The sequence below is a fragment of the Oncorhynchus tshawytscha genome, linkage group LG18 (assembly GCF_018296145.1).
Source record: "Oncorhynchus tshawytscha isolate Ot180627B linkage group LG18, Otsh_v2.0, whole genome shotgun sequence".
Classification (NCBI taxonomy): domain Eukaryota; kingdom Metazoa; phylum Chordata; class Actinopteri; order Salmoniformes; family Salmonidae; genus Oncorhynchus; species Oncorhynchus tshawytscha.
This window is the reverse complement of record NC_056446.1, coordinates 6983535-7127713: the sequence shown is the minus strand read 5'-3', so window position 1 is coordinate 7127713 and position 144179 is coordinate 6983535. Positions and strand designations below refer to the sequence as shown.

The 144179-nt window shown below is 42.1% G+C and overlaps 1 protein-coding gene across 5 annotated transcripts; it reads left to right on the top strand.

Annotated features, from left to right (window-relative positions):
- Positions 1 to 66244: 66244 nt before the first annotated feature.
- Positions 66245 to 143889, top strand: mcoln2 (mucolipin TRP cation channel 2). 5 transcript variants are annotated; one of them, XM_024377699.2, is made up of 15 exons: positions 66245 to 66401; positions 67245 to 67398; positions 67881 to 68054; positions 68611 to 68764; positions 69371 to 69449; positions 82830 to 82926; positions 83035 to 83134; positions 87186 to 87298; positions 107672 to 107881; positions 108668 to 108817; positions 109369 to 109470; positions 109755 to 109877; positions 112320 to 112526; positions 116081 to 116220; positions 142912 to 143889. In XM_024377699.2, exons 2-15 carry the CDS (start codon positions 67252 to 67254, stop codon positions 142946 to 142948), a joined length of 1833 nt encoding a protein of 610 aa, XP_024233467.1. In that variant the 5' UTR covers positions 66245 to 66401; positions 67245 to 67251; the 3' UTR covers positions 142949 to 143889. The 5 variants fall into 5 exon arrangements, with proteins under 5 accessions (XP_024233467.1, XP_024233465.1, XP_024233468.1 ...); XM_024377697.1 differs by lacking the exon at positions 66245 to 66401 and adding an exon at positions 66408 to 66523; XM_024377700.1 differs by lacking the exons at positions 66245 to 66401; positions 67881 to 68054 and adding an exon at positions 66408 to 66523.
- Positions 143890 to 144179: the final 290 nt, after the last annotated feature.

Below are 144179 nucleotides of genomic sequence, written 5' to 3'. Positions count from 1 at the left end.
CACACAACAAACTTCACTATGGCCAAGACCAACGAGCTGTCAAAGGACACCAGAAACAAAATTGTAGACCTGCACCAGGCTGGGAAGACTGAATCTGCAATAGGTAAGCAGCTTGGTTTGAAGAAATCAACTGTGGGAGCAATTATTAGGAAATGGAAGACATACAAGACCACTGATAATCTCCCTCGATCTGGGGCTCCACAAAAGATCTCACCCCGTGGGGTCAAAATGATCACAAGAACGGTGAGCAAAAATCCCAGAACCACACAGGGGGACCTAGTGAATGACCTGCAGAGAGCTGGGACCAAAGTAACAAAGCCTACCATCAGTAACACACTACGCCGCCAGGGACTCAAATCCTGCAGTGCCAGACGTGTCCCTCTGCTTAAACCAGTACATGTCCAGGCCTGTCTGAAGTTTGCTAGAGAGCATTTGGATGATCCAGAAGAAGATTGGGAGAATGTCATATGGTCAGATGAAACCAAAATATAACTTTTTGGTAAAAACTCAACTCGTCGTGTTTGGAGGACAAAGAATGCTGAGTTGCATCCAAAGAACACCATACCTACTGTGGAGCATGGGGGTGGAAACATCATGCTTTGGGGCTGTTTTTCTGCAAAGGGACCAGGACAACTGATCCGTGTAAAGGAATGAATGAATGGGGCCATGTATCGTGAGATTTTGAGTGGAAACCTCCTTCCATCAGCAAGGGCATTGAAGATGAAATGTGGCTTGGTCTTTCAGCATGACAATGATCCCAAACACACCGCCTGGGCAACGAAGGAGTGGCTTCGTAAAAAGCATTTCGATGTCCTGGAGTGGCCTAGCCAGTCTCCAGATCTCAACCCCATAGAAAATCTTTGGAGGGAGTTGAAAGTCCGTGTTGCCCAGCAACAGCCCCAAAACATCACTGCTCTAGAGGAGATCTGCATGGAGGAATGGGACAAAATACCAGTAACAGTGTGTGAAAACCTTGTGAAGACTTACAGAAAACGTTTGATCTCTGTCATTGCCAACAAAGCGTAAATAACAAAGTATTGAGATAAACTTTTGTTATTGACCAAATACTTATTTTCCACCATCATTTGCAAATAAATTCATTAAAAATCCTACAATGTGATTTTCTGGATTTTTTTTCTCATTTTGTCTGTCATAATTGAAGTGTACCGATGATGAAAATTACAGGCCTCTCTCATCTTTTTAATTGGGAGAACTTGCACAATTGGTGGTTGACTAAATACTTTTTTGCCCCACTGTAAATAGCAGTTAAATAGCAGCTAAATACTGTATATACTGTAGCTATACAGTAAATAATATACTATAATGCATAATTAAACAATTCAGGGTAAGCTAGTGTTTTGAGGGTGGACTGACTATTATTTGGCATTAATAGATTGATGTTACGCCCAACTTTCTGTCCAAGCTGGGAGAGAGATCGAGGACGGCTCATGTCATGCAGGTTCAGGCAGGCTGTACATATATATTTTTAAATATATTAGTTGCTAATTTGTATGCTAACGCAACGCTTTAGGCTATTTGAGTATATGAACAATATTGAATGTAAAGGTCTTGTTTTGTCAACTATGGGCTTTATTAGGTAAGAAAGCTAATTACAAGGCCCTTTTTAAAGAGTGATTTGAGTGTTTCTCTTTCCTATACACTCTCTATTTCTCTCACCCTAACCCCCTCTTACTCTCTCCCTTTCTCTCTCACCCTCTATCGCTCTTCCCCTCCTCCCCCCTCTACCCCTCTCTCGTGTTGCGTGGGGAGAGATTCCTTGGGCTTTGATTAATCTCCGCTGTCAGGGGAAGGTTCCTGTGTGTGGGTCCCAACAGGCAGCTTGCCCACTCCACATCTGGAACCTCTCCCTCTGCGGTCCCCTGCACACACACACACACACACACACACACACACACACACACACACACACACACACACACACACACACACACACACACACACACACACACACACTTCTCCAGTCCTTTTGTCACTACCCTCTGCAATAAACACACCTTCCCTCCATTATTGGTACCTATTTGTTTTTCATAGTTTCTTGTAAATGAGTTGCAGAGTTTGAAAATTCAGGTAAAGATGTCAGTTTTAACTTTGACCTCTTTCCCCTTGTAGTTATAGAAATAACTAAAAGGGTTAACAGATTTAAACTGTCAGAGAATACCAACAGTGGAGTCACTCTGGTATCTCTCAAATTAATGACGTAGAGCAGTGGATCCCAAATTTTTTATAGTTCCATACACCTTCAAACATTCAACCTCCAGCTGCATACCCCCTCTAGCACCAGGGTCAGCACACTCTCAAATGTTGTTTTTTTGCCATCATTGTAAGCCTGCCACACACACACTATATGATACATTTATTAAACATAAGAATGAGTGTGAGTTTTTGTCACAACCCAGCTCGTGGGAAGTGACAAAGAGCTCTTATAGGATCAGGGCACAAATAACAATATAATAATAGTAGTCAATAATTTTGCTCTTTATTTAGCCATCTTACATATACAAACTTTATTGTTCATCAAGGGCATGCTTGGAGGATACACAGAACTCTGCAATGTTGGGTTGTATTGGAGAGAGTCTCAGTCTTAAATAATTTTCCACACACAGTCTGTGCCTGTATTTAGTTTTCATGCTAGTGAGGGGCGCGAATCCACTCTCACATGGGTACGTGGTTGCAAAGGGCATCAGTGTCTTAACAGCAAGATATGCCAAGGGCAAAAAACTTTGAGCACAGCCCTATCCATAAATCTGGCAGTGGCTTCTGATTATATTACATTTTCACAGAACCACTTTTTGCAATTTCGATGAGGCTCTCTTGTTCAGATATCAGTAAGTGGACTGGAGGCAGGGCAGTAGCTACATTAAATTTGCTTGAAACAGCAGAAATGCAGTACAGCACTCTGAGTATGTACAACGTGATAAAACCTAATGTAAAGCAACACTTACCGCTTCATCAGCAATTGCGGTATAGACAATAGAGTCCCAAGTAACTTTGACATTGTAATGATTCATAATATAATGTAATGATTATGGCACACCATGGTTTATTTGACTTTAGCCCACTATATGTATAATAACATTGCTCTTTCTGACCTGTCAATATCTTACTGTTATTAGTCTGGTTTGAGACCAAAATGCATCCCAAATGGAACCCTATTCTCTGGTCAACAGTGGTGCACTTTGAAGGGAATAGGGTGCCATTTGGGACTCATTTCCAACTCAATGGACTATTCAGTTCATGTTCTTAATGTAAATCTCCCTCTTTGGTCTTCCCTGTACATATACATCCCAAATGTGGTTCTGGTTATAAAGAGAAACAGGGAGACAGAAAACGGGAGAGCACCCATGTAAATGTTCCTTTAAATCAACATGTTTGAGCACACTTTCGATGAGATTTTGACATACAGAACTATAAACAGTGTAAAAGAAATACCTGAAAATGATAAAGGAGCACTTTGGGCTTTATCAGTCCCATATGACATTGTGTGTGTGTGTACGCGAGTGCGAGTGCGAGACAGAACGTACGTGCTGCAGGGCTAAGGAAAGTTGCTTTCTCCAGCTAAAGTATGGCATCCTTTTCAGGGCTCTTATGTGTGAATATCCATTAAACCCACAGCCAAACAGGCAGCCAGACAGCTTCACACACTGCCAGACATTCCAGCATGGACTTTTTCCCCTAGGTCCTCCTTCACTACCAGTAATACTGACTTGTTATAATAAGGTGAAATACTCCAATCTCCATATTAAGATGTTAGAGCTTACCTGTTTTTTTTGTCCAAATGAGAAAAGCACAATTATTTTGATGTGAGTGTTTCTTTGGACAGGTGGTATCATATCATATCATATCATATGCTACCTTACAAGGAAAACACAAGGAAGAAGACACAGATAGAACAATAGTGTTATCATCAACAGTGCTTGTGAGTACGGTGTATATTTTAGGACATCCTCAGCCTCAAGCCTCACGCTTTCAAACCTTGAGTCAATCGTAATAATAATTGAAATGACCATAGTAAAAAGTATCCATAACGTTTTGTTAGTCGACATCAGCACAACAAACAAAATATAAAGTTGAATACTACCTGACAACATCGAATCCAGGTCAACACTTTTCGCTCAACAGACACTACGCATCTCCTTTCACAGCCTTGTATCACAGAATACATTCGCTGTTTGATTGACACACCGTAGAGCAGTGAGGGTGGAAGTAGCATTCGGGAGCACCAACGGTTTCTAGTCATAGACCCCTGCACACGACCCAAGAATTGTTGTTCCCTCTCACGTGAGGAGGAGGGGTGAGAGGGGTTTCCAGGGGAGAACGACTGCCCCCTCTCATTGAAGCCACTGAAGTTCAAGGCCGACCGCAGTACTGCAGGCATTGTTAGCAGAAATTAGGATCCCCATTATAGTGAATGAAAAAATTGCAGTCTCTGTGGTCAATCTTTGCATACTTTTTTGTAATCAAAGACAATATTAGTACTAATAATTGCTTCGAATACACCAGATGTATGTCCTAGAACCAATTTATTTGAAAATCACATCCAGATAAGGATAATTCAGTTGGCAATGGCAGCCTGCAATACCCTGTTCAACCTTCACAACTTGACTCACTTCCTGGGGTAGCTCAAATGACGCATGTTATGTTTCCATGAGATCTTAACCATCTTAACCAACCTAAATTTGTCTTCAATGTGCTATTGACTCTTCACATAGGAATGAATGCTGTCACGTGATCGTTGGCTTTGGTTATTCATTTTCAGTGCCTTCAGAAGTATTCACACGTCTTAACTTTTTCTAAATGTTGTCGTGTTACAACCTGAATCTGAAATGGATTAAATTGAGATTTTCTGTCACTAATCTACATACAATACCACATAATGTCAAAGTGGAATTTTGTTTGTTAAACATATTTGAAATTAAGAAAAAATGAAAGCTGTAATGTCTCAAGCCAATAAGTATTCAACCCCTTTGTTATGGCAAGTCTAAATAAGTTCAGGAGTAAAAATATGCTTAACAAATCACATAATAAGATGCATGGACTCATTCTGTGTTCCATAAAAGTGGTTAACATCATTTTTGAATGACTACTGAATGGACTATTCAGTTCATGTTCTTCATGTAAATCTCCCTCTTTGGTCTTCCCTGTACATATACATCGCAAATGTGGTTCTGATTATAAAGAGAAAAAGAGAGACATAAAAGGGGAGAGCCCCCATGTAAATGTTCCTTTAAATCAACATGTTTCAGCACACTTAAATTTGTCTGTACCCCTCACATACAATTATCTGCAAGATCCCTATATCGAGTAGTGATGTCAAGCACAGATTCACCCACAAAGACCAGGGAGGTTTTTCAATGCCTTGCAAAAAAGGGCACCGATTGGTAGATGGGTAAGAAATAAAAATAAACAAACACATAAATATCCCTTTGAGCATTGTGAAGTTATTAATTAGGCTTTGGATGGTGTATCAATACACCCAGTAACTGCAAAGAAACAGGTGTCCTTCTTAACTCAGTTGCCAGAAATGAAGGAAACTGCTCAGGGATTTCACCATGAGGCCAATTGTGATTTTAAAACAGTTACAGGACGGTTGAACTAATGTAGGGTAATGTAAAAAAAAATCCCGGGACATAGACACATCTGATATGGGCAGAAAGCTTAAATTCTTGCTAATCTAACTGTACTGTCCAATTTACAGTAGATATTACAGTGAAATAACCCCATGCTATTGTTTGAGGAGAGTGCACAATTATGAACATTAGGGCAGTCTTGATACAACCTTTTGAACAGTCTAAAACTTTGCACATACACTGCTGTCATCTAGTGACACAATATAAATTGCGCCTGGCCTGGAATAATACATTATGGCCTTTCTCTTGCATTTCAAAGATGATGAAAAAACTAAACAAAACAAATCATGTTTTTTAATTTGTATTATCTTCTACCAGATCTAAGGTGTTATATTCTCCTACATTCATTTCACATTTCCACAAATTTAAAAGTGGTGCCTTTCAAATGGTAACAATAATATGTATATCCTTGCTTCAGTTCTTGAGCTGCAGGCAGTTAGATTTGGGTATGTCATTTTAGGCAAAAATTGAAAAAAGGGTTGGATCCTTATGAGGTTTAAATAGTTGTGATATGAGAACTGAGGATGGGCCAAGAACATTGTAGTTACTCCACAATACTAACCTAAATTGAAGAGTGAAAAGAAGGACGCCTGTACAGAATAAAACATCAACAAGGCACGTAAGTACTACTGCAAAAAAATTGGCAAAGAAATTAACGTTTTACCCTGAATACAAAGCACTATGTTTGGGGAAAATCCAACACAACACATCACAAATATTCTTCATATTTTCAATGATGGTGGTGGCTGCATCATGTTATGGGTGTGCTTGTCATTGGCAAGGACTAGGGAGTATTTTTATGATAAAAAGAAACAGAATACTGCTAAGAACAAAATCCTAACAATTATTCTTTCCAACAGAGCTGTATTCAGCAGGACAATACCCTAAAACAAAAGGCCATATCTATACTAGGGTTGCATAACCAAGATGACTTTGAATGTTCCTGAGTGGAAAGTTACAGTTTTTACTTTTTAGCAATGATCAACAACAAACTTGACAGAGCTTGAAGATTTTTTTAAAAGAATAACATTGTACAATCCAGGTGTAAATCTGGGTGCAAATCTCTTAGAGACTTGACCAAAAAGACTCACAGCTCTAATCACTGCCAAACGTGTTTCTAACATGCATTGTCTCAGGGGGTGAATACTTATCTAATCAAGATATACAAGTACATTTTTCTTCTACTTTGACATTAAGGTTAATCCCACTTTGTAACAACAAAAAGTGAAAAAAGTCAAGGGGTCTGAATATTTTCTGAAGGCACTGAAGCCACCTGGAAGTAAATGCTGCCTGGTCCCCAGTGCAGGGTTATAAGCAGACCTGTGGACAGCGGTGATCTCGTTAGTGTATCCTGTAATTATGAGCAACACTTGACACACTGAACAGGGGAACTTGAACATCCACCTCTTCCTGTAACTGAAATACAACTCTGCATCAAGAAGGTTTTTTTGCTTTTATTTCTGTCCACGGTCGATCAAGTTTATTTTTGTGGAGGTGTGTCGTTAGTGTGTAATGGGGTGAGAAGGGAAAATCATATATTTTTTTAAGGGATTTATGAGCAGTTGTGAATGTGTTTGGCACAGTATTGCACAATATAAACTTTACTATCCTTTAAGATAGGTTATGTTTATCCTGCTGTGCTCTAACAATGGCTTGCAATGTTTTACTGCAATGGATGAAATCTGTGATTTGTATTTAGTATTCTATTCATTTTTGTGTGTGTGTGTGTGTGTGTGTGTGTGTGCGTGCGCGCAGGCATATGTGCCTGTGTGTTTATACGGCATGTGTGTCTGTGTTTTTGAGCGTGTGTCTGTCCGTCTCTGTTTCTGTCTGTGTCTGTGTGTATGTTTTATATATGCAGCTCAGGTCACCACACGCTCTGAAGCGGCAGTGATAATAATCAGGAGGAGCTAATGGTCAGTGAACGCACACAAGTGAGTCCTCTCACCCCCAGTGCCTAATGATTTCCATTACTTATTCCAAGTCGAACTCCTCCACACACACAGCCTGGGCTAATACCTACTAGTGGGGTCTCTGGCTGGACTTCCTCAGGCTGTGCATGTGCCTGCCCACTCACCCCACTAGTTGGCAGCATGAGTGAAGGATGCTTTGTTGTGAAATAGGAAGCCAATTCGAGATTTAATTTGGAATTAGAGATGCTTAATATGAGTCTGGAAGGAGAGTTTACAGTCTAACCAGACACCTAGCTATCTGTAATTGTCCACATATTCTAAGTCAGAACTGTCCAGAGTAGTGATGCTAGGAGGAAGGGCAGGTATGAGTAGCGATCGGTTGAAGAGCATGTATTTAGTTTTACGGACAACAGTCCTTCTGATTTGACATACTGAACTCTATCGGAGAAGTAGTTGGTGAACTAGGTCAGGCAGTCATTTGAGAATCCAAGGCTGTTTAGTCTGCCAATAAGAATGTGGTGAATGACAGAGTCGAAAGCTTTGGCCAGGTCGAAGAATAGTTTTGCATTTTGTCGATGGCGATTATGATATCGTTTAGGACCTTGAGTGTGGCTGAGGTGCACCCGTGATCAGCTCGGAAACCAGATTGCATAGGGAGAAGGTACAGTGGGATTCAAAATGGTCAGTGATTTGTTTGTTAACTTGGCTTTCGAAGACCTTAGAAAGGCAGGGTAGGATAGATATAGGTCTGCAACAGTTTGGGTCTAGAGTGTCTCCCCCATTGAAGAGGGGGATGACTGCAGCAGCTTTTCAATCTTTGGGAATCTCAGACGAGATGAAAGAGATGTTGAACAGGCTAGTAATAGGGGTTGCAACAGTTGCGGTGGATAATATTAGAAAGAGAGGGTCCAGATTGTCTAGCCTAGCTGATTTGATGTATTGTGTAACATGATGTCCTATGAGTGTCATCTGATGAAGATCATCAAAGGTCAGTGATTAATTGTATCTATATTTCTGCTTTTTGTGACTCCTATATTTGGCTGGAAAAATGGTTGTGTGTTTTTTCGACTTGACTATGACCTAACATATGTTGTGCTTTCGCTGTAAAGCATTTTTGAAATCGGACACAATGGGTAGATTAACAAGATGTTTATCTTTCATTTGCTGTATTGGACTTGTTAATTAAGGCTGCATTCCCAATACCGGGATCGATTTGACAACTACCAGTGAAAATAGAGGGCGCCAAATTCAAACCACACAAATCTCATAATTACAATTCCTAAAACATACATGTATTTTATATAATTTTAAAGGTAATCTTGTTGTTAATCCCAACAAAGTGTCCGATTTCAAATATGAATTTGATGACGATTAGAGAGGTTTCGTCTCTGGAGGCATCAATTAACATATGTGAGGTCTCCGCATGTGTGTGGGGTTGGAATAAAGAGCTTATTTTTTTTAGCGGGACTGTGGGCCCTACAGTGAAATAAAACAAATAAAATTAGCCAAGACAGCAGTAGACAAGGAGTATTGACATTAGAGAGAGGCATAAAGCAATCATGGGTCTTGATCAGGAGAGCTAAGACATCAACAGGTAAATGGCGATGAATGGGCAGAGCGGTTCAGTTAGATTCTTACAGGACCTGAGTTCGAGGTTGAGTCCGACATGTAAACAAAATGAGGTACCGTGTATTGAAATAGTCCAGGGGGCATCAGCTGTGTAGCGTAGTGATCATAGGATCAAAAGAGTAGCAATAGGTGAGTCAGGGTGCTGTATGGTATTCACTACCACGCTGGGCGAGCAGGGGACACAGCATTCCGAAAAAGCTACTGGGCCAGGGCTAGTAGATTGTTCTGTGGCGATATCGTATCACAATAGCCTGTTGAGACCACATCAGGTGATCACGTCGGCAGTCCAGTCGTGATGGATCGGCGTGGCTGTGTGTCGACAAGGGTCCAGGCTATTTGGCAAAGGAGGTATTGTAGTCCTAGAATTAGTTGGTATATGGGCCTAGCTTGAGGCTAGCTCAAGGCTAGCTGGTGCTTGCTTCGGGACAGAGGTGTTAGCTAACAGTAGCCACTCTGGCAGCTAGCTAGGAGTAATGATCCAGAGCGGCAGTAATCTGGTGATATGGTAGAGAGAAGCAGTCCGATATGCTCTGGGTTGATATCGCCGTGTGTAAGACAAGCAGGTGTTGTCCAAGCTAAGGGTGGCTGATGCCGTGGGAAATAAGGCGAGGACCGCTAGCCGTGGCTAACAAAGAATAGTAGCTAGTTAGCAGGCTAGCCCTTGATGGAAGTTTCAGCTATAAGGAATAAAAATAGCAGATCCATACCACATTGGGTGAGGCGGGTTGCAGGAAAGTATATTTAGTTTGTAGATAGAAGTGAGAATAAGGCATATACGAAAAAAGACCAGCTATTTACAAGGGATAAGACAAAGACAGATATACACTTCCGACTGCGCCATCATCTTGGATTCTTTTTTTTCACCTCATGTTGAGATTAAAAGTTTTAACCACTTCAAACATGTTGCTACCGCCTCACGTTTCCTGATCTAATATTAATCTCTGTTGGCAATCATTTTATTCCCTCTGGCTAAAGGGGATTGTTCCGTGAGTATGACACGCTCTCTGATCTCACTTGGGGTGTGGCTTCTTAATTATGCACAGTTTGTAGGAGATATATTATCTTATACCTCCTAAAATCACATACATATCTTAACAAAAATAATTTAATCATTTTTCATATTATATGCACGTATTGGATGGAAACTTGACAGATAAAGGGGATATAATTTCCAAGTTACCGTACTTCATCCATACAGTTTTTAATGACTACACAAAATGAAAAACAAGATATCATTAATGTTCTATAGCTCCCCACTGACCATTCCCCACATTCTTATGTTGGAATTATTGTTCTACTATTCACGTTTGACCGTGCATGAGTTTCAACGGGTAAACTTCTGTGAAACAAAGAACTTTCCTTGGGTTAAATACTAGAGGGGGAGAGAAAGTCTCATTTTCCTGTAATTTATGACAGGGTGTGAACTGTCAACCATCCAGCAGCTCTCACTGTGGGCGAGAGAGGGCCTGGTTACTGTCAGCTTTTGCCAAGCTGATCTGACCCATTCTGATCCTCACAGGACAGGCATGACACTCCTCTCCACTGAATTATTGATTCCAGACTCAGCCCTGGAGCTGGTGAGTATAATATAGGCATAGCCTGGTCCCAGAGCTGTTTAAAAATAAGCTAAATCAAAAAGGGTAGAAAATATATTAATATTTTTAATGTTAAAAAATGTACGTGAAAATGTGTATTTCAGAATCTAAACGAAATCCATTTTTGAGAGAACACTATAAGGAGCATAATGACAGCAAGATGTTGTCTGAATCATGTACGGTTCACAGGTCATAGGGTCTTACAGGAGGCATACAAAGGGTCTAAAATTGCAAATTTCATCACGATTTTCCATCATGTTTGTGATACAAATGTAAAAAGCATGTTAAACATCCTTCCTCCCAGTGATGTTCCTATGTAAGAATTGCCAGAGATACCAAATATTTTTCGCTCCCACTAATGTGGAATCACTCAGTAATGGTGACGGCAGAGTGCAGCAACTTAGCGGTTTTTGCCAGAATCAGGGAAGCCAGTCTGGTCTGGTATGTGTTGGGTTTAATGGAGGTGGAGAAGTAGGGGATGGAGTGAGAGCTGGTGAGTAATGGGACTCTCCTGCGGGAGACCGACTTCCAGGCCTACGACTACAGTCCGGGGAGCCCCACCTGGCACAGCTACCATAAATGCCCCTGTTTTTACGCCATGAATCGAACAAACGCTTTTGGTTTCATATTGGTTGTGGGAACGAAGCCATACATTTCCATACCGGTAAAACTGATAATTTGCCTGTTCTGGGAACGTACATTTTAGGTTGCAGGGAGGTTATGAGAACATTTTCCTCTGGTTCCTTTAAAGTTTTTCTGGTAGGTTTTATAAACGCTCTGAGAATGGAAAGTAAAGGTAATTTTGAGGTTTTTTAAAAGTTCTTAAAACGTTCACTGCATGTTTCAAAAACACTTTCAATAATACTGCTAGCTTATTTTGGGTTAACTTTTTTTTGAATTAATCTACTGCGCCACCAGGATGTAGCATGCCATGTTTTTTCTACCCATACAAAACTGTTCATTTTATCTATTCAAACAGACCCAATTTCAAAGAAAACAAGCACTCAACCTCTTACTTTTTTTCAATTTCTGCCTGAATACATACCCAAATCTAACTGCCTGTAGTTCTGGCCCAGAAGCAAGGATATGCATATTCTTGGTACCATTTGAAAGAAAACACTCTGACGTTTGTGTAAATGTTAATTGAATGTAGGAGAATATAACACAACAGATCTGGTTTAGATAAAACCATGAAAAAAACCACAGTTTTTTATTTTTTATTGTTGTATCATCATCATCTTTAAAATGAACAAGATAAAACAAACATTCAGATAGGATGACGGGGACAATTTCAGTGAAAAATATGAGGGCAACAGTAATTGTGCAAAGTTTCAGAATGATAACTTCCAAAATGAGTGTGCTTACATGACATTTATCATGAAGTCACCCAGGTGTCCCACACAAGTAGCCCAAATGTACCCAAGTGGTCAAATTGGTGAAGGTATACATTTTCAAACAAATAACTATATACAAAATTCCAAAATTGAATTTCTAACACCCCCCAAAAAAATGGAGAACAAAATATGTGAAAAAGATATGAAGAAAAAAATATATACATTTGCAAAATAACATGGGTAACTATTTACACACTTTCAATATTTGGAAGACCCTCAGTCCTCTATCAAATCAAATGTATTTATATAGCCCTTCGTACATCAGCTAATATCTCAAAGTGCTGTACAGATACCCAGCCTAAAACCCCAAACAGCAAGCAATGCAGGTGTAGAAGCACGGTGGCTAGGAAAAACTCCCTAGAAAGGCCAAAACCTAGGAAGAAACCTAGAGAGGAACCAGGCTATGAGGGGTGGCCAGTCCTCTTCTGGCTGTGCCGGGTGGAGATTATAACAGAACATGGCTGAGATTTTCAAACGTTCATAGATGACCAGCAGGGTCAAATAATAATAATCACAGTAGTTGTAGAGGATGCAACAGGACAGCACCTCAAGAGTAAATATGAACAGTTTAGGGTTCCAATGCCGCAGGCAGAACAGTTGAAACTGGAACAGCAGCAAGGCCAGGTGGACTGGGGACAGCAAGGAGTCATCTTGCCAGGTAGTCCTGATGCATAGTCCTAGGGCTCAGGTCCTCCGAGAGAGAGAAAGAGAGAATTAGAGAGAGCATACTTGAATTCGCACAGGACACCGGATAAGACAGAAGAAGTACTCCAGATATAACAAACTGACCCTAGTCCCCCGAAACATAAACTACTGCAGCATAAATACTGGAGGCTGAGAAAGGAGGGGTCAGGAGACACTGTGGCCCCATCCGATGAGACACCCGGACAGGGCCAAACAGGAAGGATATAATCCCACCCACTTTGCCAAAGCTCTACACAATGTTTTGCTGCTGATGCCAGGTGCCATAGCGGTCTCTTTCTGCTGTAAAGCAGAGGGTCACCAAGCATGTAGCGAAGGTGATGGGGGACTTAATTTTGCGAAGAACACAGCGACGTCTCCATGCTGTGCCCTTTTGGCCCTGAGGCACATCCATGCCTGCAGAAATACATTTGGGCAGCTGAACACCACTTGTGGCAGGAGCTGGATGAACCAGCTTCAGTGGGGGATGGACACCTTGGCACTGGGGGCTCTCATTCAGAGTCAGTGTCACTGTGAAAGAAAATGTTCAGTTAGAATAGTTTCACATATGAGCCCTGTATCAACAGGTATAATAAACATATATATATATATATATATATATATATATATATATATATATATATATATATATATATATATATATATATATATATATATATACTGTATATAGAGTACAGGGAACATAAGGTTGAATATATTATTATAGACCTGCTAGATCTACTGTCTCTTTTATATTATGACATTTCAGCTAGATCTACCGTCTCTGTTATATTATGACAGACCAGCTAGATCAACTGTCTTTATTATATTACAACAGACCAGCTGTATCTACTGTCTCCAATTCACTTCGGCCATTGTTGTGGGCCTGCCCTCCCCTCAAGAGCATCAAATAGGCTATTTCATGTGGGTTGGGGTGGGGCGGCGGACACACGCATCTCACATTTCATTACATTACATTTTTATATATTGCTTCTAAAATTTAAAAAAATCACAAATAATATTTTATATTATTAATTTCAAACAAGGGCATTAGCATCAGAAGAATTACCAGTCCAAAACGATGTCCTCTCCGTTCAAAAAATTTTCCTCCACTTGGGAATCGCTAAATGAATCGTCCTACAACAATCTGTCTCACTTTCCCGATCAATTTATTCTAAAATTGTGTGTACATCTGTATATCTAGACTTAGATTTAGCTTTCCCTGATTTAGTCGCCATACTGATTGATATATAAACAGCTGAATCTGCGCGTTTACCAAAACAATGCTGTGCTTAATATGCGTTGCTCCTTCCGGTATAAAACTTCAATAGCGAATGACTCTCTTTACGCCGGAGTTTACTACATGGGTTGGTCTTCCAACACATAACCATTTCATATTGCCGTTTACCTCAGCTCATTGGCTATCTACCCAGCTAGATTTCATGACGATCAGTGGTCATTGGGTTAAAATAAAGTCAATCAACGAAACAGTGGTCATATCATTGGTGCACAGTGATGTCATTACTTGTTGTCTTCAAATCGGTCTCTTTCAGTTAATACGTCCGGCGAAATGGCCCATCAGGTTTGGTTGTGTTACAAACAAACCAGTTGATTGCAATGAAACCAAACATGACTGGAAAAGTCACGTTTTGTGTGGGTATTTACCTCGAATGTGTCGTCGAAAATGGAATGAGACGGAATTCACGATACAAGCGGTTCACAAAATGTTTCATCTTAGGCTACAAAAACTGATTTTTTCAAACAAAAGATCATTCACTGTGTAACAATGAGCATTGGGATTGGAAACAGACGAAGATCGTCAAATGTAAACTATTTATTTTAATGCAGTTTGTGATTTTGTTATGCCTGTGCTGGTTGAAATAGTTTTTTGGGGGGGGCTCTATCCTCAGATAATCGCATCGTAATCTTTCGCAGTAAATCCTTGTTTAAATCTGACAACGCAGTTGGATTAGCAAGATTCTAGGCTTTCGATACATGTGAGACACTTGTATTTACATGAATGTTTAATATGACTATTTATGTAGCGATCACCATATGTTGTGGAATTTCATCCCGCTACCGGGTTCCGTGCGCAGAGGTTAAGATCGGGTGAGTGGGTGAGGCCAACACACATTAACACACTTATGCTGAGAACAGAATGTGTATGTTTTTAAATAACATTCTTACTGCGTTCTCTGAACATTACTAGTTTTTTTTGCGGTTTTCATGGAAAGTTTTCTTAATGTTCTCAGAATGGAATTTAGAGCTTATTGATGTTAATGTGTACAATTATTTTATTTGTTTCATTCCCAGAATATTTCCAAGAACTGACATAAAAGAGTGCCATACATTGAGACCAGGAGTGTGGCTTCTGCTGCCGGTGTGTGTCGTGCCGATTGTCCAACAGCTGGGTTGGCTTCATGTTTATGTAAAACATTGTCCGACAGAAACCAATATACCATATACGGTATGTACACTTGTGTTTGTGTATGTGAGCTTATAATTAGCAGACCTAGAAAATGTGAAATCAGCTCTTTTCTGGGTGGGAGAAATTGTGAGTGGGAAATGTCCTGTCTGTGTGATCACAATTTGTATTTTTTTAATGTTTTTTTTTCACCTTAATTTAACCAGGTAGGCCAGATAAGAACAAGTTCTCATTTACAACTGCGGCCTGGTCAAGATAAAGCAAAGCAGTGAGACACAAACAACAACACAGAATTACACATGGAATAAACAAATGTACAGTCATTAACACAATCGAAAAGTATATTTACAGTGTGTGCAAATGGTGTAAGTTTAGGGAGGTAAGGCAATAAATAGGCCGTAGTGGCGAATTGATTACAATATAGCAATTAAACACTGGAGTGATAGATGTGCAGAAGATGAATGTGCAAGTAGAGATACTGGGATGCAAAGGGGTGCAAACAAAGATCATAATGGATAGCTCAAACTTCTGAAAACAGACACGGTGGTGTGTCTGTGTGATATTTCGATTGAGATGTTTATAAGATCATTTATTTTGATTGAGCATGATAAACTCAGCCCAATCTGCCTGACCCAGCTCCAGTTGCCGGAAGAGGAAGACAGCGGAGAGTCCTTGGGAAGCAGAAATTATGCAGCAGGTGGAGGAAATAAAGCAACGGCGACAGAGTCCTGCAAGTGCCCTCTTTGACACAACAGAGCACCACAGTATGAAACATAATACCAATAAAACCAAGTGGTCAAACAGGGAAATGATTCCAATAGTTTTTCTACCATTCATTTTTTCCATAGGGCATTTTAGAAACTCCTAAAATAAGGGCTGTGTTTCATGTAGGTTTACCCTGGCGTGATGTTTTGATAACCATGTAAATCTCTCCAGGACAAGGTGACTTTTATCGATATATTCACCTGTATTTACCCCCCAAAAGTGAAATGCTAATTAGCTGCTAATGTGGCTGTCATGAAGAACCACAAATGCCATGATAATCTGGATGAGAGTCCCGAATCGAGGCAAAGATAAGAATATCTGGATTAACTATATTAGCTAAATGTAGTAACGAATAAATTGGCTAAATGTATTTAAATGGACGATTCTGTGAACTTTCTTGTGCAAGTTTTAGATTGACACAATACCTGTTAACATGCAGGAGCTGGCAGGGATTTGTAGTCTTGCATGATGTCTACATTGATAATAATTAGCATTATTTATTTAGAGTAAATAGAGGCGAATGTATTGATAAAAGGGAGAGAGATTTACATGGTTATCAAAACATCAAGACAGGGTAAGCCTACACGAAACACAGCCCTTATTTTAAGTGTTCGGAAATTGATTGCTGGAAAAACCATTGGAACCATTTCCTTCTTTGACCGCTAGGTTTTATGGGTATTATGACATCTATACTGTGGGGCTCTATAGAACCATGGATGGCGCATCTTCCTCCTGACAGAGCCCCCGTCTCCCGTCTCACGCCAAAAACTAAGTTTCCCCACAAATGTAAGTTGTGCACTAAAGGCATTTGTACAGATGCTGGTGTTTAACATGTTTTTCTGTATTGCTTGTTTTTTCTCTTATTGACAAGTTATGTTTGTGGGTAATTTACCGGGGGTATTTTGCATGTTTTTGGGGGAGGGGGCATTGGCTTATTTTATCATTCATTCATGTTAAGGTGGTGGGTAATTTATTGGTTTGCCTTTGTGGATTTTGTCTTATTTCCCCTTCTCTTATTTCCCCTTTGCACAATATTCTTAATACACCTTTTGGTTGACACAAAGGTGTTCTTATTTGCACCCTGTGCTTTATATTGCTTGATTTTTTTCTTGGTACATTTTTTTTCATTTAAATAAGTACATTTTGTACTCGTGGCAGAAAATATTACTGTACTCTGAAGCAGTCAGTTGTCGTCCTTTGTGCATGGACTATGTAGATGAGCTGCGTTCTAATTGTCTACAACTAGACACCCATTCTCACCCATTTACCATAGCAGGAATGTCTTCGTTTAAATGGTTCAAAGGCCACTACACATAACTGAGGTTGTACATGGCCACGTAGATTAAGCTATTGTTTACAGCTGGACAGACATTCTCACCCATGTTCGACAGCAGGAAGGTCCCATTCAAAGGTTTAAAGGCCACTTAGACATAATACAAGGCTGTACATGTACAGTCATGGCCAAAAGTTTTGAATGACACAAATATTAATTTCCCAAAGTCTGCTGCCTCAGTTTGTATGATGGCAATTTGCATATACTCCAGAATGTTATGATGAGTGATCAGATTAATTGAAATTCTTAGCAAAGTCCCTCTTTGCCATGCAAATGAACTGAATCCCCAAAAAATATTTCCACTGCATTTCAGCTCTGCCACAAAAGGACCAGCCGACATCAAATCAGTGATTCTCTTGTTAACATAGGTGTGAGTGTTGATGAGGACAAGGCTAGAGATGACTCTGTCATGCTGATTGAATTCGAAAAACAGACTGGAAGCTTCAAAAGGAGGGTGGTGCTTGGAATCGTTGTTCTTTCTCTGTCAATAATAGTTACCTGCAAGGAAACACGTGCTGTCATCATTGCTTTGCACAAAAAGGGCTTCACAGGCAAGGATATTGCTCCCAGTAAGATTGCACCTAAATTAACCATTTATCGGATCATCAAGAAATTCAAGGAGATCGGTTCAATGGTTGTGAAGAAGGCTTCAGGGCACCCAAGAAAATCCAGCAAGCACCAGGACAGTCTCCTAAAGTTGATTCAGCTGCGGAATTGGTGCACCAACAGTACAGAGCTTGCTCAGGAATGGCAGCAGGCAGGTGTGAGTGCATCTGCACGCACAGTGAGGCAAAGACTTTTGGAGGATGGCCTGGTGTCATGAAGGGCAGCAAAGAAGCCACTTTTCTCCAGGAAAAACATCAGGGACAGACTGATATTCTGCAAAAGTTACGGGATTTGGATGGCTGAGGACTGGGGTAAAATCATTCTCTCTGATAAATCCCGTTTCCGATTGTTTGGGGCATCCGGAAAAAAGCTTGTCCGGTGAAGACAAGGTGAGCGCTACCATCAGTCCTGTGTCATGCCAACAGTAAAGCATCCTGAGACCATTCATGTGTGGGGTTGCTTCTCAGCCAAGGGAGTGGGCTCACTCACAATTTTGCCTAAGAACACAGCCATGAATAAAGAATGGTACCAACACATCCTCCGAGAGCAACTTCTCCCAACCATCCAGGAACAGTATGGTGACAAACAAGGTCTTTTCCACCATGATGGAGCACCTTGCCATAAGGCAAAAGTGATAACTTAGTGGCCCAGGAAATAAAACATTGATATTTTGGGTCCATGGCCAGGAAACTCCCCAGACCTTAATCCCATTGAGAACTTGTGGTCAATCCTTAACCTTTTATTAAATCAATTCTGTAGAACTGAATATTCAAAAGCGCTAGGTTTCTTGCAGATCCACAGATTATGCGACGTTCAGAATGAGACTGATGAGGTAATAATGAATAATTGACTGTTGATGTTAGAGATATCTGCATATCTTTAGAGTTTAGAGTTTAACTTTTCCCGTGGTGCCCCAAATTCCTAATGAGTTAATTGTTACATGATTCATTTAATCGAGCAACAACTAAACATAGTTAGTTGATTAAATAAATAACAGTGACCAGATTAATGATAGTCAGGTCATGACAGCGCACACATATGTTATCTTCATCTGGGTGATGACCGTGTCATTGTAGGATACCTGCTAAAAATAACTTGTAAGCTAACCACTTTTTGAAAATATGTTTTTTTTTTTGGTTTTGCTGTTTGGATTTTTCTGTTTTTCTTATTTACAATGCACAAATAACAATAAAGGCACTTTCATCCTTGTGTTGATTTTGTTTGTCACATGTTTTTACGTGGCATCCCCCACAAAAAAATTGTGTTTCCAATGTCTTTAGTCTGAGAGAGGCCTACAGTGGAAGTATTCAGACAATGAGAGAAACGTTGGTTCCTATCAATTTACAAATCACAATAAAGACTACCAGACTAAAGACAGACTTCATTCATGTTTTTGTTTGTCATATATTCTTTTAAGGCTAGTACAGACTACAGGGTTTAGCATGGTTCTGTTACATGTAACAACAGAATGACTGTCCGACACTAAGGACAGACCTCCAAGACATCTACAGTCTTTTTGAGAATGACACAAATATTAATTTCCACAAAGTTTGCTGCTTCAGTGTCTTTAGATAGTTTTTGTCAGATGTTACTATGGAATACTGAAGTCTAATTACAAACATTTCGTAAGTGTTAAAGGCTTTTATTGACAATTACATGAAGTTAATGCAAAGAGTCAATATTTGCAGTGTTGACCCTTCATTTTCAAGACCTCTGCAATCCGCCCTGGCATGCTGTCAATTAACTTCTGGGCCACAGATGGCAGCCCATTCTTGCAAAATCAATGCTTGGAGTTTGTCAGAATTTGTGGGGTTTTGTTTGTCCATCCACCTCTTAATTTAAGGCTGCATCCCTTCTTCTCAATTTCCACCTGAAGACATACCCTAATCTAACTGCCTGTAGCTCAGGCCCAGAGGCAAGGATATGCATATTCTTGGTATCATTGGAATGGGAACATTCTGGGGTTTGTGGAAATGTTAATTGAATGTAGGAGAATATAACACAATATATCTGGTACAAGAAAAGATAAAGAAAGAGCATATGTTTTCTGTTTTTTTATTGTTGTACCATCATCTTTCACATGCACTAGAATAGCCATACAGTCAGATAGGATGCTGGAGATCATTTTGATGGATACCACAAGAGGGCAACTGTAGTTGTGCAAAGTCTCAAACTGATAACTTCAGGAATGGGTGAGCTACATGACATTTAGCTGAATTGGTGAAATGATATATAACTATATACAACAGTGCAAATAACTATATACAACATATCAAAAAGCAATTCTAACACACAAAAACTATTATAAAATGTTTAAAAAATATATTTGAATTAAAAAATAAAAAATAAATAGGTGTAGACCCTTTGGAAGACCCTCAGTCCTCTACACAATATTTGGCTGCTGGTGCCATGTCCCATAGCAGTTTCTTTCTGCTGTAAAGCAGAGGCAAACTGAACAAGTGGTGCAGGTGATGGGGGACTTCATGCGACACAGAACACAACAACGCCTCCATGCTGTGCCCTTTTGGCCCTGAGGCACATTCATGCCTGCAGTTATGAGTTTTGGCATATGAACACCACTGGAGGCCGGAGTAGAGGGGGCAGAGGTAGAGGGGGCAGAGGTAGAGGGGGCAGAATGTGATGCAGTGGACTTCCTGCTATAGCCAGCAAGCTCCCGGATGAGCAGCTCACTGAAGGCTAGCTGTGAGATGAGGGGCTGTCCACAGCTCTTCACCATTTCCTTCTGCAGGATGAAGGAATTCACCACAGCAATGTCAATGAAATGGTAAAACAATGTATTGTACTATATCTTTGTCTTCTGGAGAATATTGTATTACCCTATCAGTGTGTCTGATAGGTCTACACCTCCCATGCCCTTGTTGTAGTCCTTGATAGCTGCAGGAATGGGGACATTTTTGGTGGTCCATGCCCCAGTTACGTCCTTCCCACGCCTGATGACGTGATCGCCACTGAAGGACTTGTGGATAGTGGAGCACATCACCACCTCTCTGGTATCCATCCACTTCACAAACAGCAGGCCATCTTCACGGATCCATCACATGGTACGCCGCTCAGCCCGCTTAGGCATGTTGTTCACCTTTGTCTTCGGAAAGCCCACTCTGTTGGTCCGAATGGTGCCACAAGCCCACACCTCCCGCATCTTCCTCAGGCCTGCAAACAGGGTAGGGCTTGTGTAAAAGTTGTCCACAAAAAGTTTGTATCCCTTCCCCAGCAGTTGAAAATCCAATAACTCCATAACGGAATCGTAACTGAGTCCCTTACCTGTTGGAAAACTGCTTTCCCCCTCATAACCAAACAAATTGCATGTGTATGCACACACAGAATCAGCCAAAACAATCAGCTTGTAACCCCATTTTGTTGGTTTGTTATGTATGTTTTGTTTTAGGCCAATTCTGGCCTTTGAGGCTACCATCCGCTCATCTATGGACAAGTTCTGGGTGGGCTGAAAATGAGTCTTGCAGGCCTCCGCCATGCTGGGGTAGAGAGGTTTGACTTTGCAGAGCCTGTCAAACCTTGTGGTGCCTCTCCTCCTGTCATTCTCCTCATCAACTTCTGGGTCACTGATGTGAAGCGCCCGTGAGATATTTAGAAACCTTGTAGAGGACATGACAGTGGGGGTTAAAGGCAGTTGATAGAGTGGGGATGTTTTCCAGTAATCCTTTAGGGTTTTTAACTTCACCAGCCCCACGTAAATGACCAGTGAAAGGTAGCAGAAAAGGTCTGACATGGAAATCTCTTTCCTGCTTGCTTCCTAGCCCCATACTTGTTTGTATTACACACCAGGGAATCAACAACTGACGGGGTGAAAAACAGTTGAAAAAGTAGCATGGGGCTGTATTTCGAGGTAATGTCCAGCTGAGGTCCTGGTGGCTTTTTTGGTCTGAATATTGCAGGATGTGGCTCCTCATCCTCCTCCAGTACAGAGTGCCATTGTCCCTCTACCTCTCTGCCAGCAGGTTCCACACTTCCCTTCCTCCGCTTCTTTGTTTGTGTCTTCACACCTCTAGATGGCCGGGCGGGGGTAGGTGTGGAGCAGGAGACAGCAGGGGTCCGGCTGGATGAACCCGCTTCAGTGGGGGATGGGCACCTTGGCACCGGGGGCTCCCAGTCGGAGTTGCTATCACTGTGAAAGAAAACATTTTTTTTTAAGTTTGTTACGTATGAGCCTTTTATCATCACGTAAAATAAACAGATATGTAGTGTATAGAGCAGAGGGAACAGTCACTAAGGTGAAGTGCTGTTCCATTCAACTCAGGCCATTGTTGTGGGCCTGCCCTCCCCATAACAGCACCCAATGGCTATTTCATATGGAAATGGAGTGGAGCAGCAGGCGCAGTGGCCATGTGTGTGTTTGCTGTTCTACTCCATTCCATTTTAATAAAAAATTGAAAATATATAAATACACATACATATGCAGTATATATATATATATATATATATATACACACACACACACACACACACACACAGAGGTTATGGGTCATACACATACATATACGCTCACTCAAAGATTTTTCAAACAACAAATCTGTCTCACTTTCTCGATCAATTTCTTCTATAATACTATACTTAGACTTGGACTTCGCTTTTCCTGATTTATTTGCCACGATGTCTTCAATGAAATCGTTGAAAAAACACTTTCCAAAATACTGCTGTGCATAACGCGCCTGACTGCAACAAGTCTGATGGTCAATGGCAAATGAAGTTTGTTACGCGTGCGTTTACGAACAAGGGATGGTGGTCCAACCCATAACCATCACATGCTGGTGTTTACCTCAGCTCATTGGCTATCTACCAAGCTAGATTTCAAGAAGATCAGTGGTCAATGGGCAGAAATCAAATCAAATCAAATCAAATTTTATTTGTCACATACACATGGTTAGCAGATGTTAATGCGAGTGTAGCGAAATGCTTGTGCTTCTAGTTCCGACAATGCAGTAATAACCAACAAGTAATCTAACTAACAATTCCAAAACTACTGTCCTATACACAGTGTAAGGGGATAAAGAATATGTACATAAGGATATATGAATGAGTGATGGTACAGAGGAACATAGGCAAGATACAGTAGATGGTATCGAGTACAGTATATACATATGAGATGAGTATGTAAAAAAGTGGCATACAGTCAATCAACGAAACTTTGCTAATATTATTGGTGCGCAATGAGGTCATTGCTCGTTATCTTCAAATCAGTTCTTTTCGGTAAATACGCACCGTACAAAGAACAATCAAGTATGACTGTGTTACAAACATCAAGAGGATTGCAATGAAACCAACCATGACAAGAAAAACGATTGTTTAGTATGTGTAATTATGTCGAATGCTTCATCAAAAGTTGATAGAGATGGAATTCACGACACAAGCGGTTTACAAAATGTTTCGTGTTAGGCTATAAAAATTGATTTTATTAAAGACAACGGCACTTCATTTGATCACTGGGACCCTCAGGAGGAGAAATAAGAGCATGATCATAAGTCATAATTTTACCTTCAGATGTAAACATATCAAAACTGTCATGGCGGAAAAAGTTTGTTGTTGTTGTTGATCGCTCTTCTCAAACAAAAGCATGGTATTTGTTCTCTGTAATAGCTATTGTAAATCGGAAAACACAGTTTGATTACCAAGATTCGAATCTTTTGAAGGATGTAAGACACTTGAAGTTTCAAGAATGTTTAATATTACGACGTTGTATTTTTAGTTTGTCGCTCTGAAATTTCCCGGATGTTGTTCCGTTAACGGGATCACAGCCATAAGAAGTGAATTAACCTCTCTAGGGTAGGGGGCAGCATTTGGAATTTTAGATGAAAAGCATTCCCAAATTAAACGGCCTGCTCCTTGGGTCCAGAAGATATGATATGCATATAACTGGTAGATTCGGATAGAAAATACTCTAAAGTTTCCAAAATTGTTAAAATAGTGTCTGTGAGTATTACAGAACTGATTTGGCAGGCAAAAACCCGAGAAAAATCCATTAAGGAAGTATTTTGGGGGGGTTTTGTAGTTTTCTATTCAATGCCATTACAGTATCCATTGACTTAGGACTCAATTTGCAGTTCCTATGCCTTCCACTAGATGTCAACAGTCTTTAGAAATAGTTTCAGGCTTGTATTCTTATAAATGAGGGAGTAAGACCAGTCTGAATGAGTGGAACCTGAAGTGTCACAGAGCTTTTTCATGCGCAAACCCGAGAGAGTGCATTTCTTGCTTACCTTTTATATTCACGACGTTATTGTCTGGTTGAAATATTATAGATAATTTAGGCTAAAATCAACCTGAGGATTGAATATTAACATAATTTGACATGTTTCTATGAACTTTACGGGTGCAATTTGGATTTTTTTGTCTGCGTTTGAACCTGTAGATTACTGAAGAAAACACGCAAACAAAACTGAGGTTTTTGGATATACAGACACTTTATCGAACAAAAGGAACATTTATTGAGTAAATGAATGTCTTCTGAGTGCCACCATAGGAAGATCATCAAAGGTAAGGGATTCATTTTATCTCTATTTCTGAGTTTTGTAACGCTTCTGCTTGGCTGGTTACTGTTTGTAATAATTTGTCACCTGGGCTATGTTCTGGGCTAGGTATGTTCTGGGCTAGGTATGCTTTCGCCGAAAGCATTTTAGAAATCTGACACCGTGGTTGGATTAACAAGAAATTAATCTTTAAACCTATTTAAAATATGTTTTGTTCCTGAATTTTTACAATGAACATTTCTGTATTTGAATTTGGCGCTCTGCAATCTCACTGGATGTTGGCCAGATATACCCTAGAGAGGTTAAACGTTTATTTATTAACTAACTAAATAATAACACAGAATACCATACACACTCACATGAAATAAAAGTCACTAGTTGACTGACTTGATTTGACAGCTGGAAAGGGGGGTGGGGAAAGATAAAGAGTGGGAGAGACAAAGAGAGTCAACTTATCATACATACATTTGGAAACTACGCTCACGGAAATACGAATACTTAGCACCCTATCCACTGCTCATTCGGATTAGAAATGAAAAATATATTTACGCGTAGATGTGTTTCTCTGTCGCCTCTCTGGTGAAACCAATCGATACGTCTATTGGTAGTGGCTCGATGTAAGGCTCTGGTTGTCCACCAGATGTCACAATGTCCTCCTTAGTTGTAGAACTTCTCTGGTCTTGGAGTTCTAATCTAGATACTTCAGATGCACCAGTGATAGTCTAAGATGGGGTTTCTTCCTTCCAACCTCATGTCTTGAGTCAAAGTTCTAGGACCACTTGTGTAATTATTTAGTTAGTTAATCACTGGTGCATTTGAAATATCAGAGTGCTTAAAAGTGAGTCCTTTTATGCACTCTGGCCGAAGGGGGCCTTCCATCATGCTGGCATGAACTCTGAGCTCACTAGGGCGTGGCTACTGACTGGGCACAAGTTTAGATTTAAAACATTATAATTGAGAAGTCTAAAATCACATTGCTATGTGAACCTGATACATAGGACGCAAACACTTTCAGAGTTACTGTTACCTTGATATACCATCCCTAATGACATCACAAAATAATAAACAATGTGACAGGATTATTCTTTAGACCCCCCCGGACCATTCTTAACATTTGGACGTCTAAAATGAATGTTCCAATGCTCAATCTTTTGATGTTCTAGTTTTTAGGCGGGCCACACTCTCTGTAGACAAAGCATTCATTTGATGGATACTGAAAGGCAGAGAGGGAAAGTTCCCTCCTGCTTAAATTTCCAACCCAGTGTTAAGGTGTCAAGACCGGCACAGCCCACCTACCCCTCTTCTGTGGGAGAGAGGAGGTCTTCAAATATTTGTCTAGCTGATGGGGCTTTTGATCCACTGTCAGGAGAGTCATGACAGTGCACATGTTTTCTAAACCACACTCCAACATTTACTGCAGGGTGCCGTGCGTGACAGCAGCATCCTGGAAAGACACCCGATCAGCTGGTCTGAGGAAGTAGTCCTTGGGGTTGTTGCACATGTCTATAGCAACTCTAGTTGCGCTGTCTACTGACATGTTTATTGTATTTAAAGAAGCCGGTGTCCTCTTGTACCACCTGTTTCCACGACGCAGGTCCACAGTGGGTGCGGAGTAGTCAACAAACAAATGTGGGGTGGGTGTACAATGTTGATGACTGTTGTAAGTGTCTGTGGTGCATAGGTAGATGCTGAGGGCTATGCAGGCTTTCACAATGGTCTCAGCTTTCTCTGGGGCAATCTCAAGGGCTCGTCCCATCCTCCATCGCACAGCAAGGATGCCAAAGCAGTTAGTTCTCTGAAATTCTTCTGGCTCTTGAGTGACATTAGTTGTAAATCTTCTTGGCATCAAAGGCCAGAAGAAGCTTTGAAAATTAACATTTCATTAGTATTGAACAGGAACATGAAGGCTATCAAATGTGTACTGTAATAAAAATGTGTAGTCTATATTTTATCCTCCTACTGGGATGCCAGAGCACTTTTTTTTGAGACATATCATTACAACTTCTATTCACATTGGTGTACTTTTCACATACGATTACAAGTCACATGCATTTACAGTATCTTATGGTCACATCATGTTGACCTTCAGAGGGAACTTGCTTCACAAGAAAATTCACTCATCTCCCTCCCTCCCAATGCGCCCATGTCGACCATGGTCATCAAGTCATTAAATCTGCCAGCTGACATCCAAAAGTATTGAAAATGTATTTCATCATCAATGCTTTGATTAGGTTGGGCAAGAGACATGTATTCTCCATCATCCCATCTTGTAGTGTTAAGTAGACAAACATGCCATTTTCTCCCTCATTTGTTTTTATTTTTCACAAGTCGTAAGAGGAGTTCAAGCGCTTCCAATTTGGAGACAGACATGTTTGCTTTGGCTTCTGTAGCTAGTTAAATCCTTAAAGTAGTGTTAAAGGCACAGAACACCAGAATGTAGCTAGCTAGCTAGTATTTGCAAACAGGCAAGTACAAACCGGATCCAGATGTTCAAGAGTGTCGGCCCCTCTTGTTTGGTAAGCTACTCTAGCACCCCAAGACCCCTAGTGGATATATACACTCCACAAGGTGGACTTCCTCTCTGGGTGAAACGGAAGGAAAAGTATCCGCTGACCCAAAAACTCCACTACGAACATGCAAGTCCATAATTCTATGCATGCAAACAGTGTAGCGGCCTTAACCCTAATTGTAACCTTAACCCTAAACCTAAAATAGCCCTTTCCCCTTGTGGGGACCAGCGAAATGTACCCAAAAATACACACAATTTACTTACAGTTAGAGTTAGGCTGAAGGCCTCCCGAGTGGCACAGCGGTCTAAGGCATCCTCAGTGCTAGAGGCATCACTACAGACCCTGGTTCGATTCCAGGCTGTATCACAAACATCTGTGCTTTTGTGTCCCATAGGGCGGTGCACAATTGGCCCAGCGTCGTCCGTATTAACACTTGGCTGGGCTGTCATTGTAATTAATAGTTTGTTTTTAACTCACTTGCCTAGTTAAATAAAGGTTAAATAAATGGGCAGTCCTGGGGTGTGCATGCATATCTGTGCCTGTGTGAGGCCCCGACTTGATCCACTCCTTATCTTTATACTGCATCTGAACTTGTGAATGTCTGGCCGAGAGCTCACTGAACTGACCTTTAGCAGCTCTCTACTATATGGTCTGGTCTCTACTATATGTCATAAACGAGGGGAATTTTCCTTTTAAATTTAATGACAGCTTATCACCAGGGGATCAGTTAAGATCAGATGCAGATGGTGGTGCTGGAGGTGGCAGGCAGGGGTATGACTGGATGGTATTGTAAGACACTTGAGAAACCACCAATGTCAGGCCTAATGTGGGAGAGAGGTTAAGGGGAGAGAAAGAGAGAGAAGGGAGAGAAAGCGAGAGGCCCTCCACATTGTTTGGTTCTTATGGTTGGTGGACTTGTGGTCGGCTGATGACAGTAGCCTGGCTTTCGCAACTACTGCAGAAATATGGAAAAAGATCTGGCCCACTCAGAGGGGGGTCTCGGCTCCTTAGATTGCGCCGTTAGCCTGGCCAGGCTCTGCTAATTATGTGTGTCATTCCTAGCTGCGGTGACCAAGGCTGGGGACCAGAAACTGTCAGGATCTTACCTGGGACGCCAGCTTTCCCTTGCCCACCAGCACTCTCCCTGGTTCGCCCCCAATCGACCCACACGGCTTGCCTGACCGCTGTTTTGACAAGTGCTTCAGACATTGCCCGAATGTCACCGAGAACCCCACCGGCCTGCCAAAAATGCTAACTAAACATAACAATAATTAAGAGGAGAATGGGGAGAAAGGAGTGGCTGAAACGCTAACAGAAGCAGAGTTGGAGGCAGCAGTGGTGGTGGTCATTGTGGGGAGGCTTAGATGCAGGCCTGATTGACTGAGGGGAAAGTGAGACCAAGGGAGGGACAGGGCCAGATTGGAATTTCAGGGGGATGCCATGGAGCTGTGCTGGGAATGGTGGGACATTTAATGGTTTCATTGCCTGGGTCTCCAAGACATTCTGTATAATGAATAAAGTTCTCTCTCTCGTTACCCACAGGTTTATTTTTCCTTAAAAGATAGATATTTTTAAGTCACAGCTAATGCAAATTCCTAAACCTCATTGAGGAACACATTTACAATTGCTCAATCAGACCCACAATTGATATATTGTTTTTTTTTAAATAATCCATTGTGAAGCCAATGCTGCTAATTTAGTGCTATATGCATACAAAATCAGCGCTTTGCTTCTGAAGTCGTCCATAGCTGGATACATAACACAGGAGATGTCTTGGGTCATCTTTTAATTTACAACAGCCTTAATTTTCTTGGAGCTTGCTGAATTTTGCAAATCTAAGGAGGGAGTTATCACATTTAGATTTTTTTTGTTTTCTTATATCTAAAACATGTGGGGAGAGGAAGAGTAAACAAGTGTGTCTGGGGCCGCATTGGAACGGTAAACATGTGCAGTCACCAGATAATGACAGGCTGATTGTGCACTTTCGCACATGAGGAATACACTACGGAGCACGACCACATATCCAACTGTCGACTGTAACATTGTGGCAATAACAAGGAAGCCAAGGGTGGCTTAAAGAATATAGATTAATTTACTGCTAACCTACAAAGCATTGCAAGGGTTTGCTCCTACCTATCTTTCCGAATTGGTCCTGCCGTACATACCTACGCGTACGCTATGGTCACAAGACGCAGGCCTCCTTACTGTCCCTAGAATTTCTAAGCAAACAGCTGGAGGCTTTCTCCATTTTTATGGAATGGCCTGCCGACCCATGTGAGAGACGCAGACTCAGTCTCAACCTTCAAGTCTTTATTGAAGACTCATTTCTTCAGTAGGTCCTATGATTGAGTGTAGTCTGGCCAAGGAGTGTGAAGGTGAACGCAAAGGCACTGGAGCAACATACCACCCTTGCTGTTTCTGCCTGGCTGGTTCTCCTCTCTCCACTGGGATTCTCTGCCTCTAACCCTATTGCAGGGGCTGAGGCACTGGCTTACTGGTGCTCTTCCATGCCGTCCCTAGGAGGGGTGCGTCACTTGAGTGGGTTGAGTCACTTACGTGATCTTCCTGTCCGGGTTGGCGGCCCCCCTTGGGTTGTGCCGTGGCGGAGATCTTTGTGGGCTATACTCGGCCATGTCTCAGGATGGTAAGTTGGTGGTTGAAGATATCCCTCTAGTGGTGTGGGGGCTGTGCTTTGGCAAAGTGGGTGGGGTTATATCCTGCCTGTTTGGCCCTGTCATGGGGTATCGTAGGATGGGGCCACAGTGTCTCCCGACCCCTCATGTCTCAGCCTCCAGTATTTACGACGTAGTAGTTTATGTATCGGAGGCTAGGGTCAGTCTGTTATATCTGGAGTGTTTCTCCTGTCTTATCCGGTGTCCTGTGTGAATTTAAGTATGCTCCCTCTAATTCTCTCTCTTTCTCTCTTTCTTTCTTTCTTTTTTTCTTTCTCTCTCTCGGAGGACCTGAGCCCTAGGACCATGCCTCAGGATTACCTGACCTGATGACTCCTTCCTATCCCCAGTCCACCTGGCTGTGCTGCTGCTCCAGTTTCAACTGTTCTGCCTGTGGCTATGGAACCTGTTCACCGGACATGCTACCTGTCCCAGACCTGCTGTTTTCAACTCTCTAGAGACAGTAGGAGCGGTATAGATACTCTGAATGATCGGCTATGAAAAGCCAACTGACATTTACTCCTGAGGTGCTGACCTGTTGCACCCTCGACAACCACTGTGATTATTATTATTTGACCCTGCTGGTCATCTATGAACATTTGAACATCTTTGCCTTGTTCTGTTATAATCTCCACCCGGCACAGCCAGAAGAGGACTGGCCATCCCTCATAGCCTGGTTCCTCTCTAGGTTTATTCCTAGGTTCTGGCCTTTCTAGGGAGTTTTTTCCTAGCCACCATGCTTCTACACCTGCATTGCTTGCTGTTTGGGGTTTTAGGCTGGGTTTCTTTACAGCACTTTGTGACATCAGCTGATGTAGGAAGGGCTTTATAAATACATTTGATTGATTGATTGATTGATTGATTTGGCCTACCAAGTAGTGCAGCAGTCTAAGGCACTGCATCTCAGTGCAAGAGGTGTTACTGTGGTCCCTGGTTCGAATCCAGGCTGTATCACATCCGGCTGTGATTGGGAGTCACATAGGGCGGCGCACAATTGGCTCAGCATTGCCAGGGTCTTAACTGACTTGATAAGTAAATAAAACAATTACTGTTATTTATTGTGATACTTTTTTTTTAACTTAACTCTATATTCTTAAAACTGCATTGTTGGTTAAGGGCTTGTAATTAAGCATTTCACGATACGATCTACACGTGTTGTATTTGGCGTATGTATCAAATCAAATTTGATTTGATTCAAGTAATTTAAGAAAGATCATGCGAAATGTTCTCAGAATTATTTTGATGTAAACATTTTTGTAAAATTATTCATGCCAAGTGTTAAGAAACTAACTGTAAGAACTGCTAGAGCTGCCTGAAAAATTGTATGGTTCAAAGAAATTATGCAAAGGAGGTGGAAAAAAAGTCAGCCTGCTCAGCTAATTGGTTGACATACTGTATATTGAGAAATGCTGTGACTAAACTTAAGTAAAATAAATGATATTACCAAACAAAGATAAATGACATAAAAACACAATGGAAAAAGGCTTGAGTACCTGAAATTATATCATGGTTAGAAAACCCAATTAATCTCCATCGTTCATTAAAGTTGAGGGATCATTTATAATATACCCATTCAATATTGGCAATCATTTCACAAATAAAGTGGAAAAACTCATAATTGAAATGACAACGTTGAACAGTGAAGCATCATATTTTTGTATAAAGATCTGATAATGAAAGAGAAGGATTGCTGTTTTGAATTTGGTCAAGTTAATGTGGGAGAGGTGGAAAAACTATTGTTATCCATCAGTAATGATCAGCCACCAGGTAAAGACAACCTTGATGGGAAACAATTGAGAATGGTAGCAGACTGTATTGTCAACCCTATTTACTAAATCTTTAACCAAAGCCTAAAGGAGTGTTTGTTTCCACCACAGGTGTGGGAGGGAGCTAATGTAATTCTGCTTCCAAAAAACAGTGAAGCACCCTGTCAAGGATTTCCTCCTCTTCTTCCGAAGAGGAGAGGCGAGAAGGATCAGAGGACCAATATGCGGCGTGGTAAGTGTCCATGGTTCTTTTAATATGTAAATGTACACATGAACACTACAAAACAATAAACATGGAAAACCTAAACAGTCCTATCTGGTGCAAAGACAGAGACAGGAACAAACACACAGTGAAACCCAGGCTACCTAAGTATGATTCTCAATCAGAGACAACTAATGACACCTGCCTCTGATTGAGAACCATACTAGGCCGAAACATAGAAATACCCAAATTATAGAAAAACAAACATAGACTGCCCACCCAACTCACGCCCTAACCATACTAAATAAATACAAAACAAAGGAAATAAAGGTTAGAACGTGACAGTACCCCCCCCCAAAGGTGCGGACTCCGGCCGCAAAACCTTGACCTATAGGGGAGGGTCTGGGTGGGCGTCTGTCCACGGTGGCGGCTCTGGCGCGGGACGCGGACCCCACCTCACCATTGTCTTAGTCCGCCTTATTGTCCGCCTCCGTGGATTTCTCACCATGGCCACCCTTCTCAATGAGCCCACTGGACAGAGGTGGGGCAGCTCCTCGGGACAGAGGTGGGGCAGCTGCTCGGGACAGAGGTGGGGCAGCTGCTCTGGGCAGAGGTGGGGCAGCTGCTCGGGACAGAGGTGGGGCAGCTGCTCGGGACAGAGGTGGGGCAGCTGCTCGGGACAGAGGGGCTCCGGCAGCGGCGCCGGACAGGCGGGGGGCTCCGGCAGCGGCGCCGGACAGGCGGGACCACCTGCAGGGAGGAGACAGAGAGACAGCCTGGTGCGTGGGGCTGCCACAGGAACCACCAGGCTGGGGAGACCTTCAGGAGGCTTGGTGTTAGGAGGAGGCACGTGAAGGACCGGGCTGTGGGGGAGCACTGGAGCTCTGGTGCGCAACCTTGGCACCACTTCCCCATGCTGGACAACTACTTTAGCCCGGACCCTCCAGAGTGCAGGCACAGGTTGAACCGGGCTGTGGGTAAGCACGGGAGATCTAGTGCTTACTACACGCACCTCTCCCTTAGGCTTCACTCCCACATTTGCCCAGCACGAGCGGAGCGCAGGCAGAGGACGCACTGCACCCTCCCAGCGCCCCGGAGACACAGCACGCAGAGCCGGCGCAGGATAACCTGGACCAAAACTGCGTACCGGCGACCAGACCCGCTGAGCAGGCACCATACGCCCTGGCACAATGCCCACACTCGCATGGCACTTTCGGGGGGCTGCCCTATAGCGCACCGGGCTATGGGCACGCACTGGCGACACCGTGCGCTTAACCGCATAACACGATGCCTGACCAGTAATGCGCTGCTTATAATAGGCACGAGGAGTGAGCTCAGGTCTGCTACCTGGCTTAGTACCACACCTCGTCTGTCCCCCCAAAAAATTTTTTGGGGGCTGCCTCTCGTACCTGTCGCACTGCCGTGCTGCCTCCTCATATCGCTGCCGCTCAGCTTTCGCTGCCTCCAGCTCTGCTTTGGGGCGGCGATATTCCCCAGCCTGTGCCCAGGGTCCCTCTCCGTTCAGTATCTCCTCCCATGTCCAGGAGTCCTGTGATACTGGCCGCTGTTGTTGCTGCTGCTGTCGTCGCTGTCTTTTACCACGCCGCTTGGTCCTTGGTAGGTGGGTGTTTCTGTCAAGGATTTCCTCCTCTTCTTCCGAAGAGGAGAGGCGAGAAGGATCAGACGACCAATATGCGGCGTGGTAAGTGTCCATGGTTCTTTTAATATGTAAATGTACACATGAACACTACAAAACAATAAACATGGAAAACCTAAACAGTCCTATCTGGTGCAAAGACAGAGACAGGAACAAACACCCACAAACACACAGTGAAACCCAGGCTACCTAAGTATGATTCTCAATCAGAGACAACTAATGACACCTGCCTCTGATTGAGAACCATACTAGGCCGAAACATAGAAATACCCAAATTATAGAAAAACAAACATAGACTGCCCACCCAACTCACGCCCTGACCATACTAAATAAATACAAAACAAAGGAAATATAGGTCAGAACGTGACACACCCTTTGCTGGCTCTAACAGCCGCCCAATCAGCTTGCTGCCTGTTTTTAGTAAACTGATGGAGAGGATTGTGTTTGAACAAATACAAAAATATTTTTCAAAGAACAATTTAACTACTGACTTTCAGCATGCATTTGTGACCCCTTTCAGGAAACTAGGCGTATGTTGCAAGTCACTACTTCACAGGAGAGCCATTTGAACGTAAACTTTTTTGAGGTTGATCACAATGCATTTTTTGGCAGAAATGCCTTCTCAAACATGTGAACTTTAATAACAAACATAATAGCAAACATGTGCTTTAATAACAAACTTGTATGCCATCTGTAAATACAAATAAATTGTTAAATTACGAGCCTAGTTGGTTTAACCAAAGAAAAAGCAGCAACCTTCCCGCTAGCCATGATTGGCTGAGATAATGAGTGGGCTGGACATGCCGAGAGATTAGTTTGGATTGGTCTGCCATATAGCATGCCTCTGTCTATTTGAGCTGGTCAGTATGTCTATGTAATCCTGCCTAACGTGGCTTTTTTTATGTATAGTGTATTAAAACTGCATAAGTGTTGTTCTCCACTTTCTGGAGGACTGAGTTTGGAAATCAGTGGAATTCCAGTATGATAGCTTCCGGATAACATCTTCAAACTGAACTAGCTAGATAACATTGAACCTGGTTGGTTAGCTACCTGCAGATACAAACAGGGTAGTAAAGTAATGAGTTGTGATTACGGTTCGTTGTTTACCAAGCTAGCTGTCTGGCTCACTAGCTAACGTTACATGTAGGACATTATGTGTAACAGACAATCTTACAGCACATTTGCAGCCACCAATGCTCTGGATAACATAACAGCCTAACCAGCTCCGCTAGGGTGAGTAATGTTGAGTGAGCTGTTCTCTTGTCACGTTCTGACCTTAGTTCTTTTGTTATGTCTTTGTTTTAGTATGGTCAGGGCGTGAGTTGGTTGGGTTGTCTTTGTTCCTTTTTCTATGATTTGGGATTTCTGTGTTTGGCCTGGTATGGTTCTCAATCAGAGGCAGTAGTAGTGTTCCGTTTTATATATTAAAATAGACACTTACCACGCTGCACATTGGTCCGACCTCTCTTACTCCTCGTCAGAAGAAGAGGACATCTCTCTCACTTCGGAGCTTTACTGCTGTCGTTAGTACATTCGGATCAACCCTCTTGCTCCTACTTGAGACGCAGACGTCCCACCTAGAGCTCTGGAAATGCAAATGCGCTACGCTAAACGCTAATAGTATTAGTTAAAACGCAAACGTTCATTAAAATACACATGCTTGGTATTGAAATAAAGCTACACTCGTTGTGAATCCAGGCACCGAGTCAGATTTTTAAAATGCTTTTCGGCGAAAGCATGAGAAGCTATTATCTGATAGCATGTAACACCCCAAAAGACCCGTAGGGGATGTAAACAAAAGAATTAGCATAGTCGGCGCTACACAAACCACACAATAAAATATAAAACATTCATTACCTTTGACCATCTTCTTTCTTGGCACTCCTTGATGTCCCATAATCAATACTGGGTCTTTTTTTCGATTAAATCGGTCCATATATAGCCTAGATATCGATCTATGAAGACTGTGTGATAAACGGAAAAAAATAGCGTTTCATAACGTAACGTCATTTTTTAAAAGTTAAAAAGTCGACGATAAACTTTCACAAAACACTTCGAAATACCTTTCTAATGCAACTTTAGGTATTACTACATGTTAATAAGCTATAAAAATCATCAGGAGGCGATGTAAATTCGATAGCTGGTCGTGTGGAAAAAATGTCCGGAAAAACACAGAGACGATGCATCAAGTTGGTGGTCGGAGGGAATCGGTTCCCTTTGGTCGGTTCTACCAAGAATCAAATCAGAATCAAATGAGAAGACTCTATACATCCTGTGGAAGCTGTAGGTACTGCAACCTCGGCCTCATTTAATACGGTTCACCTTTAACAATGGGTTGAAGTGGCGCATGGATATTTTTTTCCATCTCCAGTGATCAGATTTTCCTGCGCTTTTCGATGAAACAGACGTTCTGTTATAGTCACAGCCGTGATTTAAACAGTTTTGGAAACGTCTGAGTGTTTTCTATCCACACATACTAATCATATGCATATACTATATTCCTGACCTGAGTAGCAGGGCGCTGAAATGTTGCGCGATTTTTAACAGAATGTTCGAAAAAGTAGGGGGTAGGCTTAACAGGTTTTAAAGACATGGGTGGGGATAAAGCTTAAGAGGGTTTGAATGAAGCTGAATGGTTGTAGACAAAGAGGGGCTCCAATAGTAGAGCGCCTTGCAAAAGTATTCATACCCTTTGGTGTTTTTCCTATTTGGAAAAAAAAGACAAAAAGACCTTGTTTCAAAAAAAAAAAATAATAATACAACCGGAAAATTGGCGCATTCACCCCGTTTGATACGAAAGGCCCTAAATAAGATCTGGTGCAACCAATTACCTTCAGAAGTCAGATAATTAGTTAAATAAAGTCTACCTGTGTGTAATCTAAGTGTCACACCTGTTCTGAAAGGCCCCAGAGTCTGCAACACCACCAAGCAAGCGGCACCATGAAGATCAAGCTCTCCAAACAGGTCAGGGACAAAGTTGTGGAGAAGTACAGATCAGGGTTGGGATATAAAAAAATATCAGAAATTTGAATATCCCACAGAGCACCATTAAATCCATTATTAAAAAATTGAAGAAATATGGCACCACAACAAACCTGCCAAGAGAGGGCCGCCCACCAAAACTCACGAAACAGGCAAGGAGGGCATTAATCAGAGAGGCAACAAAGAGACCAAAGATAGCCCGGAAGGAGCCGCAAAGCTCCACAGCGGAAATTGGAGTATCTGTTCATAGGACCACTTTAAGCCGTACACTCCACAGAGCTGGGCTTTATGGAAGAGTGACCAGAAAAAAGCCATTGCTGAAAGAACAAAATAAGCAAACATGTTTGGTGTACGCCAAAAGGCATGTGGGAGAATCCCAAAACATATGGCATAAGGTACTCTGGTCAGATGAGACTAAAATTAAGCTTTTTGGCCAGCAAGGAAAACGCTATGTCTGGTGCAAAACCAACACCTCTCATTACACAGAGAGCACCATCCCCACAGTGAAGCATGGTGGTGGCAGCATCTTGCTGTGGGGATGTTTTTCATCGGCAAGGACTGGGAAACTGGCCAGATTTGAAGGAAAGATGGATGGCGCTAAATACAGGGAAATTCTTGAGGGAAACCTGTTTCAGTCTTCCAGAGATTTGAGACTGGGACGGAGGTTCACCTTCCAGCAGGACAATGACCCTAAGCATACTGCTAAAGCAACACTCGAGTGGTTTAAGGGGAAACATTTACATGTCTTAGAATGGCCTAGTCAAAGCCCAGACCTCAATCCAATTGACAATCTGTGGTATGACTTAAATATTGCTGTACACCAGCGGAACCCATGCAACTTGAAGGAGCAGTTTTGCTTTGAAGAATGGGCAAGCTTATAGAGAGAGTTGGGGTAATTGCTGTAATTGCGTCTTTACAAAGTATTGACTTTGGGGGGGTGAATAGTGATGCACGCTCAAGTATTCCGTTTTTTTTTCTTATTTCTTGGTTGTTTCACAATAAAAAATATTTTGCACCTTCACATTGTTAGCCATGTTATGAGAGCTCCCCCCTACTTTGTGCAATTTTGCCTGAAGACATACCCAGATCTAACAGCCTGTAGCTCAGGCACAGAACCAAGGATATGCATATTCTTGGTACCATTTCAAAGAAAACACTCTGAAGTTTGTGTAAATGTGAATTGAATGTTGGAGAATATAACACAATAGATCTGGTTTAGGTAAAACAATGAAAAAAAACATACGTTTTTTTTATATCATCATTAAAATGAACAAGATAAAACAAACATTCAGACAGGATGATGGGGACAATTTCAGTGAAAAATATAAGAGGGCAACAGTACTTGTGCAAAGTATCAGAATGATAACTTCCAAAATGAGTGTGCTCCATGACATGAAGTCACCCAGGTGTCCCACACAAGGAGCCCAAATGTACCCAAGTGGCCAAATTGGTGAAGGTTTACATTTTGAAACAAATAACTATATACAAAATACCAAAATGGTATTCTAACACACCCCCCCCAGGAAAAAAAATAATTATTGATAAAAAAATATATATATACACATTTACAAAATAACATGGGTAACTATTTACATACTTTCAATATTTGGAAGACCCTCAGTCCTCTATCACATCAAATCAATTTATATAGCCCCAGTCTAAAACCCCAAACAGCAAGCAATGCAGGTGTAGAAGCACGGTGGCTAGGAAAAACTCCCTAGAATGGAAAAAACCTTGAGAGGAACCAGGCTATGAGGGGAGGCCAGTCCTCTTCTGGCTGTGCCGGGTGGAGATCACAGTGGTTGTAGAGGGTGCAACAGGACAGCACCTCAAGAGTAAAAATGAACAGTTTAGGGTTCCATAGCCGCAGGCAGAACAGTTGAAACTGGAACAGCAGCAAGGCCAGGTGGACTGGGGACAGCAAGGAGTCATCATGGCAGGTAGTCCTGAAGCATGGTCCAAGGGCTCAGGTCCTCCGAGAGAAAGGAGAGAAAGAGAGAGCACACTTAAATTCACACAAGACACCGGATAAGACAGGAAAAGTACTCCAGATATAACATACTGACCCTAGCCCCCACCCACTTTATTATGTCCATAATATCGACAGAAACATAGTAAACGTTTTTTATAATCAATCCTCAAGGTGTTTTTCAAATATCTATTTAATATATCAACCGGGACAATTGGCTTTTCAGTAGGAGCGAAAGGAAAAATGACTAACTCTGTCTTTTACGCAAGAATCACTCTGAGAGCCCTCAGCTGGCCACTTACGCAATGTAGTCGTTAACGCTCATTCTTCAACATAAAGGCGTGAAACTACGTCAAAATGCTGTAGACACCTTAGGGAATACGTAGAAAAAGGATTTAATTGATATCCCTTTCAATGGCCAATGGGGGTGCATAGGAACATAACGGTTTCGAAATAAGAGAAACTTCCTGATTGGATTTTCCTCAGGGTTTCGCCTGCAATATCAGTTCTGTTATACTCACAGACAATATTTTTGACAGTTTTGGAAACTTTAGAGTGTTTTCTATCCTAAGCTGTCAATTATATGGATATTCTAGCATCTGGTCCCGAGAAATAGGCAGTTTACTTTGGGAATGTTATTTTTCCAAAAATAAAAATAGTGCCCCTAGTTTCAAGAGGTTAAACGAAGTACCACTGTACAAACACACACATCACTGATTACATTATTAATGGTAGTTATGATAGGTGAATTCCAGGAGAGACAAGTGATAGTACCTTCAGCAACCTGATTCAAGTGTCCTCCATTACTCTGAAACGGGACTGGCTCAGCCTTATTTTGCTGTTGGCATGTTGTTTTGGTTTATCTAAAGCTATCAAATGCTAGTTAGCTAGCAGTGATCTTAGCTAGCCAGTTTCAGTTGAAACATTATTGAAAGCAAGCTGGCTACATTCTATCTAATCTGAAATGCCAATGAATAGGCTACAGTTGCCATGATCTGGAATGATAGCCAATCGAGATCCCTCCACCATGCAGTTGAAGAAGCTGTTGTTAGCAAGGTAGCTATCTTGCAAACATTATCAAAGCAAATATTCCTCTGACATTACATCACACATTATGGAGACGATTCACAGTATAGGTAGCCTGGCTAGCTAGCATTATCAAATAATACACTGAACAAAAATGTAAACACAGCATGTGAAGTGTTGGTCCCATGTTTCATTAGCTGAAATAAAAGATCCCAGTAATGTTCCATCACACAACAAATGTTGTGCACATATTTGTTCACATCCCTGTTAGTGAGCATTTATCCTTTGCCAATATAATCCATCCACCTGACAGGTGTGGCATAATCAAGAAACTGATTAAACAGCATGATCATTACACAGGTGAACCTTGTGCTAGGGACAATAAAAGGCCACTATAAAATGTGCAGTTTTGTCACACAACACAATGCCACAGATGTATCAAGTTTTGAGGGAGGGTGCAATTGGCATGCTGACTGCAGGAATGTCCACCAGAGTTGTTGCCAGATAATTGAATGTTAATTTCTCTACCCTAAGCTGCCTGCAACATCATTTTAGAGAAGTTGTCAGTACGTCTAACTGGCCTCACAACTGCAGACCACGTGTAACCATGCCAGCCCAGGACCTCCACATCCGGCTTCTTCACCTGCGGGATCGTCTGGGACCAGCCACCCGGAAAGCTGATGAAACTGTGGGTTTCCACAACTGAAGAATTTCTGAACAAACTGTCAGAAACAGTTTTTCCATGTCCTGCATACTCACCAGACATGCAACCCATTGAGCATGTTTGGGATGCTCTGGATCGATGTGTACGACAGGGTGTTCCAGTTCCTGTCAATATCCAGCAACTTCACACAACCATTGAAGAGGAGTGGGACAACATTCCACAGGCCATAATAAACAGCCTGTTCAACTCTATTTGAAGGAGATGTGTCATGCTGCATGAGGCAAATGGTGGTCACACCAGATACTGACTGGTTTTCTGATCCATGCCCCTAACTTTTTTAATGTATCTGTGACCAACAGATACATATCTGTATTCCACGTCATGTGAAATTAATACCATGTGTTAATGGAAAAAGGGGGACATGTATGTTGACATAATTGCAATCCCAACCTCTCATGTAAATTCAGACGAACTCACTTCCAAAACTCAGTTTTAGACAAGAATGACTTTGACCACAAATATCATATTTACACTATTGTAGTCAAATTTGACACTAGAATAAATGTTTCTGAATCATATCGATGTCACATAGGCCGTTTTCAAATAGAGAAGGTACTTTTTAGATTCAGTCGCCCTTTAACAGCAATCATTATGAGAGAATATATGATTGATAAAAACATCACAGTTGGAAATGGGCTGTTATCTAGGCTGAGGGGAAAAAAAGAGTCAATTTTTTATTTGTCACACTTGCCAAAGATAGAGAACCTGACCGCTCAAAAGTCACCTAAATTTCTTCACTCAAAGGCTGACGGGAGATCTGCAGAGTTATTGAAATTACACTTTAAATGGAAATGTATTTAATTGAAACAGAAGGGCTCAGAAAAAAAGTGTAATGTTGGCAACATCCTACTACTACTTGAACCATCCTTTCAAATTCAAATTTCTTATTGTTTGAGTAAAAATGGTTCCTTTGCCTCCGCTCTCTTAATTTTGGGGACTTTTCTTTTAATGGATCTCATTTGTCAAGCCAGAAGAGATACACACTTTTGGCTGTGGCCTTCATAGAAAAATAAATCGTTTTTTTCTCACTAAAAAACAACCCTTCTAGATTAGTGTTATTACTCCTTTGTCTGTTCCTATTCAATGATTCCTAAATTCCCCCTCTGTTCCAACTCCTGCAGTCCCAGTTCACTTTGGCAGGAGAGAACAGGCATCTGTCCAAAACGTCAACCCGTCCGTCTGTCCTCACCATGCCCCCACTTAATACACACACACGCAATCAACTCGTACTCACATTAAGGATATTGTAATGATCTTGGCCTGACTAGTGGAAGCTGGCTTAGTGTGGAATGGCCCCATTTGATAGTCTATGAACCTTCCAATAAATCACAGACACCAAGGACCAAGTACTCTTGCTTACCCACATATGAAAAGCATCTCCGGTACCTCTCCAACTCTCTCTATCTTGCTTTCTCTCTCTCTACCCTTCCTCTCTCTATCCCCCCCTCTCTTTCTACCGCACCCTGCCTCCCTCTCTTTTCTCTCTCTAATTGGAGACAGTGTCCGGTCTGGAGAGCTTCACTCTATTTCATCCCTTTCTCCTGTCTGACAGAAAATCTACCAACACATCTGACTCATTCAAGAGTCAGCAACTTTAGAAGGTTCACCAGGGGAGAAATTCCAACATCAAGCTTTTTCTGATGATGTTCTTGCTTTTATTTATTTTTATCATGTTACAAAGAAGTGTTACCTAAACAGCCCTTAAACACTCTGTGGCCTATATACCAGAAAAGGAGGTTGAAATGACTATTTCTTTCTGAAAGATCTTATCTTATCCAGGCCATATTTGAGAACAGAGTGGCTCCGCTGGCTAGTTTGAGAGGTTGGGTGATGTTAACATCCCAATCTCACTCAGTAACACAGGCAGGTGATCTGTGTGCCATACTTCATTAGTGAGCCTGTTTGTGTGGTAACAGTGAGTAGGTGAAGAAAGGAGGCCTTATTTTCCCTCACGCCACAACGAACAGAAAACCGAGAAAATTATACTTTAAGGCTCAAGTGCATCACACCTTTACGATATGTGGTACCGAGAATTGAACTATTGACTCTTTCATGAACCCTGGCACATGTTGGTATCCATTTTGCTGAAAGGGTCAATCTTTTGAACAAAGAGCTAGTTCTAATTCTACTTAATAAGATAGCTCAAAGAAACTGGGGTGGCAAACTTTGATCTGTGGTATCCTGGAAGGTCTACCCCGGGGGTTGGTGATAGAGGGAGAGTACGTGCCATGATGTTGGCTCCCTCTGCTGGGAGAATACGGGCTGGGAACCCCAATGCTGATGCCTCAAGTAGAGGTAATGAGTGGAAAGTGCCAACCAGCAGTGCAGGCCACATAAAGTGAGCACCGTGGCATACCTGGAGGGAAGACAGAGAGACAGACATGGAGCCGAATCTGAGAAGAAGGACTGAGCTAAGTTATATTGTTGTTGTGTTTATTTTGTTGGAGGTGGAGGCACCAGATGGAGCGGCTGACACAGGAATCCTCAAGGGCCAGCTCGGGATGGTCCAGTTAGAAGACCCCAACCTCCAGAATGTGAGAGGCCGGGTTCGTGGTGGACGGCACACTATTACCCGGCGAAAGTGAGTGGCGCTACCCCCTCATCGCCATCAAGCATAATTGATTGTATCAGGTAGTAAAGCACAATGGGGAGACGAAGACTTATTACTCATACCCACCCAGTATGTTAGGACTGTCTTGCAGCTCGCCCACACCCACCTGCTCGGGACACACCTGGGATGGAGAAACCAAGGAGCGGATTGGGAATCGGTTCCACTGGCCCTGAGTCAAGCGCGCCATGGAGGACTACTGTCATATCTGCCCAGAGTGCCAGATCACAGCTCAGAGGACACATTATAGGAACCATTTGGTTCCCTTGCCCATTATAGGGGTGCCGTTTGAGCGGATGGCGATGGATCTGGTGGGTCCATTGGTGAAGACCACGAGGGGGCACCAATACATCCTGGTAATCGTGGATTATGCCACCTGGTATCTGGAGGAGATCCCATTACGCATGGCGGCAGCGAAAGGTATCACACGGGAGCTTTTCCAATTATTCAGCCGGGAGGGTATTCCTTGGGAAATCGTGACGGACTAGGGCACCGCATTCATGTCTTGTGTAATAAAAGATGTCTGCAATCTTTTACGAATCAAACAGGTGAGGACCAGTGTGTACCATCCACAAACGGACGGGCTAGTCGAACGCTTCAAGAAGACCCTAAAGCAGATGCTGAAGAAGGCCATCGGGAGAGATGGGAGGAACTGGGACCAGTTGCTGCCCCACCTGATGTTCTCGGTGCACAAGGTACCCCAAGTGTCTACTGGGTTCTCCCCCTCTGAGCTCCTGTATTACCGTCGGCCCCGCGGACTGCTGGACCTAGTCAAGGAGATCTGGAAGGAGACGCCCTGGAGCACGTATACAACCGGTGGGCCCAACCATGAGAGTTCCACCCGGGTAAGAAGATCTTAGTGTTGATCCCCACTACAGAGAGCAAATTCCTGGCTATGTGGTATGGGCCCTACGACATCGTCGAGCGGGTAGGCAATGTTAATTATAAGGTCCGACAACTGGGGCAGAGAAAACATCTCCAGCTTTATCATGTAACCCTACTAAAGAAGTGGCACGCACGAGAGGTGCTTTGCGCAACGTGGACCTGGCCACAGCAGAACCCACCCTCTGTTGAAGTTTCCATGGGGGTACACCTCAGAGCAACCCAACGACAAGCGCTCCGAGAGTTGGTCCAGCCGAATACAGCCATGTTCTCGGGGAGCACGGATCTCGTGGAACATCATATCCACAGACGTCTGGGAGAAAAAGTGCGGAAACGGCCATACCAGATACCAGAAGTCTGGGGGGCGAAGGTCCAGAGGTAAATTATGACAATGCTAGAGATGGGGGTACTGGAGGAGTCCCACAGTTAGTGGTTTAGCTCTATAGTGCTGGTACTGAACCGGAAAAAACGTCCGCTTCTGCAAAGACTTCCAGGGCCTGAATGAGGTCAGTGAATTCGATGCCTACCCCATGCCCCCAGGTGGACTGCTTGGGGAGGGCAAGATACATCATCACCCTGGACCTGACAAAGGGGTACTGGCAGGTGCCGCTGGCAGCGGCCTCCTGGGAGAAGACGGCCTTCTCCACCCCAGGGGGGCTATACCACTACCGGGTTCTTCCTTTCGGGCTGCACGGGGCCCCAGCAACCTTTCAGCGACTCATGGACCGTGTCCCGTGCTCGCGCTGTGATCATGCTGCTTATTTGGATGATATAATCGTACATGGTGACAGTTGGGAGTCCCATCTCTCTAGGTTACAGGTGCTACGGGATGCGGGGCTGACCGCGAACCCCCACAAGTGCAAGCTGGGCTATAACGAGGAGGAGTACCTGGGCAATCGAATCGGGCGGGGAAATTTGAAGCCCCAAGAACCAAGAGGTAGGTGACGTTGTTCCTGGGGTTAGCAGACTACTACAGTCGATTTATACCTAACTTTGCCGCAATAGCTTCTCCCTTCAAAGACATAATGAAGGCATGCCTACCCCAGATGGTGCGATGGACAGAGTACACAGAGGCGGCATTCCAGGGCCTGAAGGACTCATTATGTTCGCACCCGGTACTCATCTCCCCAGACTTCTTAAAAAACCTCCTGTTCCAGACAGACGCGTCTGACACGGGTAGGGGCCATCTTGTTCCAAGAGCAGGAATGCGAGGAACACCCCATCATGTATGTCAGCAGGAAGCTCCTGCTGACATACAGAAGAAGTATCGTATTGTCGAGAAGGAGTGCCTCGCCATGAAGTATTACCTCCTCGGGAGGAAGTTCACCCTGATCACTGACCATGCCCCTCTTGTGTGAATGGCAAGAGGTAAGGACACAAATGACCACTGGTTCCTGTCCTCACAGCGATTTTCTTTCTCTGTCATCCACAGGTCAGGGGTCCAGCACGGCAAGGCGGACGCCCTCTCCAGGAGGGAGGCAAACCTAGCCCTGACCGCGCCTCCCTCTCTGTTGCTTAGAAAAGTTGTGTTTTCTGACTAGAACCTCCCTGTCTCTGTGTTCATCTCTGCAACCCAACAGAACCCAACACATCTCTCAACCCAACACAGCACAGTTTACCACAGATCTTATATCACTTCAAGGTGTGTATACTTCCATCCCTGCCCTGCCCAGCCACCTTTTTTAGGGTATGGTTTAGTGCATTGCTATCTGAGACCTTAAAAGTACAGCCGCCCCATTTCCAGAAGGTCAGGGGTATTGATAGTGCTTCTTGAGTATGTTGTGTTAGGGTGGGAAGGGTTGCGGCTTTGTGCTCCAATTGATGGGGAATTTACACTTGGTTACATCTGGAACATACACTTTCTTTTAGGTAACTTGCTGTTTTTTTTTTTGTTTTTTTTTCCATAACTTCCGGCGCCGACAGAGATGGCCGCCTCGCTTCGCGTTCCTAGGAAACTATGCAGTTTTTTGTTTTTTTACGTGTTATTTCTTACACTAGTACCCCAGGTCATCTTAGGTTTCTTTACATACAGCCGAGAAGAACTACTGAATATAAGATCAGCGTCAACTCACCATCAGTACGACCAAGAATATGTTTTTCGCGATGCGGATCCTGTGTTCTGCCTTACAACCAGTGTAACTGGTCACATGCAGTGACCAGTTACACTGAGTGGATCACATGCAGCGACCAAAAAAAAAACGACTCAGAAAAAGAGGGAAACGAAGCGGTCTTCTGGTCAGACTCCGGAGACGGGCACATCGTGCACCACTCCCTAGCATTCTTCTTGCCAATGTCCAGTCTCTTGACAACAAGGTTGATGAAATCCGAGCAAGGGTAGCATTCCAGAGGGACATCAGAGACTGTAACGTTCTCTGCTTCACGGAAACATGGCTAACTGGAGAGACGCAATCCGAAGCGGTGCAGCCAGCGGGTTTCTCCACGCATCGCGCCGACAGAAACAAACATCTTTCTGGTAAGAAGACGGGCGGGGGCGTATGCCTTATGACTAACGTGACATGGTGTGATGAAAGAAACATACAGGAACTCAAATCCTTCTGTTCACCTGATTTAGAATTCCTCACAATCAAATGTAGACCGCATTATCTACCAAGAGAATTCTCTTCGATTATAATCACAGCCGTATATATCCCCCCCAAGCAGACACATCGATGGCTCTGAACGAACTTTATCTAACTCTCTGCAAACTGGAAATGATTTATCCGGAGGCTGCATTCATTGTAGCTGGGGATTTTAACAAGGCTAATCTGAAAACAAGACTCCCTAAATTTTATCAGCATATCGATTGCGCAACCAGGGGTGGAAAGACCCTGGATCATTGTTACTCTAACTTCCGCGACGCATATAAGGCCCTGCCCCGCCCCCTTTCGGAAAAGCTGACCACGACTCCATTTTGTTGATCCCTGCCTACAGACAGAAACTAAAACAAGAAGCTCCCACGCTGAAGTCTGTCCAACGCTGGTCCGACCAAGCTGACTCCACACTCCAAGACTGCTTCCATCACGTGGACTGGGAGATGTTTTGTATTGCGTCAGACAACAACATTGACGAATACGCTGATACGGTGTGCGAGTTCATTAGAACGTGCGTTGAAGATGTCGTTCCCATAGCAACGATTAAAACATTCCCTAACCAGAAACCGTGGATTGATGGCAGCATTCGTGTGAAACTGAAGGCACGAACCACTGCTTTTAATCAGGGCAAGGTGTCTGGTAACATGACTGAATACAAACAGTGCAGCTATTCCCTCCGCAAGGCTATCAAACAAGCTAAGCGCCAGTACAGAGACAAAGTAGAATCTCAATTCAACGGCTCAGACACAAGAGGTATGTGGCAGGGTCTACAGTCAATCACGGACTACAGGAAGAAACCCAGCCCAGTCACGGACCAGGATGTCTTGCTCCCAGGCAGACTAAATAACTTTTTTGCCCGCTTTGAGGACAATACAGTGCCACTGACACGGCCTGCAACGGAAACATGCAGTCTCTCCTTCACTGCAGCCGAAGTGAGTAAGACATTTAAACGTGTTAACCCTCGCAAGGCTGCAGGCCCAGACGGCATCCCCAGCCGCGCCCTCAGAGCATGCGCATACCAGCTGGCCGGTGTGTTTACGGACATATTCAATCAATCCCTATACCAGTCTGCTGTTCCCACATGCTTCAAGAGGGCCACCATTGTTCCTGTTCCCAAGAAAGCTAAGGTAACTGAGCTAAACGACTACCGCCCGTAGCACTCACATCCGTCATCATGAAGTGCTTTGAGAGACTAGTCAAGGACCATATCACCTCCACCCTACCTGACACCCTTGACCCACTCCAATTTGCTTACCGCCCAAATAGGTCCACAGACGATGCAATCTCAACCACACTGCACACTGCCCTAACCCATCTGGACAAGAGGAATACCTATGTGAGAATGCTGTTCATCGACTACAGCTCGGCATTCAACACCATAGTACCCTCCAAGCTCGTCATCAAGCTCGAGACCCTGGGTCTCGACCCCGCCCTGTGCAACTGGGTACTGGACTTCCTGACGGGCCGCCCCCAGGTGGTGAGGGTAGGCAACAACATCTCCTCCCCGCTGATCCTCAACACTGGGGCCCCACAAGGGTGCGTTCTGAGCCCTCTCCTGTACTCCCTGTTCACCCACGACTGCGTGGCCATGCACGCCTCCAACTCAATCATCAAGTTTGCGGACGACACAACAGTGGTAGGCTTGATTACCAACAACGACGAGACGGCCTACAGGGAGGAGGTGAGGGCCCTCGGAGTGTGGTGTCAGGAAAATAACCTCACACTCAACGTCAACAAAACTAAGGAGATGATTGTGGACTTCAGGAAACAGCAGAGGGAACACCCCCTATCCACATCGATGGAACAGTAGTGGAGAGGGTAGCAAGTTTTAAGTTCCTCGGCATACACATCACAGACAAACTGAATTGGTCCACTCACACAGACAGCATCGTGAGGAAGGCGCAGCAGCGCCTCTTCAACCTCAGGAGGCTGAAGAAATTCGGCTTGTCACCAAAAGCACTCACAAACTTCTACAGATGCACAATCGAGAGCATCCTGGCGGGCTGTATCACCGCCTGGTATGGCAACTGCACCGCCCTCAACCGTAAGGCTCTCCAGAGGGTAGTGAGGTCTGCACAACGCATCACCGGGGGCAAACTACCTGCCCTCCAGGACACCTACACCACCCGATGCTACAGGAAGGCCATAAAGATCATCAAGGACATCAACCACCGAGCCACTGCCTGTTCACCCCGCTGTCATCCAGAAGGCGAGGTCAGTACAGGTGCATCAAAGCTGGGACCGAGAGACTGAAAAACAGCTTCTATCTCAAGGCCATCAGACTGTTAAACAGCCACCACTAACATTGAGTGGCTACTGCCAACACACTGTCAATGACACTGACTCTACTCCAGCCACTTTAATCATGGGAATTGATGGGAAATGATGTAAATATATCACTAGCCACTTTAAACAATGCTACCTTATATAATGTTACTTACCCTACATTGTTCATCTCATATGCATACGTTGATACTGTACTCTATATCATCGACTGCATCCTTATGTAATACATGTATCACTAGCCACTTGAACTATGCCACTTGGTTTACATACTTATCTCATAAGTATATACTGTACTCGATATCATCTACTGTATCTTGCCTATGCTGCTCTGTACCATCACTCATTCATATATCCTTATGTACATATTCTTTATCCCCTTACACTGTGTATAAGACAGTAGTTTTTTTTGGAATTGTTAGTTAGACTACTTGCTTTTTATTACTGCATTGTCGGAACTAGAAGCACAAGCATTTCGCTACACTCGCATTAACATCTGCTAACCATGTGTATGTGACAAATAAAATTTGATTTGATTTGGATTTGACACTGAAAGGTTGATAGGGCCGGAATATGTATTCCTCTGTTTGCCGTTACCTGATTAATTTAGCTGTCGTGGTCATACAATGAGATTGTGGAACATGAAGAACTGTCAAAAATTCCTCTGTCTTTGACACTCGAGTTCCCTTGAGGCTCTGTGATACAGTGAATCCAGGGCTGTCCAATCGATTAGCGACTACTTTCTAAGCACCTTGCAGAGTCTATTAAAAGCTTGCTTCGACTTCACCTGTTCAGAACAGATAGAGAAAAAGTGTCATGGTTCTCTAACATGCAGAGTGGAGGAGAAGGAGCTGCCTCGTTTATGTTAAATTTCAATTAATTAATGTTGTCTTGGCTCCCTCCCTCAATAAGCATGCTGGTCAGATGGGAGGTTTGGGATACTGTTGTTCCAGATATAAAACTGTGCACAGCCCTGGCCAATAAAGTCCAGGCTCTCTGAAACCAACTGATAATAGCTAGAGGAAGATGCTAGGCTACATCAACTGCCTGCTAATGTAGGTCATCTTGTTGTTTTCTTCCTTATTTAATGCCCCCTTTAGTTGCAAATAGCATCCTCTTGTAGAGTATATTGTTGAGTGGTGGGCAAACAGCTAAACCAGTTTACCCATTTCTTTCTTTATTTTTTAAACGATATAACAATTCTGTTCTGTTGGATGGTGTCAAACAATCATTTAAGGTTACCCAATTTGACTGAGTGGTATATTTTTCATCACAGAACCAGAATTTCCGCCTAAAATGACATACCCAAATCTAACTGCCTGTAGCTCAGGACCTCAGGACCCAAGGATATGCATATTCTTGATACCATTTGAAAGGAAACACTTTGAAGTTTGTGGAAATTTAAAATTGATGTAGGAGAATATAACACATTAGATCCGGTAAAAGATCATACAAAGAAATAAACATATGTTTTCCTTTACAATTTTCACCGTTGAAAGGCCATAGTATCAGATAGGAGTTCAGTTGTAATTTAGATTTTGGCCACCATATGGCTACAGTGTGTGTGCAAAGTTTCAGACTGATCCAATAAACGTTACATTACTACACTATATTTTGTATAAAGTCTGCCAGGAGAATGCCCAAATGTGCCAAATTGGTCAGTTGATACGTTTTCCAGTACATAACTATAGAGAACATATACAAAAATGCTATGGTAAGAATACATTTCAGATTTAAGTTGAGTTATATCCAGGAATGTCATACATGATAGATAAGTACCTTCCCTGCAGAAAAAAAGACTACCACACATCTAGATGGCCGGGCAGGGTGAGTGTGGGGCAGCAGGGGTTCAAACTGTAGAACCCAGTTCCTACATTTGAATATAAAAATGTATTTTATCAAACAAAACTATGCTGCATTTTATCTCTGGGACCATCAGGATGACAAATCAGAGCAAGGTTACTGAATGTAAGTACATTATTTACCTTCAGAGGTGAGTGTATCAGACCAGTTGCCATGATTAAAGTGTTTGGTTGTTGTGCACTCTCCTCAAACAATAGCATGGTATTTTTACACTGTAATAGCAACTATGAATTGGACACTGCAGTTAGGTTAACGCAAATTTAAGCTTTCTGCCCATATAACACATGTCTATGTCCTGGGAAGTTGGCTGTTACTTACAACATCGTCTAATCGTATTAGCGCACATTAGCATCCACCATCCCGGTTTAGGGACACTGATCCTGTAGAGGATAAACACAAGGAAAAATAAAGAATGAAAATAATGTTTTCAATAAGCCTAAATGAAGATTGTGGTTCTCTGGTATTATAAAAACAATGGAAGTTTTATATAGTATTCGAAATCTCAGCTTCACTGTAGATTAGCTCAAGCACTTGTAAATGATCATGTCAATGTACATTAAATTACACAACTTTAGTCATCTGGAAAGAATGAGTACAGTAACAAGTCCTGCCCATGAAGCCAAGTCAGTCAACATTTACTGCTGCCACACTTCAAGGCTGTAAATTCTCAAATAAGGGTATATAGAGATTTTGTCTTCAGTGCATGAATCTAATGTCTAGGCTGTATTCTTTTTAAACAGGTTGATCATCGGTAGGGACACCATTTTGACATGTCAAGGGGATTAATGGCCAATGATAAGTGGGATGATGTATTAACTACTTTGAGTGTTGCCATTTCCATTTCAAGCATAATTTGTGGGATAATGGGAATTACAGTAGATCTAAAGTAGTAGGGTAGAAGGACTTTCAGTGAGGGACACAGATCCCAAAAACTTGCCAGTTTAACTGAGCCAGACTATCAACAGCAAAACAGACGGCATACAAACATGCTCACAGACAGACACTCAAACATCTGCACGTTCACACACACACACACACACACACAAACACACACTTTAACAGCTTTTCTATATGGCAGCATGCGCACTATGAGCCGAGGGTGTCTTCGAGGTGGGAGGATGAAATGTAGGCAAGTTGGGAGTCTCTGTGTTTGCGCATGTGCACGGCTCACATATGTGCATGTATGTGTTGCAATGTTAGCATAAGCGAAGGCAGGACTCTCCGAAGTTCAGTGGTTTGGGGTGTTAATTATCTGATCAGCTTTTTTTCTGATAATGTAAGTCAAAAGGCAGAGCCAACTCAGGATGCAAAACCCAGGTTCAAAGTAAAACCATTGGCCATACGTATCAAACCTCTCAGAGTAAGAGTGCTGCTCTAAGATCAGGTCGTGCCCGTCTATGTAGTCTTACTAATTGCAATCTAAAATGCAAAACTGATCCTAAATCAGCCCTCCTACTCTGAGACGTTTGATAGATATCGTTCCAGATCTTTTCACACGAGTGCATTTCTAACCTTGAGAGTAGACACACTTCTCAGAACTGTTCCCTTGTGAAGAATGCATACAGAAATGCCCAAATATAAAAGCCTAATTCGATGAACTGTCTTCATTCAGCTCGTTCGCCAGGTTTAACATTCTCCTAAACAGGCTGCCAGGTGAGCAAGACTTCAAGAAAGCACAAGGCAGCCTGTTTCCAGTAGTCGGCAGTATCGACTGGCAGATACTGTATCACGCCTTGTCGAGCCAGTGTCCAACCAGGAAATGGGAATTACAGAGTAGCATGGCCTTGAAAGCATGCTATGCAGAGCCCTTCACAAGCATGAATTTTAATCCTGAGCCCTAACCATGCCCACGACATTCAGGCCCTACCATACCCAGGCCCGATTGCTTCTGCCAAATTTAAAGCCTGGCCTTGCCCGAAATCTGAAATAACTTTAAACCGACATAACTCAAGGAACGTGATTATTTTCGGTCAAAATCTCTCCTGTCTTATATTTGATGAAGTTGAAGCACTTCTGAAACCATGTTATGAGCTTAGTGCGCAGCAGAGAATGACCTCAGCTTCAATATGTTTGTGATCAATTTTGTAATGCCCGAGCTCTACCCATACCCTAGTTATTGATGAAAGAACAGGCCCTACCCGGTCCTAACCCAATGTATTATGTCATGGCCTGTTGGGCTCGGGGCAGGTAGCAGAGCTCTAACACCATGCATTTAAGAGTGCCTTCTTTCCCCCACCTGTGTGAGTTCAAATAAATCCTGGAGGCTCTTGTAGTTACGCAAATGAAAATGCATCCTTTTATACTGTAGCTATATCAGCGAAAGAAAATTGTCCAGAAAGTGATGCAGAGCTGGGCCTGGGCATGCTGATTGGGGCTTGGCCTGGGTCATTTTAATGGAGCAAGAGGGACATCTAATGGTTGGATTTAGACAGTGTGCTCTTTTTCCACATTGTGTTGTCAGTAGTATCTCAAGTCTCCCTTTGTCTATGGCTGTGTGAGTGTCATTTGAGCCCATGTGCTACAGTATAGTTATTCATATGCATCTTAAATGGCACCCTATCCCCTATGTTTGATCAGGGCCCACAAGGGTAGTATGTGAAGTTGTGCACTACATAGGGAATAAGGTGCCATTTGGGACTCAAACATGGTTATATGCTTAGGCTTAACTACATGTGTAGTGTAATGGTTTTGACTTGACTTGAGGTGATTGTTTGTTAGGGGTGTAAGGTAGGTCATCCCTACCAGAGAAACGTTGGATTTCTCCTTTGTCTCATTTGTCAGTCATGTCTACAGCAATACAAAGGATTCATGTAAAAGTCAGTATTGTGAAATACACTTTGCATAAACCCTTAAAACATTGGAAGCAGTAAGTAACTTCAAAACAAAGGTGTTCATTTCCTTTTCTTATATTATTCAAATTAAAATATCCCACAAACATAACAGAGTCTCAAAATAATAATAACTTAGGTTCCATAGGAAAGGCACATTCCTCCGGCCTAAATGGTGTCTGGCTCAGTAAATGACTACAGTGAACCTATTTGACCTGTCTAGCAATGTTCATCAATACATAAGGGAGGTTTCTGAGTCAAAGGTGAACAAGGTGATTAGCTCACTAAAGAACTCTAAAGCCAAATTTGTGTTTGGACTGGACTCTACAAAGATTCACTCACTAGCCCCATTACTAAGGTCACCAACACATCTATTGGTGGCGTTACCAATAGTCTGGAATAACGCAGATCTTTGTGAGTAACTACAGACCCATTAGTATACTACCTGTGGTGTTGAAGGTTGCTGAAAAGTGTGTAGCAGAGCAACTGATTGCCCACTTCAACAACAGCCCCTTCACAGAAACTGCCAAATGCTTTCTTTGGAAAATGTGAAGTCCAAGATTGACAAAGGGGGCATTGTTGGGGATGTGTTTCTAGACCTAAGGAAAGTCTTTGATATTGTTAACCATGAGGTTCTTATCACAAAACTGTCCAAATTAAACTTTTCCCCCGATGTCTTGAGATGGATGAAATCATACCTTGAAAGCAGAACCCAGTGTCAGAGTGAGCAATGAGATGTCGCCCACTCCGCTTTGATGTAGGCATGCCCCAAGGGTCAATCCTGGGGCCCCTGCTGTTCAGCCTGTACATTAATGATCTGCCTGTCTGTTTGTACTGGGTCTGAAGTTCAAATGTATACAGATGATACAGTGATTTATGTGCATGCGTGGCTGTGGCTGTGTGAAAAAACTGTCTGCATTTTAGTCACAAATAGGGCAACTTATGCTACTAAGCCAGATGTGTATGTGTCAGGGGAGAAGATCCAGTTGGTATCAAATTTAAGCACCTTGGCATCATACTTGATTCCAACGTCGCTTTTAAAAAGAAAGTGAAAAAGGTATCTCAAATAACCAAAATCAACCTGGCTAATTTCCGATACATACAAAATTGTTTGACTACAGAGGCAGCAAAACTGTACTTCAATACACATACTCCCACACTTAACATACTGCTTGACTAGTTGTGCCCAAGCTTGCTGTACACCATCAAAACCCATTCAGTCTGTCTACAAACAGGCTCTCAAAGTGCTTGATAGAAAGACAAATCGCCATCATTACTGTTACATTCTCAGAAAGCATGATTTCCTGAGTTGGGAAAATCTTGTGCAATACACAGAGGCATGTCTTGTATTCAAGATCCTAAATGGCCTGGCTCCACATCCACTTAGTACTTTAGTCAAACAGAAAACCCAAACCCATGGCAGCAGATCCACAAGCTTTAGTCAAACTGCTTTCTCTTTGAGAGCATCCATGTCTGGAACACACTGTCATCCGACACACATACAGTACATACAGTGGCTTGCGAAAGTATTCACCCCCCTTGGCATGTTCCCTATTTTGTTGCCTTACAATCGGGAGGGGTTTGTATAATTTAATTTACAGTTGAAGTCAGAAGTTTACATACACATACACATGTTGTTGCATTTTTTTTTTACTAAATCAATTACATGTTACATTTACCACATTGGTAACACTTAACCTTAATAAGTGTCCTTCAAATAATAATACTAAATAGTAATACATGTATTTATAGCACAGTAGTTACATGTAATTACTATATACATACTATGTGATTACACTGCAATAGAGGTTTAGTGCTATAGGTTATTACACAAGTGGATATGTAATTACAAATCAGCTTGATGGCGGTCATTCCACATGTATAATTACTTTTGTCCCTTTTGTTCGAACTCCCGAGCGCTACAATGGTAATCTTGGCACTTGCAGAGCCTTTCTTGTGCAATGCTCACTAGTATTTGAGCAACAGCCCTACGCTGTGCTAGTGAACGAGCCAAGATTCAGTCATCTATCTGCTTCTCCTACGGAAGATTCACAGAGGAGATGAGGAAGGTCTTCGACCACCCGGTCTGTGGGAAGGATGCCGTTAAACTACTTCTGTCCCTTCGTCAAGGCTCCCAGAGTATGGCTGAAATAGCATGTTAGTTCAGCACCCTCGACGCATAGAGCAGCTGGAATGAGGAGGCCCTTCAAGGAGCATTCCGGAACGCACTCACTGAGACCCCCAAAGACGATTTGGTGTCCAGAGAGGAGCCTGATGGACTTGACGAACTCATTTCTCTCGCTATCTGCATTGACAACCATCTCTGTGAGCGTCGGAGGGAGAGGGGAGGTAGGGTTGCATAGACCATAACATCTGCTTCAGTGCCTTGCTCTCCTTCTCCGACTGCATCACATCTCCAGGCATGTTCTAATCCTGAACCCATGCAGCTCAGCCGGACCCGTCTATCTCCAGAGGAGAGGCAGCGGTGTATTAGTACTACGAGCTGTTTATATTGTGGCCAGGTTGGTCACCTGGTCTCCACTTGTTCCCTGTGTCCAGCAAAGAGGGGGCTCAGCAGTAGTGGGGGATATACTGTTGAACCAAATAGTCTGTTCATCTCCCAGACCCCTGCTTGAGGCCAACCTTGTGTGGCAGAGCCAGGCTTTTCCTCTGTCTGCTCCCATCGATTCAGGGGCCGACGAGAGCTTCCTGGACCGAGGGGTCATTAACCAGTTGGGTCTGGACACTGTTTCTTTCGATTCACCTCTCGATGCCAACACTATCAATGGAAAGCTACTCTTCCGTGTTTTTGAGAGAATTGTTCCTGTTATCCTGCATCTCTCTGGAAATCACCAGGAAAAGATCAGTTTCCACATAATCGACTGTCCTTACTCTCCCCTAGTTCTGTGTCATCCATGGTTAAAGCTACACAACCCACAGATTGACTGGTCCACCGGGAGGGTAACTACTTGAAGTACATTTTAGCTCCTATATTTAGTAAGCACCCCACCTCTGCCGTACGACTGCGCTATCAAGCTGCAGCCTGGAGCTCTTCTCTCTAGTAGTAGGTTGTATAACCTCTCTCGACCCGAGCAAGAGGCTATGGAGGAATACATCCAGGATTCCCTGGCTGTCGGACATATCAGGCCTTCTTCCTCTCCAGTGGGAGCTGGGTTTTTCTTTGTCAAGAAAAAGGATGTGTCACTGAGGACATGCATAGACGTCCGTGAGTTGAATAGTATCACTGTCAGGAACAAGTATCCCTTGCCACTCATCAGTGCTGCTTTTGCCTCCCTCCATGGTGCCACAGTGTTTACTAAACTTGACCTCCGGAATGCCTACCACCTTGTCCGCATCAGAGGGGGACGAGTGGAAAGTGACGTTCAACACACCACTTGAACATTTTGCATATTTGGTCATGCCTTTTGGCCTCACTAATGCCACTGCTGTTTTTCAGGGCCTGGTTAATGATGTCCTGAGGGATGTCATTGGGCGTTTGGTTTTTGTCTATGTGGATGACATTCTCATTTTTTCGAAGGACCTTGAGGCGCACAAGCAAATCAAATCAAATTTTATTTGTCACATACACATGGTTAGCAGATGTTAATGCGAGTGTAGCGAAATGCTTGTGCTTCTAGTTTCGACAATGCAGTAATAACCAACAAGTAATCTAACTAACAATTCCAAAACTACTGTCTTATACACAGTGTAAGGGGATAAAGAATATGTACATAAGGATATATGAATGAGTGATGGTACAGAGCAGCATAGGCAAGATACAGTAGCTGATATCGAGTACAGTATATACATATGAGATGAGTATGTAAACAAAGTGGCATAGTTAAAGTGGCTAGTGATACATGTATTACATAAGGATGCAGTCGATGATATAGAGTACAGTATATACGTATGCATATGAGATGAATAATGTTGGGTATGTAAACATTATATAAGGTAGCATTGTTTAAAGTGGCTAGTGATATATTTACATCATTTCCCATCAATTCCCATTATTAAAGTGGCTGGAGTTGAGTCAGTGTCAGTGTCAGTGTGTTGGCAGCAGCCACTCAATGTTAGTGGTGGCTGTTTAACAGTCTGATGGCCTTGAGATAGAAGCTGTTTTTCAGTCTCTCGGTCCCAGCTTTGATGCACCTGTACTGACCTCGCCTTCTGGATGATAGCGGGGTGAACAGGCAGTGGCTCGGGTGGTTGATGTCCTTGATGATCTTTATGGCCTTCCTGTAACATCGGGTGGTGTAGGTGTCCTGGAGGGCAGGTAGTTTGCCCCCGGTGATGCGTTGTGCAGACCTCACTACCCTCTGGAGAGCCTTACGGTTGAGGGCGGAGCAGTTGCCGTACCAGGCGGTGATACAGCCCGCCAGGATGCTCTCGATTGTGCATCTGTAGAAGTTTGTGAGTGCTTTTGGTGACAAGCCGAATTTCTTCAGCCTCCTGAGGTTGAAGAGGCGCTGCTGCGCCTTCTTCACGATGCTGTCTGTGTGAGTGGACCAATTCAGTTTGTCTGTGATGTGTATGCCGAGGAACTTAAAACTTGCTACCCTCTCCACTACTGTTCCATCGATGTGGATAGGGGGTGTTCCCTCTGCTGTTTCCTGAAGTCCACAATCATCTCCTTAGTTTTGTTGACGTTGAGTGTGAGGTTATTTTCCTGACACCACACTCCGAGGGCCCTCACCTCCTCCCTGTAGGCCGTCTCGTCGTTGTTGGTAATCAAGCCTACCACTGTTGTGTCGTACGTAAACTTGATGATTGAGTTGGAGGCGTGCGTGGCCACGCAGTCGTGGGTGAACAGGGAGTACAGGAGAGGGCTCAGAACGCACCCTTGTGGGGCCCCAGTGTTGAGGATCAGCGGGGAGGAGATGTTGTTGCCTACCCTCACCACCTGGGGGCGGCCCGTCAGGAAGTCCAGTACCCAGTTGCACAGGGCGGGGTCGAGACCCAGGGTCTCGAGCTTGATGACGAGCTTGGAGGGTACTATGGTGTTGAATGCCGAGCTGTAGTCGATGAACAGTATTCCTCTTGTCCAGATGGGTTAGGGCAGTGTGCAGTGTGGTTGAGATTGCATCGTCTGTGGACCTATTTGGGCGGTAAGCAAATTGGAGTGGGTCTAGGGTGTCAGGTAGGGTGGATGTGATAAGGTCCTTGACTAGTCTCTCAAAGCACTTCATGATGACGGATGTGAGTGCTACGGGGCGGTAGTCGTTTAGCTCAGTTACCTTAGCTTTCTTGGGAACAGGAACAATGGTGGCCCTCTTGAAGCATGTGGGAACAGCAGACTGGTATAGGGATTGATTGAATATGTCCGTAAACACACCGGCCAGCTGGTCTGCGCATGCTCTGAGGGCGCGGCTGGGGATGCCGTCTGGGCCTGCAGCCTTGCGAGGGTTAACACGTTTAAATGTCTTACTCACCTCGGCTGCAGTGAAGGAGAGACCGCATGTTTTCATTGCAGGCCGTGTCAGTGGCACTGTATTGTCCTCAAAGCGGGCAAAAAAGTTATTTAGTCTGCCTGGGAGCAAGACATCCTGGTCCGTGACTGGGCTGAATTTCTTCCTGTAGTCCGTGATTGACTGTAGACCCTGCCACATGCCTCTTGTGTCTGAGCCATTGAATTGAGATTCTACTTTGTCTCTGTACTGACGCTTAGCTTGTTTAATAGCCTTGCGGAGGGAATAGCTGCACTGTTTGTATTCAGTCATGTCACCAGACACCTTGCCCTGATTAAAAGCAGTGGTTCGCGCTTTCAGTTTCACACGAATGCTGCCATCAATCCACGGTTTCTGGTTAGGGAATGTTTTAATCGTTGCTATGGGAACGACATCTTCAACGCACGTTCTAATGAACTCGCACACCGAATCAGCGTATTCGTCAATGTTGTTGTCTGACGCAATACGAAACATCTCCCAGTCCACGTGATGGAAGCAGTCTTGGAGTGTGGAGTCAGCTTGGTCAGACCAGCGTTGAACAGACCTCAGCGTGGGAGCTTGTTGTTTTAGTTTCTGTCTGTAGGCAGGGATCAACAAAATGGAGTCGTGGTCAGCTTTTCCGGAAGGGGGACGGGGCAAGGCCTTATATGCGTCGCGGAAGTTAGAGTAACAATGATCCAAGGTCTTTCCACCCCTGGTTGCGCAATCGATATGCTGATAAAATTTAGGGAGTCTTGTTTTCAGATTAGCCTTGTTAAAATCCCCAGCTACAATGAATGCAGCCTCCGGATAAATCGTTTCCAGTTTGCAGAGAGTTAAATAAAGTTCGTTCAGAGCCATCGATGTGTCTGCTTGGGGGGGGATATATATACGGCTGTGATTATAATCGAAGAGAATTCTCTTGGTAGATAATGCGGTCTACATTTGATTGTGAGGAATTCTAAATCAGGTGAACAGAAGGATTTGAGTTCCTGTATGTTTCTTTCATCACACCATGTCACGTTAGTCATAAGGCATATGCCCCCGCCCCTCTTCTTACCAGAAAGTTGTTTGTTTCTGTCGGCGCGATGCGTGGAGAAACCCGCTGGCTGCATCGCTTCGGATAGCGTTGTTCCAGTGAGCCATGTTTCCGTGAAACAAAGAACGTTACAGTCTCTGATGTCCCTCTGGAATGCTACCCTTGCTCGGATTTCATCAACCTTGTTGTCAAGAGACTGGACATTGGCAAGAAGAATGCTAGGGAGTGGTGCACGGTGTGCCCGTCTCCGGAGTCTGACCAGAAGACCGCCTCGTTTCCCTCTTTTTCGGAGTCATCTTTTTGGGTCGCTGCATGGAATCCACTCCGTTGTCCTGTTTGTAAGGCAGAACACAGGATCCGCATCGCAAAAAACATATTCTTGGTCGTACTGATGGTGAGTTGACGCTGATCTTATATTCAGTAGTTCTTATCGACTGTATGTAATGAAACCTAAGATTACCTGGGGTACTAATGTAAGAAATAACACGTAAAAAAACAAAAACCTGCATAGTTTCCTAGGAACGCGAAGCGAGGCGGCCATCTCTGTCGGCGCCGGAAGTATAGCAACACGTTCTCCAAAGGCTGTTGGAGAATAAGCTGTTTGATAAGGCTGAGAAATGTGAGTTTCATGCTTCCTGTGTCCTTCTTGGGTTACATCACTGCTCAAGGACAGCTACAGATGGACCCTGCCAAGGTTAAAGCAGTCACAGAGTGGCCTGGGCCCGCAGATCTGAAGCAGCAACAGCGTTTCCTGGGGTTTGCCAATTTTTATAGATGTTTCATCTGTGACTACAGTCGTTTGGCAGCTCCTCTCACCACTCACCTCCACTCCATTCCACCGGTCCCCCGAGGCAGAGGCAGCATTCCGGATCTCAAGCACCGCTTCACTTCCGCTCCAATCCTTACCCATCCAGATCCAGAATTCCAGTTTGTTCTTGAGGTGGACGCTTCCGACACTGGTGCAGATGAAACCAGTCTCAACGTCCTCCCTTGGATCAGAAGCTCCATCCTTGTGCCTTGTCCCGCAAGCTCTCACCTGCAGAGAGACTTTTTGACATAGGTAACCAGGAAATCCTGGTTGTTAAGCTGGCTCTTGAGGAGTGTCGTCACTGGTTAGAGGGTTCGGTCCTTCCCTTCATTGGGTGGACGGATCACAAAAAATTCTAGCCTACAGCCAGACCGCCAAAAGTCTGAACTCTCGGCAGGCCAGGTGGGTATTGTTTTGCGGAAGATTCAACTTCACCCTCACATATCGCCCCGGATCTAAGAATACCAAGCCTGACGCCCTCTCTCGTCAGTTCACCGCAGACAACACAGGTTCCGAGCCAGAAACCATTATGCCATTGTCCTGCATCGTTGCTGCTGTCTCCTGGGATATAGTCCTGTGTTCGTCAGACTCCGCTGAACCAACCTGATCCAAGAAACGTACCTTGTAAGGCTCTGTTTGTGCTAGATTCAGTTTGTTCTGAAGTTCTTCAGTGGGCCCATTCTACCCACCTCACCTGTCACCCTGGCATGAACCAGACTGTTGCCTTCCTGCATCAGCGATTTTGGTCACCCACCATGGGGAAACACACTCGGGAATGAATCTCATTCTGCTCGGTCTGTGCCCGGAACAAAACCTCCACCAAACCTACATCCGGTCTGCTTCGCCCTCTTCCCATACCCAGTCGCCCCTGGTCACACATAGCTCTGGACTTTGCCACTGGCCTTCCCCCATCGAAGGGTAACTCAGTCATCCTCACAAATTTTTTATTATTTCTTTTTTTTCTTCAAAGCGGCTCACTTCATTCCCCTCTCCATGCTTCCTTCCTCCTGGGAGACTGTGGACCTGCTGGTATCCCATGTGTTGGGCTGCATGGCATCCCTATTGAAATCATTTCTGAAGGAGGACCCCAGTTTACATCCCAGGTATGGAGAGCCTTCTGCACAGCACTTGGTATCAATGTTAGCCAGACCAATGGAAAGACCAAGCTGTGTGACTTCGGCTAACCCTTCCACCTGGAGAGCCCAGCTACCCTGGGTGGAATATGCCCACAACACCCTCATCAATGCCTCATCAGGTATGTCACCCTTTGAATGTGCTCTGGGTTACCAACATCCCATTGTTCCCTGCCCAAGAGGAGTTCAGGACCACATGAACTGGCTCTTTGTGCCTCCGCCAGGTCCCGATTCCAAGCTAACCGTCAATGTGCATCAACCCCAGTCTACACTACAGGCCAAAAGGTATGGCTTTCATCTAAGGACTTGCCCTTGAAAGTGGTTTCCAGAAAACTAGCGTCCCGATCCATTGGTCCCTTTGAGATTGATTGTGTCATATAAACCCCTCTGCGGACATCTGAAACTCCCAGACTCTCTCAAAATCCACCCACCTTCCATGTGTCCTTAATTAAACCAGTCTGCTCCAGTCCCCTGTCCCCTCCTGCAGCTGCTCATTGACGACCATCCTGCCTACACCATCCAGCGGCTTTTGGATGTGAGTGTGAGAGTGACTCCCCATGCAACTTATGTTTCTTGTTCGGCATATTTTTACTCCTGAACTTATTTTGGCTTAACATGAGAAAGGGATTGACTACATTTCAGCTTTTCATTTTTAGTTAATTTATACAAATGTCTAATATAATTCCATTTTGACATGATGAGGTATTGCGTGTTGGCTATTGACACAATCTAAATTTAATCCATTTTAAATTCAGGCTGTAACACTACCATATGGAAAAAGTAAAGTTGTTGTGAATACTTTCTGAAGGCATTGTACATATTCACATATCTAGGCCTACATCATTGGTTTTAACTAATATAAAGCTGTGGCTTCTCATATGTTGGGAATATTTGTTTCTAAATTTCTCTGTGCTTAATGTTTGCAGATGCTAGAGAAGTCATCAGAAGAGCAAAATACTTCATCCAGTTCAGGGCAGTATGTTGCAACTTTTGGGTTGCCTGTACAAGAGACTGAGCCAACGTAGTTAGCACAGTGTAGCTAGCACTAGACAGTGTTTTTGTCATTGTAAGCAGAGCAAAATATATAGGTAATTTGTCTATCGGCACGGGATGAGAGGAAAGCCATGTGTTTTGAGATATTAGACAGAGCAAATAATAAAATCTAACTTTATTTGTCACACGGGCTGAATACAAGTGTAGAATTTACCGTGAAATGCTTAATTACAAGCCCATAACTAACAGTGCAGTTCAAGAAGAGTTTATTTATGTTATTTATTTCACCTTTATTTAATCAGGTAGGCAAGTTGAGAACAAGTTCTCATTTACAATTGCGACCTGGCCAAGATAAAGCAAAGCAGTTCAACACATACAACAACACAGAGTTACACATGGAGTAAAACAAACATACAGTCAATAATACAGTAGAAAAATAAGTCTATATACAATGTGAGCAAGTGAGTTGAGATAGGGGAGGTAAAGGCAAAAAAAGGTCATGGTGGCGAAGTAAACACAATATAGCAAGTAAAACACTGGAATGGTTGATTTGCAGTGGAAGAATGTGCAAAGTAGAGATAGAAATAATGGGGTGCAAAGGAGCTAAATAAATAAATAAATAAATACAGTAGGGAAAGAGGTAGTTGTTTGGGCTAAATTATAGATAATTATAGTTATGAAAATATTTACCAAGTAAAGTAATTATAAAAGTAGCACAATAAGAATAACAGTAATGAGGTTATATACAGGGGGCACCGGTACCGAGTCAATGTGCGGGTGTACATGTTATTTGAGATAATTTGTACATGTAGGTGGGGGTGACTATGCATACAGTGCCTTGCGAAAGTATTAGGCCCCCTTGAACTTTGCGACCTTTTGCCACATTTCAGGCTTCAAACAAAAAGATATAAAACTGTATTTTTTTGTGAAGAATCAACAACAAGTGGGACACAATCATGAAGTGGAACGACATTTATTGGATATTTCAAACTTTTTTAACAAATCGAAAAACTGAAAAATTGGGCGTGCAAAATTATTCAGCCCCTTTACTTTCAGTGCAGCAAACTCTCTCCAGAAGTTCAGTGAGGATCTCTGAATGATCCAATGTTGACCTAAATGACTAATGATGATAAATACAATCCACCTGTGTGTAATCAAGTCTCCGTATAAATGCACCTGCACCGTGATAGTCTCAGAGGTCCGTTAAAAGCGCAGAGAGCATCATGAAGAACAAGGAACACACCAGGCAGCTCCGAGATACTGTTGTGAAGAAGTTTAAAGCCGGATTTGGATACAAAAAGATTTCCCTAGCTTTAAACATCCCAAGGAGCACTGTGCAAGCGATAATATTGAAATGGAAGGAGTATCAGACCACTGCAAATCTACCAAGACCTGGCCGTCCCTCTAAACTTTCAGCTCATACAAGGAGAAGACTGATCAGAGATGCAGCCAAGAGGCCCATGATCACTCTGGATGAACTGCAGAGATCTACAGCTGAGGTGTGAGACTCTGTCCATAGGACAACAATCAGTCGTATATTGCACAAATCTGGCCTTTATGGAAGAGTGGCAAGAAGAAAGCCATTTCTTAAAGATATCCCTAAAAAGTGTTGTTTAAAGTTTGCCACAAGCCACCTGGGAGACACACCAAACACGTGGAAGAAGGTGCTCTGGTCAGATGAAACCAAAATTGAACTTTTTGGCAACAATGCAAAACGTTATGTTTGGCGTAAAAGCAACACAGCTCATCACCCTGAACACACCATCCCCACTGTCAAACATGGTGGTGGCAGCATCATGGTTTGGGCCTGCTTTTCTTCAGCAGGGACAGGGAAGATGGTTAAAATTGATGGGAAGATGGATGGAGCCAAATACAGGACCATTCTGGAAGAGAACCTGATGGAGTCTGCAAAAGACCTGAGACTGTGACGGAGATTTGTCTTCCAACAAGACAATGATCCAAAACATAAAGCAAAATCTACAATGGAATGGTTCAAAAATAAACATATCCAGGTGTTAGAATGGCCAAGTCAAAGTCCAGACCTGAATCCAATCGAGAATCTGTGGAAAGAACTGAAAACTGCTGTTCACAAATGCTCTCCATCCAACCTCACTGAGCTCGAGCTGTTTTGCAAGGAGAAATGGGAAAATATTTCAGTCTCTCGATGTGCAAAACTGATAGAGACATACCCCAAGCGACTTACAGCTGTAATCGCAGCAAAAGGTGGCGCTACAAAGTATTAACTTAAGGGGGCTGAATAATTTTGCACGCACAATTTTTCAGTTTTTGATTTGTTAAAAAAGTTTGAAATATCCAATAAATGTCGTTCCACTTCATGATTATGTCCCACTTGTTGTTGATTCTTCACAAAAAAATACAGTTTTATATCTTTATGTTTGAAGCCTGAAATGTGGCAAAAGGTTGCAAAGTTCAAGGGGGCCGAATACTTTCGCAAGGCACTGTAGATTATAAACAGCGAGTAGCAGCAATGTACAACAGAGGGGGGGGGGGGGTCAATGTAAATTGTCCAGTGGCGATTTTGTTAATTTTTCAGCAGACTTATGGCTTGGGGGTAGAAACTGTTGAGGAGCCTCTTGGTCCTAGACTTGGAACTCTGGTACCTCTTGCCATGTGGTTGTAGAGAAAACGGTCTATAACTTGGGTTACTGGAGTCTCTGACAATTTAATGGGCTTTCCTCTGATACAGCCTATTATATAGGTCCTGGATGGCAGGAAGCTTGGCACCAGTGATGAACTGGGCCATTCGCACTACCCTCTGTAGCGCCTTATGGTCATATGCAGAGCAGTTGCCATACCAGGCGGTGATGGAACCGGTCAGGATGCTCTCTGGTGCAGTTGTAGAACCTTTTGAGGATCTGGGGGCCCACGACAAATCTTTTCAGTCTCCTTAGGGGGAAAAGGTTTTGTTGTGCCCTCTTCATGACTGTCTTGGTTTGTTTGGACCATGACAGTTCGTTGGTGATGTGGACACCAAGGAACTTAACACTCGACCCGCTCCACTACAGCCCCGTCAATGTTAATGCGGGCCTGTTCGGCCAGCCTTTTCCTGTAGTCCATGATCAGCTCCTTAGTCTTGCTCACATCGAGGGAGAGGTTGCTGTCCTGGCACCACACTGCCAGTTCTCTGACCTCCTCCCTATAGGCCGTCTCATCATTGTCGGTGATCAGGCCTACCACTGTGTAGCCAGCAAGCTTAATGATGGTGTTGGAGTCGTGTTTGGCCAGGCAGTCATGGGTGAACACGGCATACAGGAGTGGACTAGGTACACACCCCTGAGGGGCCCCAGTGTTAAGGCTCAGCGTGGCAGACGTGTTGCCTACTCTTACCACCTGAGGGCGGCCGTCAGGAAGTCCAGGATCGTGTTACATTCAAAATCCTAATGTAACAAATCATCTCAATTGTTTCTACTGCTGAAAGGAAATCATTATTTGACATTAAAATATTTTATTATTCTTCGTGTTACATTCAAAATCATGATTTATTTCATGATTGGCTGTTAAAGGTTGGCTTATCAAAGCTATTTGTCCTCTATTTCGAACATTTGCGGATAAATGTGTGACCAATCAAGTGTTTTTTTTTAAACGTAACTTTATTTAACCCTTTACCGTGTATCTATGTTTTTCCTCTGCATGCCTTTCTTTGTTTGGTGAAATCCATACTTTTTTATAAAATGTTAATCAAATACAACTACCGACTGTTTCCTTGTTGAGATTGAATTGGCACATGACCATTCGCTGATTTGCCAATCTTACAACACCAATGAGTCAGTCATTGGTATGTGATTAACTCTAGTCTGCGCTCAACTCTGTGGAGGAGTTGAGGTACTTGGCAAATCACAATACATTACACTACAGTATCAACAAGCTGAATTCAACTTTGGATTGGATATCTGATGCCTGTGTGTAGTCCACCAGCAGCGATTCATGTGAGTGACACACATTGTAACTTCTATTATGGTGCTCTGTGATATGATAATGAATCATATCTTATCATTATGGAATTGTTAGTCCAGTATCACGACGGGAGTGAGTCAGTTGGGCCGCTTGGGTAAGTAGTTTTTACAAGAAGTTGTCAAATATTATTTTTGAACTTTTAATACGAGTTGAGACATTCAGGAACTCTCAAAATCAATAAGCCTAACATGATTTTGGTAGAAAATGTCATTCAACTTAAGTGCAGTGAATGTATGTCTTAGCTGTAAAATTACACTGTACAATACAAAACAATATGCTGAAATGACTTACAAAACACCTCACGTTGTCACAATGAAAGCTTCATACTAGTCAACACTAGTGCAAATATTTTCAGTGCAGTGAGTTAACCTTGGACTTTTCCCCACATGAATGCAGTCACTGGTCAGTACAAGGAGTGTTCAGTACAGGGAGTGCTACATGTAGTACATTTATTTGTGCATTTATGGAAACACATCTGGTGGAAAATAGCCTTTTTTCTAAACTGACTGAAATTGCCTATTCAAACTGTTACTTCTCTTTCAATTTGAACTTCTGTGTCCTTCCCCTTTTCAAATGGGACAACACGGCTATTGGGAAACACTTAAAGGAACTTGTCAAAAGAGGATTATATGTTTTATCTTGTATTCCTGTAAGTAATTTTATTGGCCAAAAGATGTCATATAGCTCAATCATATTAATTTGAGTTCAAGTTGATAGTGTTTTACCTCAAGTTGTTCCCAATCATTTTAGTTGCTATAATAATATTTAATACCTATTTAGACTAATAATAATGAGTATTGGGTTGTTTCTTTTAGTTCCACAATGAGCCAAGGCATAATCAAGGAGGAAATTCTTCTCGATGATCTAAAATACTACTTCATGAGCCCTTGTGAGAAATACAGGGCCAGACGCCAGTTACCATGGAAACTGGGGGTGCAGATCCTGAAAATCGTCATGATCACATCACAGGTATAGTCTGAGAAGTGTATCATTAGAACTGATTCTCTCTTTTTAGGAATTATCAAAGGTAATTGCTAAGAATGGCTATTCTGGCTGTCAGTCTGTTTCTGCTCGCTGTCTTTTCAACTCCTTATGGAATTGGTTTGGCATGGCATAAGGAGTTGGCGGTAGAGCATAAAATAACAGACTGGCACCAAGGCTTAAGAATGCTATCAACCCTTATGGATTTTTTTTACTCTCACTTATCATTAGGTGAATTTACACTGATTTGGTGACATAACAATTTGATATGGTTGTGATATGAAAGGCAAATGCCCAAATTAGGCTGTTTTAGTATTTTGTTCATCATTTCATTGTTGATACGATTCCCAAAAATTGTGCATGTCAGCAATCAAGTTTTCATGATAAAGCACTTTTCAGTACAGAGCAAAAAACGGATGTGTTTTGCATCATACTATCCCTTTAAATTGTGTATTTCTTCTCCCACCAAGCTTATCTTGTTTGGACTGAACAACCAGCTTGTGGTTTCCTACAAGGAGGAGAATGCTATGACCTTCAAGAACCTGTTCCTCAAGGACTATAGTGGAGTTGATGAGGAAGATTACAGTGTAGCTCTTTACTCCCAACAAGCCGTCTATGACAGTCTGTTCTATGTGCTGGATCAGGCAAGTCTCCAGGGCCCATATTCATAATAAAGGATCTCAGAGTAGGAGAACAGATCTAGTATCTAAACAAGTCTCCTGACTGTCCTTCTCGTTTACTCTAATCCAAATCTCTTTCTTACTGCCGCTTTCTCCCTTGCCTATCATCGGTTTCATATTCATTCCTGTATTTTTGCTGAGTAAATTGGTCTCTGCCACTCATCAGGCAATTTTCCCCTGTGTTATCAATATTGCAGAGTCATGGTTATAGCCTAATGCTGCACACATAAGCATTTCACTCTTAAAAAAAAAAAAGTGGGGAAAAACAGAGGTTGTGTCAAAGGGCAGCAGCTCAGATTTTCCCTGCGCCGATACCGTAGACGTGTGCTGCAGGCTGCGACATTACTGCTAGACCAGCCACGCCACCTTTTACTGTTTTATGAGTCTGATTGTCCTTTTTTGTTTAAGGTGCTGGTGCAACATTTCATTAGTAGTTATGACTCATACACATAGCATTACATACAGTAGCTGGTAATGAGCAGAATGCACTTGTGTTTGAATGGTGTTCTGTTCCCTGCAGTACCGCCAGTTGGGGCGCCTCTCTGTGGGGCCTATCAGTTACGCTGAGGAGGATGGGAAACTGTTACCTCTGGTCATCTGTAAGGAGTACTACAAGAGAGGCAATGTGGAACCCTCGGACGATGCCTACGACATTGATGCTCAGTTAGAAAAAGGTCAGTGGACTCCAAGGGCGAAATTGTGGAGTAGATATTTGGGAGGATGAACAGGAGACGGGGAGGGTGCACCGGCAATTTCATTGACATTTTAAAGAGTATTTCCTGCAATTCTACATAGTTTGACATGACTTATTATACCTATTTTCAGGGGTATATGGAGGGGTATTTTGAAAAAACATAAAACGGGTAACTTCTTGCATTTTGCCATGGGGAAGAGAAACATTTACAGTTTAAAATGCTATTCTATGAGATAATATGTTGCTGTTTTTAAAGCTAATTTTCTGCTACTAACTTTTGCCATGAGGCTGAGAGAAAATGTTGCAGTTTTAAAGTAACTGTCCAGTGAAAATCTTACTTTTGAAAGTTAATATTCTGTTAACTCATACCTAAATAATGTTGTTGACTCAGCCTATACTCGTATTTGTGGCCAAAGTATAAATGGGAGAAAAAGCACTTCAAACCCGCACCTCAAACATCAAACAGACTGTTTAAATATCCTTGCTATTTCCTCATAGAGGATGATGTCATCCTTCAGAGAAGGAACAACTTCAATTGAACTACATATGGTTTAATTAGTTCTTCCAATCTTTTCATCTTTTGCAGTTTGTATGACACATGATCCAACAAACGTGAGCCAGTGGAAAGCAGAAAATGTGTCTTTTTTCAATCTGGAATTTTACAGGTACAGTTACTGAGCCAGGTGGCAACTGGGTCAGACAACTAGGTTGTGTTCATTAGGCCATGCAACACAAAAAAAACATGTTTCTTATTGGACATGTGAGTGTTTCCTAAGCCTAATGAACACAACCCTGATCATTGGAAAAGCTCCTCGCCACGGCACACGGAAGCGGTTGGGGTCGGCCCGCCCTCCATTTGTTTTCATTTGCGGAGGCTTTCCTAACTGTTCATACCTCAGTGTTCCAGATAGACAGGAAATGGGCAGAGCGGGGCTCATATAGCTTAGTGGGTTCACGTAGGCAAGTTCAGTACAAAAAAAACATTTCATAACGTTGCAAATAGGAAGGCCATGAATAGACATGACTCCTTAGAATAGCAGCAGTCATCAAAATTGTTAAGGCTTTATATATATACAGTGAGGGAAAAAAGTATTTGATTCCCTGCTGATTTTGTATGTTTGCCCACTGACAAAGAAATGATCAGTCTATAATTTTAATGGTAGGTTTATTTGAACAGTGAGAGACAGAATAACAAACAAAAAAATCCAGAAGAACGCATGTCAAAAATTTTATAAATTGATTTGCATTTTAATGAGGGAAATAAGTATTTGACCCCTCTCAATCAGAAAGATTTCTGGCTTCCAGGTGCCTTTTATATAGGTAACGAGCTGAGATTAGGAGCACACTCTTAAAGGGAGTGCTCGTTATCTCAGTGTGTTACCTGTATAAAAGACATCTGTCCACAGAAGCAATCAATCAATCAGATTCCAAACGCTCCACCATGGCCAAGACCAAAGATCTCTCCAAGGATGTCAGGGACAAGATTGTAGACCTACACAAGGCTGGAATGGGCTACAAGACCATCGCCAAGCAGCTTGGTGAGAAGGTGACAACAGTTGGTGCGATTATTCGCAAATGAAAGAAATACAAAAGAACAGTCAATCTCCCTCAGCCTGGGGCTCCATGCAAGATCTCACCTCGTGGAGTTGCAATGATCATGAGAACGGTGAGGAATCAATCCAGAACTACACAGGAGGATCTTGTCAATGATCTCAAGGCAGCTGGGACCATAGTCACCAAGAAAACAATTTGTAACACACTACGCCGTGAAGGACTGAAATCCTGCAGCGCACGCAAGGTCCCCCTGCTCAAGAAAGCACATATACATGCCCATCTGAAGTTTGCCAATGAACATCTGAATGATTCAGAGGACAACTGGGTGAAAGTGTTGTGGTCAGATGAGATCAAAATGGAGCTCTTTGGCATCAACTCAACTCGCCGTGTTTGGAGGAGAAGGAATGCTGCATGGTGATGGAAACATTATGCTTTGGGGGTGTTTTTCTGCTAAGGGGACAGGACAACTTCACCACATAAAAGGGACGATGAACAGGGCCATGTACCGTCAAATCTTGGGTGAGAACCTCCTTCCCTCAGCCAGGGGATTGAAAATTGGTCGTGGATGGGTATTCCAGCATGACAATGACCCAAAACACACGGCCAGGGCAACAAAGGAGTGGCTCAAGAAGAAGCACATTAAGGTTCTGGAGTGGCCTAGCCAGTCTCCAGACCTTAATCCCATAGAAAATCTGTGGAGGGAGCTGAAGGTTAAGTTTGCCAAACGCCAGCCTCGAAACCTTAATGACTTGGAGAAGATCTGCAAAGAGGAGTGGGACAAAATCCCTCCTGAGATGTGTGCAAACTTCCTGAGATGTGTGCAAACTACAAACCTCCTGAGATGTGTGCAAACTACAAGAAACATCTGAGCTCTGTGATTGCCAACAAGGGTTTTGCCACCAATTACTAAGTCATGTTTTGCAAAGGGGTCAAATATTTATTTCCCTCATTAAAATGCAAATCAATTTATAACATTTTTGACACGTGTTTTTCTGGATTTTTTTGTTGTTATTCTGTCTCTCACTGTTCAAATAAACCTACCATTAAAATTATAGACTGATCATTTCTTTGTCAGTGGGCAAACGTACAAAATCAGCAGGTTATCAAATACCTTTTTTCCCACACTGTATGTGTGTATATACTTTCTAATGGGTATTTTTTTACTTTGTAAAAAAATAAAAATGTATATGCCTCACTTGCATAAATACAATGGGTGTATTTACATATATGACTAAATTAACATAACGCTGTGGAACAGGGCTGCAACAACCAAAAAACTTGCTCTCTCTAGGCCTACCTGTACTCACCTGTGCTGTCTCGACTGCCTCATTATTACTGTTGTCAAGTTCTGTTGCATAATTCAACAAGTGTGTCAATAGCAGGATGCCCTCAGATTAAAAATCAACATGCTTGGCTCTAGTTTACACCTATCCGTACATACTTTACATTGTTTGCAAGATCAGACATAATATGACTGTAATCCAAGTGTTCATTTTCGGAAGTTGCTTTCATTTCAGCGCATCTAATTTGTAAACATTTCAACTGTATTCCATGATTACTTATTCAATTCCACAAAAAAAATGAACACCCATCGAAATAAAGTTATTTCTTGTGATGTAAGTGTCGAGATGTGTTAAATAATAAAAAGCTTCGGTGTTCATACAGATGCAACGAAAAGACAATGAATTCGATTGAGCCCATTTCAGTCATTCCTCTTTGGGATAGGGGGCAGCATTTTCACTTTTGGATAAATAGCGTGCCCAATTTCAACTTCCTGCTACTTACTCATGGCAAGAAAATAAGACATGCATATTATTAGTATATTTGGATAGAAAACACTCTGTAGTGTCTAAAACTGTTTGAATCATGTCTGTGAGTATAACAGAACTTATGTAGCAGGCAAAATCCAGAGTACTAACCATTCAGAAAAAAAAATTGAGAACACTGTCTATTCAATGAGTTTCAATTGGGGAACTGGATTTCTAAGGCACTTGTTTGCAGTTCCTACCGCTTCCACTGGATGTCACCAGTCTTTGGAAAATGGTTGAGGTTATTCCTTTGTGAAATGAAGAGTACGGCCATCTTGAAAAACAGTGTAACACTGAGTTGGGCAAGACTAGAAAAGTAGCGTCAGTTTGTTGTTGTTCTGTATTGAAAACAGATAGCCCCATCTTCAATTTGATCGATTATTAACGTTACTAAGTGTGACTAGGGGGCAGTATTTAAATTGTTGGAAAAGTAACGTTCCCGTAGTAAACTGGATATTTTGTCAGGACTAGAATATGCATATAATTGACAGCTTGGGATAGAAAACACTCTAAAGATTCCAAAACTGTAAAAATATTGTCTGTGAGTATAACAGAACTGATATTGCAGGCGAAAGCCTGAGAAAAATCCAATCCGGAAGTGCCTCATGTTTTGAAAGCGCTGCGTCCCTATTGAGCAGTGAATGGGCTATCAACCAGATTACTTTTTTCTCCGTATTCCCCAAGGTGTCTACAGCATTGTGACATAGTTTTACGCATTTATGTTGAAGAATACCTGTAAGCGGCTACATTGCTCAAGTGGTCACCTGATGCTCTCAGAGTGATTCTCGCGTAAAATACAGAGGTAGCCATTATTAAAATCGGTCCTACTGAAAAACCAATTGTCCCGGTGGATATATTATCGAATAGATATTTGAAAAACACCTTGAGGATTGATTATAAACCACGTTTGCCATGCTTCTGTCGATATTATGGAGCTAATTTGGAATATTTTTTCGGTGTTTTCGTAACTGCAATTTGACTCCCTGATTTGCATAGTGCTACTGATTTTGGAGTGCAAAACAACAATTATCACTGCAGAAACAATAATTAGTCGGGAGAGCACATACATTCCAATCCACTATTTTTTGCAGTGTTAAATATAAATGACACATTTTTTGCAGGTGATCTAATAATTTGTCCAGGTAAAAATGTTTTTGAATGTGCATTTCACGATCTAACAAAATCGTAGCCTACTTTTTGCGCTTTACATTGGAGTTTGGTGTTCTAGGTCAGAGATGGGCAACCTTGATGTGTGTGGGAGCCACAAGTCTTCATACCGAAATTAGCATTCCCCACCACATTGCATTCTTAGCATCACCTGTCTTGACAGTGAAGAATAATATTTTTTGTTTTAGAATACATTTTGTGCCACACAACATGGAATTTAAAAAATAATTGGGGGGGGTTAGCATCATTTGATTTACACAACATGCTTACCACTTTGAAGATGCAAAATATTTTTTATTGTGAAACAAACCAGAAATCAGACAAAAAAACAGAACGTGAACGTGCATAACTATTCACCCCCCAAGTCAATACTTTGTAGAGCCGGCTTTTGCAGCAATTACAGCTGCAAGTCTCTTGGGGTATGTCTCTATAAACTTGGCTCATATAGTTACTGGGATTTTTGCCCATTCTTCAAGGCAAAACTGCTCCAGCTCCTTCAAGTTGGATGAGTTCCAATAGTGTAAAGCAATATTTAAGTCATACCACATTTTCTCAGTTGGATTCACTGTGGGGATGGTGTTCTTGGGGTGATGAGAGATGTTGGGTTCGCGCCAGACATAGTGTTTTCCTTGATGGCCAAAAAGCTACATTTTAGTTTCATCTGACCAGAGTACCTTCTTCTGTATGTTTGGGGAGTCTACCACATATCTTTTGGTGAACACTAAATATGCTTGCTTATTTCTTTCTTTAAACAATGGCTTTTTTTGGGCCACTCTTCTGTAAAACCCAGCTCTGTGGAGTTTATGACTTAAATTGTTCCTATGGACAGATGCTCCAATCTCCGTTGTGGCGCTTTGCAGGTCCTTCAGGGGTATCTTTGGTCTCTTTGTTGCCTCTGATTAAGCCCTCCTTGCCTGGTCCGTGAGTTTTGGTGGGCGGCCCTCTCATGGCAGGTTTGTAGTGGGGCCATATTCTTTCCATTTATTAATAATGGATTTAATGGTGCTCCATGGGATGATCAAAGTTTCAGATACATTTTTTTTAGAACCCAACCCTGATCTGTACTTCTCCACAACCTTGCCCCTGACCTATTTGGAGAGCTCCTTGGTCTTCATGGTGACACTTTCATTACATGAAGGCCAAATAAAATATATATTTACATTTTTTTTATTTCACCTTTATTTAACCAGGTAGGCAAGTTGAGAACAAGTTCTCATTTACAATTGCGACCTGGCCAAGATAAAGCAAAGCAGTTCGACACATACAACAACACAGCGTTACACATGGAGTAAAACAAACATACAGTCAATAATACAGTAGAAAAAATAAGTCTATATACAATGTGAGCAAATGAGCTGAGATAAAGGAGGTAAAGGCAATAAAATGCCATGGTGGCAAAGTAAATACAATATAGAAAGAATAACACAAATGGTAGATTTGCAGTGGAATGTGCAAGGTAGAGATAGAAATAATGGGGTGCAAAGGAGCAAAATAAATAAATACTGTAGGGGAGAGGTAGTTGTTTTGGCTAAATTATAGATGGGCTATGTACAGGTGCAGTAATCTGTGAGCTGCTCTGACAGTTGGTGCTTAAAGCTAGTGAGGGAGATAAGTGTTTCCAGTTTCATAGATTTTTGAAGTTCTTTCCAGTCATTGGCAGCGGAGAACTGGAAGGATAGGCAGCCAAAGGAATAATTGGTTTTGGGGGTGACCAGAGAGATATAACTGTCGAGCGCGTGCTACAGGTGGGTGCTGCTATGGTGACCAGCGAGCTGAGATAATGGGGAACTTTTCCTAGCATGGTCTTGTAGATTACCTGTAGCCAGTGGGTTTGGCGACGAGTATGAAGCCAGAGCCAGCGAACGAGAGCGTACAGATCGCAGTGGTGAGTAGTATATGGGGCTTTGGTTACAAAACGGATGGCACTGTGATAGACTGGATCCAACTGATTGAGTAGGGTATTGGAGGCTGTTTTATAAATGACATCGCCGGAGTCGAGGATCGGTAGGATGGTCAGTTTTACAAGTGTATGTATATAGCCTTGCTACTGTTATTTTACTGTTTTTTTATGTCTTTGCTTACCTACACACACACCTTTTTTCGCACTATTGGTTAGAGCCTGTAAGTAAGCATTTCACTGTAAGGTCTACACCTGTTGTATTCGGCGCAAGTGACAAATAAACTTTGATTTGATCGAGGGTAATTCTTTATTATGTGAATTTCAACTCGGAATATGTACGACTTCACAACTGGTAATTACCACATATAGTCAAAGCGGCTCATGCCTCCACACGAGGACGACAACCGCCGGTGACCATAGCAATGGAGTAAATAAACATTTTCAATGTGTGAAAAGTGAATCGCTATAACACCATAAGCATGCATAAAGTATTTAGAGGAAACAAACGATTAACCCAAAAATAGATTAGAAAATAATGATTTTTAGCTGATATTTGATTTATTTAAATGATTTTTAATTACAATACAATAAAAAATAAACATAGGACATCACTACAAGTATATTTTATTCTTAAACATAATATCATTAAAGTAAAGCAAATAAACCGAAATAAGATGTACAAATCACTACACATGAATTGCCAGTGACAACAGTTTTAAAAGTTAAAACCTCTTAAGACCCCTTTTTTCAATTTTTGTCTCAAATGACAAACCAAATGTAACTGCCTGTAGCTCAGGACCTGAAGCAAGGATATGCATATTCCATTTGAAAGGAAACACCGAAGTTTGTGGAATTATGAAATTAATGTAGGAGACTATAACACATTCGATCTGGTAAAATATAATACAAACTAAAATAAGAGAAAGTCCAGCACAGCAGGGGTTCAAACTGTAGAACCCAGTTCCTACGTTTCAATATAAAAATTGAATTAATAAAAAAAAACTATGCTACATTTTATTTCTGGGACCCTCAGTATGACAAATCAGAGCAACACTATTGAATGTAGTAAGTACATTATTTACCTTCAGAGATGAATGTATCAAACCAGTTGCCGTGATACAAGTTTTTTGTTGTGTACTTTCCTCAAACATGGTGTTTTTTCACTGTAATAGCTACTGTAAATTGGGCAGTGCAGTTAGATTCACGATAATTTAAGCATTTTGCCCATATTTGACATGTCTATGTCCTGGAAATTTGTGCTGTTACTTACGTCATGCTAATCACATTAGTGCAGGTTAACTCAGTACCTAAAATAAACAGAAAATGGTCAGGGGTTACAATTGTATAAATATGATACAGTTGTAAGAATACAATGTTTTTATTAAATATTTGACTTCAAGTATATATTGCAAGTAATTTGCATCTGGAAGCTTCATTAAATAGCACCCGAAAAAACACGTCTCAACGTGTGAAGAGGCGACTCAGGGATGCTGGCCTTCTTTGCAGAGTAGTAAAGAAAAATACAAATCTCAGACTGGCCAATAAAAAGAAAAGATTAAGATAAGCAAAAGAACACAGACACTGGACAGAGGAACTCTGCCTAGAAGGCCTGCATCCCGGAGTTGCCTCAACTGTTGATGTTGAGACTAATTGAGGTCTTATGAGGTGTCTGATTCTCAAACTAGTCACTCTAATGTACTTGTCCTCTTGCTCAGATGTGCACCGGGGCCTCCCACTCCTCTTTCTATTCTGATTAGAGCCTGTTTGCGCTGTTATGTGAAGGTGGTAGAGTATATCTTCAGTTTCTTGGCAGTTTCTCGCATGGAATAGCCTTCATTTCTCAGAACAAGAATAGACTGACGAGTTTCAGAAGAAAGTGCTTTGTTTCTGGCCATTTTGTGTCTGTAATCAAACCCACAAATGCTGATGCTCCAGATATTCAACTAGTCTAAAGGCCAGTTTCATTGCTTCTTTAACCAGGACAACAGTTTTCAGCTGAGGAAGCAAAATTGCAAAAGGGTTTTCTAATGATCAAATAGCATTTTAAAATTATACATTTAGATTAGCTAACACAACGTGCCATTGGAACACAGGAGTGATTGTTGCTGATAATGGGCCTCTGTACGCCCATGTCGATATTCCATTAAAAATCTGCCGTTTCCAGCTACAATGTCTACACTGTATTTCTGATCAATTTGATGTTATTTTAATGGAAGAGTACAAGGACATTTCTAAGTGACCCCAAACTTTTGAATAGTAGTGTAATTACTTAGCTCACTCCAAAATAACACTCATAAAGGAGTTTTCCCTTTATCTCAAAAAATGTATTTGTCATCGAAGTCCCTGAATTTAGACTAGTTATTACAAGGGTATATTTTGTGCAAGATCTTAAAAGTGAATACGTTTTACTTAATTTGATATACAATATTTGTGAGGGCTTTCTTCCCATTACATTTCAGTAATATGTGCAAGCTAGCTGGTCTGTTTATGCCCTGTACACATTGTGCCCTATTTCATTGCACTAGACGTCATCTTCACGGAGTCTTGCCGCTCTACTGAATGGACATTTATGTTTGGGAGATTGCAAAATATTACCTTTTCATTTAAGCCAGGATAGATATATTGTTTCGTTGCTAATAAAATATTTAGTTACTTTTTCCTCAACTTGATCCTTTAACTTTATAGCAAGCCAAGTTGCACTGCAGAACAGCTAGCTAGGTAGCACGCTAAAAGCTAAGGCTAGGTTGAAGATACAGTATAACTAGTAGCTAGCGATCGCCACCTAATAATAATAATAATAACAATTATCATAAAAAACATCATTACCATCACAAACTTAACTAGGAGGCAAAAGTCATAATATAATTTACCTAACAGCCCATGTGTATTATTGAACATTACAATTAAAGTAGTACTCGCTTATTGAAATGGGTAATTGTTAACAAGTTGCTAGCTGTCCCATAAAGCCATCACAGAAAATGACATATTTTCATCATCTGTGGTTTGGAAACTTCTTGTACTTTAACATACTCTGGCTGGGTCGTCACTAGTTACCACAGCCACAAAGTTAGAAAGAACGCCTGCTCAAATCAAATTTTAATTGTCACATGCGTCAAATACAACAGTGAAATGCTTACTTATACAAGCCCTTAACCAACAACGCAGTTCAAGAAAGTAAAGAAAATATTTACCAAATAAAAGAAAAGATAAAAAAAAAATAACAATGAAGCTATAGACAGGGGATACAGGTACCGAGTCAATGTGCAGGGTTACAGGTTAGTTGAGGTAATTTGTTCATGTAAGTAGGGGTAAAGTGACTATGCATCGATAAAAAACAGTGAGTAGCAGCGGTGCACAAAATCAATGGGGGGGGGGTCAATGCAAGTACTCTGGGTAGCCGTTTGATTAGCTGTTCGTTCAGGAGTCTTGTGGCTTGGGGGTAGACATGGAGCTTCGGTACCGCTTGATGTGTGGTAGCAGAGAGAGCTTTCTATGACTAGGGTGGCTGGAGTCGTTGACACTTTTTGGGGAATTCCTCTGACACTGCCTGGTATACAAGTCCAAGATGGCAGGAAGCTTGGCCCAATTGATGTACTGGGCAGTATTGCCTTGCGGTCAGAGGCTGAACTGTTGCCATACCAGGCAGTGATGCAGCTGTAGAACTTTTTGAGGCTCTGGGGACCCACGCAAAATCTTTTCAGTCTCCTGAGGTGGAATAGGCTTTGTCGTGCCCTCTTCACGACTGTCTTAGGGTTGAGGGAGAGGTTGTTATCCTGGCACCACACGGCCAGGTCTCTGACCTCCTCCCTATAGGCTGACTCATCGCTGTCGGTGATCAGGCCTAACACTGTTGTGTCGTCGGCAAACTCAATGATGGTGTTGGAGTTTTGACTGGCAATGCAGTCATGAGTGAACAGGGAGTACAGGAAGGGACTGAGCACACCTCTGAGGGGCCCCCGTGTGTTGTTACCTACCCTTACCACCTGGGGGTGGCACGTCAGGAAGTCCAGGATCCAGTTGAGGAGGGAGGTGTTTAGGCCCAAGGTTTGCTTTGAGGGCACTATGGTGTTGAACGCTGAGCTGTAGTCAATGAATAGCATTCTCACATAGGTGTTATTTTTGTCAAGATGCGAAATGGCAGTGTGGAGTGCAATAGAGATTGTGTCATCTGTGGATCTGTTGGGGCGGTATGCAAATTGGATTGGGTCTAGGGTTTCTGGGATGATGGTGTTGATGTGAACCATGATCAGCCTTTTAAAGTGCTAGGGGTCGGTAGTGGAATGGAACCATGACATCAGGAACCAAAACTCCTCCGTAGTGATCCGACACATGATAGCTAAATCAGCTGTTCGATTTAACTTACGGCATGTCAACTGAGCCAGGATCACAGTCAAATGGATTGCGTGTTTCTCAAAGTAATCTTCCAAGCGTTGGAGGTGAGCAGTCATCACTTGTAGGTAAGTAGCCTTGCACGAGCCTTGGATTGTGCGAGCCGGATCGGCTCATAGAGCAGAAGCCTTTGTCCTGTTTCTGTAGCATCAGGCAGCTTGATGTACAAGTACACGCCCTGAACAGGACACTAGTCTATCGCAGGGCCTTACCCTCAATCAATTTCAATGCTGAGTGCCAAACGGCAACGAACCAGGTCCCACTTTCATATGACTCGGCCAGGGATTGAACCTTCCAATCTCAGGGCGGACACTCTAATGACAAGACTACACGTATGGGACACTTACTGATGCTGTTTTCTGTTAGAAACATGCACACCCAATGGATGGGGGCATGAAATTCTTTCCTCTGAATCCATTGATTCGGTCACTTATCTGTAGAATGTTTTTGTATTTCCCCTGCGTCTTACGTTTAGTTCGTTCAATTTCTCAAATATGTATGGCAATGTAACAGTTTGCTTAATTCACCGCTTGAGCACACTCCGCCAACATTGATGTCCTTGATGTCATATATTCCGTGTCTGAATCCTGGCATCCTGGAAGTCCACCAAAAATTGTGAAATTTCCATCCCCAATAGCATTTGCTTGACTGAAAATGTAAAAGGTGGAGGAATTGCAATATAGTGTAGAGATAGCCTGCAGAGTTCTGTCATACTATCTAGGTCTATGCCCAAACAGTTCAAGCTTCTACTTTTAAAGATCCATCTCTTCAGAAATAAGTCCTTCACTGTTGCCGTTTGTTATAGACCCCCCTCAGCTCCCAGCTGTGCCCTGGACACCATATATGAATTGATTGCCCCCCATCGATTGTCAGAGTTTGAACTGCTAGGTGACATAAATTGGGATAAGATTAATACCCCGGCCGTCCTACAATCTAAGCTAGATGCCCTCAATCTCAAACAAATTATGAAGAAACATACCAGGTCCAACCCCAAATTTGGGACACTGTAAAACGCTAGTAAAATTAAATGCATGCTTTTCAACTGATCGCTGCCCGCACCCGCCCGCCCGACTAGCATCACTACTCTGGACAGATCTGACTTAGAATATGTGGACAACTACAAATACCTAGGTGTCTGGCTAGACTGTAAACTCTCCTTCCAGACTCACATTAAGCATCTCCAATCCAATGGAGAATCTAGAATCGGCTTCCTATTTCGCAATAAAGCCCCCTTTACTCATGCTGCCAAACATAACCTCGTAAAACTGACTATCCTACCGATCCTCAACTTCGGCGATGTCATTTACAAAATAGCCTCCAACACTCTATCACAGTGCCATCCGTTTTGTCACCAAAGCCCCATATACTACCCACCACTGCAACCTGTATGCTCTCGTTGGCTGGCCCTCACTAAATATTCGTTGCCAAACCCACTGGCTCCAGGTCATCTAAGTCTTTGCTAGGTAAAATTCCGCCTTATCTCAGCTTACTGGTCACCATAGCAACACTCACCCGTAGCACACGCTCCAGCAGGTATATTTCACTGGTCACCCCCAAAGCCAACACCACCTTTGGCCGCATTTCCTTCCAGTTCTCTGCTGTCAATGACTGGAACAAATTGCAAAAATCACTGAAGCTAGAGACTTATATCTCCCTCACTAACTTTTAGCGTCAGCTGTCAGAGCAGCTTAACGATCGCTGCAGCTGTACACAGCCCATCCAACCAACTACCTACCTAATCCCCATATTTGTTTTAGTTTTTCTGCTCTTTTGCAAACCAGTATTTCCACTTGCACATCCTCATCAGCACATATATCAATTTAGCATGTAAATTGCTAAATTGTAATTATTTCGCCACTATTAGCCTATTTATTGCCTTACCTCCTACTTAATTTGCACACACTGTATACAGATGTTTCTATTGTTATTGACTGTACGTTTCTTGATGCCATGTGTAACTTGGTGTTTTTGCCGCACTGCTTTGCTTTATCTTGGCCAGGTCACAGTTGTAAATGAGAACTTGGTTTAAACTGGCCTACCTAGTTAAGTTAAGTGAAATAAATAAACATTTCAGTGTTACATCCATAAATAGAACATTATCATGGTCTGATCCCATATCTCCACGTAGTTTTGCAAACAGGCGTGCGCACAGTGAATGTGGTTTGATGTTGTTTACAATCGAAGTTACCTGCTGCAGTATATCTCTGAGTTCTGTGCTTAGATCTTTTGCCACCAGTTGCTCTCGGTGTATCATACAATGCGACCTTATGGCAGAAGGAGATAGATGGAGCCCCATCTGTGCAAAAGCCCACCATCCAATACCTTGTAGAATCTGTTTTTCTGCACATCCTCTGTGCCGTTTCATTCTCGGGAATCGTGAGACAGAACTGTGTGGGTGTGGGGGTGTCGTTGTGTGGGGGTGTTGGTGTGTGTGTCGGCCCTCACAGCTAACGTCCCTTTGGAGAACATAAACTGGGGAGTTTGAGTTCCGTCAGTTTCCTCTTGATTACTAGCAATAGTATAAATTCCTTGTTTAACAGTATTTATCTGACAAAGATAATGATGTGAGTTTCTATGCCTCTGCCTCCCCACACATTGTTTTCACCATATCAATTGTGGCCGGTAATATCAAAGTAAGTCTGCAATAGTGTGTGGTTTCATGGCGTAGTGGGCCTAGACAATCAGCATGGGAATTATTTTTCCATGATCTAAGGGCACTCTCTGGTTTCTTTTATATTTTATAAATGTAGATTTTTAAAGTTAACCACATTACAATGATGGGGGGGGTGCTGAAGAGTATTTCTGGCTTTAATAAAGCGTGGGGAAAAACTCATTCTGATAGGCTGGGCCTAGCTCCCCAGTGGGTGGGCCTAGCTTCCAAGTGGGTGGGCTTATGGCTGCACCCATGTTTGTGAAATCCATAGATTAGGGCCTAATACATTTATTTCAATATGATTGACTCTCCAGCAACCCCATTTTCAAATTCGGCAACCCCATATGGGGTCACAATCCATGGTTTGGGAAACGCTGGCTTATGGGTAATGTGATTGAGGTTTTACATGTACCTGCTGATGTATCACCATGCAGGCTACGTTCGCATCTCAACCAAGGAAAATGTGTGGTGGGCTGACCCCGCCAACTTTGCCCCGTTCCTTGTGCCGCAATGAGGGGTACTTGAATCATTTGGGGATTGATTTCTTATTAACGTTGGCATGTTTTCCTTTCAGGCTTGTCGATATCAAGATCACTTTTCAACTTAAAGGAATCAACCTGCAAACAGTGCGCTCACATGAGTTACCGGACTGTTATGTATTTTTTGTTACGGTAAGGTTCCTCTGTTGTGTTTAAACATGTAACCCATCATCATTCCCATGGAGCGCTGTTGGTACTGTTAGACCATTTTAATCTGTTTTCAGTTGTCTCTTTCTCCAGATCACATTTGATAACCAGTGTCACAGCGGAAAGATAAAAATCTTCCTTGACATTGATGCACTGAGCAGTGCGTGCAAAAACTGGATGATTTCAGGGACTGGTAAGTATAGTTAAGTTTGAGTTATTAAGAAACCAATTTGTTCATCAGGATTAATTGTCCTGGGTAATTAAATAAACACAGTATGTTCAAATACTTGAGGTGCCGTTAAGTAGGTGTGCATGCAAAGCAATGCACATCTCCAGATTTCTTACTCATATTATTACAATTATTAGATTTATTCCGCCCGTTCCAGCATTTAAATTACTTAAGCTATTAACATGAAACCAACTTCCAAATGTGCAGACCGACCCAACTTATTTTTGATATTGTATACTTTTGTACTACAGCAAGATTTAAATGAAGTCACAATACATTTCAATGGAAATAAAAGTGCCATAGACTTACACCATATATACAAAAGTAAGTGGACACCCCTTCAAATGTGTAGATTTGTATATTTCAGCCACACTCGTTGCTCGCAGGTGTATAAAATCGAGCACCCAGCCATGGAATCTCCATATACAAACATTGGCAATACAATGGCCTTATTGAAGACCTGAGTGACTTTCTGCCCTGCTAGAGCTGCCCGGTCAACTGTAAGTGCTGTTATTGTGAAGTGGAAACATCTAGGAGCAACAACAGCTCAGCCGCGAAGTGGTAGGCCACACAAGCTCACAGATTTGGACCGCCGAGTCCTGAATATGTAGTGCAGAAAAAACATCTGTCCTCGGTTTCAACACTCACAACCTCTGGAAGCAACGTCAGCTAAATAAATGTTAATCGGGAGCTTCATTAAATGGGTTTCCAAGATCACCATACGCAATGCCGACAAGCGTCGGCTGGAGATGTGTAAAGCTAACCCCCATTGGACTGTGGACAGTTGACACTGGAGCAGCAGCACGACCAGGTGGACTCGGGACAGCTGAGAATACTTGCCCGTATTCATAGTGCCAACAGTAAAGTTTGGTGGAGGAGAAATAATGGTCCGGGGTGGTTTTTCATGGTTCGGGCTGGGCCCCTTAGTTCCAGTGAAGGGACATTACGCTACAGCATACAATGGCATTCTAGACGATTCTGCGCTTCCAACTTTGTGGAAACAGTTTTGGGAAGGCCCTTTCCTGTTTCAGCATGACAATGCCCCCGTGCACAAAGCGAGGTCCATACAGAAATGGTTTGCTGAGATCGGTGTGGAAGAACTTGACTGGCCTGCACAGAACCCTGACCTTAACCCCATTGAACGCCTTTGAGACGAATTGGAACACCAACTTCCGAGCCAGGCCTAATCACCAGTGCCCGACCTCACTAATGCTCTTGTGGCTGAATGGAAGAAAGTCCTCTCGGCAAGGTTCCTTCAGTTAGTGGAAAGCCTTCCCAGAAGAGTGGAGGCTGTTATAACTACACGGAACAAAAATTTAAAAGCAACATGTAAAGTGTTGGTCCCATATTTCATGAGCTGAAATAAAAAATCCCAGAAATGTTCCATACGAAAAAAAAGCTTATTTCTCTCAAATATTCTGAACAAATTTGTTTAGTGAGCATTTCTTCTTAGCCAAGATGATTGAGTTGGACTATTTCTGTCTATAATAAAGCCCCCTTTCTGTGGGAAAAATCATTCTGATTGGCTGCGCCTATGCCTCCCATGGCCCACCCATGGCTGCACTCCTGTTTAGTCAAATGATAAATCATAGATTAGGGCATAATGAGTTCATTTAAATCCACTGATTTCCTTATATGAACTGTAACTCAGTAAAATCTTTAAAAAATTAGAATGTTGCGTTTATATTTTTGGTGAGTATACATATGTTGGCATAACATAACTCGCTAACAGTAACTATTGAACCGTTTAGCTAGATACACCAAACCAACTTTCTAATTTTCAGGCTATCCTAATTTCAAGTTATTTAACTTTTATCAACTATAATTATACACATTTTCTTAAAATACATCACCAACCGTGAATCTTAAACCATTCAAGCTAGAGATACTAAACCAACTTCCTCATGTTCAGGCTATCCTGACATCGAATTCTTAAACTTTTATCAACTATAACTATATGAAATTGCATGAATTTGCATAAAGAAACTACAAACAATAATTATTGAAAAGTTCAAGCTACAGTATAGGCACCAAACAAAATTCCACATGTTCAGGCTATCCTAACTTCAAATACTTAAATGTTTACAGCAACAAAAAACACAAATGTACATGCATTTGCATAAATAACTCATCAATAGGAACTCTTGAACTGTTTAAGCTACTGTAGAGCCAAAAACCCAACCGTCACATATTCAGGCTATCCTAAATTCAAATTCTTATACAATTTTATCAACTATAACTATGTAATTTGTGTAAATCAGCATACAATTTTTAACCAACAGTAATTGTTGAACCATTCAAGCTAGATCACATGTTCAGGCTATCCTAACTTCAAAATTGTAACTGTAACAACTATACAAATGTAACTAAATTAACATAAAATGACTCGCCAACAGTAACTATTGATCTGTTCAAGCTGAATATACACCAAACCAATTTTTACATGTTCAGGCTATCATAAATTCTAAATCTTCAAAAGATTTCAACAACTATACAAATTGTAATACTTTAATTTAGTTATTTTATGCAAGTGTAACTTGTCTTCCGTTCAAGCTAAAGACACCAAACTACCTTTCACATGTTCATTGCATAAATTAGCATACAATTTCCCACCAACATTAAGTATTGATCCTTTCAAGCTAGATCCTAAACCAATTTCCTCATGTTTAGGCTATCCTAACATCCAATCCATCCTTAGACTTTTATCTACTATAACTACATGAAATGGTGTACATTTGAATAAAAAAACTACAAATAGTCATTATTGAACCGTTCAAGCTGTAGGCACCAAACATACTTCCACATGTTCAGACTATCCTAACTTCAAATTCGTAAAAACTATACTATACAAATTTGCATACATTAACATAATATAACTCACCAACAGTATCTCTTAAACCATTCAAGCTAGAGATACTAAACCAACTTCCTCATGTTCAGAGTATCCTAACTTTAAATTGAACCTACTTTAAATAAAAAATGGACATACATTTGCATAAATAACTCACCAACAGTAACTTAAGTTTAACAGTAAGTAAGTTTTTGCCACCAAACCAACCTTTACATGTTCAGACTGTCCTAACCTCAAATTCCTACTTTGAACAACTTCAACTGTATACATTTGCATAAATTATAATAAATGTATAACCCACCAACAGTAACTCTTGACACGTTCAAGCTAGAGACATCAGCCTATCCTAACTTCAAATTCTCAAAAATGAATCAACTGTAATTATATACATTTGCGTAAAATTACCAACCCACAGTAACTCTTGAACCGTTCAAGCTAGAGAAACCAAACCAAATTTCTCATGTTCAAGCCATCCTAACTTTAAACTCTTAACTTTTATCAACTATAATTGCATAAATTAATAAAATGTATACCTAAAGGTGTCCTAAAATTCTAAATCAAATAGTTAAATGATCCATCGTATGATTATCTTAAAACAATTCCATATGTTAGCTTGTTAACCCCCCACCCAACAGCTTAGACTTTTAGAGGCTAATAGCATACACTTACTCACTGACAGTAACTCTTGAACTGTTCAATATTGAGACACCAAACCAACTTTCACAAGTTCAGGCTATCCTAACTTCACACTTTTTTGTAAAACTTTTGTCAACTATAACACTAAACCAACTTCCACATTTTAAGACTATTCAATCAATCAATCCATCACAAGCTAGCATGCACACCATATTTTCTTCAGGAAATATACTTTTCTAGTTTTGCCTGCCTTACTAGCTTTTGCTAGTAGAGGAAAGTTGGTAAGTTGCTCCAGAATGTTTGCTAAATGACTGTAAAATGTACTTTTGAGTATAATTTGACTTTTGTACTCTATTTGAACTAGGTCTCGTATAAGTCCAAATCCAACCATAATGTTTCTTCTCTATACAACCAATACTGAAGACTTCCAATGTTGACACGGACACTGTCAAAAGCCTCAAAGCCTTGGAAGCATGGGAAGAGTTTTGTAACCCAATTATGTAACCCATGTGTCTTTATCTGTTTCAGCTCAGAAGAACACACACTACCTTCTGGTGTTTGATGGCTTTGTCATACTGGTTTGCCTGACCTCGGCCGTGCTATGCACACGCTCCATTGTTCTGGCAGTCAAATTACTGCAGGTCAGTTAATGATACATTATGGAAGTTTAGTTGCTAATTATATACATCAAATTTCGGAAAGGTCAATGTTGGCTGTATGGTTAATACACATGTATGATATGAATTTCTTGTCTCATAAAACCCAACTCGTGTTTTAGCTAAAACAATATAGGCTTTGCTCATGGGTGCGATGTCATTTCTGGACAATATTTATCTCCATTTAGAGGGTTCCCTTTTGGCTCAAAAGCCAAGTTGTAGGTGTTCTGGAGCTTGACCCCTCACTGGCCAATAAGAATGTGCTCCATGGCTAAATATGTGGTTGCTTCAAGTTGAGTATTTACAGTCTTATGTATTGTGTTGTAATCAACTCCAATTACAATATTCAATTTTGGCCTAATTTGTTAAATAGCCTACAGAAACAAATAACAAAATATATGTAGGCCAGTCCTATCTTCGCTTAATGTGTTGACCATGTTTGCAGTCCACATTGTAAAAAGCCTAATTGCATGGATTCAATATGGAAATCTATAGTTAAACCTAGCATTCACACTGATATACTGTAGGTGCTAGGCCTACTGTAAATTGCATTATGGCTGAGCCATGGACATGCCAAACATTGTCAATAAGCAAGATTAAATTCACTATTGATAAGGCTTTAAGATTGAATAATTCTGCTCAAAATGAAACAAGACTTGTTTTTAAATAGGCTATGTCTAAATACAGTTACATGCCCCACAAACAACCTTCATTGAAGGGAACAGAGGCTATGCAATTATATCTTCTTTTTTATTTTTTTTTATTGAATATCCCAAATCTACAATATACTTGCAATGAAGCCGCTCAACAACTACACCACACCAGTCATCCAACAGACTCCCATTCAGAGAAACACACAGAAGCATCCAGGGTCAATGCCCTGCTCAAGGGCACGTTGACATATCTCCCACCAGGCCAAAAACCGTGAACCTGAACCCTCTAAGATCCCCCCACGGTCTCCCTATAGCTGTTTCTCAACCATCCGAGACCACTCCCACAGTCCTAAATAAGAAAAAAATACAATTAATTACATTCCCCACCCCCGAGAACCCCTCAATGCACCAACAACCAAGAAAATGAACTAAAGAGAAAAAAGAAAAAGACAAGAAACAGCAAACAACAGCGCAAAAAAAACAAAGGACATCAAGGACAACTAAAATCATAACTGCAATGCCAACTGTATATGTTGGAGTGCATGTCTGGCACTATTACGTGTGTGTGTCCGTGTATGCATGTATTTGAATGAGTGTGTGTGTATATGCATGTGTACAAAAACCTGCACGGCATCAGCCTCATCTTTGACCATCATTCTATCTCCCACACAGCATTTCCACTCCCACTTATCTCCAATTACACATCCCAACCCTCAGCTTCCCTCGGCCCATCCCACCCATCTCTGCTGGTCACCCTCTATGGATTTCTATGCAACATATATCTTTCATCTATACTGTGATGTTTAACGTACAATTCCAATCTATATAATCGAATAGAATCCACAGATTGCGAGTTGAAGATAAATACTTTTACTAAGAGTATTAGTAATTGACTGACCCGGTTTCTCCAGATCTCCTAACAGTACTATTTCTAGGGTCAATTTTAGAGGGTCAATTTTAGGGTCATTTTCAGCCATTCCAGAATCTGAGACGAAAAACAGGCTACCTGAGGGCAATACCAAAATAAATAACCTATTGATTCTGTATCCTCACAACAAAATCTGCAGAGCTTTGATGATTTTATGCCCCAAATTTTCAACATTTTGTTGGTGGCAAGAATTCTATAATAATTTTAGCTGAAAAGCACTTGAATCTTGCGTAGTTTTATATATCAACTCATACACCCTGTACCATGGAATCGGTACATCAAAAATCTCTTCAACTATTAACTATTAACCTATATGGCACAGTTGTCAACATGCTGGTCCTCAAATGAAACTGGTATACTTTCCTATTTATGCTATTTTTATTATTCCCCCAGTTTTGATCCTTTATATTGGGCAGACAGACGAGTTCCCTACCTCTTCCCGCTGCCACCTCCATTTTTGGGGTAATGCTGTAATCAAATGGTTGTACTCTAGGATTGAGCAGACCTTCCCATACAATTCTGATAACTCCATGAGGGACATAAATATAACTATTAACTCTACTATTCCAATTTTCAAAATAATTTAAGAACAAAATACACTTTTCAAACATCTTTCCCATAAATACAGTTTTTTTTTAATCAACCAGCACATTTGAGTTCAGCCATAATATTTGTTGTAATATTTGTTATATATTTTCAGGGGGATGAAATTGAAATTGTAGCCAACTCTGCAAAGCTTGTTTGAAAAAGAGAGATACTTTCAATTAATAGAAAATGAGACATGGCAATCTGCACAAAAGCAAAAAGGCAATTTTTAAAACAATGGATGTAGTAATCTACTTGAGAACTATTTAGGGTTCAAGTAAAACTTTTGAATACATTAAGCTTTTAGAGGATTAGTGCTTTATATTTAATAATCTCTACCCACCCAATTCATTTTATTTATATTTATATTGATTGTCTGGTTTAGCGTCCCAGATGAAGCTAAATTTGTTTTGCTCTTATGATTTAAAAAATGAATCAGGAATAGGCAGCACCATAAGTAAATGAGTAAACTGAGATATGACTAAGGAGTTAATCAGGGCAATTTTTCATAAATAGACAGGCATTTACCTCCATGGTTGCAGGATCTTGTCAATTTTTACAAGATTTCTATTGAAATTCATTGTGGAGAGCTTATTTATATATTTTGAGATATGAATACCAAGTATGTCTACTTCACCATCAGCCCTTTTATAGGTAAACTGCAGGGTAATGTCAAAGTTTTATTTTTTATAGATCCAATACGTAACATTGTACACTAATCATAATTAGGTTTTAGACCAGATAGTACAACAAAGTAATCTAGATCTTCAATGAGACATTGCAGGGATCTAGCTTGCGGACTTAATATAAAACTTGAGTCATCGGCATACATGTACACCTTTGTTTGTAAGCATTGGATTTTTAATCCTCTAATATTGTTATTGGATCTTATTTTAATAGCTAGCATTTCGATGGCCATAGTGAAAAGATATGGTGACAGTGGACACCATTGTTTAACTCCTCTTAACAATTCAGACTCTCTGAGTAGTAGCCGTTATTTACTATTTTACACCTGGGGTTGATATATATTATTTTTTACCCATTTTATAAGAGAATCACGGAAATATAAAAAATCCAGGCATTTATAAATTAAATCCAGTCTTAATCAAATGCCTGCTATAAACTGCTATAAATGCATGGCTTCTTTTAGATGTTTCATAATGTTCTATTATTTCTATTAGTTGTCATATATTATCTCCAATGTATCGTCCATGTAAAAAACCTGTCTGATAAGGATGAACAATATCTGGTAAAACCCTTTTAATTCTGAGTCCTATGCATTTCACTAGTATTTTTGCATCACAACATTGAAGTGTAAGGGGCCTCCAGTTTTTTAGATAGACTAGATCTTTATATTTGCCATCTGGGTCTTGTTTTAATAATAGAGAAATCAGAACTTCCTGCTGAGTACCTGACAGACTACCATTTCTATAGGAGTAGTTAAAACAATCTAACAATGGAGCTTGAAGTATATCAATAAAGGCTTGATATACCTCTACCGGTATGCCATCAAGCCCTGTGGATTTTCCAGACTGAAAGGATTTAATAGCCTCAAAGTTCTTCCTCTGTAATATGGCCTTTGCAGTGATCTTTGTGTACATCGGTTAACTTCTTAAGGTATGGGGGGGCAGCATTTTCACTTTTGGATAAATAGCGTGCCCAATTTCAACTTCCTGCTACTCATGCCAAGAATATAAGATATGCAAATTATTAGTAGTGACATGATTATTGAATCATGTCTGTGAGTATAACGGAACTTATGTAGCAGGCAAAACCCAGAGGACTAACCGTTCTAAAAAAAATTTTTTGAGGTCTCTGTCTGTTCAGTGAGTTCTCATTGGGAAACGATATTTCTTAGGCACTTGTTTTCAGTTCCTTCCGCTTCCACTGGATGTCACCAGTCTTTGGAATTTGGTTGAGGTTATTCCTTTGTGCAATGAAGAAGTACGGCCATCTAGGAAATGGGTGAAACTGTTGAGAGTGGTTTGTGGTCTTCCTGTATTGAACACAGATAGACCCGTCTTCAATTTGATCGATTATTAACGTTTAAAAATACCTAAAGTTGTATTACAAAAGTAGTTTGAAATGTTTTGGCAAAGTTTACAGGCAACTTTTGAGATATTTTGTAGTGACGTTGCGCAATTTGGGAGCTGTTTTGTTCTGGATCAAACGTGCCAAATAAATGGACATTTTGGATATATATGGATGGAATTAATCGAACAAAAGGACCAATTGTGATGTTTATGGCCCATATTGGAGTGCCAACAAAAGAAGCTTGTCAAAGGAAAGGCATGTTTTATATTTTATTTCTACGTTTTGTGTAGCGCCTGCAGGGTTGAAATATGCTACTCTCTTTGTTTACTGTTGTGCTATCATCAGATAATAGCTTCTTATGCTTTCGCCGAAAAGCCTTGGATTCACAACTAGTGTAGCTTTAATTTAGCATCTTACATGTGTGATTTAATGAAAGTTTAATTTTTATATCATTTTATTTGAATTTGCAGCGCTGCATTTTCTCTGGCTTTTGGCCAAGTTAAGAATAAGAAGTTAAAACTTCTTATGTCTGCAGTCCCGTTAAAGGGATCGATATGACAACAGCCAGTGGAAGTGCAGGGCGCCAAATTCAAAACATCAAAAATCTCATAATTACAATTCCTCAAACATACATGTATTTTATACCATTTTAAAGGTTATCTTGTTGTTAATCCCACCACAGTATCCGATTTCAAATATGCTTTACAGCAAAAGCACCACAAACGATTATGTTAGGTCACCACCAAACGACAATAAACACAGCCATTTTTTCCAGCCAAAGATAGCAGTCACAAAAATCACAAATAGAGAAAATTAATCACTAACCTTTGATGATATTCATCAGATGACACTCATAGGACTTCATGTTACACAATACATGTATGTTTTGTTTGATAAAGTTCATATTTATCCAAATATGAGTTGACATAGGCGCGTTACATTCACTAGTTCCAAAAACATCCATTGATTTTGCATAGCCACATCATTCAACAGAAATACTCATCATAAATGTAGATAATAATACAAGTTATACATGTTTTGTTCGATAATGTCTGATATTTATGTCCAAATACCTCCTTTAGTTAGCGTGTTTGGTATACATATCCAAACGCTCATTCTGGTCAGCGTTACTTCGGACAAAAACTTTAAAAAGTTATATTACAGGTTAAAGAAACATTTCAAATTAAGTACAGAATCAATCATTAGGATGTTTTTAACATATAGATTCAATAAAGTTCCAACTGGAGTATTCCTTTGTGTCTTGGTGAACAATGGAACGCAAGTGGATACCATGAGGAATGCACGTGATCAGAAAATGGCTGACTGCCAGTCACCTGATAGATTCTGCTCTCATTCAGTCCCACAACACAGTAGAAGTCTCATTCAAAATTCTATAGACGGTTGACATCTAGAGAAGCCCTAGGAAGTGCAACATCATTAATATCTCAAGGGGATTTCAATGGGAACCTTGGTGAATACATACCAAGCTCAGATTTCTCACTTCCTGTTTTGATTTCTCGTCAGGATTTTGCCTGCCACATGAGTTCTGTTATACTCACAGACATCATTCAAACAGTTTTAGATATTGTGTTTTCTATCCAATACTAATAATACTATGCATACATAATAATTGAGACTGAGGAGCAGGCCGTTTACTTTGGGCAACTTATTCATCCAAGCTGCTCAATACTATTATTGAATACTATTATTTCTATTATTTGGAAAGAATTCCTTACAGTAATCTTCATTCAGTGGGAGAAGATGAGATGGAAAATAGCATCTGCCTAAAATATTTAGCTTCCTCTTTTAATATATAATTTGGAGAATCATAGATGACTCCATCTTCAGTTACGAGATTCTGCAAATTATTTTATACATATACATATATGTATACATATATATTTTGTTAGCGTTCCTGTATTGGAGATTCAGGAAGAATTTTGTACATTTTTCTCCATATTCCATTCAGTTTGCTTTATTTTTGAAATAGATTACATTAGATAATTATTGAATAAGTTCCTCAAGTTCTATTTGATTTTCCTCTAACTTCTTTTTCATTTCTGTAGAATAATTTTTATTACTATCTACCTTTACTATTTGTTCATGTATTTCCCTTGATAGTCTTGTCTCTTGAGACAGAAACTGCTTTTTTATTATTCATCAATATTGAATTGAATGACCTCTGAAGGTACATTTAAAGGTATCCCGAACAATAAGGGGATTTGCTGAACCTATATTATACTGGAAAATTTCAGTTAAATGATTTTGTCATAGTTCAAAATAAGTTGTCCTCCTGTAAACTTTGATTCCATTTCCAATGTCCATGTCTCCTTTTAAAACTTAAAAAAATTTGATGAAAGAGACAAAGTAGTCAAGATGACTAGCTTGATTAAGTCTCCTCCATGTCTATCTCACTAGGTCGGAGGTTTTTTAGTCTCCAAATATCCACTATTTCTAACATGTCTATAACATTTGTGAATTCCTTAAGGGCACAGTGATAGTTTGTAGAGTGACTTCCTGTAATGTTGTTTAATAGACTTGACAAAACTCCATAATCCAAAATAAAAGAGAAAATAAAAGTGGGTACAAGAACCCGTCGCACGCCAATACATACAGTGCCTTGCGAAAGTATTCGGCCCCCTTGAACTTTGCGACCTTTTGCCACATTTCAGGCTTCAAACATAAAGATATAAAACTGTATTTTTTGTGAAGAATCAACAACAAGTGGGACACAATCATGAAGTGGAACGACATTTATTGGATATTTCAAACTTTTTTAACAAATCAAAAACTGAAAAATTGGGCGTGCAAAATTATTCAGCCCCTTTACTTTCAGTGCAGCAAACTCTCTCCAGAAGTTCAGTGAGGATCTCTGAATGATCCAATGTTGACCTAAATGACTAATGATGATAAATACAATCCACCTGTGTGTAATCAAGTCTCCGTATAAATGCACCTGCACTGTGATAGTCTCAGAGGTCCGTTAAAAGCGCAGAGAGCATCATGAAGAACAAGGAACACACCAGGCAGGTCCGAGATACTGTTGTGAAGAAGTTTAAAGCCAGATTTGGATACAAAAAGATTTCCCAAGCTTTAAACATCCCAAGGACCACTGTGCAAGCGATAATATTGAAATGGAAGGAGTATCAGACCACTGCAAATCTACCAAGACCTGGCTGTCCCTCTACACTTTCAGCTCATACAAGGAGAAGACTGATCAGAGATGCAGCCAAGAGGCCCATGATCACTCTGGATGAACTGCAGAGATCTACAGCTGAGGTGGGAGACTCGGTCCATAGGACAACAATCAGTCGTATATTGCACAAATCTGGCCTTTATGGAAGAGTGGCAAGAAGAAAGCCATTTCTTAAAGATATCCATAAAAAGTGTTGTTTAAAGTTTGCCACAAGCCACCTGGGAGACACACCAAACATGTGGAAGAAGGTGCTCTGGTCAGATGAAACCAAAATTGAACTTTTTGGCAACAATGCAAAACGTTATGTTTGGCGTAAAAGCAACACAGCTCATCACCCTGAACACACCATCCCCACTGTCAAACATGGTGGTGGCAGCATCATGGTTTGGGCCTGCTTTTCTTCAGCAGGGACAGGGAAGATGGTTAAAATTGATGGGAAGATGGATGGAGCCAAATACAGGACCATTCTGGAAGAGAACCTGATGGAGTCTGCAAAAGACCTGAGACTGGGACGGAGATTTGTCTTCCAACAAGACAATGATCCAAAACATAAAGCAAAATCTACAATGGAACGGTTCAAAAATAAACATATCCAGGTGTTAGAATGACCTGAATCCAATCGAGAATCTGTGGAAAGAACTGAAAACTGCTGTTCACAAATGCTCTCCATCCAACCTCACTGAGCTCGAGCTGTTTTGCAAGGAGGAATGGGAAAAAATGTCAGTCTCTCGATGTGCAAAACTGATAGACATACCCCAAGCGACTTACAGCTGTAATCACAGCAAAAGGTGGCGCTACAAAGTATTAACTTAAGGGGGCTGAATAATTTTGCACGCCCAATTTTTCAGTTTTTGATTTGTTAAAAAAGTTTGAAATATCCAATAAATGTCGTTCCACTTCATGATTGTGTCCCACTTGTTGTTGATTCTTCACAAAAAAATACAGTTTTATATCTTTATGTTTGAAGCCTGAAATGTGGCAAAAGGTTGCAAAGTTCAAGGGGGCCGAATACTTTCGCAAGGCACTTTAAAAAACCGAGTTTACTTTGGCACGTTACGTTCAGTAGTTCTAAAACATGCAGTGATTGTGCAGAGAGCCACATCAATTACCAGAAATACTCATAATAAACATTGATAAAGATACGACTATTATACATGGAACTTTAGATATACTTCTCCTTAATGCAACCGCAGTGTCAGATTTCAAAATAACTTTATGGAGAAAGCAAACCATGCAATAATCTGAGTACAGCCTTTAGACAACAAAGCAGCCAAAAAGATACCCGCCCTATTGGGTAGTAAACATTACTCAGTAATAGCATTTTAAATATTCACTTACCTTTGATGATCTTCATCAGACTGCACTCCCAGGAATCCCAGTTCCACCATAAATGTTTGATTTGTTCGATAATGTCCATCAGTTATGTCCAAATATCTTCTTTTGTTAGGGCGTTTGGTAAACAAATCCAAAAGCATGTTCAGGTCACGCCAAACGTTGGACGAAAAGTTCAAAAAGTTCCGTTACTGCCCGTAGAAACATGCCAAACTAAGTATGGAATCAATCGTTAGGATGTTTTTAACATAAAACATAATTAATGTTCCAAAAGGACAATTCCTTTGTCTGTACAAAGGAAGTGGAACCTTTCACGTGAGCGCGCCAGACCGAGGCTGTGGCACTCTGCCAGACCACTCCAAACAAAAGCCCCTCCTTTATAGTAGAATCCTCAAAACAGGGTCTAAATACTGTTGACATCTAGTGGACGCCTTGGGAAGTGAAACATAACTAATATCACCCTGTATCTTCAATGGGGGCTGAGTTGAAAAACTACAAATCTCAGATTTCCCACTTCCTGGTTGTATTTTTTCTCAGGTTTTTGCCTGCCATATGAGTTCTGTTATACTCACAGACATCATTCAAATCGTTTTAGAAATGTCTGAGTGTTTTCTATCCAATACTAATAATAATATGCATATATTAGCATCTGGGACAGGCAGTTCACTCTGGGCACGCTATTCATCCAAAAGTGAAAATGCTGCCCCCTATCCCAAAAACGTTAACATAAATCTTCAATAATGTTTCAACCGGACAATTCCTTTGTCTGTAGAAATGCAATGCAACAGCTACCTCTCATGGGAGAGAGAATGAGCTCATGGCCTTCTGGCAGACCTCTAACTCAATCAACTCTCATTCTCTCCTCCTTCACAGTATAATCCTCTAACAATGTTCTAAAGACTGTTGACATCTAGTGGAAGCCTTAGGAAGGAATAAACTTCCCAGCTGCGCCTGAATCTGCGAGCTCCTTATGCTGGGAATGCCGAGAAAATTCAGGAAAAGTGACAGACACAAACATATGTGCAACAAAGGGCTCTGCATGAGAATGGTGCCGGCTCACCTGGGGTGATGCCAGAGCGCCCTGCCTGCTGCCTCGATTCCCAGAGGAACCAACCCGGAACCGACCAGCAGTGTGACCTCTGTGGCCACAGATGGTGCACGAGCGGGAACCCCCTCCGGTCTCCCTGTGCCCCTCCCAGCACAATGGGTATCGGAGAGGGGATGCGGGAGGATGGAACCACCAGACCCCGATCTGGACGTCCGCGAGTAGTGACCAGATTGTCCAGCTGGATGGACAAGTCCACCAGCTGGTCAAAGTGAGGTTGGTGTCTCTGCAGGCCAGCTCCCGAAGGACGTCCTCGCGCAGACTGCAGCGGTAATGGTCGATCAGGGCCCTGTTGTTCCATCCCGTGCTGGCAGCCAGGGTCCTAAACTCCAGGGCAAACCCCTGGGAGCTCCTCGTCTCCTTCCTCAGATGGTAGAGACGCTCACCCACCGCTCTGCCCTCTGGTAGGTGGTCGAAGATTGCCCGGAAACGGCGGGTGAACTCCTCAAAATGGTCATCTCGCTCTCTCCACACGGAATTGGCCCACTCCAGGGCTTTCCTGGTGAGGCACGAGACAAGGGCAGACACGTTCTCACGGTCCGATGGAGCTGGGTGGACCGTGGCCACGGTCCATTGAGGCACTTAACACTGTGTTATAGTCTCCTACCATAATGATTTGATCATTTGTTGCCTGTAAGTTCAATAAGTTTATATAAATATTTTCAAAGAAGTATGGATCACCCTGATTTGGACCATATAGATTAATGAGCCAAATCTCTTTTTCATCCACTTTCATATTCAAAAAGAACCACCTTCCTTGTGAATCATTCCTGACTATTTTCTCTTTCAGATCAACAATTTTGTTAAATTAATATCATCACACCTTTTGAGTTAATTTGTCCATGACAGAAAACATTTTCACCTCCCCATTCCTTTTTCCACGCAACTTCATCTAAGGATGTAGAGTCAGTTTCCTTTAAACAGTATATGTGATATTCCTTTTCTTTTAGCCACGTAAAGATGGATTTTTTAAAATAATCTGCTAAACCGTTACAATTATAACTGGCTATACTTATTTCACCCCTTACAATAACTAGATACTATTCTCAGTCTAAATTGACCATAATTAGTGCTTGTAAAATTATTGCCATCAGAGGTATTATGACGGTCAAAATTAGAGCTTTCAAATGTCTGATATTTAGAATTCAAGAAATAGGTTCTAGCAATATTTGTTTTATTCCCTTGCCTGTTTGCCTGTGAGCCAATGCCACAGACATTAGAAAATTGAGACAAGCTATTCTGCGTGTAGTAAATCTGAGTAGGTTGATGTGTATGATATTGGATGGGATTTAGTGAGTGTGTACGATGTCTGTATAAGAGTAAGACTATAATGTCTGCTGTCCAAATAAACAATAACTCTGCCACTTTGCATGGTTGAGTGTCTATGTATGTAACATGTAGTGCATGTAGTCTTAATTTTCAAGATGACAATTGTAATCCATATCGTTGCATCAAAATTGCCTTTAACATCATTGAAAAACACATCCCAGCATTTACATAGCAATTGACGTTTCACATGATCATGAAAGAGACCTTGCATTACTATAGAGACGGCTTCACTACACTACAAATGTATTCCGTACAATATTATTATTCCCTAATGCCCCTATTCTGATATCTTCCCCTTGCTTGTTGTAAACATATATAAACATGTAGACAAAGACATCAAAAAGATAGACAAACGAGAAACATATTAAATTATAAAACAGTTCTCGACAATTGAGAGATGTGGGAGAGGAGAGAAGGGAAAGAGAAGAAAGCGAGATCAGGTGTGTATGTATATGTAAGCAAGCATGTAATTGAGTATGTGTGTGTTCATATCCACTTCATAGTTTTTAGATATTTTTACAGCTCCCATACTTTATTTATTTCGTAGCCTGAAGTCCCTGTAGAATTTAGTACAGCTATGGTGTTATGGAGCTGTCTCCGAATAGCTGTCCATCTATAAAGAGTTTGTCCACAATGAGAAAGGCACGCTTACCCTTCTCCCTTTGTACCAGATACAGTCTCTTACGACATTCGTTTATCTCCCTTCGAAATTGGTAATTGAGACCGAATTTGGTCCCTTTATGCTCCCTTCCTCTGCTTTTGATCAGCTCTTTTTGTTGGTAGTGTTCACTTTTTGCGATGATTGGTCGGGGACCCTTGGTCTTGCTGCTCCAAGTCTGTGTGCTCGGTGGAAAGCCACCTTGTTTACAGTCTCTCTAGGAAGTTTCAAGGAGGATTGCATGAATTCTCTGATCGCACCCTCTGGATTATTGGATGCGTCCTCAGGAATCCCAGACCAGAAAAAATATGATTTTCACGCATGCTACGACTTTGTCTAGTAGCGACTCCATCATCAACCTGTTTTCCCTGAGTAGACAATCGATGTTGGAATCGTGGATTTTTACCTTGGCTGTAAGTACATTGTTCTCTCCTTGGAGCATGAGAATTTCACTCTGGTTAAACACCAAACTCCCCCTCAGCCCTGCTACCTTCTCACACAACTTTTCAAGTGTTGCATGAATTCTAGCCAGAGCACCGTCCTGTACTTCTACGGTAAGTAAATTGTCCGTGTCTGTAGATGAATCTGTTTTTCTTTTTTAGGGGGGTTAAAGTTCTTTTGTGAGGTAATCAGATCTTTCCATGATGGAGTATGTTGTTCCTCCATAGCGTAAAGCTATTGGTACTCGTCGATTTCCCTCAGGATCTCCTTAGTATCCAGGTTGACTCTTTACTGCAACCAGTTGTTTTATGAAAAGATAACAATGAGTCTTTCCCACGACGACGACAGGTGTCTGTAGTACAGCCAGCTACCACTCAAAAACACGTTTAGTATTCATATTTAATTAATAGCAGTTTCGTTTTAATCAAAACTAACAAACCAAGTGTTTTCCAGCATAGTGTTCAGCTGCGCACTCTTGGTTTTTAATAAAATGAAATGAAAAACAATCAATATTTTTTTAAAGAAACAATAATTATGAACAGGATGGGGTCAAAAACATTATATGATAAATCATATCTCTCGTTCAATGGCATTTGCATATTTGCACGTCTATACAAAATACTAAGATCCTGATAATTGTATCATTGCCTATAGTACCAGTCAAAAGTTTGGACAACTACTTATTTATTTTTCTTTTTTCTTCATTCTACACATGGAATGCTTCTCCGACTGTCTTGAAGGTGTTCCCACATATGCTGTGCACTTGGCTGCTTTCCTTCACTCTGCAGTCCACTCTGCAGTCATCCCAAACAATCTCAATTGGGTTGAGGTCAGGTGATTGTGGAGGTCAGGTCATCTGATGCAGCACTCCATCACTCTCCTTGTTTAAATAGCCCTTACACAGCCTGAAGGGGTGTTGGGTCATTATCCTGTTGAAAACCAAATGATTGTCCCACTAAGAGCAAACCAGATGGGATGGCTTATCTCTGCAGAATGCTATAGTTGCCATGCTGGTTAAGTGTGCCTTGAATTCTAAATAAATCACTGACAGTCTCACCAGCAAAGCACCCCCACACAATCACACCTCCTCCCCTGTGCTTCACGGTGGGAACCACACATGCGGAGATCATCACCTACTCTGCGTCTCACAGACACAGCTGTTGCCAAAAATCTCAAATTTGGACTCATCAGACCAAAGGACAGATTTCACTGGTCTAATGTCCATTGCTCATGTTTCTTGGCGCAAGCAAGTCTCTTCTTATTATTTGTGTCCTTCAGTAGAGGTTTCTTTGCAGCAACTCAACCATGAAGGCCTGATTCTTCTGAACAGGCTTCCTTTCCTTGGCGATCCTCATGAGAGCCAGTTTCATCACAGCGCTTGATGGTTTTTGCGACTGCACTTGAATAAACTTTCAAAGTCCTTGAAATGTTCTGCTTTGACTTACCTTCATGTCTTAAGTAACGATGGACTGTAATTTATCTTTGCTTATTTGAGCTGTTATTGCCACAATATGGACATGGTATTTTACCATATAGGGCTATATTCTGTACACCACCCTTGTCACAACAAAACTGATTGGCTCAAATGCATTAAGAAGGAAAGAAATTCCACAAATGAACTTTTAACAAGGCACACTTCTTAATTGAAATGCATTCCATGTGACTACCTCATGAATCTGGTTGAGAGAATGTCAAGAGAGTGCAACGTTTTAATAGCTAGCTAAGTAACATAATTGAGGGTTGACATTGGTTATGAGTATGAATGTGGATGCATTTCAGTATCCAAAAATTGTAGGCATGACGCAAGATGAAACAACCTTCCAGAAGGACAACCACCTCTGCAGCACTCCACCAATCAGGCCTTTATAGTAGATTGGCCAGATGAAGCCACTCCTCGGTAAAAGGCACATGACAGCCGGCTTGGAGTTTGCCAAAAGGACTCTCAGACCATGAGAACCAAGATTCTGTGGTCAGATGAAACCAAGATTGAACTCTTTGGCCTGAATGCCAAGCGTCACGTTTGGAGGAAACCTAAAGCATGATGGTGGCAGCATCATGCTGTAGGGATGTTTTTCAGCGGCAGGGACTGGGAGACTAGTCAGGATCGAGGGAAAGATGAACGGCACAAAGGACAGAGACCCTTGATGAAAACCTGCTCAGGATCTCAGACTGGGTTGAAGGTTCACCTCCAACAGGACAATGACCCTAAGCCCACAGCCAAGACAATGCAGAAGTGGCTTCAGGACAAGCCTCTGAATGTCCTTGAGTGGCCCAGCCAGAGCCCGGACTTGAACCCGATTGAACATCTCTGGAGAGACCTGAAAGTAGCTGTGTAGTGATGCTCCCCATCCAACCTGACAGAGCTTGAGATGATCTACAGAGAAGAATTGAGAAACTCCCAAGATACAGGTGTACCAAGCTTGTAGCGTCATACCCAAGAAGAATTGAGGCTGTAATCGCTTCCAAAGGTGCTTCAATAAAGTACTGAGTAAAGGTTCTGAATACTTATGTACAATGCATTTGGAAAGTATTCAGACCCCTGGACTTTTTCCACATTTTATTACGTTACAGCCTTATTCTAAAATGGATTAAATAGTTATTTCCCCTCATCAATCTACACATAATATCCCATAATGACAAAGCAAAAACTGGTTTTGACATTTTTGCAAAAAAAATAAATTATATCACATTTACATAAGTATTAAGACCCTTTGAGTGAAATCAAATCAAAATCAAATGAAATGTTATTTGTCACATGCACTGAATCAAACAGGTGTAGACTTTACTGTAAAATGCTTCCTTACAAGCCCTTATCCAACAATGCAGTTCAAGAAATAGAGTTAAGAAAATATTTACTAAATAAACTAAAGTAACAAAATTCAATAAAAAGTAACACAAAATAACAAGGTTATATACAGGGGCTACCGGTACAGAGTCAATGTGCGAGATTAGAGGTTAGTCGAGGTCATTTGTACATGTAGATGGGGGTAAAGTAACTATGCATAGATAATAAACAGTGAGTAGCAGCAGTGTACTCAGTACTTTGTTGAAGCACCTTTGGCAGCAGTTACAACCTCGAGTCTACTTAGCCTCCGTATTTGTTATCTGCCCTCTTGGTCCTGGTGTCATCTCTAGCCTATCTTTTAGCTGAATCCAACTCTTTGTTTTGAATCCTATTCGCTATATCCTGGATGAAACATCTACGGTTGAATGTCACCATGTAGTTAAAATTGCTCCATTGTCAAATTCATGTGGATGACTGGAATCCCTTGAAGCCAATCCCTTGAAGCCAAGTCTGGTCAGTTCTTTCAATTTTGCCCAAAGGATTGTGTTAGTGTCCGCTTCCCTTTTTAAAAAAGGCCGCCTTGGGGGAGGGAGAGGGCCAGAGCATGAGGCTCCGCTCCCCAGGAGTTAAAATGTGTCAGCTTGTATATTTAGCAATGAATCTGCTGATAGGAACATCACTGAAAGATGTTTAATGGCTCTATCAAACAAGGACAGCCATATACATGTCAGGATTTGGCCAGGGTTGTTCCGGTCTTTGGTTACTAGATGCCCCCATTGTGCTTTTTGACCCTTTTGTTTTCCCTTGTTCCCTGTTATTATTTGCACCTGTGCCTCGTTTCCCCTGATTGTATTTAAACCCTTAGTTTTCCTCAGTTCTTTGCTCTGTGTTTGTATGTTAGCACCCAGCCCTAGTATGCTGTGAACTTTTGTTGCTCCCGTTGGACACTCTTGTGGAATTCTGTTTTTGTTCTTGTTTATACATTTTTGAGTATCCTTTGAGTTTTTTTCATGCTATACCTACCACTCTGTGGATTTACCTTTTTGTCTTGGAGGATTACCTTTGTTCTCGTGGAATTACTTTTGATGTTGTGGAGTTATATGTTTGTCTGAAGGACTTTCCTTTTTTACTTTATTAAATACTCCAATCAAGTACTGCTGTGTCTGCCTTATCTTCTGGGTTCTGCCGACTATTCGTGGTTCAGTTGGTTAAGTGACTGTTTCTCACTCCGGAGACCCGGGTTCGTTACCGGGTCCTGACAGAAACACAGAGCCTGAAATGAACCCAGAGGCAGCCAGTTCCCAGGACCTTGTTGCCATGCTGTCCCACCACGAGGAGACTGTCCAACACCACGAAGCCGCTCTGGTTCAGCAAGAGGCCTTAATGGCTAGACATTCTCATCTTCTGTCGGAGATGCTGACTTCCATAAAGCAGATATCTGATCGACTTACCCCGGCAACAGCTCCCGCCCCAGTGCCTCAGATTCACATACCCGTGGCAGTTAACCCCCTGGCTGAACCTCGTCTTCCACCTCCCTAACGGTTCTCAGGTGATCCGAGTGCTTGTAAAGGGTTTTTCGCCCAATGTTCTCTCTCCTTCGAGCTGCAACCCTCGTCGTTTCCCACCGACCGGTCCAAGATCGCATACATCATCACCCTGCTGTCGGAAAAAGCCCTGGCCTGGGCTACTGCTGTGTGGGATGCCCATAGTCCCTGCTGTGCCAGCTACTCTGCCTTTGCTGAGGAATTCAAACGAGTGTTTCAAGGCCCTAGCAGTGGTCCTGACTCAGCCAAACAGCTCCTGACTCTCCACCAAGGTCAGCGTGACGGACTATGCCATCCAGTTCCGCACGGTGGCAGCAGCGAGTGGCTGGAACGACGAGGCGCTCACGGTGTGCTTTCTGAAGGGCCTTTCCGACACTATCCAAGATGAACTGGCCACTCGGGAACCACCGGACAATCTCGAGTCCCTGATCAAGTTGGCCTCACGCATTGACCAGCGTCTGAGAGAGAGAGAACTCAACCGTAGACCTCTAGCCCCTATCAGTCCCAGCTCCGAGTCCCCACCTTTATCCTCGCTGGCTCCACCGGAACCCATGCAGATTGGACGCATCTCCCAGGCTGAGAGAGACCGCCGGATGAGGGAGCGACGCTGTCTATATTACGGCAAACCGGGCCATTTCCGTTCCACGTGTCCCGGGCTCCAGGGAAACGCTCCGTCCCGTGCAGACCGGGGGGAACTGTAACGGGAAACATAACCTCCTCCCATCCGTCCAACTCCCGTCTGCTCATTCCAGTCACCCTTTCCTGGGACAACCACAAGCTTCACCTTCGAGCCTTGGTAGACCCTGGAGCCGCAGGTAACTTCATGGATGGTGTCTGGGCGAAGGAGAATGGCGTTCCCCCTGAACCTCTAAGTGACCCCATGAGGGTTACTACATTGGATTGAAGCCCTTTGGGATCTGGACTTGTCATTCATGTCACTACCTCCTTGCGACTTTCAGTTTCCCAACACCAGGAATTGATGAACTTTCATCTGATCTCCTGTTCCGAGTTCCCTCTCGTCCTTGGATACCCCTGGCTTCACAGCCATAACCCTCACATCGACTGGTCTGTGGGCACTATCAAGCAGTGGGGTCCTACGTGCCAAGCTACTTGTATTTTCCCGAATTCCCCGAGTTCTATTTCCGAGTCTTTAGAATCCATCGACCTGTCCCGAGTTCCCGAGTGTTACCATGACCTCAAACTGGTATTTAGCAAACAGAGGGCCACCATGCTACCACCCCATAGACCTTACGATTGCCCCATCAACCTGTTTCCGGGCACTTGCCCCCCCAGGGGTCGGATCTTTTCCCTATCTCCTCCCGAATGAGCTGCTATGGATACCTACATCAAGGAAGCTCTGGAAGCAGGCCTCATGCGTCCATCCACCTCCCCGGCGGGAGCAGGGTTTTTCTTTGTGGCCAAAAAAGACGGTGGATTACGTCCTTGCATCGACTACCGGGGACTCAATGCCATAACCGTCCGTAACCGTTACCCGCTACCCCTTATGGCCACAGCCTTCGAGCTGCTCCAGGAAGCAGTTGTTTTCACTAAGCTTGACCTGCGGAGCGCATACCATCTTCTGCGGATCAGACCTGGTGACGAGTGGAAGACCGCTTTCAACATGTCTACTGGTCACTACGAATACTTGGTGATGCCCTTCGGCCTGACCAACGCCCCAGCTGTGTTCCAAGCTCTCATAAATGATGTGCTTAGGGATATGCTTAACATATTTGTGTTTGTTTACTTGGATGACATCCTCATCTTTTCGAGCTCCCTTCAAGAACACACAAAGCATGTCAGACAAGTACTCAAACGCCTCCTAGACAGCCATCTGTACGTTAAGCCGGAAAAATGTGAAATCCATTCATCCCGAGTATGATTCCTGGGATTTGTAGTGGAACCCAGTCAAGTCCAAATGGACTCCAGGAAGGTAGGGGCGGTAGCAGATTGGCCCATCCCCAAATCCGTTAAGGAGGTTCAGCGTTTCCTGGGCTTCACAAACTTTTAGCGCAAGTTCATCAAGAACTTCAGCTTGGTGGCTGCCCCTCTCTCAGCTTTAACCAAGGGTGGCAACGCAAGGTTTTTGTGGGGAAGAGAAGCTGAGACGGCCTTCCAAGGACTCAAGCAGCGCATCCTCTCTGCTCCCATCCTGATACTACCGACTACGGATGAACCATTTGTGGTGGAGGTAGACGCATCAGAGGTTGGTGTTGGAGCTGTCCTGTCTCAGAGGGGTGAAGACAAGAAGCTCCACCCGTGCGCTTTCTTCTCACACCGGCTTACCCCGGCTGAGAGGAACTACGATGTGGGGGATCGTGAACTCCTAGCGGTTAAGATGGCATTGAAGGAATGGAGACACTGGCTCGAGGGGGCTTCTCACCCGTTTCAGGTGCTTATGGACCACAAAAATCTGGAGTATATCCAGCAGGCGAAGCGGTTGAACTCCAGACAAGCTAGATGGTCTCTTTTCTTCAATTGATTCCACTTTATCCTCACCTATCGGCCCGGGTCGAAGAATCTCAAACCGGATGCCCTGTCCCGAGTCTACGCTCCTGCCATTCGAGACGACACGGACATGCCTGTCCTTCCTGCTGCTAAGATCGTGGCCCCGATCTCGTGGCAAGTTGAGGATACCGTGAGACGAGCTCAAGCTAGCGACCCCGGGCCCGAAAGGAGGTCCTGCCAATCGGTTGTTTGTCCCCAAGGCAGTGAGGACTCAGGTCCTTCTGTGGGGGCACTCCTCTCGCCTCACCTGTCACCCGGGCGTAGGTCGCACCTTGGAGTTCATCCAGCGTAAGTTCTGGTGGCCCACCATAAGAGAAGACGTTGCCACTTTCATCAAGGCCTGCCCCGTGTGCTGCCAGGGCAAATGTTCTCACCTCTGCCCTCAAGGACTCCTTCACCCTTTACCTGTTCCCCACAGACCCTGGTCCCATATCTCGTTGGACTTTATTACTGGCCTTCCTCCGTCCCATGGCAATACTACTATCCTAGTCATCATCGACAGGTTTTCAAAGGCGGCCAGGTTCGTCCCTCTGACTAAGTTACCTTCTGCCAAGGAAACGGCTGAGTTGGTAATTAACCATGTGTTCCGAGTCTTCGGCATTCCTCAAGATATGGTTTCCGACAGAGGTCCCCAGTTCGCCTCAAGGTTTTGGAAGGCCTTCTGCCAACTCATGGGGGCCTCTGCCAGTCTATCTTCAGGGTACCACCCAGAGTCCAACGGCCAAACAGAGAGGATGAATCAAGAGCTGGAAACCACCCTCCGATGTATGGCTCTTAACAACCAATCCACATGGTCGTCCTTCATTGTTTGGGCCGAATACGCGCACAACACCTTGCGCTCCTCCTCCACTGGTATGTCCCCGCACGAGTGTCAGTTTGGCTATGCCCCTCCATTGTTCCCAGACCAGGAGGCAGAAGTCAGAGTGCCTTCAGCCTTGAAGTTCGTCAGACGCTGTCGGCTTATGTGGAGGAAGACCCGTCTTAATCTTCTGCGTTCCTCATAGAGGTACCAACAACAAGCCAACAGACGTCGCCGTCCCGGGCCTACCCTGCGCCCCGGCCAGAGAGTCTGGCTTTCCACAAGAGACTTACCACTACGGGTGGAGTCTCGCAAGCTGTCCCAAAGATACATCGGTCCCTTTAAGGTTGCCAGGAGAGTTAACCCAGTTTCATATCGCCTACACTTACCCAGATCCCTTAAGATTAATCCCACGTTTCACATTTCCTTATTAAAACCTGTTTTTTCTCCCCTTGTCCCGGCAGACAGACCTCCCCCTCCGCCCCGTGTCATTGGAGGCCAGCCGGCTTATACCGTCCATCGGATACTGGATTCCCGCCGGGTACAGCGGTCCTGGCAGTATCTGGTGGACTGGGAAGGCTACGGTCCCGAGGAGCGCTCCTGGGTTCCTGCTAAAGACATACTGGACCCTGACCTCATTCGTCAGTTCAGGGCCCTCCACCCCGAGAAAGCTGGTAGGAACATCAGGAGCCGTTCCTAGGGGGGGGATTCTGTCAGGATTTGGCCAGGGTTGTTCCGGTCTTTGGTCACTAGAAGCCCCCATTGTGCTTTTTGACCCTTTTGTTTTCCCTTGTTCCCTGTTATTATTTGCACCTGTGCCTCGTTTCCCCTGATTGTATTTAAACCCTTAGTTTTCCTCAGTTCTTTGCTCTGTGTTTGTATGTTAGCACCCAGCCCTAGTATGCTGTGAACTTTTGTTGCTCCCGTTGGACCCTCTTGTGGAATTCTGTTTTTGTTCTTGTTTATACATTTTTGAGTATCCTTTGAGGTTTTTTCATGCTATACCTACCACCCTGTGGATTTACCTTTTTGTCTTGGAGGATTACCTTTGTTCTCGTGGAATTACTTTTGACGTTGTGGAGTTATGTTTGCCTGAAGGACTTTCCTTTTTTACTTTATTAAATACTCCATTCAAGTACTGCTGTGTCTGCCTTATCTTCTGGGTTCTGCCGACTATTCGTGGTTCAGTTTGTTAAGTGACTGTTTCTCACTCCGGAGACCCGGGTTCGTTACCGGGTCCTGACAATACATGCCCAAAAATGTATAGTGCGATAAGTATCACATTGAGCCTTCGTGAAATACCACAAAGCAGGACTACATTTATTTTCAGATCTCCCCCATCAATACACCGGAAGCCGTCATAGGGTGTATCATGGCTTTTATAACCATGTGTGTGGTTTATTACAGTATACAATGATCTTTCAATTCCTGGCCTCATGAATTTATCCCCTTTATTCCAGAGATTTTCCAGGTTCTTCCGTGAGAATTATAATCACAAGGTGTGTGAGACTGACCAAAAGGAGTTTTTAAATGGCTGGTATGTTTTGGTGATCGTCAGTGACGCTATGGCCATAGTAGGATCCATATTGAAGATGGAAATACAAGCAAAGGTAATTCTCAACTAAAATGTTCAAACTCCTTGAAAGAGTTTAAGCTGACATACATTTACCAGACATCTCTTTCTTTCCTAAATTTAATAGGAACATGTTAATTTTACAAACACTTATGTTTTACAAAATATATGGTTTTGGAAATGTATTTGAATTATCCTGCTTTACTGCAAGATGTTACATGTTTAATAACGGCAATAAATGATTGATGTCTAAATCATAGGATGATTATCTATCATATTAGTTTTGAACATGTGGAAGAAGTGGGTGTTTCCATTTATAGCTAATCAATTACTATTTTATAATACAGAAATTAAGAAATAAAAAAACTCTAGAAGAGAGGTTGAGAAATTTAAAAAACTCCCAGTTGCCTGGGCACAGAATCACTGGGCTTGGACTTTGTAACAAGATGGTTAAATCAAGACATTGTAAAACTCCCAAGGACTATTTACTCTAACCTGAGTGACTTTCGAGTCAGATTTTTATGACTTGCATGTTAACCATTTACCCCCAGTTGGCATAAGGAAAATGAACTCATCTCTCCCTTCTAGAGTCTTACCAGCTACGATGTGTGCAGCATCTTTCTGGGAACTTCTACGCTGATGGTGTGGGTGGGAGTGATCAGGTACCTGGGCTACTTCCAAAAGTACAATGTAAGTTTGATCAAATACATATTTATTTAGTGTATTCAAAGATAATTATCCAGTAGGAATAGACTAGTCCTGTTTGGCCACATGCAAACTCAGACTCACATAAATAATACATTGGAAAATACAATTTGAAAATCTATACATAATGAAAGTGGTTAAAAACAAGGATGTTGCAAAAATAGTGTTCCTTTAGTTGATGAATAATTATCTTAAACACTGATTCAGCACAGCTTTTACAGTGTGTGTGTGTGTGTGTACATGCCTGTGCACATGCGTGTGTGTTCCAGGTGCTCATCCTGACTATGAAGACTGCCTTCCCCAAGGTGATCCGCTTCTGTTGCTGTGCTGGTATGATCTACATGGGGTACACATTTTGTGGCTGGATTGTACTTGGCCCTTACCATGAAAAGGTACTGACTGGGAATGGCAATGCCGACACTCATTTTAATTCTACAGAATAGGGACTCCCGACTGGCGCAGCGGTCTAAGGCACTGCATCGCAGTGATAGAGCCGTCACTACAGAACCTGGTTCGAGCCTGGGCTGTATCACAACCAGCCATGATCGGGAGTCCCATAGGGCAGAGCACAATTGGTGAAGGTTTGGCTGGGGTAGGCCATCATTGTAAATAAGAATGTGTTCTTAACTGACTTGCCTAAATAAAAATACAAGGCTTCATATTTTAGAACCATTTCCTTAACTGTACACAGCTTAAAGTGAAAGTCCTCTGTGCGTACCGGCCCAATTCAAGCACTGGTGATATAAATAGGCTTCATGTGGCCTGGTGTGGTTTTGCAATGGCCTGAAACTGAACTTGTTTACACTGTTGCCTAACAATTTGATGTATTGTTATCCATTTACAACCACAAGATGGCAGTATGTATACATGTTGCTGCTTGTTGTTGCTTGTCTAGTCAGTGTTGCACCATTATGAGGCACACACATATGCCTTAATCATTAATGCTAGCACTGAAGGGCACAAGTGTCTTAAGTGATCGTTGGGTTATAAGAAAAATAATTTACGGAAGTTGAGAAACATTGCAGTTGTAAACAAGAGCTCACATGGTGGACTGCAGAATCCTCAAGCTAACTTTAACCTGTGTCAAACTACACAGCCCCACTTTATTTGGATTGTATCTTATAGTTAGTTTGAACATTTGTAGACCATCAACAAACTCTTCAAAAGCAATTTACATGCAACACTTTGCTGGGATTAGGGTTAGGTTCAGGCGATTAGGTTTAGGTTTGGGGTAAATTGACACAGTAGTTAGTATAGTGAACAAAAATATAAATGCAACAGAACCATACATTTATATATATGTATGTTTTTATTTATTACATTTTTTTCCCCCTTTTTCTCCCCGATTTCGTGATATCCAATTCGTAGTTACAGTCTTGTCCCATCGCTGCAACTCCCGTACAGACTCGGGAGAGGCGAAGGTCGAGAGCCATGCGTCTTCCGAAACACGACCCTGCCAAGCTACACTGCTTCTTGACACACTGCTTGCTTAACCCGAAAGCCAGCCGCACTAATGTGTTGAAGGAAGCACTGTACAACTGGCAACCATGTCAGATGTATTGTCCCCCAGCACAAGGTGCACCTCTGTAATGACCACACTGTTTAATCAGCTTTTTTATATGCCACACCTGTCAGATGGATGGATTATCTTGGCCAATGATAAATGCTCACTAATAAGGATGTAAACACATTTGTACTCAAAATTTCAGATAAATAAGCTTGGACAATTTCTGGGATCTTTTATTTCAGCTTATGAAAACATGGGATCAACTCTTTACATGTTGCATTTATATTTCCGTTTAGTATAGTTTGGGGACTATCCAAATACAGAGTAAACCTGTAAGGGTAACAATCTTAATTTGATCACTCTGTTGTCGCAGAGAATTTTCCTGCAAAGAAGGAAATGCAAATTGTAGTATTTAAAAAGGCTTCGAACGTTTGTAATTTAAAATGACAGACTTGATTTATCCTATCAAAAAATGTATCAAACCTCTACAACAATGTCCATTTAATTATAATCCACATAATAGTTCACATTTCCTGTTGCTGCAGATCTAGAAAATTGTCAAATTAAGAGAACATCTGTGTACTTGTACGCAGTCCAAATAAGGTGTGACCCTATTTTGTCTTCATTAGTTTGACATTTTCCTCTCATACTCTAAGAGTTTTCTGAATGATGGCATGATGAAATTATAATATTTATTGTAATTTATTGTATCCATGACCACCTCAGTATTCAACTCTGGTGTCTGTTGCAACAAGATGTTCACTCATACTTACAACATGGTATGTGTCCCAAATGGCATCCTATTCCCTATATAGTGCACTCCTTTTGACTCCCTATGGGCCCTGGTCAAAACTAGTGCATTATGTAGGAAATGGGGTGCCTTTCGGGATGCAACCATACACTGCAGCCAGGGAGGTTACCATAACATCAACTAATTTAGACATTGTTTACCATCTGCAATAAACAAGGGATGTTACAGAACTGCCCTCCCACAAGTCCCCTACCCTACCTAGGATCTATACCGTCTGTCTGAGTGGGCTGTGCTTAGATGCTATCGCTCTTTGTTTGTGGTGATGTCTCCCTCTGAATCTGACTGTGTTTTGGGATCTGTGCACTCTTTCCTCTCTCTCCCTCGCTCACTCTCTCTCTCTCCTCTCTCTTTTTGCAATCTCTCTCTGTCTCTTTCTCTCTGTCCATCTCTCTGCTCTTCTCTCTCATTGTCTATGCCTGTCTCTCTCCCCTCTCTCACTCTGTACTCGGTCCCCTTCCCTCTCTTGCTTTCTTTCTCCTCCCCCTTCACCCTTCTCTTTTTCTCACTCCATCTCAGTTTGAGGGCCTGAGTCGGGTGGCCGAGAGCCTGTTCTCGCTGGTCAACGGCGATGACATGTACACCACCTTTGCACAGCTGAAGGACAAAAATAGCCTGGTGTGGCTGTTCAGCCGCGTCTACCTCTACTCCTTCATCTCCCTCTTCATCTATATGGTGCTCTCGCTCTTCATCGCCCTCATCACAGACGCCTATGACACCATCAAGGTACTCACTCATACCTTTGGTGGTTTGTGTTCAGTTGGCACAAAACGTAAGAAAATTATCTGAAATGGAGTGAAATGGGGAGGTACTATCTGAACTTGCCCAATTAGGAACGCTCACTTTGTTGTCCGTTGCAAAACATTCTGAAACATTTTTCTAAGGTGTGTCCTGATGATCATGACCCACTGACCCAGGTATCAGGTCTAAATCCCAGATCATACAACTGAAAATCCATAACTATTGTCCAAAAACAGCTAATTGAGATTTGAGGAGGGTTACATATGTAAACGGTCCATATCAGATATGTTTTAATGTCTAGTGAAAATGAGGGGGCCTAGGCACATTATTACACATAATTCATTCAAAGATATTGAATTTAGCCATCAGTGCCCCTTCAAAACAAAATAGTACATGATGTGTACATTATTATTATTATTATTATTATTATGATACATTATGTGTGATGAGAGAAACAACAATATACGTTGAAAGATTAATCAACTGAGGAAACTTTCATGTGTTAATGAGCAATGGAATTGGAATCGGAATTGGAATTAGAGACTTTGTCCAGTATAGCATTATTTGTTATTCATCCTTTAATGTTTTTTCTATGGGCTCAATTCAGACGTAGTAAATGTACGCCTTTCCTACGCACGTCTTTCCTGTTTACTTTTCAGTAGTTGGTATTCAGACTTACCTTATGCATATGCATAACGGGCTTTACAGGCGTGTTTCCCTTGCCCGCGAAGGACAAATTTGATTAAACAGCTGAAAACCCTCCCACTTGCTGGCCAACAGATTTTCTTGTGGAGTTTTCATTCAATAGGCATTTCCGTACATTCATCTAAACCACCCCTTTAAATTTTGCATACCTATTAATTCTAATTTGTCCAGACTCACTAGAATATACGAAGAGAATGATTCAGAATATTAGGGATCAATGAAAGATAGCCATGTAAATAGACACATATTTGTCTCCTTTCCAGCAATAATTGGTAGATTTAAAAAATACTCTGATCTTGTATATTATTTAGGGTTAGGAAAGTATTTCTGAAAAAAATAAAAGGGTTTGGAGAACATTTATGTTCAAAATGTATTGATGAATCAAAAATGGTGGTTTGATTCATCCTGAAAGTTGACATATCATTGAAATATTGGAAGGTGAGAAGTGTACAATATGGGTTGAACAGTAGTCCTATAAATCTACCCTAATAATCCTCACTAATCATGGAACTGTGACAATGGCCCAGTCGTCGTGAACCGTGCGCCAGCATCCAGATTTAAACTGCTACGTACACTGTGTACGAAAAATTAGGAACACCTTCTTAATATCGACACCAATTTTTCTAAATGCAGTGAAACGTCTGGGCATATAATTGAAAGATTCTAGCAATCATAAATCGACTTGGTAGGTTTGGCGCTATACTGTCATTTGCACACAGGGTACAGACTCCTATAGTTTGGGTCTCCAAATTTCAGGGCCAGCATTTCATAAACATGGTGATATGTTGACAGGCTTCAGTTCGCTGCCATATGACTGGTTTTTACATTTGTCTCTGGCGATCTTAATGTAAAATAGATCTAAACAATTGTCATTTATATTTACAATCCCCTTATCCAAATAACTTACTCATTTACGTAGCTCTTATTGAGTTGTAAATTGCAGTGTTGTAAATCGCAGGGAAGAAATAAAGTAGATGTAGTTCCATTGGAACCACAGGTTGCTCAATCTTATCGTTTCATTGTGCATGAAGGTGGTCAAATTATGAGGGAATTAAGTCAAGGTCAGAATATAACGAATCTGTAGACACACCTACGCAACACCTTAATTTCTTTGATCTTCACCCCAAACGAATAGAGGGTGAATAGCATGCTTGCTTTAAGTTCAAGGTCAGAATACACGTAAACAGAAAAGTTTATTGAGAGTAATTAGTGCCTTCAGAAAGTATTCATGCCTCCTGACTTTTTCCACATTTTGTGTTACAAAGTGGGATTAAAGTGGATTTAATTGTCATTCTTCTAAACGATCTACAAAAAAAATTCTAATGTCAAAGTGGAAGAAAAAATGTGAACAGAATTATTATTTTTTTAAATAAAAAAATAGAACATTAATATACTGTATCTTGATTAGATACGTATTCAACCGCCTGAGTTAATACATGTTAGAATCACCTTTGGCAGTAATTACAGCTGTGAGTCTTTCTGGTTAAGTCGCTAAGAGCTTTGCACACCTGGATTGTACAATATTTGCACATGATTCTTTTTTAGATCCTTCAAGCTCTGCCAAGTTGGTTTTAATGATTGCTAGACACCCATTTTCATTGCTTAATATAGATTTTCAAGCCAATTTAAGTCAACTAGACCACTCAGGAAATGTCAATGTTGTCTTGGTAAGCAACTCCAGTGTATATTTGGCCTTGTGTTTTAGGTTATTGTCCTGCTGAAAGGTGAATTAATCTCCCACTGTCTGGTGGAAAGCAGACTGAACCAGGTTTCCCTCTAGGATTTTGCTTGCGCTTAGCTCCATTCCATTTCTTTTTATCCTGAAAAACTACAGTCATTAACGATGACAAAAATACCTATAACATGATGCAGCCACCACTATGCTTGGAAATATGGAGAGTAGTACTCAGTATTGTGTTGTTTTGGATTTGCCCCAAACATAAGAATTTGTATGCTGGTTATAAAGTTAATTTCTTTGGCAAATTTTGGGCAGTTTTACTTTAGTGCCTTGTTGCAAACAGGATGCATGTTTTGGAATAATTTCCACTGTCAATTTGGTTGGTATTGTGGGTTAGCTACAATGTTGTTGATCCATCCTCAGTTTTCTGCTATCACAGCCATTAAACTCTGTAACTGTTTTAAAATCACCATTGGCCTCATGGTGAAATCCCTGAGCGGTTTCCTCCTTCTGCGGAAACTGAGTTAGGATGGATGCCTCTCTTTGTAGTGGCTGGGTGTGTTGATGCACCATCCTAAGTGTAATAGATAACTTCACCATGCTCAAAGGGATATTTAAAGTCAGCTTTTTTTTTACCCATCTACCAATAGGTGCCCTTATTTGTGAAGCATTGGAAAACCTCTCTGGTCTTTGGTTGAATCTGTTCGAAAATTCACTGCTCGACTGAGAGAACATACAGATAATTAATTGTATGTGTGGGGTACAGAAATAAGGTAGTCATAAAAAAATTATGTTAAACACTATTATTGCACACAGAGTGAGTCCATGCAACTTATTATGTGACTTGTTTACCTTGCCATAACAAAGGGGTTGAATACTTATTGACTCAAGACATCAGCTTTTCATTTTGAATGAACTTGTAAACATTAAAAAATATATAATTCCACTTTGACATTATGGGGCATTATGTGTAAGCCAGAAATAAAATATATATACATTTTAAATTCAGGCTGTAACACAACGAAATGTGGAAAAAGTTAAGGGGTGTGAATACCTTCTGAAGGCTCTTTCCATTTATGCATGCTTAATTCGGGTCGGAATTCCCCCTATGTGAATTCAGTTGTCTCATAGTACTTTTATTCTACCCTACCGACAGAACTACCAGAAGAATGGTTTCCCCATGACAGACCTGCAGAGGTTCCTGAGAGAGCAGAAGGATTTCCCCCCTGGTGAGGAGGGCAGCGAGATGGACACAGAGACTGGAATGGGACACCCAGCACTGTGCTGTTGCAGACGGTAAAGTAACGTCAAAATAGCATTACCCCATATAATTCAAATTAGCACAACAGACAATCTATTTTTAAGCAAAGTTCTATTTTATGATGATGGTAGTATAGGGTGTTAAGGTATATGGCACGTTATTATGACATGTCATATAGTATGGCTATGTAATATTTTTATTTAATCCCCTAGTCGATGTTCGCGCCCCCTCGGAAATCTAATTAGAATAATAAAAACATCCCCATCAAAATTTGTCAGTTTAATCTAGAGATATAAGATTCCACATCAGAGAGACATTCATCTGTTCTGAAAGGTGGCAGAGCTAGAGCAGAGTGTTTCAGACCATGAGACATCCCGAAAACTTCTGTTGTCCGAACGGTTTAGCTTACAAATTATTATGACCCGTCTATGGAAAGATGAGATTCTCACGAATATGAAAAAAATAAAGAATATTACAATTTTATAAATGATAAAATTGCGTGACAAGATTGCATTTTAGAGCCCTGCTACCCCCATTTTAGGCAAATTTGTTCTGCATGGCCCACTGCCCTGGGTGTGCTCTGGGTTGCTCATTTTCAACCAATGCATTGATCCTAATGAGGAAATCTCCACCCACCCGAGGCACCAGGCCATTCAAAATTGACTCGTTATGTTATCGATATTAACGGAGCTTATATTCTTTCTATGAAGAATTTGCAGACGCAATTTAGATAATGCATGGATATACACTGAATGTTCAAAGTATTAGGAACACCGACCCAATATTGAAGAGCCTCAATTCATCAGGGCATCCACTCTACAAGGTGTCGAAAGTGTCCACAGGGATGCTTGCCCATGTTGACTCCAATGCTTCCCACAGTTGTCAAGTTGGCTGGATGTCCTTTGGGTGGTGGACTATTCTTGATACACACGGGAAACTGTTGAGCATGAAAACCCCATCAGCGTTGCAGATCTTGATACACTCAAACCGGTGTGCCTGGCACCTACTACCATACCCTGTTCAAAGGCACTTACATCTTTGTCTTGCCCAGTCACCCTCTAATTGGCACACGTCTACAATACATGTATCAATTGTCTCAAGGCTTAAAAGTCCTTCTTTAACCGGTCTCCTCCGCTTCATCTACACTGTTTGAAGTGGATTTAACAAGTGACATCAATAAGGGATCATAACTTTCACCTAGTCAGTCTGTCATGGAAAAAGCAGGTGTTCCTAATGTTTTGTACACTCAGTGTATAGCTAGCTTGCTGAAATTATAACAGAGATAACAAAGAATATAGCTATTTGATCATGTGCATGTCCAAATATAATTCAGTTTCACTGGAATTATCAAACAAAAGTCTGACTCAAACAAGAGTCAAACAAAAGTCAACCCACAAAATGTCAATAGCTTGTATATGCATGGTTTAGTTGAGACAAATGTTTTGATAGGTAGGCTCGTAGTCTTTTTCTGAAATTATTTTCACCTGATTTACAGTATGCCTTATGTCTTAACTGAAGTGGTATTCAAAACTTTCATTAGCTAGCTAAGGTTAACATGCTAGCTAGTTACACTGACAGCTGTCAGTCTGTACCTTATTTGCTGATATTTCCCTGCTACATGTGGAAATCACCACAATGTTCCCACCTCCAATTGCCAAATATGTATTAGCAGCCTGCGTCAGTCTTTGAGGTGTAACCTAAATGCTCTAGGACGGGAATTACTCAAAATAGGTGCGGCAACTTCCTCTGAGTTGGGCCTTTATTAACCATTTAGCCAGTTAGTCAAAGAAAATCAATAATAACCTGGTTGGGATTGGGAAGACTAAATTCTACAAATGTTTCAGTGTTAGTGTTCCATCCATATGCAACAACTTCAATCACCATTGACTCTCCACATAACTGCTCTTACGTGAAAATCATGTGTAATTTCCCTTCGAAACAGTTTCTATCAATCTCTGTCATCTAGGGCAGAGCGCAGCCGAGTGGAGTTTCCTCCTCACTGAAGTTTAGCCTAGCCCTTTGTGGCCTGAGAAATGAAATTAGTGGTGGGAGAAATGTGGACACACCCAGCGATGTGCTGATTACAGAGGAACCAAGGGTTATATGCTGGGAAGAGACTTCACCCTTTGGCTGCTCTGTGCACTGAGATAAACAACAGCATTGAGTTTGAGTCCCAAATGGCACCCTTTTCCATATAGTGCACTACTTTTGACCAGGGCCCATAAGGGCTCTGGTCAAAACTAGTGCACTATGTAGGGAATAGGTCAAACTAACCAGTGCCCTACTGGCTATGTGTTAGCCTGGTCCCAGATCTGTGTGTGCAGTCTTGCCAAACACTGGCGTGACAATGACCATAGGAATTTTCTAAACACAGATCAGGGACCAGGTTAGATATGTGTGCCACTATACGACTAACTGTTGATGTCTGGAAAGCAACAGCTCGTGCTGAACAACAAATTATGACCATTTCAAGGTCTCTATGTCTTCTGTTTATTTGAAGTAAAGCATGTTTGAATCTGTGGACAGTATGTGCGTGTGAAGGAGTGGCCTTCTCGAAAGAAATTCTTGTAAAAGTGTATTTATTCTGAGTATTTATAGAGCAAGTTGTGTTCGTATTTCCTTATTTTATTTAATAAATTACCAAACATTCCAGTTTCTAGATACTGTATTTCCCATCATTTTAAACTAATTGCAGTCATGTGTTCATTATTAAGTGTTACTTGATTCCTATTGGTCCAGTTGATGGAAGTGGTTAATTGACACAGGTGTTTCAGCTCAGTAATTGGGTCACCTGTCATGTTAAAAAATAGGTGTGTCTTGCACATTGGATTCCATAAAAATGTGATGCCTAGTGTTGGGGTGAGTAACTACTGGAAGTGTTGTTGAATCCAATGGGTTGCTTTAACATTAGCTAGCATGCTGATGAAAATGGCAGTTTAATTAAAGACTAGCATGATTTCAATCTTCTCTATGTATTATTTTCATAATGGGATAATTAGGTGTACAGTGCCCTCTCCCATCCCTGGAATGAGCTATGTTTTCTGAGCCATATCGCTCGCTGGCTAAATGGCATCCTGATCATGGCAGCCTGCCGTTAAGACTTTACAGGGAAGATGAAATTACAGTGACCGTAAGGTCTAAATCTTTAGGCTACTGCCATGTTAAATAGGTGTGCCAGAATGTTTGAGTGTTGAATGTCTTAACTAGGGTGAGACGCATCTGTTTTTAGCTGTCAGTTTTGTTTTAACTTACTGCAGTTCAATAAATGTGATACACTTAAAGGACAGATTAAAAAAAGGTAACGGCCAGCCCTCCCACATTAGCTATGTTTCCTTTAAGTTGTCCAGTGATTTTATTTATTTTTTGTTGATATTTAGTTCATATAGATGTGACAATTGCCTCCTAGGGTGTGTTTTCATTTAACTCGTGTTTGTAAAAGCAGCTGGGTGTAATGATGACACCCCCCCCCCCAAAAAAATAGTACAGTATAATGACTAATATTTGAATAAATATGTGCAAACATACTGCCATGGTGGAACTTGCACTCATGTAGTTGTGAAATTGCCAGCCAACAAAAACTAAGGCGCAGCAATTCAGGAAACCTTAATGTGACACTCCAGCAGCATATCTGTGACTCTTGCAATGGACCAGCTAGTTTTGGTCAACAAATGGCCATTTCAAGGTCTCTGTTTTGATTCATTTGCAGTATAGCATGTTTGACTCTTTGGGAGGCTTGTATCTGCCACTCTCAGCACTTGATTCACTGTTGATGCTTGGAAACCAACAGTTAATGCTGATTAACAGATGGCCAGTTCAAGGTCTGTCTGTGTTGCATATAAACGGGTTAGCTGAGAACATCATGAATGATGTGCGTTAATGATTCTAGATGGTCAGATAGCTAGCAACAATGACAAGAAGCTTCCATGTGGGGAATCATAGGTGGCTCATTTTTAGTTCATGTCTTGTTTTTGAGACTAAGTAGGGCCTCGCAATACTCGTTAGTATTGTGGCAAGGAAACCAACTGCCTTAATGTTAGAAACTAACAATGCTGTCATCCAGCATCACATTTCTTTTCCAAGCTATAGCGCACAATATTTTACATGCAGCAGGTTAAGGATGAGAGTTTGGTCTGATTCGGCCTTAAATACAGTGTCTTGTTTTGACTCTTGTCACGTCTATGCTAAAATGACAAAGCTAAACAACAACTGTTTATTTTTTTCATTTTTTTTATTTAACCAGGTAGGCTAGTTGAACAAGTTCTCATTTGCAACTGCGATCTGGCCAAGATAAAGCATAGCAGTGTGAACAGACAACACAGAGTTACACATGGAGTAAACAATAAACAAGTCAATAACAGTAGAAAAAACGATTTCATTTGATTGCTTTTCTGATTTTCGTGACAACGTTGCCTGCTGCTAGCAAGGCATAATGCTGTGCTAGGCTATTGATAAACTTGCACAAATGCTTGTCTAGCTTTGGCTGTAAAGCATATTTTGAAAACCTGAGATGACAGGGTGATTAACAAAAGGCTAAGCTGTGTCTCAATATATTTCATTTGTGATTTTCATGAATAGGAATATTTTCTAGGGATATTTATGTCCGTTGCGTTATGCTAATTCGTTTCAGGCGATGAGTACGCTCCCGCATGCGGGTTTGGGATTCACAAGAAGTTTTAAAGTTGGTGAGGGAGATAAGTCTCCAACTTCAGAGATTTTTGCAATTCGTTCCAGTCGCAGGCAGCAGAACTGTAAGGAAAGGCAGCCAAATTAGGTTTTGGCTTTAGGGATGATCAGTGAGATACACCTGCTGGAGCACGTTGCCATCGTGACCAGTGAACTGAGATAAGGCGGCGCTTTACCTAGCATAGACTTATAGATGACCTGGAGCCAGTGGGTCTGGCGGCGAACATGTAGCGAGGGCCAGCCGACTAGAGCATATAGGTCGCAGTGGTGGGTGGTATAAGGTGCTTTAGTAACAAAACTGATGCTGAGAAGAGTATTGGAAGCAATTTTGTAGATGACATCGCCGAAGTCGAGGATTGTTAGGATAGTCAGTTTTACTAGGGCGGCAGCGTGAGTGAAGGAGGCTTTGTTGCGAAATAGAAAGCCGACTCTAGATTTGATTTTGGATTGGAGATGTTTGATATGAGTCTGGAAGGAGAGTTTGCAATCTAGCCAGACACCTAGGTACTTATAGATGTCCACATATTCTAGGTCGGAACCATCCAGGGTGGTGATGCTAGTCGGGCGTGCGGGTGCAGGCAGCGAACGGTTGAAAAGCATGCATTTGGTTTTACTAGCGTTTTAAGAGCAGTTGGAGGCCACGGAAGGAGTGTTGTATGGCATTGAAGCTTGTTTGGAGGCTAGATAGCACAGTGTCCAAGGAAGGGCCAGAAGTATACAGAATGGTGTCATCTACGTAGAGGTGGATCAGGGAATCGCCCGCAGCAAGAGCAACATCATTGATATATATACAGAGAAAAGAGTCGGCCCGAGAATTAAACCCTGTGGTACCCTCAGAGACTGCCAGAGGACCGGAAAACATGCCCTCCGATTTGACACACTGAACTCTGTCTACAAAGTAGTTGGTGAACCAGGCAAGGCAGTCATTAGAAAAACGAGGCTACTGAGTCTGCCGATAAGATATAGTCATGACATAGTCGAAAGCCTTGGCCAGGTCGATGGAGACGGCTGCACAGTAGTAGTCTTTTATCGATGGCGGTTATGATATCGTTTAGTACCTTGAGCGTGGCTGAGGTGCACTCGTGACCGATTCGAGATGGTCAGTGATCTGTTTATTGACTTGACTTTCGAAGACCTTAGATAGGCAGGGCAGGATGGATATAGGTCTGTAATGATGTATTTGAGACAAGTGCTTATTATGTATGTTTTCAATTAAGGTTTTGAGGAAATATAGTTGACATGCCAACAATCCTTTGAAATTTGGAAGGATTACAAGCTCTTTGATGAGGTGAGAGTTACATTGGTTCTCTTATGCATTGACAGTTTATTCTCCCACCTGAATGACTGGATTTAGGTTTTTGTGATTTCTCAATTGCTCTGATATTTCAAATCAAAACAAATCAAATTTATTTATATAGCCCTTCGTACATCAGCTGATATCTCAAAGTGCTGTACAGAAACCCAGCCTAAAACCCCAAACAGCAAGCAATGCAGGTGTAGAAGCACGGTGGCTAGGAAAAACTCCCTAGAAAGGCCAAAACCTAGGAAGAAACCTAGAGAGGAACCAGGCTATGTGGGGTGGCCAGTCCTCTTCTGGCTGTGCCGGGTGGAGATTATAACAGAACATGGCCAAGATGTTCAAATGTTCATAAATGACCAGCATGGTCGTATAATAATAAGGCAGAACAGTTGAAACTGGAGCAGCAGCACGGTCAGATGGACTGGGGACAGCAAGGAGTCATCATGTCAGGTAGTCCTGGGGCATGGTCCTAGGGCTCAGGTCCTCCGAGAGAGAGAGAGAAAAAAAGAGAGAATTAGAGAGAGCATATGTGGGGTGGCCACTCCTCTTCTGGCTGTGCCGGGTGGAGATTATAACAGAACATGGCCAAGATGTTCAAATGTTCATAAATGATCAGCATGTTCGAATAATAAGAAGGCAGAACAGTTGAAACTGGAGCAGCAGCACGGCCAGGTGGACTGGGGACAGCAAGGAGTCATCATGTCAGGTAATCCTGGGGCATGGTCCTAGGGCTCAGGTCCTCCGAGAGAGAGAAGGAGAGAATTAGAGAACGCACACTTAGATTCACACAGGACACAGAATAGGACAGGAGAAGTACTCCAGATGTAACAAACTGACCCTAGCCCCCCGACACATAAACTACTGCAGCATAAATACTGGAGGCTGAGACAGGAGGGGTCAGGAGACACTGTGGACCCATCCGAGGACACCCCCGGACAGGGCCAAACAGGAAGGATACCCACCCACTTTGCCAAAGCACAGCCCCCACACCACTAGAGGGATATCTTCAACCACCAACTTACCATCCTGAGACAGGGCCGAGTATAGCCCACAAAGATCTCCGCCATGGCACAACCCAAGGGGGGCGCCAACCCAGACAGGATGACCACATCAGTGAATCAACCCACTCAGGTGACGCACCCCTTCCAGGGACGGCATGAGAGAGCCCCAGTAAGCCAGTGACTCAGCCCCTGTAATAGGGTTAGAGGCAGAGAATTTCAGAGAAGTTCATGAATGTATCACTGCTGAAGTGAAAGTCATCCTCTCTTGGGGAATGCTGCTTTTTAGTTAGCTTTGCGACAGTATCAAAAAGGAATTTCGGATTGTTCTTATTTTCCTCAATTAAGTTAGAAAAAAAAAATAGGATGATCGAGCAGCAGTAAGGGCTCTTCGGTACTGCACGGTACTGTCTTTCCAAGCTAGTCGGAAGACTTCCAATTTGGGGTGGCGCCATTTCCGTTCCAATTTTCTGGAAGCTTGCTTCAGAGCTCGGGTATTTTCTGTGTACCAGGGAGCTAGTTTCTTATGAGAAATGTTTTTAGTTTTTAGGGGTGCAACTGCATCTAGGGTATTGCGCAAGGTTAAATTGAGTTCCTCAGTTAGGTGGTTAACTGATTTTTGTCCTCTGGCGTCCTTGGGTAGACAGAGGGGATCTGGAAGGACATCAAGGAATCTTTGTGTAGTCTGTGAATTTATAGCACGACTTTTGATGTTCCTTGGTTGGGGTCTGAGCAGATTATTTGTTGCAATTGCAAACGTAATAAAATGGTGGTCCGATAGTCCAGGATTATGAGGAAAAACATTAAGATCCACAACATTTATTCCATGGGACAAAACTAGGTCCAGCGTATGACTGTGACAGTGAGTGGGTCCAGAGACATGTTGGACAAAACCCACTGAGTCGATGATGGCTCCGAAAGCCTTTTGGAGTGGGTCTGTGGACTTTTCCATGTGAATATTAAAGTAACCAAAGATTAGAATATTATCTGCTATGACTACAAGGTCCGATAGGAATTCAGGGAACTCAGTGAGGAACGCTGTATATGGCCCAGGAGGCCTGTAAACAGTAGCTATAAAAAGTGATTGAGTAGGCTGCATAGATTTCATGACTAGAAGCTCAAAAGACGAAAACGTCTTTTTTTTTTTTTGTAAATTGAAATTTGCTATCGTAAATGTTAGCAACACCTCCGCCTTTGCGGGATGCACGGGGATATGGTCACTAGTGTAGCCAGGAGGTGAGGCCTCATTTAACACAGTAAATTTATCAGGCTTAAGCCATGTTTCAGTCAGGCCAATCACATCAAGATTATGATCAGTGATTAGTTCATTGACTATAATTGCCTTTGAAGTAAGGGATCTAACATTAAGTAGCCCTATTTTGAGATGTGAGGTATCATGATCTCTTTCAATACTGACAGGAATGGAGGTGGTCTTTATCCTAGTGAGATTGCTAAGGCGAACACCGCCATGTTTAGTTTTGCCCAACCCAGGTCGAGGCACAGACACGGTCTCAATGGTGATAGCTGAGCTGACTACACTGACTATTCTAGTGGCAGACTCCGCTATGCTGGCAGGCTGGCTAACAGCCTGCTGCCTGGCCTGCACCCTATTTCATTGTGGAGCTAGAGGAGTTAGAGCCCTGTCTATGTTGGTAGATAAGATGAGAGCACCCCTCCAGCTAGGATGGCGTCCGTCACTCCTCAGCAGGTCAGGCTTGGTCCTGTTTGTGGGTGAGTCCCAGAAAGGGGGCCAATTATCTACAAATTCTATCTTTTGGGAGGGGCAGAAAACAGTTTTCAACCAGCGATTGAGTTGTGAGACTCTGCTGTATAGAGCTCATCACTCCCCCTAACTGGGAGGGGGCCAGAGACAATTACTCGATGCCGACACATCTTTCTAGCTGATTTACACGCAGAAGCTATGTTGCGCTTGGTGATCTCTGACTGTTTACCAAGTGTTTTTTTTTTACAGGTGCTTTTTCAATCTTGTTTGCTCCCTTTTTTAAACACTTGTTTATTCATGTGAACACTTTATTGTGCTGAAGTCTTTTTAAACAACACTAGAACCGCGTGGCCTTTCAGCCTATAAATACCTGCCTCCTCAAACCTGTGTCCTGCGCCTGGCTCAGACAACGAACCCAGCATATTGTTACAATAAGGTTAAGATCTATGTGTTATTACTTACGTTGTTACACCAGGAAATATTAGGTTATATTACATAGTCGGGAGGAACTATTGGAGATAAGAGCATCGTCAACTCACCAACATTACGACCAGGAATACGACTTTCCCGAAGCGGCTCCTCTGTTTGGTCCACCACCCAGGGCAATGGATCAGATCCCAGTCGGCGACCCAAAACAACGGCGCCGCAGAAGGGGCAGACGGCGCGGTCTTCTGGTCAGGCTCCGTATACGGGCGCACCTCTCCCAAGTATACTACTCGCCAATGTCCAGTCTCTTGACAATAAGGTAGACGAAATCCGAGCAAGGGTTGCCTTCCAGAGAGACGTCAGAGATTGTAACATTCTCTGTTAAAACGTAAACATGGCTCACTCGGGATATGTCATCAGAGTCGGTACAGGCACATGGCTTCTTCACGCATCGCGCCGACAGAAACAAACATCTCTCTGGTAAGAAGAAGGGCGGGGGTGTATGCCTCATTATTAATGAGACGTGGTGTGATCATAACATATAGGAACTCAAGTCCTTTTGTTCACCTGACATAGAATTCCTTACAATCAAATGCTGACTGCATTATCTACCAAGAGAATTCTCTTCGATCATAATCACAGTCGTGTATATCCCCCCCAAGCAGACACATCGATGGCCCTGAAAGAACTTAATTTGACTCTATGTAAACTGGAAACCACATATCCTGAGGCTGCATTTATTGTAGCAGGGGATTTTAACAAGGCTAATCTGAAAACAAGGCTACCTAAATTTTATCAGCATATCGAATGTGCGACCCGGGCTGGCAAAACCCTGGATCATTGTTATTCTATCTTCCACGACGCATACAAAGCCCTCCCCTGCCCTCCTTTCGAAAAACCTGACCACGACTCCATTTTGTTGCTCCCAGCCTATAGACGGAAACTAAAACGGGAAGCACCTGTGCTCAGGTCTGTTCAACGCTGGTCCAACCAATCGGATTCCATGCTTCAAGATTGCTTCGATCACGTGGACTGGGATATGTTACGCATAGTGTCGGACAATAACATAAATGAATACGCTGATTCGGTGACCAAGTTTATTAGCAAGTGCATCGGTTATGTTGTACCCACAGCGTCTATTAAAACATTCCCCCAGAAACCGTGGACTGATGGCAGCATTCGCGCAAAACTGAAAGCGCGAACCATTGCTTTTAATCAGGGTAAGATGACCGGAAACATGACCGAATACAAACAGTGTAGCTATTCCCTCCGCAAAGCAATCAAAAAAGCTAAGCGTCAGTATAGAGACAAAGTAGAGTCGCAATTTAACGGCTCAGACACGAGGTATGTGGCAGGGTCAACAGTCAATCACAAACTATAAAAGGAAAACCATCCCCGTCGCGGACCATGATGTCTTGCTTCTAGACAAACTAAACAACTTTGCTCACTTTGAGGACAATACAATGCCACTGACACGGCCCTCTACCAAAACCTGCGGGCTCTCCTTCACTGCAGCCAACGTGAGTAAAATGATTAAACGTGTTAACCCTCGCAAGGCTGCTGGCCCAGACAGCATCCCAAGCCGAGTCCTCAGAGCATGCACAGACCAGCTGGCTGGTGTGTTTATGGACATATTTAATCAAACCTTATGTGTTGGCTGTTCCCACATGCTTCAAGAGGGCCACCATTGTTCCTGTTACCAAGGTGAAAGTGAAAGTGAGCTAATTGACTATCGCCCCGTAGCACTCACTTCAGTCATCATGAAGTGCTTTGAGAGACTAGTCAAGGACCATATCACCTCCACCCTACCTGACACCTTAGACCCACTCCAATTTTCTTACCGCCTCAATAGGTCCACAGACAACGCAATCACACTGCACACTGCCCTAACCCATCTGGACAAGAGGAATACATATGTAAGAATGATGTTCATCGACTACAGCTCAGCATTTAACACCATAGTACCCTCCAAACTCATCATTAAGCCCGCTCTGTGCAACTGGGTACTGGACTTCCTGACGGGCTGGCCCCAGGTGGTAAGGGTAGGTAACATCTCCACCCCACTGATCCTCAACACTGGGGCCTCACAAGGGTGCGTTCTCAGCCCTCTCCTGTACTCCCTGTTCACCCATGACTGCGTGGCGATGCACGCCTCCAACTCAATCATCAAGTTTGCAGACGACACTACAGTGGTAGGTTTGATTACCAACAACGACGAGACGGACTACAGGGAGGAGGTGAGGGCCCTCTGAGTGTGGTGTCAGGAAAATAACCTCACACTCAACGTCAACAAAACAAAGGAGATGATCGTGGACTTCAGGAAACAGAGGGAGCAGCACCCTGTCCACATCGACGGGACAGTAGTTGTGAAGGTGGAAAGTTTTTAAGTTCCTCGGCGTACACATGACAGACAAACTGAAATGGTCCACCCACACAGTGTGGTGAAGAAGGCACAGCAGCGCCTCTTCAACCTCAGGAGGCTGAAGAAATTCAGCTTGTCACCAAAATCACTAAACTTTTACAGATGCACAATCGAGAGCATCCTGTCGGGATGTATCACCGCCTGGTACGGCAACTGCTCCGCCTACAACCACAAGGTTCTCCAGAGGGTAGTGAGGTCTGCACAATGCATCACCAGGGCAGACTACCTGCCCTCCAGGACACCTACACCACCTGACGTCACAGGAAGGCCAAAAATATAATCAAGGACAACAACCACCCGGGCCACTGCCAGAAGGCGTGGTTAATACAGGTGCATCAAAGTGGGGACCGAGAGACTGAAAAACAGCTTCTATCTCAAGGCCATCAGACTGTTAAACAACCATTGTTAACATTCAGTGGCTGCTGCCAGCATACTGACTCATCTCTAGCCACTTTAATAATGAATAATTGGATGTAATAAATGTATCACTTGCCACTTTAAACAATGCCACTTTATATAATGTTTACATGCCCTACATTACTCTTCTCATATGTATATACTGTACCGTCTATACCGTCTACTGCATCTTGCCTATGCCGTTCGGCCATCGCTCAATCATATATTTTTATGTACATATTCTTATTCATTTCTTTACGTGTGTGTGTGTATAAGGTAGTAGTTGTGAAATTGTTAGGTCAGATTACTTGTTAGATATTATTGCATGGTCAGAACTAGAAGCACAAGCATTTTGCTACACTCGCATTAACATCTGCTAACCATGTGTATGTGACAAATAAAATTTGATTTGAGCCCACTGACATTATTGACCCATTAATTGTTGTAGTCTTCATGCAGCTAATGGACAACTTTCAGTTCACATCATGGTTGTGCTCATTAGGCACCCAATGGAACAACAGACTACCTGAATTTGTCCAATATGGAATGTTTCTTTTTATTTATATACAGTACCAGTCAAAAGTTTGGACACCTACTCATTCCAGGGTTTTTCTTAATTTCTACTGTTTTTTACATTGTAGAAAAATAGGGAAGACAAACTATGAAATAACACATGGAATCTATAGTAACCAAAAAAGTGTTAAACAAATCAAAATATTTGAGATTCTTTAACGTAGCCAACCTTTGCCATGACAGTGTGCACACTTGGCATTTTCTCAACCAGCTTCACTTGGGATACTTTTCCAACAGGCATGAATTAGTTCTCACACATGCTGAGCACTTGTTGGCTGCTTTTCCTTCACGCTGCGGTCTAACTCATCCCAAACAATCTTAATTGGGTTGAGGTTGGGTGGTCGGAGGCCAGGTCATCTGATGCAGCTCTCCTTGGTCAAATAGCCCTTACTTAGCCTGGAGGTGTGTTGGGTCATTGTCCTGTTGAAAACAAATGACAGTCCCACTAAGATCAAAACCAGATGGGATGGTGTATTGCTGCAGAATGCTGTGGTAGCCATGCTGGTTAAGAGTGCCTTGAATTCTAATTAAATCAGTCACCTACAAAGCACCACCACACCTCAATAATTCACAGTGGAACCACACAGAGACCTACTCTGCATCTCACAAAGACACCACGATTGGAATAAAAAAGTTACAATTTGAACTCATTACACCAAAGACCAGCTTTCCACCCATCTAATGTCAATTGCTTGTGTTTCTTGGCCCATGCAAGTCTTCTTATTGCTGTACTTCAGTGGTGGTTTCTTTGCAGCAATTTGACAATTAAGTCCTGACTAATGCAGTCTCCTCTGAACAGTTGATGTTGAGATGTCCATTACTTTGACTCTGATGCATTTATTTGGGCTGCAATTTCTGAGGCCTGTCACCCTGGGTCTTCCTTTCCTGTGGCGGTCCTCATGAGAGCTAGTTTCTTCATCAGTGCTTGGTTTTTGTGACTGTACTTCAAGAAACTTTCAAAATTCTTAATTTTCAGTATTGACTGACTTTCATCTCTTAAAGTAATGCTGGACTGTCATTTTCTCTTTGCTTATTGGAGCTGTTGACATAATATGCACTTCATCTTTTACCAAATAGCGCTATCTTCTGTATACCACAGAACACAACTGATTGGAGACCCATGGGGTGGGGCACAATTGGCCCAGCATGGTCAGGGGAGGGTTTGGCTGGCAGGGATGTTCCTGTCCCGTCACGCACTTGACTCTTGTGGCTGGCTGGGTGCAATGCACTCTGATACGGTCACCAGGTGTACAGTGTTTCTTTCGACACATTGGTGCAGCTGGCTTCCGGGTTAAGCGGACATTGTGTCAAGAAGCAGTGTGGCTTGGCTGAGTTGTGTTTCGGAGGACGCACAGCTCATCATACAGGAGTTGCAGCGATGGGACAAGACCGTAACTACAAATTGGGTACCTTATTTTATAAATTACTTCAGTGCCATTGACTGTTTTGCGGATACTATTTAATTGAAGCTGCCAGTTTCGGACTTGTGGCGTCTTTCTCAAATTAAACTATTGTACTTGTCCTCTTGCTCAGTTGTGCACCGGGGCCTCCCACTCTTTCTATTCTTTCTTTTCATAAAGAAAGATTGAGGGGACAACAATTAGACTATGGTCGCTTATTAAGATGCTATGGTATTTCGAATTAAGCACATTAGTTTGGAATCTATTAGGAAGTAGTCGATTCTAGAATAAGACTTGTGAACATGAGAGTAGAATGACTGAGTAGTCTGTCTGTGGGATGTTGCATTCTCCAGAGGCCCTCTAGATTCCTGGATTTAATTAGATTCATCAGAACTTGGACAGAGGAGATATTTGATGGCGTACGTAGACAGTCTGTCAAATTGCCTCCACTTATTAGATTAGTGATACTAAGATCTGGGAGCAAATCAAAAACATTACAAAAGAATTGTGGCTTGTCAATGCTGGGGCCATAGACGTTCAGCAGGGTGACAAGGGGTGTTTTTACGAAAGAGAAAAGCTGTGCTTTTAAACTTGATATCCAGTTGGAGCTCAGATGTCGCTGCACCATGGCTTTTACGTGTGTTTCTTACAGTAAGTGTATGCACCTTTTGCGAGCGTGCTTGAGACACCTTTAAAACGTTTTACAGCTAGGCTCGACAACATTCCACTGAAAAGGCATTGCGCGAAATTCAAAAATATTTTGGGGAAATATGTAACTTTCATACATTCACAAGTGCAATACACCAAATTAAAGCTTAAACTTGTTAATCTACCCATCGCGTCTAATTTCAAAAAGGCTTAACAGCGAACGCACACCATATGATTGTTAGTTCAGAGCCTAGTCACAAGAGCACATAGTCATTTTCCAGCCAAAGAGGAGTTCCAGCACAAAATGCAGAAAGAGAAAATTAATCACTAACCTTTGATCTTCATCAGATGGCACTCATAGGACTTCATGTTACGCAATACGTGTTTGTTTAGTTCGATAAAGTTCATATTTCTATCCAAAAATCTCAGTTGACATTGGCGCTTTAAGGTCAGTAATGTTGTGCCTTGAAAACATCTGGCGAATTTTCAGAGCGCCACATCAATTTACAGGAATACAAAAAAAAACTTTGATAAAAGATACAAGTGTTATGCACAGAATTATAGATATAGTTCTCCTTAACCTCTCTAGGGTAGGGGGCAGCATTCGGAATTTTGGATGAAAAGAATTCCCAAATTCAATGGCCTGCTACTCGGGCCCAGAAGATTTGATATGCATATAACTAGTAGATTTGGATGGAAAAATCTCTAAAGTTTCCAAAACTGTTGAAATGGTGTCTGTGAGTATAACAGAACTGATTTAGCAGGCAAATACCTGAGAAATATCCATTCAGGAAGTAGTTTTTTTTTTGTGTAGTTTTCTATTCAATGCCATTGCAGTATCCATTGACTTAGGACTCCATTTGCAGTTCCTATGCCTTCCACTAGATGTCAACCGTCTTTAGAAATCGTTTCAGGCTTTTATTCTTATAAATAAGGGAATAAGACCATTCTAAACGAGTGGACCCTAACGTGTCGCAGAGCTTTTTCAGGCATACGTGCATTTCTTGTTTACCTTTTATATTGACGACGTTATTGTCCGGTTGAAATATTATAGATAATTTAGGCTAAAAAAACAACCTGAGGATTGAATATAAACGTTGTTTTACATGTTTCTATGGACTTTACGGATACAATTTGGATTTTTTTCTGATTGTTTTGACTGAGTTTTAAGCCTGTGGATTACTGAAGAAAACGTGCGAACAAAACTGAGGTTTTTGGATATAAAGAGACTTCATCGAACAAAAGGAACATTTATTGAGTAAATGAATGTCTTCTGATTGCCACCATATGAAGATCATCAAAGGTAAGGGATTCATTTTCTCTCTATTTCTGAGTTTTGTAACGCTTCTGCTTGGCTGGCTACTGTTTGTAATAATTTGTCAACTGGGCTATGTTCTGGGCTAGGTATGTTCTGGGCTAGGTATGCTTTTGCCGAAAAGCATTTTATAAATATGACACTGTGGTTTGTTTAACAAGAAGTTAATCTTTAAACCTATGTAAAACATGTTTTTTTCTGAATTTTTATAATGAGTATTTCTGTAATTGAATTTGGCGCTCTGCAACCTCACTGGATGTTGGCCAAATGGGACACTAGCGTCCCACGTACCCGAGAGAGGTTAATGCAACCGCTGTGTCAGATTTCAAAAGCTTTACGGAAAAAGCAAACCATGCAATAATCTGAGTACGGCGCTCAGACACAAAAACAAGCAGATAACATGCAGATACCCGCCATGTTGTGGAGTCAGTAATGTTGTGGAGTCAGTGTTATAAATATTCACTTACCTTTGATCTTCATTGGAATGCACTGCCAGGAATCCCAGTTCCACAATAAATGTTTGTTTTGTTCGATAAATTATGGATTTTATGTCCAAATCGCCTTTTGTTAGCGCGGGCAAGTCCAGGCGACAGTTCAGACGAAGTGATCAGCTCAGATGAGCGTGATCAGCTCATGCCACTCTGCCAGACCTCTGGTTGAATCAGCTCTCATTCACCCCCACTTCACAGTAGAAGCTTCAAACAAGGTTCTAAAGACTGTTGACATCTAGTGGAAGCCTTAGGAAGTGCAATATGACCCCATAGACACTGTATACTTGAAAAACTACAAACCTCTGATTTCCCACTTCCTGGTTGGATTTTTTTTCTCAGATTTTTGCCTGCCATATGAGTTCTGTTATACTCAAACATCATCCAAACAGTTTTAGAAACTTCAGTGTTTTCTATCCAATACTACTAATAATATGCATATTATCTTCTGGGCCTGAGTAGCAGGAAGTTTACTCTGGGTGCGCTTTTCATCCAAATGTGAAAATACTGCCCCCTATCCCAAACATGTTTTAACATCTGACTGATTCCCGAGATCGTTTCCTGACATTTATATCCAAGATGATTTCAAATAAAACATATTAAGCATGTACAAATTAAAATAAAACTTCTGGCTGCAGAAAACAACCAAACACCGTAACAGACACCAGAGAAACTCGCACCTCCCCACTGATTCCCCAAATTAAGCACTGTTCTCCATCTCTCGTAAATGAGGACCGCCAGGCATGCCAGACAAATTAATACGATACTGCTTATGAATCAACATAAAATCCACAGTTTGCTCAGTCAATATCCCAGAAATTTGTGTCGCGTGATTTCACCTTTGCAGAGGGTTTGCTATAGTTTTGATAAGTAGGTTGCAGCCTCTTCAGGCTTGGTGAAAACTCTTGCCATGCCGTTGTTATGAATATGCAGCTTTGCTGGGAAACAGTGTCACGGGTGTCGTAAGAAGTGGACCAAAGTGCAGCGTGGTGAGCGTACATATTCCTTTTATTTATAGAAAATGTAGCCAACAAAGCAAGGAAATTACCGTGATGCTTAACTTCGGCTATAATGCCTCTAACAAAGTCAACGTCCCACAAATAACAAAGGGGAAAAGGCTGCCAAAGTATGATTCCCAATCAGAGACAACGATAGACAGCTTTCCCTGATTGAGAACCATACCCGGCCAAAACATAGAACTAAAGAACATAGAATGCCCGCCCAAATCACACCCTGACCAAACCAAAATAGAGACACAAAGGCTGTATTTCACCTCCGCCTCTCTCATGGTCTGCATGACATCTTGGATTGCGTGCTGTTGTACCTTCACCTCCATGGTGTAGTCGGAGAAAATGAGAACCATTTGACCTTTGTTTTCCATAGCTCGCTGATGAGCTGCTTTTCCTGATTAATTGACCCTTGCTATTATTGTGCACGGCTTGGCACCTAGTGAGGGCTTCACCTGCAGAGAGTGGTGTGCACGGTCAATTAAGTGCTTTGGGAAGTTGTCATTGCTCAGCAGCTTGGGAATGAGCTTGGACACGAACTCTGTGGGTTTCCTTGTTCTTTGTCCTCCCAAATCCAAACAATTTTGCTGTTCAGCCTGCAACTCCTGCCTTCAAAGTCGAGAACCTTGATTTTTTTTTTAAAGCTGCAAGCAGGTGGTTTCCAGGCCTCCGATCCGGGTGTCATTGTCAGACTGCGGCTCTTCAGTTCGACCTGTGCTGTCTTTAGGGACTCAAACTTTGTTTCGAGACTGTCAAAATGATTGTTGATAGTTTTTATTACAGCCTTTTTCATTTGTTCATTGCCATGGAGGAATCTTGTTGGTGGGTGTCTGAAGTGTTGTCAGTACTCAAAGTGGCACTAGCTGCTGCTTGTTGGGACTGGGCCTTTGTAGATTTTCCGTTAGCGGTTCTGTTGGTTTTCGTCACCATTCTTCACTTCATCGCTGCTAGTTAAAACTTCTTATGGGCAGGTGGGACGATACCTGTATATTACACTTGTCATTTTCTGAAAGTTATCAAAATAAAGCTTAACTTCTTGTTAATCCAGCTGCTGTCATATTTCAAAAAGGATTTACGGCAAAAGCACACCATGCAATTATCTGAGGATAGCGCCCCGCATGAAAAACAGATTTCAACCAGGCAGGTGCAACACGAGAGTCAGAATTAGCGAAATAAAAAATGCCTTACCTTTGATCTTCTTCTGTTGGCACTCCACAAGGTCCCAGATACATCACAAATGGTCCTTTTGTTCGATAATGTCCTTCTTTATATCCATAGCTCAGTTTAGCTGGCCGCTTCAGTCAATAATCCACCTAGTTTCCCTCCATCAAAATGCACAAAAAAAATGAATCCCAAACATTACTAATCAACTTTTCCAAACAAGTCAAACAAGGTTTATAATCAAACCTTAGGTATCCTAATATGTACATTTAATGATAAAATTTAAGACTGAGAATTGTTATTGTCTTCACCGGAGAAAAATACCAAAGAATGCGCTCTCTTCCACGTACTTGGAAACACTACAGACAAAATGGGAGCCACCTAGAAAAACTACAATTTCTGGCTCATTTAAAAAAAAAAAACAGCATGAAACCTATTAAAGACGGTCGACATCGAGTGGAAGCCCTAGGAACTGCAATCTGGGAGGATTTCGCCTTATAATAAAAGTGACAGCCATTGAGATTTTTTTTTTTTTACATTTTTTTTTTGGGGTGGAGGGTTCGGGGTTTCGCCTGCCATATCAGTTATGTTATACTCAGACATAATTTTAACAGTTTTAGAAACTTTAGAGTTTTCTATCCAAATTATATGCATATCCTAGCTTCTGGGCCTGAGTAACAGGGAGTTTACTTTGGGCACGCTTGTCATCCAGATGTGAAAATACTGTACCCTACCCAAAAGGTTAATGCCTGGGTTATATGCTAAACGTGGGTGTAAACTCAGCAATAAAATTATGAACATCCCTTTTTAGGACCCTGTCTTTCAAAGATAAATTTGATTTTTTTACAAATTAACTTCACAGCTCTTCATTGTAACTGGTTTAAACACTGTTTCCCATGCTTGTTCAATGAACATAGACCGTTCCACAGGTGCATGTTCATTTAAAACCTCTTAAGCCGACCCCCTACTTTTTCGAACATTCTGTTAAAAATCGCAACATTTTGGCGTCCTGCTACTCATGCCAGGAATATAGTATATGCATATGATTAGTATGTGTGGATAGAAAACACTCAGACGTTTCTAAAACTGGTTAAATCACGGCTGTGACTATAACAGAACGTCTGTTTCATCGAAAAGCGCAGGAAAATCTGATCACTGGAGATGGAAAAAAATATCCATGCGCCACTTCAACCCATTGTTAAAGGTGAACCGTATTAAATGAGGCCGAGGTTGCAGTACCTACAGCTTCCACAGGATGTATAGAGTCTTCTCATTTGATTCTGATTTGATTCTTGGTAGATCCGACCAAAGGGAACCGATTCCCTCCGACCACCAACTTGATGCATCGGCTCGGTGTTTTTCCGGACATTTTTTCCAGACAACCAGCTATCGAATTTACATCGCCTCCTGATGATTTTTATAGCTTATTAACGTGTAGTAATACCTAAAGTTGCATTAGAAAGGTATTTCGAAGTGTTTTGTGAAAGTTTATCGTCGACTTTTTAACTTTTAAAAAATGACGTTACGTTATGAAACGCTATTTTTTTTCCGTTTATCACACAGTTTTCATAGATCGATATCTAGGCTATATATGGACCGATTTAATCGAAAAAAGACCCAGTATTGATTATGGGACATCAAGGAGTGCCAACAAAGAAGATGGTCAAAGGTAATGAATGTTTTATATTTTATTGTGCGGTTTGTGTAGCGCCGACTATGCTAATTCTTTTGTTTACATCCCCTACGGGTCTTTTGGGGTGTTACATGCTATCAGATAATAGCTTCTCATGCTTTCGCCGAAAAGCATTTTAAAAATCTGACTCGGTGCCTGGATTCACAACGAGTGTAGCTTTAATTCAATACCAAGCATGTGTATTTTAATGAACGTTTGCGTTTTAACTAATACTATTAGCGTTTAGCGTAGCGCATTTGCATTTCCAGAGCTCTAGTTGGGACGTCTGCGTCTCAAGTAGGATCAAGAATTAAGACACTAACAGCTTACAGACGGTAGGCAATTAAGGTCAGTTATGAACACTTAGGACACTAAAGAGGCCTTTCTACTGAAAAACACCAATCGCACTCACTTTTTGATCGCACTTCCCGATTTAACAAATTTAAGGACTGATTTACTCCACAATTCTAACCTAATTGACAGGGTGAAAAGGAAGATTGTACATAATAAAAACTTGCAACCTGTTTGCAACATGGCATTAAAGTAATACTGCAAGAAATGTGCCAAAGAAATGTTCATTGTTCTGAATACAAAGTTTTATGTTTGATGCAAATACAAAACATGTACCACTCTCTCCAGATTTTAAAGCATGGTGGTGGCTGCATAATGTTAAATCATAGCAGAAAACCTGCATCGGTCTGCTTTCCACCAGACATTGGGAGATGAATACACCTTTTCAGCAGGACAACCTGAAACACAAGGCTACATCTACACTGGAGTTGCTTATCAAGTAGATGGCAACTGTTCCTGCGTGGCTGAGTTCCAGTTTGACTTTTACATCTACTTGAAAATCTATGGCAATACATAAATGGTTGTCTAGCAGTGGTGATTTTAGCATGTAAATCTTGGTGGGGCAAACTCAGATTTTTTTTTTTTAGATGCATGCCAGCAAAGCCACTACACAACACGAAACAATACATGAATTGCACTACAACTGTGAGTAAGAGTGTCCACAAACTGTTAGGGCTGATATAAAGCTTTCCCAACAGCAGAGCATTTTTTTTAACACCATGAAGTGAATTCTTAGCCAGGTGTAGCGGCGGTGTCAGCGGAAACTTGTCTGGCAGCGAAACTGTACATTCAGCATAAATTTTGACTGCCTTTTTAAAAAATATGGCTGACCTTGATAAAACAAATGTTTCTACTGACAGTTTGAGATTTACAAACTATGGCAAAGGGATTGACGAGTGGATAAGAGGCAATCTGTAATTTTGATTAAGACATTGAGTGAGCTAGGACAGATTTAGTCAACTATTTGTTCAGCACTTGAAGTGTACAGCAACTGAATTCAGTACAGTACTCTCCCTGTACACCAAGTCAGAACCATAGGATAAATAAAGGGGACATAAGCAGAGAATGAAATCTCTTCCAATATTTGATTACATTTCTCTAAAACAGGCTACATGCTCTGACCGTAAGGCGCTGCAGAGGGTAATGTGTACGGCCCAATACATCACTGGGTCCAAGCTTCTTGCCATCCAGGACCTATATACTAGGCGGTGTCAGAGGAAGTCCCTAAAAAATTGTCAGACTCCAGCCACCCAAGTCATAGACTGTTCTCTCTGCTACCGCACGGCAAGCAGTACCGGAGTGCCAAGACAAGGTTCAAAACGTTTCTTAACAGCTTTTACCCCCAAGCCATAAGACTCCTGAACAGCTAATCAAATGGCCACCTGGATTTACATTGACACCCACCCCCTTTGATTTTTACACTGCTGTTACTCGCTGTTTATCTATGCATAGTCACTTTACCCCTACCTACATGTTCAAATTACCTCGACTAACCTGTACCCCCGCACATTGACTCGGTGCCGATACCCCCTGTATATAGCCTCTTTATTGTTTTTTTTTTTTACTTAACTTCTTTGGGACAGGGGACAGTATTTTCACGTCCGGATGAAAAGCGTGTCCAAGGTAAATGGCCTGCTACTCAGACCCAGAAGCTAAGATATGCATACTATTAGTAGATCTGGATAGAAAACACTGCAGTTTCTAAAACTGTTTGAATCATGTCTGTGAGTATAACAGAACTTATTTGGCAGGTGAAAACCAGAGGACAAACCATTTTCTTTATTTTGAGGTCACTCTTTTCAATGCGGTTTCATTGGGAATCCAGATTTCTAATCGACTTTCCTGCAGTTCCTATCGCTTCCACTGGATGTCAACAGTCTTTAGAAATTGGTTGAGGTTTTTCCTTTTGAGAAATGAAGAATTAACACTGTTCAGAATGATATTGAATGTGTGATTTCATCAAAGCTACATTTTTATAGTCATTTATTTGAATTTGGCACTCTGCATTTTCTCTGGATATTGGCCAGGTGGAACGCTACCATCCCACATATCCCAGAGAGGTTTTAACCAATAATACGGTTCAAGAAATAGAGTTAAGGGCTTCTAAGTAAGCATTTCATGGTAAGGTTTACTTTTGTATTCAGCGCATGTAACAAATAAAAAATGTATTTTATTTTTATATGCACCACCAAGTCAGAACAGTAGACTAAGTTATGAAGGGGAAAGGGACCAACTTATAAGGATGAGGCACATGGGCTACTGACAGCTTACTACACAACATACACTTAGTATTACTTTCTTAGCTACAGTATACATATCTCCCTGGCGTATTATTATATAGTTTATGCAGCAGCATACAATACATTTTTGGACCTGTATGTTCCCGACTTGGAATTCCGAGTTGGATGACCATTCAAAACTTATTTTCCAGTTGTCTTGAATTTACTGAACTCCTAAGATTTCTGCGTTTCCAGTTGTTTTAAACAGCATGGCCAATGTATTCAACCTTTTCTGGCCCGTGGTGTGTTGCGAGTGAATGTTTTATCATTTTAAGTTTATCAAAGACCCTTAAACCTAGACTTGGACCACAACCTTTCCACTGAAATAGCAGGCTAGTGATTGCTTTGCAAAGCTTGCAGTTGGGAACTGATTCCTTCCAAACCACTAATTGTTGAATTTACAACTTGTTTATTGTTCCTGGCCGACAAGCACCAATACGTTTCACTTATTTCTCTTCAATTGAGAAGGATTTGCCAGTAGACTGACTTGATTCTTTTTATGACTGCTAGCTAAGATTTTGAAAGTATGATGTTGACATGATCAGTCCAATCAAAGCTATGGCAGATAAAATGCCGTCAAATAACTATCTGTGGCCAATGACCTTGAGCCTTCTTGGATGGGCACTTCTAATGTTAATCTATGGCAGCTAGTCTAAGTCAGTTCCAATACCATATTTACAACGTGCAGGGATACTCGAGTGATTGTCGATACTGTAGGGGTAAGGGGACTAGGCAACAGGATAAAAGATAAACAGAGTAGCAGCTGGTGTGTAGCGTCAGTATAAATGTGAGTCAGCAAACTATGGAGTGAGTGTAGGGCCCTGTGAATGTGCAAAGATTGTAATAGAAGATCAAAGATACAAGGGTAACTCAGTCCGTGTAGGTATTTCAGTCATATTTCTTGGGGATAGAAGCTGTGAAGAGCCTGTTGGGGTCAGACTTGACGCACTGGTACCTCTAGCCGTGCAGCATGATTTTTCTGGGCCTTTTTACACCGCCTGGATGGCAAGGCGCTTGGTGCCAGGGATGTACTGGGCTGTCCGCACAACCCTCTGTAGCGCCACGCGATCAAGGGCAGTGCTATTGCCATACCAAGCATTGATTCAGCCAGTCAATATGCTCTCAATGGTACAGCTGTACAATCTTTTGAGGATTGGAGGGCCCATGCCAAACTTCAACCTCCCCGAGGGGGAAAACGCACAAGCTCGCCTCCTTGACGACTGTGTTTGGACCATTTGTCTTTAGTGATTTGGACACTGAGTAACTTGAAGCTGTCTAACTACTCCACTACCGCCCCGCCGATGTGGATGGGGGCGAGCTTGCCCCTCTCCCCACCACCCCTGTTTCCTGTAGTCCCCAACCTTGGTCTTGCGGACCTTGAGAGGGAGGTTGTTCCTCCGGGCACCATACTGCCAGGTCACTGACCACCTCCCTGTAGGCTGACCTGTCATCGCCAGTGATCAGGCCTACCACCTCCGTGTCGTCAGCCAACTTGATGATTTGTGATGGCGTCATGGGTGAATGGGCAGTGACGAAGCGCACATGCCTCTGTGTTAAGGGTCAGCATGGCGGAGGTGATGTTGCCTACCCTCACCACCTAGGGTCGGCCCGTCAGGAAGTCCAGGACCCAGAGTCCTAAGCTTGGTGACGAGCATGGACGGGACAATGGTGTTGAACGCTGAGCTGTAGTCAATGAACAGTATTCTCTCACAGGTATTGTTCTTATCTAGGTGGGTGAGGGCAGCGTGGAGAGCAATCGAGATTGCGTTGTATGTGGATCTGCTGGCGTAATGGCAATTGGAGTGGGCCTAGGGTGGCTGGGATGGTGGAGTTAATGTGTGGAGTAACCAGCCTCTCAAAGCACCTCATGATTACAGATGTGAGGATTAGACCCTGGAATAACGCACCCTGGAATACCGTCGGGGCCAGTGGCCTTGCCGGCGTTGACCTGATTTAAAGACCCTTCTCTCATTGGCCTCGGCGAGCGAGATCACCCAATCCTCTGGGTTGGCGATGGCTCTGACACCCGGCTCAATGTTGTCAAAGCATGCATAAAATGAATTGAGTTTGTCTGGTAGAGGCATTGTCAGGCAGATCACGGTTGGGTTTTCCATTGTAATCCGTAATGAACTGTAGGCACTGCCACATCCAGCAGGGGTCAGAGCCTGTATTATGATTCCATCAATGGTCTCTGACTTGTGGTCAGACCCGCTCAGGTGAAACTCATTTTTTTCAATGCTGAATTGAACGTCATTGTTTTCTCAAAGGTGATAATGTATTTTTTTTGCAAAACTCTTCACTGAATTTTAAAAGTAATTCAAGTAATCTAGTTTTCCCAAATATTTGTCCTGATAACGTAAGTGATTACAAAAAACGAATCGGGTTACATTCAACTCCCAAGTAAAATTTTCTTGGGCTCCCGAGTGGCGCAGTGATCTAAGGCACTGCATCTCCATGCTTGAGGCGTCACTACAGACTTCCTGCTTTGATTCGACTTTATCACAACCGGCTGTGATTGGGAGTCCCATAGGGCGGCGCACAATTGGCACAGCGTTGTCCAGGTTTTGCCGGTGTAGGCTGTCATTGTAAAAAATGTGTTCTAACTGACTTGTCTAGTTAAAGGTAAATATTAACTGATCACATGTAATCTGTTACTCCCCAACCCTGAATATGACCCAGGTCTACATGAGTCATTTGATGTATAGTATACTGCAGCACTTTACATGGATTAACCCTGATCCCTTGGACATTTTCTTTGGTTGATAAAGGAAAGGAGACTGTAGTTGGGGATTTGGAACAGTAAAAGGAACAACATTATGTACTTATAAGGAGGGCTCATCCTCCACTGGACAACTTTGCCAACAACTAAGCATCTTGTTGGGCATTGCCAATGAATGGCAACTACTTCAGTGTTTCCTTTACATTGTATTAACAAGAAATATAAGCCTTTTCAAAATGTTCTACATTCTAACTTTCAGGGACTACATCCAAATGCCACACTATTCCCTACATAGCACTACAAATGGAATAGCGTGGCATTTGGAATGCAAACACAAACCTTTAAGTTTTACCAGACAACCTAGGGTCCATACTTGTGAATATTAGAATAAGTTTAACCTGGACCTACATTGTAGTTGGTCCCATCCGATAACCTGCCACATGTTAGCCCTATGCTAACCTCACCAGGTGACAATGATTATTTCCTGTCAGAACAAATTCTGCATCAGCTTATCAAAGATCTTAAACTTTATATCCACCAACAAATGGCATTTCTTAAAATAGGTCCTTGGCCACCAGAGGGATATTTAACCTCAAAATTCAAGGTTGACTTTTGTTCGTCTTGGTCTGCCTCAAGTAGTGCCAAAATTGCATGATGATGATGCATCCTTGACTATTGTTAGACACACTTCAAAAGGCACATTTTCTCATATGTCAAAATCCTACACTTTTGCTCATCTGTTTTGCACACATCCATGTGCTTTTACAGAAAAGAGGTCAATGCAACAAGTTTATTGTACATTGTAAAAAACAAAAAAGCTGAAGAGCCATATGGACTTGTCATATAGCTGTCATGATGTACCATCAACATAATTGCTTCCTGGTGGCAAACTTAACTAAAGCAGTTGCCTCACATGACAGTGAGGCGTTAACCATGGGTTCAAGCTCCCCTCATGTCAAGCCATTTTGGTAAGGGAAACACTGCTTGTTCAATGAGACAGTTGATAATTATAAAACATTGTACATGTAACGGTAGCCTGCTTTACGCGTTCACATGTAAAATAATGTGGTTTTTCCCTATGGGTGATTGAAGCTAGTAAAAGATTTTCTGGAATGACAGTCACCTTTTTTTTGTTTGGGATTATGACTGGATTGTTCTGTTTCAGGGCTCCAAGCAATGATGACATCATACTCATCAGCTGACCGCAGCCACACTTGGGAATGTTGGGAGCAGAGGATGATTCTGGAAATTGGGAACCCGGAACTCTGAAATACAGGAAAGAACCCTGATGGAAATACTGTTCAATAATATTTGGGACCATGCAGGTTTTATAGGCAGAATTTGTATATTTTCCACGGGAGCAAATGTGGAATATAAGTGCCAAACAAAGTTCTTTATATTGCCTTTTAAACATTAAACTAAAAGCCATGTATGATATCTGCTGGCTCAGAGCCAGTGGCTCTTTATTTGCGAAGAGAAGGAAAATATTGAAAACAATAAGTGTCCACTCCACCTCTGAGGAATGGGCCTGGATAAATGTAACCACTCTCAAATTCATAGGCGGGGCTATGGATGCAAGGACTAACCATCATGATATCAAAATTATAGTTAACCATGTTTTGTTGCTATACAGTGTTTTACATTGTTTACAAACATTGGCGTAAAAAAAAGCTTATATTTTGGGTTCTAATGGTGTACGACTGTTGAACTAAGCTCATGAGGCATTTTCACAGGGACATTCTTCAGAGGTTTACAGGACCAGAAAGTCATTTCAGGCAAACACAGGGTGAGCCTGACTGCTATGTGATTCTGATGCCCTTCGTATGTATGCAACATCAATGTGAAACACATGTAATTTATTTTTCGGTGTTTCATAGATTTGTATGTTCAAAATAAATCTGTAAATGCACTACTAAAAATAATTTGTCTTTATCATTTGTCAATTATTTTGTCCATATAGGTATTTTGTCCATTTTGGAAATACCATTGTGTCTAAGGCCACCTTTACTTTTCAGTAAATAGAAAAGGTAATGCGGTCACTTGCAAAAGGAAGAAGGTAAATTGCATAATCCACTCATGCTATGTACTTAGTAATTGAATTTAGTAATTGCACTTTGGAATAAAGAGCTCATGACACCTGTAAGCTGCAAAGTCAATATTATTAAAGATGAACTGTCTCTACACATAGGCATGCATGTCTTCCCTGTATCATAAAGATAAGAAAATGTGAGTCTGCCTTTCCCAGGTTTAAGACGGCAGGGAAAAGACAATTTGCGGAAACTGAACCTTGAGTGCGTAACAGAATATGAGACAATGATGAAGAGGCATGTATTATTCTGTTACATGCATTATTTGGTCATTTACTTTGACTACATAGCTGTGTAATAAATGCGTTGTGGCTAAGTATTTCATGAATGTGTTGTAACGGGTCCC

Excerpts from the sequence above, each read along its gene's own strand:
- mcoln2 (XM_024377697.1), top strand. The coding sequence starts at position 66,471 with ATGGAATTGTTAGTCCAGTATCACGACGGGAGTGAGTCAGTTGGGCCG. Across the intron at positions 67,399-67,880 it reads TCGTCATGATCACATCACAG|CTTATCTTGTTTGGACTGAA; the intron begins GTATAGTCTGAG and ends TCTCCCACCAAG. Across the intron at positions 109,471-109,754 it reads GCTACTTCCAAAAGTACAAT|GTGCTCATCCTGACTATGAA; the intron begins GTAAGTTTGATC and ends TGTGTGTTCCAG.